The 138821-nt window shown below is 51.2% G+C and overlaps 5 protein-coding genes and 1 long non-coding RNA gene across 20 annotated transcripts; 3 read left to right on the top strand and 3 right to left on the bottom strand.

Moving 5' to 3' along the window:
• Window positions 1-19391: 19391 nt before the first annotated feature.
• On the top strand, window positions 19392-49377 carry ADA (adenosine deaminase). 3 transcript variants are annotated; one of them, XM_062009176.1, is made up of 11 exons: window positions 19392-19608; window positions 34513-34574; window positions 37915-38037; window positions 38192-38335; window positions 39169-39284; window positions 41510-41634; window positions 44058-44129; window positions 44378-44479; window positions 45977-46044; window positions 46528-46657; window positions 47677-49377. In XM_062009176.1, exons 1-11 carry the CDS (start codon window positions 19477-19479, stop codon window positions 47776-47778), a joined length of 1176 nt encoding a protein of 391 aa, XP_061865160.1. In that variant the 5' UTR covers window positions 19392-19476; the 3' UTR covers window positions 47779-49377. The 3 variants fall into 3 exon arrangements, with proteins under 3 accessions (XP_061865160.1, XP_061865162.1, XP_061865161.1); XM_062009178.1 differs by lacking the exon at window positions 19392-19608 and adding an exon at window positions 21205-21292; XM_062009177.1 differs by lacking the exon at window positions 19392-19608 and adding an exon at window positions 26863-26929.
• A 2707-nt stretch (window positions 49378-52084) lies between these two features.
• On the bottom strand, window positions 52085-68552 carry PKIG (cAMP-dependent protein kinase inhibitor gamma). The gene is made up of 4 exons (XM_062009099.1): window positions 68311-68552; window positions 63292-63359; window positions 53998-54173; window positions 52085-53001 (listed from the first exon to the last, which is right to left on the bottom strand). Exons 3-4 carry the CDS (start codon window positions 54146-54148, stop codon window positions 52925-52927), a joined length of 228 nt encoding a protein of 75 aa, XP_061865083.1. The 5' UTR covers window positions 54149-54173; window positions 63292-63359; window positions 68311-68552; the 3' UTR covers window positions 52085-52924.
• Window positions 68553-83664: 15112 nt separating this feature from the next.
• Window positions 83665-91814, top strand: SERINC3 (serine incorporator 3). Of its 2 annotated transcripts, none has more exons than XM_062009038.1 (10): window positions 83665-83773; window positions 84327-84488; window positions 84959-85152; window positions 86153-86232; window positions 87036-87173; window positions 88022-88191; window positions 88843-88933; window positions 89332-89509; window positions 89920-90147; window positions 90890-91814. In XM_062009038.1, the coding sequence occupies exons 1-10, from the start codon at window positions 83735-83737 to the stop codon at window positions 91026-91028; spliced, it is 1419 nt and encodes a 472-aa protein (XP_061865022.1). In that variant the 5' UTR covers window positions 83665-83734; the 3' UTR covers window positions 91029-91814. The 2 variants fall into 2 exon arrangements, with proteins under 2 accessions (XP_061865022.1, XP_061865023.1); XM_062009039.1 differs by lacking the exon at window positions 83665-83773 and adding an exon at window positions 83802-83867.
• Window positions 91815-92168: 354 nt separating this feature from the next.
• TTPAL (alpha tocopherol transfer protein like) lies at window positions 92169-102096 on the bottom strand. 5 transcript variants are annotated; one of them, XM_062009505.1, is made up of 6 exons: window positions 102052-102096; window positions 99544-99996; window positions 98632-98825; window positions 96660-96770; window positions 95677-95874; window positions 92169-93999 (listed from the first exon to the last, which is right to left on the bottom strand). In XM_062009505.1, exons 2-6 carry the CDS (start codon window positions 99980-99982, stop codon window positions 93910-93912), a joined length of 1032 nt encoding a protein of 343 aa, XP_061865489.1. In that variant the 5' UTR covers window positions 99983-99996; window positions 102052-102096; the 3' UTR covers window positions 92169-93909. The 5 variants fall into 5 exon arrangements, with proteins under 5 accessions (XP_061865489.1, XP_061865487.1, XP_061865485.1 ...); XM_062009503.1 differs by lacking the exon at window positions 102052-102096 and adding an exon at window positions 101578-101654; XM_062009501.1 differs by lacking the exon at window positions 102052-102096 and adding an exon at window positions 100398-100456.
• LOC133626996 (uncharacterized) lies at window positions 95661-117955 on the top strand. 6 transcript variants are annotated; one of them, XR_009819866.1, is made up of 8 exons: window positions 101744-101847; window positions 102887-102946; window positions 109003-109238; window positions 111233-111442; window positions 112076-112440; window positions 112529-112889; window positions 114665-114833; window positions 117552-117955. It is a non-coding gene; the product is annotated as an uncharacterized LOC133626996 (long non-coding RNA). The 6 variants fall into 6 exon arrangements; XR_009819868.1 differs by lacking the exons at window positions 101744-101847; window positions 117552-117955 and adding an exon at window positions 95661-95828 and having other exon boundaries at window positions 114665-117541; XR_009819869.1 differs by lacking the exons at window positions 101744-101847; window positions 117552-117955 and adding an exon at window positions 102727-102806 and having other exon boundaries at window positions 114665-117541.
• On the bottom strand, window positions 110517-127556 carry HNF4A (hepatocyte nuclear factor 4 alpha). Of its 3 annotated transcripts, none has more exons than XM_062009500.1 (10): window positions 127442-127556; window positions 123529-123706; window positions 121640-121734; window positions 119240-119346; window positions 116613-116768; window positions 113265-113352; window positions 112664-112819; window positions 112148-112384; window positions 111367-111489; window positions 110517-110733 (listed from the first exon to the last, which is right to left on the bottom strand). In XM_062009500.1, exons 1-10 carry the CDS (start codon window positions 127554-127556, stop codon window positions 110591-110593), a joined length of 1398 nt encoding a protein of 465 aa, XP_061865484.1. In that variant the 3' UTR covers window positions 110517-110590. The 3 variants fall into 3 exon arrangements, with proteins under 3 accessions (XP_061865484.1, XP_010193695.2, XP_010193696.2); XM_010195393.2 differs by having other exon boundaries at window positions 110517-110774; window positions 111363-111489; window positions 123529-123703; XM_010195394.2 differs by having other exon boundaries at window positions 123529-123703.
• Between the last annotated feature and the right edge of the window lie 11265 nt (window positions 127557-138821).

Raw genomic sequence — 138821 nt, 5'->3', positions numbered from 1 at the left:
CATAATGAGATACTGAACCAACCCACAGGGATCCCCATCTCTGGCTCCTTTACCTTGGCCTCTAGCCCTCCACGTGGGTCATTCCATCCTGCTGCGTCAGGCTCAGGGACCTCCTGCAAGGCACAAGTGAGGAAATCTAGTAACTTCATCACTAATGGCCCCTGAAAACAGCTGCTTTAGACCCCTGGTCTCCACTCACCTGGCAGAGTCCTCTCAGATGCCCATGTCCTTCCTCCATCGTGCCTTCGAACCCTCAAAACAGAACGCAAAACACAGCATCATGTAGCGGTACATCTGCCCATCACACTCTTGCCTCTCACCTCACATCATCGCTAACCTTCTCTTGGCGATCCGGTCCGTCCTCAGGTCGCTATCTGGGGTGCAGCTTGTGTCCCCTGCGTCTGTGAAGACAGATAGAAAACAAGTCACCCAGAGGCACAACCACAGACAAAGAGTTCCAGAGCTCAATATTCTACAAAGCTGTTCAGAATTCAACTCCAGGCTGGCATTACAGCAAATCCCTAACGCTGGGCCTCACACCCCCCGGGCAGAGCGGCTCCGAGCCCAATGCCCACATGCTGAGACCGACACTGCAGGGAACGTGGATGCTGACATACAAATAGGAGACAAGTCCCGGTGACAGAACGCCAAAATGGAAATGCCATTGAGCAAAAAGGCTCGTGGGACTGCGATGGTAAAGTGAGGAGGCTCTAGGGCAGCCGCACACAGAGGCAAAAGCAACGGCCAGGGATGACAAGTTCCTGTCCAGACAGATGATGAATGCACGAGAAGTGTGGCTTCGAGACTAAAGAACGTGAAGATGAAGGGAACTAGACTAGAAAAGGATGATTCGGAAGCGCAGTGGCTGATGCTGTGGAATGGGACCAAGAGAAAACTTCAAGAGACAAAAAACAATCCAAAGTTTAAGCTTCTAATGCAAGAAAAGCAGCTCCAGATCGGCACCGGAATGCTCAGAATCATCCTTTGAGACAGTAGCGATGATTCCTGAGTCTTGAGCACAAAGAGGATTAGGGGACTCGAGAAAGTCCCGAGACACAGAAGACAGACTCTGGTATATGACACACAGAGGCTGGAGCCGCCCTGCCCGGTGTACACTGGCTGCCTGCTAAAAGCTGACCCTCTCCCCTTCCTTGCCCAGAGGAGATGGCTCCCAAATGGCCGCTCCCCTCTGCTCCCTTTAAACCCCAAACCTGCAGTCCCCGACCCCATCTCCCCCTCCCTGTACTTTGCTTTCACAGGGCCAAAGGGTCGATTCTGACCACATCAGCTGACGTGTTCCTGCAGTCACCGGCTCCCTCTTAGACATCTAAAAAAAGACACAAACCGCAGACAGAACCCATGGGCCGCATCTCTGGAGCCGGCCCCTCCTACCGCACATCCTCTGGGAATGGCCGTGGCTGTCCATTCACCTCCTTCCACACCCAGACCCTGTGACCTCCCTTCCCTTGCTGTGCTTGTGCCCCCACACTTGAAAAGCTTTTTTCCTCCTCTGATCTCTCAGGAAAAGAACCCGGTGGCCGACACCCCTGTCCTTGGAAGTCACGGCCCGGAACTCTGTGTTATTCTGACTGGAGTCTGTGGGCACTTCTCATCTTCCATCTTCCCCTGGACTCTGAGTCTTGCTTAGAAGCCACTAAGTAAATGAATTTCTGATGTCGGTTCATCTCTGAGGAGTCTTCTGCAAGCTGCTGAAGAAGTTCTGAGTGTGATAGGGGGTTCTGGGCAAAGTGAAAAAGACAAGAGCTGTTCTCCTGTATACTGATAGGTGCTCTCTACATTCCCTGCTGGCTGCTTTCACAGAATCACGAGGGCTGGAAGGGACCTCAAAAAAATCACATAGTCCCACTCCCTGACAGAGCAGGAACTCCTACAGTAGGTCACAAAAACGCAGACACGTGCATAGAAGATACATACCGTAATGCTGTTGAGATTATTTTACCTTCCGTCCCGCTAAAGAGATTGATACCAGCAACTTCTACAGCTTAAAACAAAAGGGTTGAAAAGAATAAAGTATTGCATTCAGTCATGTCAGAATCTTCAAGAAAATGTGACACACCTGAAAAAAAAAGAGAAAGCATTTTGTTAAATTCTCTCAATACCTCTAAATGGGAAATACAAAATTACTGACCTGAAAAACATCCATTGAATTGCACTTTGTACTAAACGCTTGACTTTGAGCAGTCCTGAAGGTTGGCTCTCAGCCAGTTATCTTTGCTCATTTTAAGAGCAAAATGCATCTGCTCTGAATAGCTTAACCTCACTTTGGATTCTGAGAAACTAGCAGATCATTTACTCTATAGCAGCCCAAGAGCCCAATGAGCTCTCTTGCCAGGGCCTGTGGCTCTTATACACCAGGTCCCTCCCACTGCTCTCAGTGCTGACACCTGGGAAAGGGGAGGGGAGACTGCAGGGAGTCATAAAAGCTTCCAGGTGAAGAAGGCGATTAAGGTTCTAGTGTGTAGAGTGTTGGATAGAAGAAGCTATCCTGTGTGAAAATTATGATAGTATTCTTATAGCACCAATATGTCTCCACTGTTGGCACTGTGACCGGGTAAGGACTGAAACTTAGCTGTCTAGGAGTAGCTGTCAAGGTAGAAAAGAAATAGCTCTCATACTAAATTGTAGGGAAGCAGGTTGTTTTGGGTTATAACAATTAAGAATTAACATAGAAAACTGAAGTGCTAGAGGCCACAAAAGAGGAAGGAAGCCTTACTGCACACCAGATTGCCATGATGTTCTTTCTGGGCTCTGTAGAGCCTGGTAGGATCTCTCTGCCTTTCATGGTGCCGTGTGGCTTTTTCTGAGAATACTGTGCTGCAAGCCTGATTTGGGCCACAAAGCCCCATCAGTTCCCCCAAACCTCAGTGAGGGTGTTGAAAATCGAATGGAGACTGTGAGACACCAATTTGCACCACAGAAACTACAATAGGGGCAAGAAACAAATGAAATGGAGACATAAAAATCTCCACTGGAGATAGCACCGAGCTGTTACAAACATTTAAAAACAGATAGTAAAAAAAAGGGTTAGCATAAAAATTGCAAATCAACAAGACAGAGAAGTTCATGGGAAAACATAAAATAGAAGAACAGCAGCAAAATGAACAATGACATTCTAACAGAATTCTAAACTGCCCAGCCAAAGCAGCAATAGACTCTGCCCTGCAGCATGGACCTGTTCGGGCAGGGGCTGAGGGGGAGCTCGGGTTGGGATTTGTTTCCTTTTTCTTTTTTTTTTTTTTTAGATTTTTTTGCTCCTTTTTTCCTACTTTGGTAGGAACTGTCCTTGTAGCGCGTGTTCTGGGGGGCTGACGAGCACTAGTGTTCCTTTGGAGGACTTCCAGCGCATAGAGTGCACCTGCTGGAAAACTGATAGTCGCTTCCGGCCTATAGACTGTGAATCCCGGAGGACTGATAGTCGCTTCCGGGATCTGGAGGACTTCCGCAAGTTCCGGAGGACTGACAGTCGCTTCCGGTCTTTGGGGGACTTTCGGCCCGTAGAGCATGATTTCCGGAGGACTGACAGTCGCTTACACGCTCTGGAGGACTTCCGGACCATAGAATGGTGGTTCGGAGGACTGAGCTATCTCTCTAAATTGTACTCAAATTCGCTCCTTTTAACCCTAAATTTACGCTCTGTCTGCTAGTGCGTATACAATTAAACCAAATGCCATTGCTAATAGAGCTGTAACCCTAATAATTTACGAAATATAGCTGAAAAGATCCCCGCTGCCGGTGTTACGGGCGCCGTTGCGCATGCGCAGCTGCAGCGCTGTCACGGGCGTCACTGCGCATGCGCGTGTCTCGGGTCGCAGGACCGCAGTTTGTCCACATGGCGGCGGTACCGAGCACCAGCTATTACCGGGCGCGGCCGTTCCGGCTCTTCGCCACGGGATGGCGCTACCGGCTATCGGCCATCGACAGGGGCTGCGGTACCGGCTATTCGCCACGGGATGGCGCTACCGGCTATCGGCCATCGACAGGGGCTGCGGTACCGGCTTTTCGCCACGGAGCGAAGGCACCGGGTAAATTGTCAGGGTCGACGCTGCAGCGCGCGGCTGCGGAGCTGCACTAACGGGCCGTAAGGCGGGCACTCTGTCAAAGCCCTGGAGGTGGTGGGGCGGTGCATCTTCAGTTACATTACCCACAATAATTGTTAGAAGGCAAGGCAATTTTGGTAGAAAATAAGTCCCCCTGTGTTCCAGCTTGTCATGGGGTGTCAGAGGGGCCGGGGGCGGCTGGGCTTAGACTCTGACTGATATCCACATCAATCTTGACAATCGATACTGCAGGACAACTATAATCCAGTGAATGGAACACGAGTAGTCAAAAGCCAAATTACAACTAATGTTAACATACCAAAGACAGTTCTGTGTACTGCAGAACTCACCGGCTGATACTAGAGCTGCCAGAATGTTCTGAACTTAGCAGCCAGCTTATTGTAAAAGGGATTCAAATTCCTGTTGTATGGAACCAAGTATATTCCCAAATGCCAATACCAAATAAAGACTCGGTAACAACAGAGCTGTTATGAAGCAGGTATTCTTTAATGTGGCGCCGGATGCTCGGAGGATCCTTCCGCCAAACGTGCGTGCGGAAAGACTGAAGTATGCTTCTTTTATATGTCAAAACGTGAACGTTCGACACTTTTCAAGGGGTTATTTGCTATAAACGTGCCTATTTAAACATCTTTACAGTTCATCACTTCACAGGAATTGCATCTATTTCACATTTTTGCAGTCGCTGCGGTGGTCACTTGCTTCCTCTAGGGGGTCTTTCTGATGGTCTTCCTCAGTTATCTGCTGGATGAACTCCTGGATTCTGCTCACTTCGGCACAGGCACTCCTTTTGTTATCATCGCTCGGTTATCTTTCTCTTCCCCTTGCTGGTGGCTGTCTCTGCAAAAATGCCTCGTGGTCCATCACTATTTACGACTTCTTAGATTAGGGAAGAAAGAGTTAGTTTGGAGAAATATCTGAGGCTCAGTAGATGCATTTGTTTTTCACCTTGATTCTTCTACAGACTGACCATATGGTTGCCATGAAAGTCAGTAGGTTTAAACATTTGTTCACTTGGTAACGCTCATTTAGCAGCTTCAATATAAATAATGAAAAAAATTAGGAGTGGCAAATGGAACAAAAGCAGGCACAGAAGGAACAAATAAAATCAGTGGATATTAGGCAAATAAAGGGAAAAGGTTACGAAATGGGATCAGAAACTAAAATGGATCTAGAAAGAAAAAAAAACAAGGAAAGGCAAGGGAAAAGGAAAACAAATAGAGCAAAGACAGCAAATGGATACAAGGCAACAGACAAATTTAAAGGCAAAGATGACTAAGGAAATAATAAAACCATTGAAAATTAGAATCGGTGAACTACAATGGATACGCAGAACAGAAATCTAAGCAGCCCGGGTTCCGTTCTTTGGGAACAGAAGGCCAGGGCTTCGGCCCCGCAGCACTTCACCCTCTCGCCCAGACCCAACCGCAGGCGCTCACCCCGAGCCCGGCAGCTGGAAACGTGGCCCGAGGCACAAAGGAGATGGTGAATGGTTGTGCCTTTACGTCCGATAGAAATGCCAGCGGTGAGTCTGCTCTGAGGCCCCGTGCCCTTTATATATAAAATAAACTGAGAGATTTGTCTATTCCAACACTTCCCACCCTTGTCTATAGTTTAAGTAATTCTTTTCAACTCCCCCTGCATAACATGCTTTAGTTTCCGTGCTTTTAGTCTGTACCACCTGTGTTGCGGTGGAGCTATGTCCCAAAGAGGATAGAATGACAGAACAGAATTAGGCCCTGCGAGACTCCCATCTCAAAAATGTCTCTGGTCACAAAGCAAATTGTTTACTGTAAGCTCCTGACAAGTTGGCTGGGGAGTCGAGTGCTGAATTACTTTATTTTCCCCACAACAATCAACAATAGAAAGTGGGAGAAGCAAAGAAAAGAATGAGAGGGAGACAAAGAGGGAAAAGGTACGATAGTCACCACCACGTCCTGTCCCGGTGCCACCCGCAGCTCTGGCCCCTCATTGTCCCTGTGCCCACACCGTGTACCCCCACCATCCCTGTGCCCACACTGTGTCCCCCCACCATCCCTGTGCCCACACTGTGTCCCCCCACCATCCCTGTGCCCACACCATGTCCCCACACCGTCCCTGTGCCCACACCTTGTCCCACACCATCCCTGTGCCCACACCGTGTCCTTCACCATCCCTGTGCCCACACCGTGTCCCCCCACCATCCCTGTGCCCACGCTGTGTCCCTCACCATCCCTGTGCCCACACCATGTCCCTCACCATCCCTGTGCCCACACCATGTCCCACACCATCCCTGTGCCGACACTGTGCCCCCTCACCTTCCCTGTGCCCACACTCTGTCCCCTCATCATCCCTGTGCCCACACCATGTCCCACACCATCCCTGTGCCCACACCATGTCCCCTCGTTCTCCCTGTGCCCACACCGTGTCCCACACTATCCCTGTGCCCACATCATGTCCCACACCATCCCTGTGCCCCCACTGTGTCCCCCCACCATCCCTGTGCCCCCACACCATGTCCCCTCACCATCCTTGTGCCCACACCGTGTCCCCTCATTGTCCCTGTGCCCACATCGTATCCCACACCATCCCTGTGCCTACACCGTGTCCTCCCACCATTCCTGTGCCCACACTGTGTCCCCTCATTCTCCCTGTGCCCACACCATGTCCCACATCATCCCTATGCCCACACTGTGCCCCACACCATCCCTGTGCCCACACCGTGCCCTCAACATCCCTGTACCCACACTGTGTCCCCTCATTGTCCCTGTGCCCACACTGTGCCCCACACCATCCCTATGCCCACACTGTGTCCCCTCAACATCCCTGTGCCCACACCATGTCCCACACCATCCCTGTGCCCACACCGTGTCCCACACCGTCTCTATGCCCACACTGTGCCCCTCACCATCCCTGTGCCCCCACCGTGTCCCACACCATCCTTGTGCCCACACCATGTCCCCTCATTGTCCCTGTGCCCACACCGTGTCCCCTCATTGTCCCTGTGCCCACACCATGCCCTCACCATCCCTGTGCCCACATCGTGTCCCACACCATCGCTGTGCCCACACCTTGTCCCACACCATCCTTATGCCCACACCATGCCCTCACCATCCCTGTGCCCACACCGTGTCCCACACCATCCTTGTGCTCACAGCGTGTCCCCTCATTGTCCCTGTGCCCACACCATCCCTGTGCCCCCACCATGTCCCACACCATCCTTGTGCCCACATCGTGTCCCACACCATCCCTGTGCCCACACTCTGCCTCGCACCATCCTTGTGCCCACACTGTGTCCCCTCACCATCCCTGTGCCCACATTCTGTCCCACACCATTGCTGTGCCCACACCTTGTCCCACACCATCCTTATGCCCACACCATGTCCCACACCATCCCTGTGCCCACACTGTGTCCCCCCACCATCCCTGTGCCCACACTGTGCCCCTCACCATCCCTGTGCCCACACTGTGCCCCTCACCATCCCTGTGCCCACACCGTGTCCCCTCAATGTCCCTGTGCCCACACCGTGCCCCACACCATCCCTGTGCCCACACTGTGTCCCCTCATTGTCCCTGTGCCCACACCGTGCCCTCACCATCCCTGTGCCCACACCATGTCCCACACCATCCCTATGCCCACACTGTGCCCCTGACCATCCCTATGACCACACTGTGTCCCCCCATCTACCCTGTGCCCCCACACCATGTCCCCTCACCATCCCTGTGCCCTCACCGTGTCCCCTCATTGTCCCTGTGCCCACACCGTGTCCCCCCACCTTACCTATGCCCACACTGTGTCACCTGACCATCCATGTGCCCACACCTTGTCCCACACTATCCCTTTGCCCACACTGTGTCCCCACACCATCCTTGTGCCCACACTGTGTCCCCTCACCATCCCTGTGCCCACACCATGTCCCCTCATTGTCCCTCTGCCCACATCGTGCCCTCACCATCCTTGTGCCCACACCGTGTCTCACACCATCCTTGTGCCCACACCGTGTCCCCTCATTGTCCCTGTGCCCACACCGTGTCCCAAACCATCCCTGTGCCCACACCGTGTCTCACACCATCCTTGTGCCCACAGCGTGTCCCCTCATTGTCCCTGTGCCCACACTATGTCCCCTCATCATCCCTATGCCCACATTATGCCCATCACAATCCCGGGTCCCCTCACCACCCCCGTGTCCCCTCACCCCCCCTTCACCTCACTAGCCCGTGTCCCCTCACCATCCACTTCTCCCCTCACCGTGCCCTTCTCTCCTCACCGTCCCCATGTCCCCTCACCACGCCCTTGTCCCCTCACCATCCCCTTCTCCCCTCACCATCCCTATGCGCACACCGTGTCCCCTTACCATTCCTGTCCCCACACCATTGTGTCCTCTCACCATCCCCTTCTCCACTCACCATCCCCGTGTCCCTACACGAACCCCTTGTCCCCTCACCATCCCCTTCTCCCCTCACAATCCACATGTACCCTCGCCAGCCCCATGTCCCCTCACCATCCACTTGTCCCCTAACCAGCCCTGTGTCCCCTCACCATCCCCTTCTCCCCTCACCACCCCTTTCTCCCCTCTCCACTTGCTTCTCCCCTCACCCCCCCCATGTCCCCTCACCACCCCCTTCTCCCTTCACCCCCCTTGCGTCCCCTCAACCCCCCGTGTCCCCTCACCATCCCCTTCTCCCGTCACCACCCCCTTCTCCCCTCACCATCCCCTTCACCTCTGACCATCCCCATGTCCCCTCACCACCCCCTTCTCCCCTCACCAACCCCTTGTCCCCTCACCAGCCCCATGTCCCCTCACCATCCTCTTCTCCCCTCACCATCCCCTTCTCCTCTCACCACCCCCGTGTCGCCTCACCATCGCCTTCTCCCTTCACAACCGTGTCCCCTCACCATCCCCGTGTCCTCTCGTCATCCCCTTCTCCCCTCACCATCCCCGTGTTCCCTCACCATCCCCTTCTCCCGTCACCATCCCCTTCTCCCCTCACCATCCCCGTGTCCCCCCCCCATCGTGTCCGCAGCCCCCCGTCGCCCCCCATCATGCCATGCCTGTGCCCTCAGACAATCCTGAAGCTGCTGGTGACGGGCTCGGCGCCCTCTCGCACGCGGGTGCTGATGCCCATCCTGCAGTACCCGCTGTACTCGGCCACCATCGCCGAGCTGGGGGCCGTGCAGCTCAGCTACTACCTGGACGACGAACGCTGCTGGGCACTGGCGCTGAGTGAGCTGCGGCGGGCGCTGGCCGAGGGCCGCCGGCACTGCTGCCCACGGGTGCTGTGTATCATCAACTCCGGCAGCCCCACTGGTACCCTACGGCACCAAGGGCTGGGACGGGACCCCAGGGGTGGGATGGGACCCCAGGGGTGGGATGGGATGGGACTCCAGGGGTGGGATGGGATGGGATGGGACCTCAGGAGTGGGATGGGACCCCAGGGGTGGGATGGGATGGGACCTCAGGAGTGGGATGGGTCCCCAGGGGTGGGATGGGATGGGATGGGACTCCAGGGGTGGGATGGGATGGGATGGGACCTCAGGGGTGGGATGGGACCCCAGGGGTGGGATTGGATGGGACTGGTTGGGACCCCAGGGATGGGATGGAATGGGACGGGTTGGGATGTGATGGGACCCCAGGGGTGGGATTGGTCCCCAGGGGTGGGATTCGATGGGACTCCAGGGGTGGGATGGGATGGGATGGGACTCCAGGGGTGGGATGGGATGGGACCTCAAATGTGGGATGGGATGGGACCTCAGGGGTGGGATGAGTCCCCAGGGGTGGGGTGGGACTGGATGGGACCCCAGGGATGGGATGAGATGGGACCCCAGGGGTGGGATGAGATGGGACCCCAGGGGTGGGATGAGATGGGACCCCAGGGGGGGGATGGGACCCCAGGGATGGGATGGAATGGGACGGGTTGGGATGTGATGGGACCCCAGGGGTGGGATTGGTCCCCAGGGGTGGGATTGGATGGGACCCCAGGGGTGGGATGGGACCCCAGGAGTGGGATGGGACCCCAGGGGTGGGATGGGACCCCAGGGGTGGGATGGGATGGGACTGGGTGGGACCCCAGAGTTAGGATGGGACCCCAGGATTGGGATGGGACTGGATGGGACCCCAGGGGTGGGGTGGGACCCCAGGGGTGGGATGGGACCCCAGGGGTGGGATGGGACGGGATGGGACCCCAGGGGTGGGATGAGTCGCCAGGGGTGGGATGGGACCCCAGGGGTGGGATGGGACTGGATGGGACGACAGGGTTGGGATGGGACGGGATGGGACCCCAGGGGTGGGATGGGTCGGGATGGGACCTCAGGGGTGGGATGGGACCCCAGGGGTGGGATGGGATGGAATGGGATGGGACCCCAGGGGTGGGATGGGACCCGAGGATTGGGATGGGACTGGATGGGACCCCAGGGGTGGGGTGGGACCCCAGGGGTGGGATGGGACTGGATGGGACGACAGGGTTGGGATGGGACGGGATGGGACCCCAGGGGTGGGATGAGTCGCCAGGGGTGGGATGGGATGGGACCCCAGGGGTGGGATGGGTCGGGATGGGACCCCAGGGGTGGGATGGGTCGGGATGGGACCCCAGGATTGGGATGGGACTGGATGGGACCCCAGGGGTGGGATGGGACCCCAGGGGTGGGATGGGACTGGATGGGACCAGAGGGTTGGGATGAGACTGGATGGCAACACAGGGTTGGGATGGGACGGGATGGGACCCCAGGGGTGGGATGAGTCGCCAGGGGTGGGATGGGACCCCAGGGGTGGGATGGGATGGGACCCCAGCGGTGGGATGGGATGGGACTTGATGGGACCCCAGGGTTGAGATGGGATGGGACCCCAGGGGTGGGATGGGATGTGATGGGTTGGGATTTGAAGGGACCCCAAGGGTGGGATGGGACTGGATGGGACCCCAGGGGTGGGATGGGATCCCAGGGGTGGGATGAGTCCCCAGGGGTGGGATGGGATGGGATGGCACCCCAGGGGTGGGGTGGGACCTCAGGGGTGGGGTGGGACCGGAAGGGTGGGATGGGACCCAAGGGGTGGGATGAGTCGCCAGGGGTGGGATAGGATTGGTTGGGACCCCAGGGTTGGGATGGGATGGGGCCCCAGGGGTGGGATGGGATGAGACTGGATGGGACTCCAGGTTTGGGATGGGGTGGGACCCCAGGGTTGGGATGGGATAGGATGGGATGGGACCCCAAGGGTGGGATGAGTCTCCAGGGGTGGGATGGGATGGGACCCCAGGGGTGGGATGGGACCTCAGGGGTGGGATGGGACCTCAGGGGTGGGATGGGATGGGACCCCAGGTGTGGGATGAGTCCCCAGAGGTGGGATGGGATGGCACCCCAGGGGTGGGATGGGATGGCACCCCAGGGGTGGGATGGGATGGGACTGGATGAGACCCCAGGGGTGGGATGGGATGGGACCCCAGGGGTGGGATGGGATGGGACCCTAGGGGTGGGATGGGAAGGAATGGGATAGGACCCCAGGGGTGGGATGGGGCCCCAGGGGTGGGATGGGATGGATGGGGCCCCAGGGGTGGGATGGGATGGATGGAACCCCAGGGGTTGGGTGGGATGGGACCCCAGGGGTGGGATGAGACTGGGATGGGACCCCAGGGGTGGGATGGGATGGGACCGGAAGGGTGGGATGGGACGGGACCAGAAGGGTGGGATGGGACCCCAGGGGTGGGACGGGATGGGACACCAGGGGTGGGACGGGACTGTTTGGGACCCCAGGGGTGGGATGGGACTGTTTGGGACCCCAGGGGTGGGATGGGACCCCAGGGGTGGGATGGGACTGGATGGGACCCCAGGGGTGGGGTGGGTCCCCAGGGGTTGGATGGGATGGGAACCCAGGGTTGGGATGGGATGGGACTGGATGGGACCCCAGGGGTGGGATGGGATGGGACCCCAGGGGTGGGATGGGACCCTGAGGTTGGGATGGGACCCCAGGGGTGGGATGGGATGGGACCCCAGGGGTGGGATGGGATGGGTCCCCAGGGGTGGGTTGGGATCGGTCCCGAGGGGTGGGATGGGATTGGATGGGACCCCAGGGGTGGGATGGGATTGGATGGGACCCCAGGGGTGGGATGGGATGGGACCCTAGGGGTGGGATGGGAGTGGATGGGACCCCAGGGTTGGGATGGAATGGGACCCCAGGGGTGGGATGGAATGGGACCAAATGGGACCCCAGGGTTGGGATGGGACCCCAGGGGTGGGACTTCAGGGGTCGGATGGTATAGGACTGGGATGGGACTCCAGGGGTGGGATGAGACTGGGATGGGACCCCAGGGGTGGGATGAGTCCCCAGGGGTGGGACGGGACCCTGAGGTTGGGATGGGACCCCAGGGATGGGACTTCAGGGGTGGGATGGGACCCCAGGGATGGGACTTCAGGGGTGGGATGGGATGGGACCCCAGGGACGGGATGGGACTCCAGGGGTGGGATCTCAGGGGTGGGATGGGACCCTGAGGTTAGGATAGGACCCCAGGGATGGGATGGGATGGGACTGGGATGGGACCTCAGGGATGGGATGGGACCCCAGGGGTGGGATCTCAGGGATGGGCTGGGATCCTGGGACTGGGATGGGACCCTGGGGATAGGACCCTGGGGCTGGGATGGGACCCTGTGGTTGGGATGGGACCCCAATAATGCGATGGAATTAGATCTTGAGATTGGAATGGGACTCTGGGGATGAGATGGGACTGGGAAGGGATCAGACTCCAGGGATAGGACCCTTGGAATAAGATGGGACTCTGAGGCTGGGATGGGACTCTGGGGTGGGATGGGACTGAGAAAGGACTGGACTCCAGGGATAGGACCCTGGGAGTGTGATGGGACATCAGGGTTGGTCTGGGACCCCAGGGCTGATCTGGAGACCCCTGATCTGAGCCCCCAGATTTGGAGCTGAGACCTTGAGTTTGAAGCTGGGATCCCTGGGCTGAGACTCCACCTGAACCGGGACCCCAAAACTGTTTTTGTGGCACCATCACTGCTCTGGGACCTCAGGGCTGGGACCCCTGGACTGGGACCTCAAGTTTGAAGTTTGAGACCCCACGACTGAGACATAGGGCTGGACTGGGAGCCCCCAGTACCCTTCTGGTACCAGGGCTGTGAGCTCCCAGTGCCCTCCCAGTCCCATTCTGAGACCCCCAGTGCTTTACTGGTCCTACTAAGACCTCCAAAACATACCCAAGAACTGGGTTGAGACCCTCCAAAAGCCATAGGAAGTGGGACTGAGTCCCCTCAAATCCATTAGGAGTGGGGTGAAGGCCCCAAAACCCATCAGGAGCAGGGGCTAAGCCCCCCCAAACCCATCAGGAGTGTGGATGACTCTCCTCCCAAATCTATAGGGAGGCAGTTTGGGTCCCCCAAACCTATCAGGAGAGGGGGTCTAAGCCCCCCCATACCCATGGGAAACTAGACTGAGCCCCCTAAAACCCATCAGGAGTGGGGCTGAGGCCATACCCCAAACCCATAGGGAGCAAGACTGGGCCCCCAAACCTATCAGGAAAAGGGATTGAGCCCCCCAAAACCCATCAGGAGCAGGACTGGGCCCCCCAAACCCATGGTGGGAGTGGGACTGGACCCCCCCACTCCGCTATGCCAACCTCCCCCCTTCTCCCCCCTCCCAGGGCAGGTCCAGAGCCGTCAGTGCATTGAGGCCGTCATCAAATTCGCCTTCGAGGAGAGGCTCTTCCTCATGGCTGATGAGGTGAGTGGGACCCTCAGACTCGGGGGGTATGTGAGGTGGACCCCAACATCTAGGTAACCCCACCAGTTTCCCCCCTCCTCCAGGTGTACCAGGACAACGTGTATGCTGAGGGTTCGGCCTTCCACTCCTTCAGGAAGGTGCTGACAGAGATGGGGCCGCCCTACCTGGACTCGGTGGAACTCGCCTCCTTCCACTCCATCTCCAAAGGCTTCACGGGCGAGTGAGTGACCTCCCACGGCCACCCCCACCCCAAGGTGGCCACCACAGGTCCTGGGGAGCCACAGAGTGGGGATGAGGATGGTGGAACCCCATGGGCCTCAAGGGTGGTGATGGAAAGAGGCTGGAGGTCCCGTGGGGTCGGGATGGTGATGCCATGGTCCTCTGGAGCCCATGGGGTGGGGATGGTGATGCCATGGTCCTGTGGAGCCCACGGGGTGCGGATGGTGATGCCATGGTCCTCTGGAGCCTATGGGATGGGGATGGTGATGCACAAAGAGGCCCCGTGGGGATGTTTATTAGGGTGGTTCTGACGACAGGGAGCCTCCAGGGGCATCTGATGTCAGAGGGTCCTGGTGCCAGGGGGGAAACTCCTCACCTTGTCCCCCTTAAAAGCCCCTCATGGCTCGGGGTGGACAGTGTAGACCTCGACCTCACAGAGAGTGAACTGCTCCTCCCGGCCCAGGATGGTGACGGTGACGTAGCGGCCGCGGAGGCCGTGGCAGCAGATGGTGCTGAGCGACCCAGGACTGGCATCTGTGATGATGCCACAGCTGCAGGGAGCAAACCACAGAATCATTTGGGTTAGAGAAGCCCTTTGAGCTGCTGGAGCCCAGCCCTGAGCCCTCACCCTGCCACGGCTACCACTGACCCACAGCCCTCAGCACCTCAGCTCCAGGGCTTCGGGGTCCCTCCAGGGCTGGGCACTCCCCCAGCTCCCGGGCAGCCTGGCACAGGGGCTGACACCCCTCTCAGGGAAACAGTTCTGCCTCAGCTCCAGCCTCAGCCTCCCCTGGGGCACCCTGAGCCCCTTTCCTCTTGGCCCGTCACTCACTAGCTGGGAGCAGAGACCGACCTCCAGCTCACTGCAGCCTCCTGGCAGAGATTTCACCACCAAAACCCCAATATTCTATCTTTTTGTCCAAACACCACCACAAAAACACTACTTTTTTTTCCCCTCAAATCACCTCCCCAATTTTCCCCTCAGAACTCCACCAAAATCCCACTTTTTCCCCCTTAAAACTCCACCAAACCCCAACATTTCCCTTCAAAACTCACAAAAAGCTCACTTTTCCCCTCAAAACTACACCAAAGCCCAACTTTTTTGTCAGAACCCCACCAAAGCACCACTTTTCCCCTCAACACTCCACAAAAACCCATCTTCCCCTCAGAACCCCATCAAAAACCCACCTTTGCCCTCAAATATCCACCAACCCTCCACTTTTTCACTCCAAACTCCACTAAAACCACACTTGTCATCTGAAAACACCAACAAAACTCCACTTTTCCCCTCAAAGCTCCCCCAAAATCCCACTGGTGGCTCAGAACCCCACCAATCTCCATCTTTTCCAACTCAGCAGAACTCCAACGCCCCTCTTTTCTCCTTAAAACTCTACAAAAAAACCTTTTTCTCCTCAGAATCCCACAAAAAACCCACTTTTGCCCTCAAAAATCCACCAAATCTCCACTTTTTCACTCCAAGGTCCACTAAAACCACACTTTTCCCCTCAACACTCCACCAAATCCCCACTTTTCTTCTCAAACCTCCACTTTTCCACTTAAAACTCCACAAAAAAATCCATTTTCCCCCTCAGAATCCCATCAAAAATCCACTTTCGGCCTCAAAAACCCATTGAACCTCCAATTTTCACTCCAAGCTCCACCAAAACCCCACTTTTTCCCTCAACACTCCACCAAAACTTCACTTTCCCCCTCAAAGCTCCTCCTAATTCCCACTTGTTCCTCAGAAGTCCACAAATCCCCCACTTTTGCCCTCAAAACTCTGCCAAAACCCAGTTTTCCTCTCAAGACTACACCACAATCCCACTTTCTCCCCACAACACCATCAAAACCCAATTCTTTCCTCTCAGAATCTCACCAAAACCTCACTTTTGCCCTCAACACTCCACCAGAACCTTACTTTTCCCCTTAAAACCCCACAAAAACTCATTTTCACCTCGGATCCACACCAAAACCCTACTTTTACTCTCAAAAATTCATCAAATCCCCACTTTTTCACTCCAAACTCCACTAAAACCCCTTGTCTTCTCAACACTCCACAAAACCCCCACTTTCGCCCTCAACACTCCACAAAACCCCCACTTTTTCACTCCAAACTCCAGTAAAACCCACTGTTCTTCTCAACACTCCACAAAAAACCCCACTTTTCATCTGAAAACTCCACCAAAACTCCACTTTTCCCCTCAGAACCCCATCAAAAACCCACTTTCGCCCTCAAAACCCCACCAAACCTCCACTTTTCCACTCCAGACTCCACCAAGCCCGCACTTTTCCCCTCAGAACCCCACCAATCTCCACTGTTCCCCCTCACCAGACAACAAACCCCACTCTTTTCTCCTTAAAACTCCACCAAAACCCATTTTTCCCCTCAGAACCACACCAAAAACCTACTTTTACCCTCAAAAATCCTCCAAATCGCCACTTTTTCACTCAGAACTCCACTAAAACCCCTTTTTCCCTCAACACTCCACCAAAACCCCACTTTTCCCCTCAAAGGTCCTCCAAATTCCCACTTGTTCCTCAGAAGTCCACAAATCCCCACTTTTCCTCTCAAAACTCCACTTTTCCCCTCAGAACCCCATCAAAAACCCACTTTCGCCCTCAAAACCCCACTGAACCTCCACTTTTCCACTCCAGACTCCACCAAGCCTGCACTTTTCCCCTCAGAACCCCACAAATCTCCACTGTTCCCCCTCAGCAGACAACCAACCCCACTCTTTTCTCCTTAAAACTCTACAAAAACCTTTATTCCACTCAGAACCCCACAAAAAAACACTTTTCCCCTCAAAACTCCAGTAAAACCCACTGTTGCCCTCAAAACTCCAGTAAAACCCATTTTTCCCCTCAGAACCGCACCAAAAACTTACCTTTACCCTCAAAAATCCTCCAAATCGCCACTTTTTCACTCAGAACTCCAGTAAAATCCCTTTTCTTTTCAACACTCCACAAAACCCCCACTTTTCCCCTCAGAGCTCCACCAAAATCCCACTTGTATCTCAGAAGTCCACCAAACCCCTACTTTTCCCCTCAACACTCCACCAAACCGCCACTTTTCCCCTCCAAGCTCCTACAAATTCCCACTTGTTCCTCAGAAATTCACAAACCCCCCACTTTTCCTCTCAAAACTCCACCAAAACTCCACTTTTCCCCTCAGAACCCCATTAAAAACCCACTTTTGCCCTCAAAAACCCACTGAATCTCCACCTTTCCCCTCAAAACTCCACCAAACCCCCACTTTTCCCCTCAGAACCCCACCAATCTCCACTGTTCCCCCTCAGCAGACCACCAACCCCACTCTTTTCTTCTTAAAACTCTACAAAAACCTTTATTCCCCTCAGAACCCCACAAAAAAAACACTTTTCCCCTCAAAACTCCACCAAACCCCCACTTTTCCCCTCAAAACTCCAGTAAAACCCACTGTTGCCCTCAAAACTCTGCCCAAACCCATTTTTCCCCTCAGTACCGCACCAAAAACTTACTTTTACCCTCAAAAATCCTCCAAATCGCCACTTTTTCACTCAGAACTCCACCAAAACCCCTTTTCTTCTCAACACTCCACAAAACCCCCACTTTTCCCCTCAAAACTCCACCAAAACCCCACTTTTCCCCTCCTCCAAATTCCCACTTGTTCCTCATATGTCCACAAACACCCGACTTTTCCTCTCAAAACTCCACCGAACCTCCACCTTTCCACTCCAGACTCCACCAAGCCCGCACTTTTCCCCTCAGAACCCCACAAATCTCCACTGTTCCCCCTCACCAGACAACCAACCCCACTCTTTTCTTCTTAAAACTCCCCCAAAACCCATTTTTCCCCTCAGAACCGCACCAAAAACCTTTCACCCTCAAAAATCCACCAAATCGCCACTTTTTCACTCCAAACTCCGCTAAAACCCCTTTTTCCTCTCAAAACTCCACCAAAACCCCACTTTTCCCCTCAAAGCTCCTCCAAAGTCCCACTTGTTCCTCATATGTCCACAAACCCCCGGCTTTTCCTCTCAAAACGCCACCAAAACTCCACTGAGCCTCAGATCGAACTTCCCGCTGCCGCCGCCCTTCAGCCAATAAGAAGGGAGGAAGCGATGACAGACACGGCGGCAGCCAATGGGCGGGCGAGGATGGCAGGCGGCACCTAGTAACGACGCCGGGCCCGCCTTCCGTGGTGAAACTCTCGCTCTGATTGGCGGAGGGGCGGTGCCGGGGTGCAGTGCGCATGCCTGGAAGCGCGGCCGTGAGGGGCCCGGCGGGAGCGGGAGGTGAGCTGAGGGGTCCCCGGGGATTGGGGGGGGTGAGGGCAGCTGAAGGGGACCCCGGGGATTGGTGGGGGTGAGGGCAGCTGAAGGGGACCCCGGGGATTGGGGGGCGTGAGGGCAGCTGAGGGAGACCCCGGGGATTGGGGGGGTGAGGGCAGCTGAGGGGTCCCCGGGGACTAGGGGGCGTGAGGGCAGCTGAGAGGGACCCCGGGGATTGGGGGGCGTGAGGGCAGCTGAAGGGGACCTCGGGGATTGGGGGGCGTGAGGGCAACTGAGAGAGACCCCGGGGATTAGGGGGTTGAGGGCAGATGAAGGGGACCCCGGGGATTGGGGGGGGTGAGGGCAGCTGAAGGGGACCCCGGGGATCGAGGGGGGGTGAGGGCAGCTGAGGGGGGTCGAGGGGTGTGAGGGCAGCACAGGGGGGCCCAGGGAGGGAAGGGGGGTGTTGGAGATCCTGCTGTAGGCTTCCTTTATGGGGTGCTGGGGGTACCCCTCATTAAGAGGGGTGGGTCATGGGTCCTGCCCTGGAGTTCCCTATTGATGGGGAGCTGGGTTAGGAGTGCTATAGGGTGCCCTATTAATGGGGGATAGGGTTAGGAGTGCTATGGGATGTCCTATTGAGAGAGGGCTGGGTTAGGGGTACCCTATTGATGAGGTGCAGATCTAGGGGTGCTGCGGGGTGCCCTATTGATGGGGGGCTGGATTAGAGGTGCTATAGGATGCCCTATAGATAGAGGGCTGGGTTAGGGGTGCTCTAAGATGCCCTATTGATGGGGGCTGGCTTAGGGGTGCTATAGGATGCCCTATTGATGGGGGCTGGCTTAGGGGTGCTATAGGATGCCCTATTGATGGGGTCTGGGTTAGGGGTGCTATAGGATGCCCTATTGATGGGGTCTGGGTTAGGGGTGCTACAGGATGCCCTATTGATGGGGGCTGGCTTAGGGGTGCCCTATTGCTACGCGCCTATTGCTGCGCGCCGCCCTCCGCTCGCCCTGCGCCCCCCTGCGCCTGCTCTGCCGCGACTTCCACGCCGAGGAGCTCTCCGTCTCCACCGTCGTCTCCCTGCTGGACTCCCTGGAGCCTGCTGCCGTCCGCAGAGTTGTTTTACGCTTCAACAACCTGGGGCTGGCGGGGCTGTGCGCAGTGCTGCCTTACCTCGGCCGCTTCCCCGCGCTGCGCAGCCTCAAGCTGCCCTACAGCAACGTGGACATGTGCCACCCGGCCCCCGGGCACGGACGCCGGCATCCGCTGCTTGGCCGCTCACCTCCGGGCCCTGCCTGCCCTCAAGGAACTCGATTTGTACTCCTCCAGGCTTTCTGGGAGACTCAGGCAGCTCCTGGGGTAAGCTGCCCGCTGGGGGAGGGACCCCAAAACCTTCACACGCTGCAGCGGGAGGGAATGTGGGGGGGGGGGGGGGTGGCATTGGGGCATCACCCACACCCTGTGGGGGCAGATTTAAGAGGGGATGGAGTCCCACAGTAGCTCTGCACTACCTCAGGGGGTGGTCTCAGGGGGTTTTGGGGAGAGGGTTTGGAAGGTTTGGCATTTGCCCTGTGAGCAAAGATTTAAGAGGGGATGGAGTCCCACAGCAGCTCTGCCTCGGCTCAGGGGGCTGGTCTCAGGGGGTTTTCGGGGGAAGGTTTGGCATTTGCCCCATGGCAAAGATTTAAGAGGAGATGGGAGTCCCACAGCAGCTGTGACTCACCTCAGGGGGCTGGTCTCAGGGGGTTTTCGGGGGGAAGGTTTGGCATTTGCCCTGTGGGCAAAGATTTAAGAGGAGATGGAATCCCGCAGCAGCTGTGCCTCACTTCAGGGGGCTGGTCTCAGGGGGTTTTGGGGGGGCTCAGGGTGTTTTGGGGGGAAGGTTTGGAAGGTTTGGCATTTGCCCCATTGGCAAAGATTTAAGAGGGGATGGAGTCCCACAGCAGCTCTGCCTCGGCTCAGGGGAGGCATAAAAGAGGGGTTTGGGGTGCCTGAAGATGTTTTGGGCAGCCTCAGGGTGTTTTGGGGTTGGGGTTTGGCATTGGGGAACTGTCTACACCCTGTGGGCAAAGATTTAAGAGGGGATGGAGTCCCACAGCAGCTCTGCCTTGGCTCAGGGGGTTTTAGGGGAGTTGCCCAGTTTGGCACTGTGCAACTGTCTACACTTATGAGGAGATGGAGTCCCAGAGCAGCTCTGCCTCAGCTCAGGGGGCTGGTCTCAGGAGGTTTGGGGATACCTCACGGGGGTTGGGGGAGACTTTGGGGGAGCTGAGGGATTTTGGGGGATCCTGGGGGTGGAATTTGGGCAGCCTCAGGGTTTTAGGGGTCTGTGGCTGGTTTGGGGAGGGCCTCAGGGGATTTGGAGGTGGGGGAGCCTCGTGGTGGTTTGGGGGTGCTTTGGGGGTTCCCCACTCACTCTGCCACCCCACCCTGTCCTCCCAGCGAGCTGCAGACTCCCCTGGAGAGTCTGGCGCTGGCCTTCTGCTGCCTGCTCCCGTCCGACCTCATCTTCCTGTCCTCGAGCCTCCACGCGCCCTCCCTGCTCCAGCTGGACCTGAGCAGCCACAACCTCACGTCCCCCAGACTCCTGCAACCCTTGCGGACGCTGCTGGAAGCCGCTTCGTGCTCGCTGCTGCAGCTGGAGCTGCTGGAGTGTCAGCTGGGGGACGCGGAGCTGGAGCTGCTGCTGCCGGCGCTGCGCCGCTGCCGCCGCCTGCGCTGCCTCGGTCTCCTCGGCACCCCCCTGAGCGCGGCGGCGCTGGGCGGCCTGGCCCGGCCCTGCGCGGCCCTGCCCGACCTGCGCCTCGTGGGCTACTCGCAGCCGCCGCGGGGCTCCGGCCACCACACCCCCACGCAGGGGGAGGAGGGTTTCCCGGCGGAGCTGTGCCGGCTGCTGGCGAGCGCGGGTAGAGCAGACGCCGTGTGGGCGACCAGCCTCCAGCGCTACGGAGCCATCGACTACTTCAGCTTGTAGCATCCCCCCCCCAGGGAAGCTTCACCTCGGGGCGCTGTGCCGGGCTCTGGGCTGTGCCACTCGGTTATGGTGAGTTCATTAAAGCCAACCCCACCTTGCCCGATTAACCCAAGTCCTCCTGGGATGCTTGGCAGGAGGAAGTGGCAGAGCTCAGCGGAGGGGATGGAGCTCTTCTGCTTTTAATGGACCAAGGAGAGAGCTGGCTGCTGTTCTGGCACACAGGGCACTGACCAGAGAATCATTACAGATGGAAAAGCCCTTTGAGCTGCTGGAGTCCAACCCTGACCCCACAGTGCCACAGCCACCACTGAGCCACGGCCCTCAAGCACCTCAGCCCCATGGCTCTGGGACCCCTCCAGGGCTGGGCACTCCCCCAGCTCCCTGGGCAGCCTGGCACAGGGGCTGACACCCCTCTCAGGGAAACAGTTCTGCCTCAGCTCCTTCTTGTTGCTAGGAGTTGGATTAAGCTGCACTGGGACCTGCTCCAGCGCAGTGTGGGGACCCACTGGGACCTGTTGCAGCACGCCTGGCCCACATCCTGCTCTTGCCTCTGGATTTCCCTTTGTGAGAATTGGGGCCTGAGTGGGGAAGCACTGGAGTGTGCCTGGGCTGGGGTCCCCTGGGGTGCAGGCACTGGGAGGGTCATGTTGCACATGGTGGGGATCTCTGGACACTGACCCAAGCAGCAGAGCAGAGCAGACTTCTCATCCCACCTGGTGTGAAGGTGGCTTCAGTCTTGCAAGTGGCATCAGGTTCAGTAATTCCCTGTCATCAATCCATCCTCCATTGCAGTGGAGGTGGTGGGTTTCTTCCAGCACGCTTGGCCAGAGAAGCTTTTTATCCACCCACTCCCTTGTCTCTTGGCCTCCTCAGGAAAGTGATGTTGGAAGAAGTCACATCCTCGTGGGGCTTCTGTCTTACCTGCTGTGCCTGGCTGAGATTTCTCTCAGCTCCTCTTGACAGCACTGGCAGAAGACGACAGGGTCACATCTTTCCACTGGATGCAGGTGGCTCTTTCCCCGTACTGACAGGAGAAATTGAAGAGCGCCCAGGAGGAGATGAACTGTCTGCACCTCACTGCCTTTGTCCTTGGAAGACCCACAGCTTCCAGGGTGGGCCTTCGAGGCATTTCCAGATCTGCAGCACTGCCTGATGCCAACCGCTGCCGTCTTTCACAGCCCAGAGCACTGGCACAGTGTTTCTCTGTCTCTGCTGTATCACCTTTGAAGCTGTGCTATTCTGGCTTCCTGTGAGCCCTGGAGCAGCCTGGTTTTTTCCCTATAGCTCAATTCAAGCAGCCCCTCTGGTCCAGGAGATGTTCAGAACAGGCTGAAATGCATTAGCATGGCCTGACACTGGTGTGAACTGGCCCTCCACGTTAGCCCTTAATCCAGTTAGGGGATCAGAACAGAAGGCTTGCAGTAGCCCACGTGGCTCTGCCAGCAGCTGCATCCCAGGATATGCTCATGTGCCCATGCTGGGCATGTTGTCATCAGGCAGGTGTGTGTTTTTGTGCTGCTCAAAAATGCCCCCAAATGGGAAAATGCAACCAGTTTACAGGGCAGCCTCACCTGTACCCAAGGGTACACTTTGTGGGGGGGGGCATTGTTCCACTGTGGAGGTGAATAGGTCTTTATTTTCAGGCTAATGTTGCAGGTAGTGGTGAGAGGGCTGTGGTTGCCTTGGGAGCAGTGCCAGGCAGGACTCCCTTGCAGGGTCTGCCCAGCAGCAGCTCTCAGGCATACCCAGGTAGTCATCAGCCCTCTGACGAGCTGCTCAGTGACGTCCTATGTTTGCCCTGTCACTGGAGAGCTGGAGGAAAGCCCACCTAGGACCATGGTGGAATGCAAGTACCTGCTGCTTCTTTTGGAGGCCAGTGTCTGGCCTACTTCCAGCTCTCCTGAGAGCAGAAGGGAAATGAAGTCCCTTTGGGGATCAGGGTGGCTCCTCAGCTGGGATTTTGCCTTTCCCATCGACTGAAGGGTCCTGTGATCCCCAGCAGGAGCCAAGTAGGTTGCAGATGGGTTCCCACCAGTGACTCCAGCCTGACGACTGGGACAGAGTTTTTCCCTGCTCTGTGGGGAAGCTGCAGAAGTTAAATGGGAAATGCTGAGATAAGTTAGGGCTTTGTCTCAAACCCCAACATTCTGGGCTGAGAGAGCCTACTCACAAAAACCACCAGTGTAGCAGTTTGTCCTGTTTATACATGGCAGCAGCACAATAAGCAATATCTTATTGGTAGAAATAATGAATCTAAACACTTTTTTTTCTCCCTTAGCCACTTAGAATGAGCTGTAGTGTGACACTCTGGTATCTGGTAAAAAGAAAACCAAAGAACCCAAAACCAATCTAGAAAAGTACCTTTTCTCCTTTTTTTTCTAATCTAAGCCCAGCATGAGCACACTTTTTAGTATTTTTGGAAAGCTGTTTGCAGGTGTCAGCAACTTAAACACAGAGCTGGTATTAACCTTTGGGGGCAAGAGAAGGGGAGCAGGTTTAAATATAGCTCCTGGGAAATAAGCATTGAAATAGCTTCCAGGATTAGTTTTACCCCTGCTTTTCTGCCTGGGATTTGCCTAAAAATACAAAAAAGATAAACATTCAACAGCAGAGGCCAGAGCCATGGGCAGGCTGTGCAGATGAGAAGTTGTTTCCCCCAGGAATGGCCCCACAGCATCCTCACGTTGCTCTGTCTCTCTTACCATCCCTGCGGTAAGCCTGTGGTGGGTTCTCACATGGTGATGCAGCCTGGGGTGCCTCTTGCACCCCCCAGCCCTGTTAGTGTATGCACAGATCCCCCAACCTCACTCCAGCAGCCCTGGGGAAGCAGATGAGCTGATGCTTCTTCAGTTCCTCCCTGCATACTTTGGTGGCTTTTCCTCCTGCTTGTAGAACTCAGGAGAGCCTCCCAGCTCAGTGAGATGTAAACACAGTGAGCAAAATCACACTGGAGCCCTTCATAACCATTTTTCCCCCCAGGTTGTTTGCTTTCTATTCCTAACAGCGAGGCATGCTGAAGGGCCAGAGGAGTTTGGTCCTTTCTCCAAAAGCACGGTTCCTCAAAGATGAATCCAGCCCAGGGCTGTCTCTCTTTACAAGTGACTCATCAATATGACCAAACTGGAAGAGCAAGCAGCTGAGGTCTGAAGTGATGGGCTGACACAAATACCCCAGCAAGGACATGGGTGGAACAGAGAGAGGTCTCTGTGCCCCTCTGTCTTCCCAGCTGAGGAGTCACCACCAACCATTAAATAACAGATGACTAACTCTTGCGCCTTTTGGCTGCAAGGAGATGTGGTGTTCTCTGTAGGAAAACATTCATTAGATATTGACAGCACAGCAGTTATCACCACCACCTGATTAAGGCAGTAGTAAAGATGGATAAAGTGGATCAGGGTCAGGTCAATTAAAATCAGCCCAAGCCTTATTTCCAAGGCTTTGCAATAACACATGCAACAAATGTGTTATGTGGTGCTGGTGTTGGCACTCCTGGAAAGAGCTGAGTCTGCAGCACACATAGATTCGCTAAGCAGAAATAAACCATAAAAAAAATCCCTTACTGCACCATTCCCAGTCAATGGGGCCAGTTCAGCTCCACTGGCCTCGTTCTGACCTTTGCTAACAACACTCCTCCAGGCACAAAATTGCCCATGTGCTATTTTTTACCTTGTAATTTCCTTTAATCTCAAATAAGAGCTCCAGGTGACCTCTGTCCTCTCAGTGTAGCTGACACACCGAGCGGGACAGTGCCCACAAAGACTGTTAGGAAGCACCACGTGTTCACACTTTTATGCTTTGAACCAGACTTCAGACCTCAGATCTGTGATGTTGTGGGACATTGTCCGGGCAAAATAGGTATTTTCCAAGTGGCTGCTAAGGAAGACATTGGTGTGGAAGTGAAGCAATCCATGTGAGCCAGAGCTCACCTTGCCCAGGGGCAGTTTCACACCGGTTGCTAATTTGCACGCTCAAACCTTTGATTTCTGCCCAGACTGTCTGTGCACACCCAGGGAAGTGTTACCCAAATTAAGTGCTTGCAAAGCTTTGAGAGCCTTAAACAACCTCAGCTTTTGGTGACTCAAGAAGTCAAAAGTTTTAGGGAGATAATACCTGCTACTTACTCCAGGTTGTTTCCCATGAGCCTGCTATACTGCTGCTCCATCCCCCAGGCTCCTGAAAGCCCTGAGCAGAGCTCGCACCGAGCTTGGCAGCCAGCAGTTACTTTCCCCTGCCAGGCACTAGTTTGTAAAAAATATTTTTGCCAGTTAACTGTGGCTAATGTGTTTTCATCTTTATAGTGTGGATGCTGTCAGGGCATCTGTGAAAGGTGGTACTTAAAAGGGAACATGTTGATGAACTTTCCTCCCCAGCCAAGCCTTGCACTGTTCCCACGGGCTCGGCTGCAGTGTGCATACCCAAATGACCTTGGGATTGGAGCTGAAAAACTGCTGTTTCCTCAGTGCCTACTTGGCTTTGGGGCAGAAATTCCATCACTGCTCTCCTGGCAAAGCTGGGGAGGAGTGACAAGGGATGCTGGTGACACTTCCTCGTGGAGCAGTGAGTCTGTAGCATGTCCTGCAGTCACTAAGTTGTGCCTGGCACTAATTTTCAGCCCTGCTTTCAGGGCTGTTCGCTCCCCTGGGCGGTTTTGTGTCACCCTGCTTGGGGTGGCAGGGTGGTTCTTACAGTGCGGCGATGGATGAGCACTCAACCCTCCCAATCCCCACAGGCAGGGTTCTGGTGTAGCTAATGCCCTGCTGCCAGTTTCCATAAACAATATTACTCTGGTATAAACACAGCTGAGAAAGAAGGAGAAACTTTCTTTTCCAGCCATCTCTGGTGGTGTTCACACCTACAGCCCCAGGTGCTTTCTCTGCTTACCTGCCAGACCAAGTCAGTAGTATTTTACATTGATATAGTGGTTTTCATCTGCAAGGCTCCCCACGGTCCCGACCTGTGGTGTGGGGATGGCCTCACCTGGGCAGGTGAACTCCTGTCATGCAGAACAAAACTCTGCTCCTTAGCTCTGCAGTAATTTTGGAAACATCACCCACCTGCTCAATGACTTCTGAGCGGCTCAGATCTCATCTCACCCAGGGCTGCATGAGGACACAAAGGATATTCCCCAAAGCTCACTCGGGAGTGTTTCCACCTTGCAGATTTGCCTTTAGCTAAATGGGTATGACTTTGTGGGTGCTGCAAGTCTGCAGTGGCTGAAAGCTCTGCTCTCTCCAGTATTAAGTGAAGCCATGGCAGGGAGGAGCAGGAATTTCTGTCCCTCGGCATGTGCCGTATGCATCACCTGCGGGAGAGGAAGGCAAGTGGCAGAGGAGCTGTGTAGAACAGGGCCAGGACACTACAAATAGTGTGCATTGAGTTTTGCAGGAGCTGAGAGCAACTGTATGATGAACCTAACAAGTCCGAAAAGCCATCGCACAAAACAAGCGGGTCACCGAGCAGCAGCTTTGCGAGCCGGAAAGGGGCTGAGGGACCACCATTGCTGGTGATCGTGCCAAGTTACGGTCAGAGGAGCGGACTGGGGCCGGCGGGACACGGCCCGCGCCGCCGCGGTGCTGGGGGCTGAGCGCTGGGTGCTGGGCGCTGCGCGGGGCGGGGCGGGGCCGGCAGGGGGCGGGCGAGCGCGGAGCGGAGCGGAGCGGCGGCGAGAACATGGAGCGGGGGCTGCGCGTCTTCGGGGACCCCAAGGTGAGGTGCCGGTATCGCTGCAGGCAGCCGGCCGGCACCGGGGCTGGGAGCCGCGGTGAGGTGCTGCGTCCAGGCGCTGGGTTCCGTTGCACCGGGGCTGGGAGCCGAAGTGAGGTCCTGTGCACCGGGACGTGACCCCGGGGCTGAGGCACGGCATGGGGTGTCGTGTACCGGAGCCGAGCCGCCGCACGTGTGGCGGGGCCGGGAGCCGAGGCGTGCCCTGGTGCGGAGGCAGCGTGCGGCGGGCTGGGAGCCGGGACGCGCTGCGGGACACGGCGGCTGAGCCGCGAGCATGTGCCCCGACGTGTTCCCCGCCGCTCCCCGCGGGGCTCGGTGCCGCCCCGGCCCGGTGTCTCGGCCGCAGATGTGCCGTGGGCTGGCGGGGCCGGGGCGAGCCCTGCAGCATCTTGCACCCCAACTGTTGCTTTGGTGACCTAAAACAAATGTTTTCACTTGTGGCTTGTTTTGTTTTGGGGGTTGATTTTGTTACTTTGTGGGTAGTTTTATTGTTTGTTTGGGGTTTTCTTGTGTGGTGGTTTCAGTTTTTTAAACTCTGAAACGTTTATTATCCAGTTATTCCTCAGTTAGTTGAGTTGTCCCTCAGATACCCAAGATACCATCTTGGTGATGTCTGGGAGAGGGTGCTCCAGTCTTTTGCTCTCACCATGCACTGTATAAATGCATCTCTAGTAGGCTCATACAGTAATTTGTTTATCAGATTTTAAGAAAAGCTGAGAAAGAAGCACATGAAACAGCTGTGGTTTGCAGTAATCCATTATCTGATGGCAGAGTGCTGCCTCTGCTGCAGGACAGCTCAGTGCTTAAGTTGTGGTCTGGCTAAGTGGGTGTACAGGGAGCAAGTTTTCCCTGCCTGACTGCCCTCTGGCTCTGGCTCTGGCACTGACTGCCAGGCAGGGTTGGGCTCATAGTGGGCAGTGAGAGGCTGGGGCAGGGGAGACCAAGAAACATGATGTGAGGGTTGTGGTGGGTCCTGCTCTGTGAGAACCTGACTGGTGACAACTGCATGCAGCTCTGCTGGGCAAGAAGATTGCATCTGGAAACCCAAAAGATGGGGGTTTTTTTGCTGCTGTTTGCATTGCCTGCCACTCCCAAACCATTTACCTCTCTGAGCTCACACCGGTGGTGTGCTTGGAAAAGCCTGTGTGCTTGGGTCTTGCTCATGTTTTGTTTGGGCTCCCTCTCAGGGAAGGTAACCAGTACAATAGCAGGCAAACCTTGGTACTGAAATCAATTGAGTGGTGACCTCTGTTGATGGTTAAAGCCTTTTTCAGGCTACTTCAGTTTTGGGAGGTGTTAGTGTTTCATCAGCTCTGCTGAGAACAAAAGCTGTTGGTTCACCCCAATGATTTTAAACTTTTGGTTGAGAGAAGCAAGTTAAGGTCTTCTTTCACTTGCGCCTCTTCCTACTTTTCTAGTGTGTGGGAGAGAGGGATGTCAAAGAGGAAAAACCGTGCAGGATTTGACCAAGATCAGACTTCTGTAGTCTGGCTGCCGGCAATGGCGAGACTGGTTTTCCTGAGTCAGGCAGTCCCTTTCAGTCCTGTGAACCTGCTAAGTCAGGCTTGGGGGAAAAAAAGGGGTCTGAAGTCAATTAATGAGCCCTATTCATTCCCCTGGACCCTCTGCCATTGGGAATGGTCAGCTTTGTGTTGTAGAGACATTTCTGGTAACTGGAGCAGTTTCGAGCCCTGGCTGAATGTGGGGCCAGAGCTGCCTCCGTGGGTTTTTGGAACTCGCTGACTCCCAGAGAACACAGCTGATGAACAGGGAGCTGCTGGGGATGCTGGAGAGCACTTTGAACCCTGTTTGTAGGTCAGATAAGAGCAGAAAAGACTGCAAACGCTTGGACACCAATCATCAGACTCTTCCCACTGCTCCACAACCAGAGCAAGGGCCGTGTCCTCCCTGGCTGCCATCTCGTGTCCCCACAGGCCTGTCCCAGCTCAGGGGCTGTGGCACATGTGGCTCTTTTCCTGTGGCTCCTGCTGGCCTTGAGTGATGTTGTAGGGAGAAGGATGGGAATAGGGGGACTTCTGGGGTCAGACCCTCACCCTCCCAGCATCTGATGTAGCTCTGCTGCTGGGTGCTTGTTTACAAAATAGGCTCCAGTGGCACTGGTTTCCCACAGGGCCTCCTGGGGCACACTGTCTGTGTCACACCATGTTGGGGCCTGTCCCCAACTGAAGGGAGGGCCTTGTGCCCTACGTACCCAGGAACTGGGAGAGATGGACAGAACTGTCTGTGGCAAGGAGAGTGCCTGGGGACCAAATTCAGATGGCACCAAAGGTGCCTGCTCTGCTCAGAACCCTGGCTGTAGCCAGGGAAGCTGAGTGGCCATCTTGCCTTGCACTCTCTAACACTGCAGCCTCCTCGTGCTCCAGAGACATCTGCCCATCCGTGCCATCGGTATCTGACAGCACAGGCCTTGGGTGCAAAACTTAAATAAACAAAGTTATTTTTTAAAGGTGATTGCTATTGTGGGGGAAGGGGGAGTGTAAGTGTGCTAAGGTGTGTTGAGGATGTCATTTACCTTCATCTGATTCTGGCACACAACCCGAGTCAAAGGCCGTGCAGTACATGGCCATGTGTGTGCTCCTTCCTTCAGCAATGCACTACAGGCACCTTCTCAAGACAACTTGCCTAGATCCACTTGTCAAATGTGACAGCAGTAAGAAGCTGTCTCAGTGCTGCACAAGGCGTGAGGGCTGTTTATTGCTCTGAAGCTCTGCCCCGTTCCTGCCATGTGCAGGTGTAAGGTCTGCGATGGCTTCAGGAGGGACACAGCCCTGCTGCCCTGTTGGGAGCACTCGTTGTAGGAGGTGGACGTGGAGCCACCATCATTTATTAATGGTGACATGCAGACACCATCACCTATGAACAGCACCAGGAGCCTCGTACTGAGGTCAGTGGAGGTTCATAGAATCGTAGAACGATGGGGGTTGGAAGGGACCTCTAGAGATCACCCAGTCCAACCTCCTCCTGAAGCAGGTTCCCCTCATGAATGTGTCCAGGTGGGTTTGGAAACCTCCTGAGAAGGTGCCTCCGCACCCTCCCTGGGCAGCCTGGGCCAGGGCTCCCTCACCTAAGCACCAAAGGAGTTTTTCCTTGTGTTTAAGTGGAACTTTTTGTGTTCTAGCTGATGTCCATCACCCCTTGTCCTGTCACTGGACACTACAGAAAAAAGTGTTGCCCCATCCTTACACCCACCCTTTATATATTTGTAAGTGTTGATGATGTCCCCTCTCAGTCTTCCCAAGGTGAACAGCCCCAGATCCTGCAACCTTTCCTCATAAGAAAGATGCTCCAGTCCCCTGATCATCTTGGTAGCCCGAGGCTGTGTAGTGGATGCCAGCAGGAATGGTGCTGAAGGCCGGACAGTGTGGGAGCATCCTCCTCCCCAGTCTCCAAACCCACGTATCGTGTGGATGTTCCTCTACAAAGCACAAGTATTTCTTGCAATGAAGCTGTGCATCCTGTGGGTCTTGCAGTTTCCCACATTTCTCTTTTACAGGCTCAAGCCTTAAAGCAATTTTTTCTCAATTTTGTCTCAAACACATTTGTGGGTGTCATCAGGTTTGAGGACAATATCGTGCCTCTTCCACTTCTCATCCCTCTTGATCCACTCTCACCTCTTGCTTCTAAGGGAGCCGTTGTGGTGAGTGCACGGTGGGGATAACTTTGCTGCTGACAGCCTGCTCTCATAAACCCCACATCTGGGGAGCATAGTTCATTCTTTTGGCGGTGACTGGCATTCATCTTATCACTATTTGACTTTTGCTGCCTAGTAACATTTTTCTGCCACGTATCTCTAACAATTGACAAATGGCTGCTGTAATGACTCTGTTTTTCAGTTATTGAGATGTATAGAGTGAACTTTAAATGATCACCTTTTAATGTACTGATAAATAATGCTGGGCAAAGTCACCACCGTGAGGTTTTCAATGACGCAGCTTTAGCGGCTACCTGGATTAGTTATTAACATCTGCTGGGAGCCATCAAAATAAAAGGTGAGGTTGGTGTTACTTTTACCATGGCATTAGGGCTGCTTTTGTTCGTAGTATATGTTTCTTAAAGGATTCTCAAACCACCTAATACAGGTATTCCCTCAGTTGCCTTGGCTTGGATGCTACTTTCTTTGCCACGTAATAGGTGAACTGAGCAGTTAACTGCTGTGCCATGGTCTGCTGAGCAAACCATAGAGCAATAGAGAAATTCTTTTGGGTTGACTGTAGCTGAAAATACTTTTGAGTTTTAACTTTTTCCCCTTGATTTCTCTCGACTGCAAATAATCAGACATGATCTTTGAGCGTACTGGTTTGCAGTACCTCGTTTTGTGCCTGAGTTTGTTTTTGAAGCTTATTCCATTTCAAAGAAAACATTGCAATAATATTTTCAGAAGAGGGAAGTCAAGCCAATCCTTATTTTAACATCAGCACCAACTTGCTGATATCTACACTAACGAGTCACGTGCTGTGACAGACCTAAAGCTTTTTTTGCATAAAAATGGCAAGCTCTCCCTTTGCTCTGGCAGCCTTGCTGGGGGTTGTCTGTGCTGAGGGTGCACAATTTATGGCCAGTTGACTTTTGAACTCGCCCCTCTGGCCTTTTTGACAGCTCTTCGGTGAAACTCGATGGTTAAGTGAATTGCAGGATGTTTTGTGGGTGGTTGGTGAGCTCGCTGGTAGCTGCAGCACTCTGGAGGTGCAGAAGAAGGGCTGAAGGGTGACTACACAAAGGTGGTCCTGATGGTCCTCACTGCAGCTGGGGAAAGAGCAGAGCTCCTGCCCCTGGAGTGCATTTGAGAGCTCTCCTGCTTGCTTTTTCTTCATCAGAGCAGACATTCCCACATCCAGGTTTGCTGTGAGAGAGGAAGGCAGCAGCAGTCCCTGGATCCCTGAAGGCTCCTCCCAACTGCTGGTGTGGCCTGTGCTGCTGTTCAGGTCTGCACCAAGGCCTGAGATCCCCATTTCATCTGTGTTCACAGATTTCCTCTCCAAAAAAACCCCAAGAGGGTTTGGGATGGGAGGCCTCACGTGCGTGGCCCTGTGTGTGCTGAGGAGCAGCACCTGGAAGAGGTGCTGGGCTCCTGCATTTACCATATTTCTGCTTGCTCAGGGGTTGTCTCCCGGAGCCATGGTTGAGAGAAAAGTCTTTCATCTTTATCTGAGTACTTTCCTTGACTTAAAGCAAGGTCATGTCACTCACTTGTATCTGGAAAGGTCTTGTGCTTTGTTTGCCTAAAACAAACATGCAGGAGGAGAGCTCAACTGTAATCTGCAGTGAGCAGCCTCCCCCAGACTTGGAAGCCTGCGGGGTTTGGGAGCAAGGTTCCTGGGAGAGCTGAGCTGCTCTGTCCTGCCTCTGCTGATTGCATCCTTATCTGTGCCCAGCTCTGGATGGAGACCCTCATAGCCAACCCTTTACTTCTTCACTGGATTGCTCTTTAGTAATCTAAATAACATGGATTAGTTTTGAGCTGCAGCAACCAACCGCCTCCAGCACTGATCTTGAGGAACCTCACAACTCTTTGGGTTGAGCAGCATTGCACGAGAGTATCTTAGCACTTACTTTACAAGAAGTTTCTCCAGACCCATGACAGGGGAGGAAGAGCCCATTGCTGCTGTTGGAAAGGAGCCTTGCTGCTTTCCAAGCATCTTGCCTGCAGTAGTGATTGAAGGAGGTGGCTGGCATGGATGAAGGACACCACGGAATTTGTTTTTGCTTTGATCAACGTATCACATTGGGATGCTCTTGCAGGAAATGCTGGACAAAGAGAAGACCTCAGTAGGTGCAGGTTTTTATATCCATCAGGAGCGTGTTTCAAGCTTGTAACTCCATCAGAAGGTCACAAGGGTGGTTTAAAAGCTCAAGGAATGGGCTTGCAGGATTTTGAAATAGTAATCAGAGCTCAAGAGTGGAAAACGTGCCAGGCATCCACATCTGGCCATGCAGATCATGGCCAGTGTGTTATTTTAGCTGCTGCTTCTCAGGACATTTAGTCCTCATAAGCAGGATTGTGTAACAAGGTGGGGAAAGATCAAGTTTTGCCCTTTTAAAATGTTCATCCCTGTAGATGAAGATCGTGTCTTAAGGGTAGGGGAAGTGACAGGGATATCTTTTTACAACTTGCTAGCAGTGGTGTCATGACCCCAGGGCCAGTTGATTGCAGCAGTGCAGGGTCAGTAGCTCAGGCTGCCCTGAGCCTGGCACTGCATTTTGCTCACAGCAGCTCACATTTCAGTGGGACGTAGCTTCGTGGTCATCCTATGCAGGTGGCTCCCACCTGAGCCCTGTCCCACCTCAGCTGTGATGGTCTTTTGCAGCAGAAGTGGCCAATGAAAACCCTGACCGTGATGGTCAGAAGATGGGTGTCTCTACCTGCATGGCAGATGTCTGAGGCATCTGGGGATGGGAGTGAGATCACAGGCATCAGTCCCTGCGATGGGCATCGCCAGCCCTGCACTGGGAGCTGGGCTCACATCAGCTGCTCATGTATGCTGCAGAGGACAGCAAAAGGATTTTGAGGTGGATAGTTCTGCAGTAACCTGCTTGTAGGGACTGCTTACTCATTTTTGTTCCAGCTCCTTGTAGTTATTATTTGGTGCATGACCTGACACTGGAGACTTTTGGGGTTTTAATTAGTAACCCTGGGCAGTCTAGTTATCTGTGCAAATACCCAGCCCTCTTCTGAATCTACTCAATTCCCACCCTCAGCATCCTGCAGCAATGCAGGAAAGTTGCACAATACTCTAACAAGAACTTTGTGTATAAAGTTGCTGCTCTACAGGTTCGTTAAAAAACAAAATTAAATGAAATGTGTATTTTGTAGGTTCTTCTGTTGCTTAAAAGAAAACAGGTCTGGAAATACAAAGATCTAGCTGAAACACTTTACAGCTGATGTTTTCCCTCCCTGTTTGACTTCCAAGTTACATTTGTCATGTTCCTCCAAAAGCCCCAGATGCCTAATGGAAAAAAGTGTGCTTTTTCATTTCTGGGAATCTGTCTCCAAAATCCATTGTTTCAGCGGGAGTTGGGAAGCAGGGTTTCAGAGTGAAGAGATCTGAGTTGCTGTCTTGTTTTTAATGAGTCAAAATGGAAGTGTTTTGTGTAGAAACCAGCTTGTTAGCTCTATAGGGTAACTCATGCTCATTTTATTTCTTACAGCACCTTGTACCATGGGACTGATTCCATGTGTGGGGTTAGAAAGCCTGTATGCTCTGATAATACCAAGTAGTTAACAATATGCCAGGAGCTTATTCTTGGAAGTGAAGTCAAGGTTCTTGGTAATGACTCCTTGCAAATGAATTGGTCCTTGGGTGTCTGAATTCAAGGAGGAGAAAGGTGGAAAGCAAAAGTGTTTGAGGGTTGTTTTTTTTTCACTCTTCCCAAACTCCAAACCATGAGGTTAAATAAGGGTAAGGCAGTTTCTGAAGGTGCTTTCCTGTCATGACTCAGTGCGTACATCACCTGCATTTATACCTGCATTAGCACCAGCTGCTCGTCTCTCAACTTTTGCTGCAGCTCTAAGAGTACCTCACTGATTTCTCTTTGTCTCATTGCAGGTTGAGCTCCACGTCCACCTGGATGGAGCCATTAGACCAGAAACAATCTTGCACTTTGGAAGGTGAGTTGGGAAGGTAGGAATGGGCTGCCTAGATGGGGTGTGGAGTCTCCTTATGTGGAGACATTCAAAACCTACCTGTATGAGTTCCTGTGTGACCCCCTCTAGGTGCTCTGGGGGTTGGTCTGGATGATTTTTCAAGGTCCCTTCCAGCCCTTGAGATTCTGTGATTCTATTAAAGCTCTGGGAGCTGCAGTTCAAAAGCATCATCCTTTCTGCTTGCCCAATTCTTTGACAGAAGAGCTCATGCTGGCAGGCCGGGGAGGCTCTCCCTGGCTGGTTTTGATCTCACCTCTGCACAGACAGGTCCTCTGGTTGCACGGTGCCCATCGCCAAAGGCAGGGCTGCAGTGGGATGTGCTGGCTGCAGGAGCATGAGCACAGTGGTCTCACCCTGAGAACAGTGCAGAAGGTGTCTCACAGACAGGGCTCTCTGCCTTCAAAGGAGCCCTGGGGAGCCAGCAGAGTTGGTACAGTCTCATTTCTTTTCCCATGTGCCTAATTGCAAAAGCAAATAAACTGGAAGCAGACTGGGAGAGTCTTCTTGGTGGTGGGGCCATACCACAGTCTTAGAGGAAAAACCTGATGAGGTGTTGCTCCCTCCCCTGTTGCTCTGCACCCTTGAACCACAGGCTGTCTGCCTGGTGTCAGCAGGTGAGGAGTCATGCTTGTGTGAGGGTGAGCCCAGAGAGCGCTTGACAGGGACTTAGAGAGGTTATTTCCTTGACAGAGCTCACATCATGTAAATATCTTCTTACTTCAGCATAGCTTGTGTGGGAAGCACCAGGGTGAATGATTAACTGGTGCAAGATGCTGCCTCTGTGGTTCTAAGCAAAGTAAACTTAAGGCTCCTTCCAGCTGTCACTTCTCAAGCAGGTACCTTCAGGTGGAGAAAGTCGCAAGCTTAAAGATTTCAGGAGACAGCTCTTATGCACAGCTCTGGTCCTTGTGGGAGGAAATTAGTTTTGAAGAGGTGGAGAAGTGATTGTGGCATCCTGTGAGCCCAGCAGATTACAAGGCAACGTGATCCCAGGGGAAAAAACTCTAAAGCAGCTGCAGGGCGTGACTGTATGGTTTGTAACACAGAGTCAAGAAGGTGGATCAGAGATGTCCGTCTCATTCATGGAATCATTTTGGTTGGAAAAGACCTTTCAGATCATGGAGTCCCAGCCCTCCCCTCACCCTGCCCATCCCACCACTAACCCAATGGCCCTCAGCACCTCAGCTCCAAGGCTTTGCAATAGCTGCAGGGATGGGCACTGCCCCAGCTCCCCGGGGCAGCCTGGCACAGGGGCTCACAACCCTCGCAGGGAAAAAGTTCCTCCTCAGCTCCAACCTAAACCTACCCTGGGACAACTTGAGGCCATGGAGTGAGTGTTACAGTCATACCCAGCCCTGGACTCTGTTGTCATGGTGAGCTGGGTCTGTGTGCCACTGATGGGCTGCAGGGCTGTTATGAGTCCCTATGGACAGGACTGTGTCAGTGGGTGCTGACTCCACAGGGCTCTGCTGGGTCCCTGCTGCCAGCAAATGACAAATGTGGCTGTAGTCTGCAGAGGAACTCTGAGGCCCAGGAGGCATGGAGGCTCATGGGCTCTAAAATTAGTTCTCACACAAATATAAAAGCAACAGGGCAATGCAGGAATCTGCCATAATAACCTCACTCTGGACACAAAAACCTACTTGTGGTCTATTTCTAAATGCAAAGAGCTGGAAATAACTTTATCAGGTGGTGACTGACCATATACAAATAACCTGAAGCTGCTGGTTATGCATGAACTCACTTGGGCAGTGATTGAACTGCTAGTTTTAGAAACTTTGGATCTAATTCTGTCAGGTCTGGGTCAGGCTCTGCATCCCGTCTGCCCAGCCACAGGATTTGGAGCTGTGGCAGACCCCTCATGGGGCTGGGAGTCCTCAGGAGAGCTGCCCTCTCTGTGGTGGGATGGTGTGTGATGATGCTGTGGGAAGGCTCCCAGCTATCAGGCAGATGCTATGGGGCAGCAGCAGCTCTCAAAGCCATGCTGGCACCATCCAGCAGATGCCCTCAGCCGGAGGCCTGACTGCAGTGTCTCTGTGCTGCAGATTGTCCCAAAGCCCTGTCAGTGCTGAATGCACAGAGGCAATCCTTCAGGAAGAAGGTGGGGAAATGGCTTTGCTGTGGGAGACTTTCCCTGGGCAGGTGGTGGAAGACGGAGGCCAGTTCCTGGAGCAGAGCCTGATGTGTCAGTGCCATGGAAAGAGCAAAATGGGGAGGAAAACTGATGCCTTGTCAGTGATGAATGTCCCCTGCTGAGTATCAGCAACTTAATCTGTGCAGAGACATGTGGAGACTGAGCATGGGGCTGTTTTCTTTGCTGCCTGAGTGGGCAATGAGCAATGTTTGCTGAGCCCAGGAGCTGGGTTTGTTGGGCTGCTTCCCTGTGGATGGCTCATCAGGAAGGTTGCTGGCATCGGGACACTAAAGCTGTGGGTGGTGGTTTGTCTCTATTAGCAGAGAGATCCATCAATTGGCTGTAATTCATTGTGACAGGAAAGGGGATTAAAACCAAATGTCTAGTTATTATTCCTAATTGAGGTTGTTGTGTGCTGGGTAACAGTGTGTATGTGGCAAAGCCAGCCTGGGAAGCATGCAGCATCCTTGGCTGGCAGCTCCCTAGAGCCTGGCTGTCACCCCACTGGGGACAACATCAGCTGCTCCAGGGAAGGAAGTGCTGATCCATCTTTACTTCGAGGCTTCCAAGAAGACCTCTTGAAAGTGTTTAGGTGTTTTTTGGAATCTCCATCCCTTTGGTGAGAGCAGTTGTTAGGATGGCTGTTTGCTCCTGTGTGAGAGTTGTCCTCATCAGAGTAGATGCCACCACAGCGCTGGGCTTGGCAACAGGGTGGCTCACAGGAGCTGCACTCCTGCATGCCTGATCCTGGCCTTGGGAGCATCCCCTTGATTTTTCAAGCCTTTCAGCCTGCATAAGTAGAAATTAACTTTTTCTAAAGAATTTTGGCAATTCTGCCACTGGACTAGGCGGTGCCAAGAAATAATCCAGAGCCCCTTTAGATGAACTTCTTCTTAAGCTTAAAATGTGCTCTGGCTGTGTTCCTGCTGGGTCAGCCCGGGCTTGTATTTTGATTTGTTTGTGCTTTGCCTGTATTTTGGATTGCTTTCTTCCCTGCTGAGGTTCAGGGCTGCATCTATGAGGAGGTTTTGGAAGGACAGCATGTGCCATATCTTTTCTGTGAGGAAATGGATCTGAGTGCTGCCAGCTCGGGCGGCGATTGCCGTGTGAAACGGACTGATTAAAAATGTGATAGCCTTCCCCATCCATAACATGTGGCTTTGTTTCCAGGAAAAGAGGGGTTCCTCTTCCTGGCAGTACTGTTGATGACCTCCTGAAGCATGTCAGCTACAAAACACCACTGACACTTACCCAGTTTCTAGAGAAGTTTAATCACTACATGCCTGCCATTGCGTAAGTACCCCACTTTTTGCCTCTCCCCCCTCAAGCCTTGGCAAGAGCCCTTTGGCTAATGTTTCTGAGCCTTGGAGGTCAGAAACCTCGCCCATTCCCAGTGTGCCTCCAGGGTGACAAGTCCTGGTGACAGGTCCCACTGCTGTCCCTGCAGGGGTGACCGTGAGGCTGTGAGGAGGATCGCCTACGAGCTGGTGGAAACGAAAGCCAAAGAAGGTGTCATCTATGTGGAGGTACGGTACAGCCCTCACCTGCTGGCCAACTGCCGTGTGGATCCCATCCCCTGGGGCCAGAGCGAGTGAGTGAGCCCAGGGGGCTGTGGGTGGGAGCTGTGGGTGGGAGCTGTGGGTGGCTGTGGGCTCTGCAGGAGGCATTGCCCACATGGGTCAGCCAGTGCCTGGTCAAAGCCTGGTGCAACCAAACCTTTTCTGTCTTCCTCTGCAGCAAGGGTGCCTGCACTCATCTGCCTCTCTGATTTCTCACCAGTAGCTCTGTGTGTTGCTGTGTTTTAATATCTCTTGCTTTGGGCACTGAATTGTGCATATGCTGAGCAGCTGTGCTTAAGCTTCTGACTGAAGCCGTTCTCTGTGCAAGGGAAAGCACAAGGATTGCCCGCCCATAAAGTGTGGGTTGGAGCTGGCAGAGGTGGTGGGCAGTGTGGGAGGGGACTTGTGATCTGATCCCTGCCTTACATCTCATCCCCTCAGTGATGTGTGCCTCTGATTACATCAGTGCTGGGCTCTGTGGCCCCTTGCAAAACGTGCTGTGGTGGGTGCTGAGGCCCTGTGCGCGTCCCTGCCTGGCTGCAGGCAGCGCTGTGCCCTAATGAGATGTAAAAGGTGGGTTCATCTGCTCAGGCAGGATTGGCATCTGGTTACCACAAGGCTTTTCTAAATCTTACTGTTGCCTTTGCATGCTTTTGTGCCTGACATCTGGTAGATCTGGCCATGGCATGAGTGTAGAACATGCTCTTTGTCTGGTTGGTCTGCTCTGGATGTTAAGGCAAGCGACTCCCCAGGCAGCTGGGCCTTTTGTGGGGTGTCCTGTGGGGATGCTGAGCTGGGCCTGCAGCTCCTGCCTGCCTCTCTGGCAAGTGTCTGGCCTCTCACTGATGGCTTTTCTTCCCTGCAGGGGAGACCTCACTCCAGATGAAGTCGTTAACCTCGTAAATCAGGGACTGCAGGATGGAGAAAGGGATTTCCGCATCAAAGCCAGGTCTATTCTATGCTGCATGCGCCATATGCCAAGTAATGTATTGCAGCCGCCCTGCTGCTCTGCTCCCCTTCCCTGATGCGTGGCGGGGGGTGACGTCCCCTGGGCTCAGGTCCCGTGGCCCTGGGTCCCAGGTGGGACCAGATAGTGCTGAGAAGGAGTAGCTTTTACTCTTGGTGGGGGTCCTTGGCTTCCTTTACTGTGGGGAAAGGGTCTGCTGGGTGTGAGAGTAGGGGTCTCTGGCTTCAACCAGAATCTGAAAGGTCTTGCTAGGGAGGTAAACAGGCTCTTCTGTCATGTCCCAGGGAGGGTGGGATTTCTGCTCTTCCTTACTCCCTGCCCAGCTCTCCTTGGGCCAACTGCAGCTGTTGCCACAGCGAGTGGTTTCATTTGCCACAACTGTCTGGTGCGTGTGAGAGCAAACGCTCGTGGGAGGAGGAGCAGGATGAGACCTCACACTGTCCCTGCTCGTGGTCAGGCTGCTACAGCAGCACAGTCCTTCATTAGCCTGGACCATAGGTCAGCCAGAGAACCCACTGCCTGCAGTGCCTGGTGTCTTAAGCTGAAAACACAAGTGAAATATACTGAAGTCACAAAAATGAAATGTTTTGTATAAAATCAGCAGCTCTGAACTTTGTTGGCAACAGCTCCCATGACCCGGGATAGGAAGAGAACCCAGTTTATGGTGTTTCATTGGGCTGATGAGCTCTGTGAGCATCTTTCTCTGCGGAAAGACACAGTCAGAGCAAAGTTGTGTGACAACAGATGATCTATGGGAAGACTTTGTTATGAATATCTTTGTATCTCACAACAGTTTCATGTAGGTTTAGTAGGGTAGATGATGGAGAGTTTTGCTACCCAGTACATGGTTAACTTGTGCCTGGAAATGTGAAGAATGGTATTCCTGTAAATTGGGAGGTTTGAGATTTGTTTTTCCTCCCTGTACAATCAAACTTGACCCTTCAGTTTTTAGTTTCTAGGAAGAAAACTTACTTCTTTGTAGAAGCTGGGAAGCTGTAAGGCCGTGTCACACTTGTCTGCAGTTATGGTCCCTGCCAGGGGACAGGTGCCAAAGGCAGAAGGTGTCACCTGAGGGCACGTGCAGCATGTGCTTGCACAGTAGGAAGGACTGTTCGTGGAGACATCTGAGCTGGCATTCTCATACCCGTGTCCCAAGGCACCAGCTCTTACCCAGAGCCAGTGGCACGTCAATAGAAGGGTCTTCAGAGCTGCATTTGGGACATGCTGTGCAGTGAGAGGATGCCCTGTAGTGTGTGAACTGTTGAGAGAAAGGCAGAGATGGCAGCCAGAACCAGCACGTGTTAGCCTCGTTAATAAAATAATGGCTCTAACCCCGTCACTTGGAAACTGACGAAAAAAGATGAAATTGCACATGGTTTCTAATGTGTTTGGGTGACTTTGGGATTGTATGTAGCTAGCAGGTGCCTGTTAACTATTAGCACCACCATTTATCTCTGTTTCTTGGCCTTTTTGCTAAGGGCAAGTGCTGTATGAGCTGGTAGAGGCATGTTTCTCAGAGGTTATCCTCTGTCCTGATCAGAGATAGCTCTGAGGTAGCTGTTGGCCACTTGTTACTCTCTTTCACACTGATGCCAAACAGATAAAACTTTGGAGTGTTGAAGGTCACCTCCCACGGAGGCTGATCAGCTCTGTCCCAGCATCCATCACCTGGTCTGGGGGAGGTGAGGATGCTCTGCAACAGAGTAGGACTGACTGTCCTACAGGGCCCCGCCAAGATCCTTTCCAGCCCAGGTTCCTGCACGACACAACATCCCAGGGGCCAGTTCTTCCCTTTCTCCCCCTTGCCCAGCCTGAGACAGGGTGAAATCTCAGGCACATGCTGAGGAATTTCTCCCACACACCACATCCCAGCACCTGGGCTGTGCAGTTCAGTGTGCCTTGAGCCAGCTTCAGCAACCACCACTGTATTTGGAGACTTTATTATTTCTATCTTCTGTAGAGAGGGAGCAGAAAAACACGATGAGAGCAGTTTTATGGCTGGTAAATGCATTGGATTTCCCTTTCATTGATGATGGATTCATTCCTTGGCAGCTTTTATTTACCTGAAGATAGCAAACCTTCCTAGCAATGCATTAGCTTCCTTCTTGAGTGTCACATTTTAGGAAAGGCCAAAGAAAATAGCTCTAGCCTTCTATATGACCAAGATTTGTTTAGCAAAGTGCTGAAGGTGTGACTCTTAGCAGTGCTTTCTCCTGAACCCTGGCAGTGTCTCTTCCAGGCTGGTCCCCAGAGGTGGTGGAGCTCTGCAAGAAGTATCGGAACAACTCTGTGGTAGCCATCGACCTGGCTGGGGATGAGTCCCTGAAGGTGGAGGATTCCTCTGAGCACAAGAAGGCTTATGAGGTTTGTTTAACAAGCTTCTTAAAAGAAATGATGAGGAAAACATGTATTGAGGGGACGTGCGTGAGGGGACATGGAATCTGTTATTCCGATGGCAAACAGCTGGGACAGCTTAAAACTTTGTTGCAGCTATTAAAAACATTCTGCTAAATAGCAAAAGTATTTGTTTATATTTCCTAAATGATTAATGTTAGGCATCATTGCTTAAACATGGCCTCAGAGCTGGAGCTTGACATGCCAACCCGTAGCACCGAGTGTGATGGAGTGATGTGGAGCCCATGTGCCCTCCGGCAGCACCTCGCTGCTGTCAGCTGAGGTCTGCTCCTGGGGCTGAGTGCTGGAAGAGACTGGCCTTTCCAGTCTGGCAGAAATCACCCCGGGAGCAGAGAGGGAGCTGAGCCTTTGAAGTGCTTTTATCTGATTATCTCAAATGCAAACACTGGAATGGCTTCAGGAGCCTGATCCTAGACTTGACTCTCAGGAGACCTCAGCGCTTTGCAGCACCAAAGCTTCAGGCTGCACTCCTCTTTCCTGAGGGCAGTTTGGGGTTGTTGGTGCAATCCTTAAGTGGGAGAGGAGGTTTTGCACTGTCATTGTCAAAAGGTCAGTGGCTTGCAAGCAGTGCTCAGGGCTGAACCGACACTGGGCTGTCTCAGGCAGGGCCTTTGCCCTGTCAGTGGGAGCTGATATGAGCTCTGCCTGTGCTGGATGAGCTGGGAGTTATAAACTGAGACAGGGGGTTTTGTTAACTGATGCTCTGCCCATCTCATCCTGCCCTGGTGTGCCAACAGTACCCAGGGCCAGACTTCTCCATCCAAAGGAAGTGCCTTCTCTCTGTGCCTAGGGCTCACTCAGGCTCTGAGGTGCTGAAGTAAACCCTGTTCCCATCCCATGGTCACTCTTGGCAGGGAAATGTGTCCCATAGATATTGCTGCTGTGCTCCATGGGGTCCATAATGCACCCAGGGGAGCTGGAGAGACTTTTGATGTCTCTCAAGCAGGAATGTTCTGGCTGGGAGCTCTTGAGGGCTGCTGGAGGGGAAAGAGCAGATAACACATGATCAGTGTGGCTGCTGGCTGCAGACAAGCATGGGGAAGTGCAGAGCCAAGGATCCTAGGACCTCCAAGGAAGCAGGGATCCTTGGAGAAGCCGTGGGAAGCACCATGTGTCCTCAGACAAATGAAATGTAAAAGGGATTAAATCACTCCAGGGAAGCTACATCCTTGAATTGACTTTAAATATGATCTCCCTCCTGGAAGGAGGGGCTCAGGCTTTGGCAGCCAGGAAGGTTATTGAGGAAGGGTCCCAGTGCATGAGGTGTTGCTGATCCCTCTGCTTGTATCCCCAGCTCCTCGTGGGATAGTTAGGGATGTCTGTCTGGGGAGCAGGGAGTGAGAGTTTCTGGTTTCTCTTCACCCTGTGTACACACATGTGGGAAATCTCTGTTGATGTGAGTCTTTTCTTGGTCTGGTCCTTCAGCCAGAGAGATTTTGTTATTTTATAAAGTGACAAAAATTGTCTGTTTGGGAAAACTCAACACTCAAATGTGGAGAGCACAGAGTGCCTTTGAGATCAATGTGCACAGAGCTCTTCTGTAGTCATCAGAGCCTGGCCTGACCTTTGTTGGGCAGCACATGAGGACCCGGAAATTAAGTAACTGAAAAAAAAAGTGAAAGGCCCTGAAGGGCTGCCTGGGAAGAGTGAGATGGGGCTTGCAGCCTGCCTGCCACCACCAGCTGAGGGGCCCTTCTCCAGCAAAGCAGGAGCCAGCCTTCTCTTGAGGCTGCATGGCTTCCCAAAGCCCAGCTGCTCTGTTGCTGCCCTGGCAAGGGATTTTGTGGGATGGCTATGGAGAGCACCTCAGAGTTCCCCTGCAGGGTCCTCCTGGCTGGGCTGCCTCTGTCTCTGTTATGGGAGAGAGGCAGTTACAGGAGGGGCAGCCACTCGATATCTGAGCATTGCTTCATCTCTGCACCGAAGGCTTGGAAATTCTTCCACTTCTTGGCTGCACTGGTCGGAAAAGGTCGAAGTTTCAAAGAGAACTGCTGCAAGGTTCATGCAGGAGGGCAAGTGGGTGGAGGAGGAGAGCTTTGAGCTTGCTGCTGTCTGGAGAGGAGACAGCAGTGAGCTCACCCGGTATTTATTAAAAGACCTTGAGGAGCCTGGCTTGGCTCCAGGGGAAAGTAACCAGGTTTGCTAAGTTTCTCTGCTCTGGTATTAGGAGCCCTTCTCTCACAGCCTGTGCTACAGCAGAGAGCCTGTGCTACAGCAGAGAGAGAGCCTGTGCCTCTCAGGGTGCAGGGCTCATGGTTTGGGGGGTCTTTGCACAGGGCTGCTTTCTGTGCCCTTGAGAACAGTGCAGCCTGGGAGGCTGCTGCCCTTGCTGTGGGTGATGGGACAGGAGTGTGTCCTGCTTTGCTCTACAGGAAGCTGAACGATGCGGGATCCATCGCACAGTCCATGCTGGGGAGGCCGGGCCGCCCGCCATGATCAAGGAGGTATGGAGAGCTCCTGGCTTGGGGCAGGGGTGGGATTGCCTCTGCATCCCCTGCACTGGGGAGAGAGGAGCCCATGTCCTCTCTGTATTCATAGCAGAGAAGACATCAGGGACCCTGGCAGAGATCTGGCCCTGATGGCTCAGAGAAGGGCCTCCCTGGCACTGGCTGTCCATGGTGGGGCAGGATGTGGGCAGGCAGGAGCTGAGCTGGTGCTCTGCGGCTTCACGTGGTTTCCTCGTGTTCTCCAGGCAGTTTATCTCCTGAAAGCTGAGCGCATTGGCCATGGCTACCATGTCCTGGAGGACCCTGAGCTCTACAAGGAGCTGTTGAGAGCAAAGATGCATTTTGAGGTAAGGATGTGTGATGTGTCCTGCGCTTGGGTCATGGCAGCCTCATGCAATGCTACAGGCTTGGGGCAGAGGGGCTGGAAAGCTGCCCAGCAGAAAAAGAGCTGGGGGTGTTAATCTCCAGCTGAACACGAGGCAGCAGTGTGCCCAGGTGGCCAAGGGCATCCTGGTCTGTATCAGATAGTGTGACCAGCAGCCCCAGGGCAGGGATTGTCCCCTGTGCTGGGCCCTGGGGAGGCTGCAGCTTCAGGGCTGTGTCAGTGCTGGGCCCCTCACTCACTGCCACAGGGACACTGAGGGGCTGCAGTTCTAGGGCTGTGCTCAGTGCTGGGCCCCTCACTCACTGCCACAGGGACACTGAGGGGCTGCAGCGTGGCCAGAGCCGGGCACAGAGCTGGGGAGGGGCTGAGGGGAACGGGATTGTTCAGCCTGGAGAAGAGGAGGCTGAGGGGAGACAGGAGCACTCTCTGCAACTGCCTGATAGGAGGCTGCAGTGAGCTGGGGGTCTGTTTCTGCTCCTGAATAATAAATGGCAGGACAAGAGGAAATGGCCTCAAGTTGCCCCAGGGGAGGTTGAGATTGGAGCTGAGGCAGAACTGTTTCCCTGAGAGAGGTGTCAGCCCCTGTGCCAGGCTGCCCAGGGAGCTGGGGGAGTGCCCAGCCCTGCAGCTATTGCAAAGCTGTGGAGCTGAGGTGCTGAGGGCCTTGGGTTAGTGGTGGGCTGGGCAGGGTGAGGGGAGGGCTGGGACTCGATCTTAAAGGTGTTTTCCAATTGAAATCATTCTATGATTCTGTGGGAGGGTCACAGCCAGATAGCTGCTGCCCAAGTGGAAAAGTAGCCCTCACCAGCTGTGCCACAGCCAGGGACACAACCTGACACCCCAGTGCTGATCGTGTGTTTGGGAATGTTGCTCTTGAACCTGGAAGCCCAAAGCAAAAGTGGTGCTGACACCTGGCTGTTTGCTGGGATCTTTGCTGTGAGGATCACTGGTGCACACAGCAGCTTGCAGGAGGCATGTAGCAGAGAGAAATGGATCCTGCTCTGGCTGAGGATCAGTGTTGCAGGACTTATTCACTGGTTTCTACACCTGAAGCCTGCATGTTCTTCCTCCCACAAATCAGGCTGCTGTACTGGATCCTGTCTGGTAGAGGGTGGAAGTGCCCGAGAGTTGCTGTGCATGGGCAGGTTTCTTTGGCTTTTCCCTAGTATGGGTGTATCCAACTAATAAATTGAATATTTGTGAATATACTTAATGCCAGTGGCTTCTTCACTGTGGCTGACTGGCCATGGGAAGTGTCCCACCACCCCCTGCCTCTGTCACACGGGCTCTTTGCACCTATGAACTGGGATGTGCAGCACTCCATCAGAGCAGCACTGCAGGGGAGCTGTGAACAAACCTGTACCTGGCTTTACCAGTGTGCTTAGCTGTCTTGTGTGCACAGCTGGGCTTGCGATCTGTGTGTTTGATTCTGGTTTTCTTGTGTAACTCCCCCAAACAGGTCTGTCCGTGGTCCAGTTATCTCACTGGAGCCTGTCTTCCAGACTTTGGGAAACACCCAGTGGCACAGTAAGACTTCTTGATTATGTGCAATTTAAATAACCAGGATTTGGGTTGATTATAGCTGCTTTCTTGCTTTACAAAGGTTAACACACATCTAACCACTTAGGACAATGTGGAACATGCTCACCCTTTGGCACAGAGGGCCCTGTGCAGCTGGAGGGATGTGGGGTCCACGGGGGAGGTCATCCTGTCCCTCCTGTCCTGCACTGAGCTGTGGGGCAGGAGATGCTGCACACTGGCCATTAGCCCCAGTTTGTGGGTGAGAGCTGAGGCTGCTGAACCTCCAAGCAAGAGACAGCCCTCTGCTTCTCTCTCCACTGGAGAAGCAGAGGGGTGGTGGGACGAGCCGAGCCCCTTGTTTGTGCCCATCAGTGCAGCTGCAGGGGCAGCTGTGAGGCCTTTGCTTTTACTGTGCTTTACCCTGAGCAGTGCATGACCAGGGCCACATCCAGTGCTTTCCTCACCCATTCAACCCCCTTTTCCTTACAGATTTAGGAAGGATCGTGCTAACTATTCTATAAACACAGATGACCCCCTCATCTTTAACTCCAATATTGACAAGGATTACAGCATAGTGAAGGACTACATGGGCTTCACTGAAGAGGAGTTCAAGAGAGTGGTGAGTCAGCCTCAGCTGGATGCTGTGCTGATGTCCCAAGGCAGAGCACAACAACCCCGTTTTTCTATATAAGTTGAGGAGTTTTCAAGGAAAATCAGAAAGTCTGGTAAGGGTGAGGCTGAGGAGAGCTGCTGAGCTGGCTAGAGGGGGATGCTGGTAGCACTGAGGGGTGTGGGGAGCAGGGGGATTGAGAGCTGTTTTGTGCAGGGTGGGCTGGTTTTGTGCAGGTAGGCAGCAGGTGAAGGGAGGTTCTCATCCCCCTCTATTCTGCCCTGGTGGGGTCCTGTGTCCAGTTCTGGGCTCCCCAGCTCAAGAGAAACAGGGAACTGCTGGAGAGAGGCCAGTGCAGGGCTACCAAGATGTTCAGGGGACTGGAACATCTTCCTTATGAGGAAAGGGTGTGGGACCTGGGGCTCACACTCCTGTTCAGCCTGGAGAAGAGGAGACTGTGGGGGGACCTCATCAATGCTGATAAATACCTAAAGAGTGGTTGTCAAGAGGATGGGGCCAGTCTTTTTTTTCTGTAGAGGCCAGTACAAGGGGCAACAGGCACAAGCTGGAACTCGGGAAGTTCCACTTAAGCATGAGGAAAATCTTTGGTGCTGAGGTGAGGGAGCCCTGACCCAGGCTGCCCAGGGAGGGTGTGGAGGCACCTTCTCAGGAGGTTTCCAAACCCACCTGGACACGTTCCTGTGCCCCCTGAGCCAGGGGAACCTGTTTTAGCAGGGGGTTGGGCTGGATGAGCTCTGCAGGGTCCTTCCAACCCTCACCAGTCTGGGAAAGCTGGGATTTAAGGGCCTTTGCTTTGTGCCTGCTTTGTTCCTCCTCGGACTGTTGCAGGAGATGAGACCGAGCAAGGTCCCTTCAAAACAAGGCCATGGAAATGAATCTTGGAGTGGAAACTGTGCACTCTCCCTCTCCTGTTGCTGCTCAGAGTGAGATGTTGGGATGTGCACAACTACATATTCATATCTGATGTGTCTTAACATCCCCTTTATGTTCCCCTTCTGCCTCCTCAGAACATCAATGCAGCTCAGTCCAGCTTCTTACCCGAGAAGGAAAAGCAGGAGCTGCTCAACACTCTGTATGAAGCCTATGGGATGGCCCCCAATGCATCGTGAGCCTCCCCTGTGAGCCAGCGTGGAGCAGTGGCCCTTCTTCATGTGTGGTAGCACTGGGAGAAGGTGCCCAGAGTCAGTCTCTCTGACAGCCAGCCCTCTGTTAACCTTTACAGAGGGAAGCAGAATCAGGCTATTACATACTTACCTGTGATCCCCCCACAAACTCTCTCCCAAATGCATATCCAGCTTCCTATCTTGCTGTTGTGCAAACAGACCAAAACTGCCTCCTGGCCTGACTTCCTTCTCCATCTGCCAAGCTTCCTGTACTGCAAGTGAGAACAGAACCTCCCTTGCTTGTTTTTTCCCCTCCCTTTTCCCCTGCTTTATCTGTCCTGCCCCACTGACCTGCCCAGCCCTTGTCTGCAGTGCAGAAATAACCACCCTTAACTGTGACTGTGGGCTGGGTTAATCTTCATCTTTCTGAGAAGAAGGTCTGGTAGTGCTGACAGGGAGTGAGCAGGCACTGCAGAAACAAGAGGCTTGATTCCCATCCTTGTGGCTTTGACTACAGCCATATTTATCCAGGGTTAGTCTTGTACTAACAAGACTGGAACAAGAACAAGCTGGAAGCCAATGCTCTTGCCCCTGCACAGGTCTGAAGGGCATTTGAAAGAAAAATTAGCATTTTGCCATCCTCTCTTGGACAAAGGCTCTTGTGCATCAGCCTCCCAGCATCACTGGCACAGAAGCACACACCTTGGGCTGAGGCTCCGGCTCTGCTCACAGCTGACTGACCACGTTCACACATGCTTAGGAAGCTGGAACATATTTTTACCATTTTGGGCCAAAATCTGCCTTCTGGGACTTTTCCTGGTTTTGTACTCATCCTGGAGAATTCCTGTGAACTGCAGTTTGCTCTGCCTCTGTTTGAAACCACGAGCAATTGCCTGTTGTAACCATTCTGCCCTCTTCTGACTCCTTCGAATCTTTAGACACCGTTAAAGCTGAATAAGCAAATTAATAAGCTAGGGCTCAATGTCACATGTTGACTGGGGTCCCATCTGAACTGCTTCTCTCACTCAGCCACAACCCAGGCTCCAGGTCAGATCTTCAGTCTGGTGAATTTCTACAGAAACATTCACCACGATTCCTGAGGGATTTTGGTGCATGGTGGTGGTTTTACTTCTTATGCAATAGAGGCCTGCATCCAGAGAAGAGACCATCATTTTCTTACATGAGTGTGTGGTGTGCTTTAGCTTCCCAGGTGTCTGCCAAGACACTTACTCCAAAGATACTGTACCAAAAAGTTGCCTTGGACAAGGGGCCGTGGTCACTGTTACCATGGACGTGGTGTGGGAATGTTTCCATTCTTTCTGGGTTTCCATATTTGTCTTCTGAGTAAAATACTCATCTCTGAAGTCCATGGTGCATATATACAATCATAGAGGTTTTTAGCTAGCTAGATGGGTATGAGTGAGTGAGTTTCTTACTTTAATAAAGCAAAGGGTAAGGCACCACGTTTAAGAACACGATTGTGGGCAGAACCGGGCTTGGTTTGGGTAATTTTTCTCCAAAATTGTTTCTGAAGAAGGGTTGCTTGTTTGGATTCTGGACAGTTGATTGTTCATGCTGTTTAATAAAACAACAAATTTATATGAAAAAGAGAAATCCTCCTGTCTTTCTGTGGCAGGGTGACTGGCAGGAGCCATGGTCCACAGCAGGAGCCGTGCCTCCCCTGCCTGAGGCTCAATCAGTAGGTGTGATGGGGTTTGGGCAGCCCACTTCAGCCTTCTCCAGCTGCCAGGTTGGAGCACGTTGGCAGCCAGAGGGAAAGTGTCCCCACTCCCCTGCTAGACAGGCAAGTTGGTTTTATGAATGCAGGTTGTTCTAGCCTCATGTTTCCTTCTCCCTTCGGTAACCAAAGGGATGCCTGTTGCTGGTAGAAGCAGCAGTGACAGAACTCTGACCTCTCGCTTTTTCTGGCATGGATCAAAACTACTTCACAAGTTTTTTTGCCCCATGTTGGGCAAAAACTGTCAGCTCAGGCAGGAGAGGGACTGTTTGCTGGAAGATTTTCCATTTAGTGCTCAGTTTAGAGTTTCAGGAGGCCCAGAGTGTCCGTGTGTTCAGCTGAAATGAAGGGCTCAGAGCATCTGTGTGCTCAGCAGCTTTGCAAGTCAGGATGTGGCTGGATGAAGCCTTTGGTCTTTCGGCACTATCAGCAATGGCAGCTGAGCTGGCTCTTTCACTTGAGGAGGGAACTTGATGCCTCTTGCCTTGCTGCTGGCCAACAAGTCTCTAATCATCTGCCTAAATATAATTCTGGAACTGATATTTTCTGACCACAGAGACCTAAGATTAGCCTGCATTTGACTGCTGGAGTTCTTGCATGGTGCACCGTCCCTTGTGCGCTGCCTTTCAGCTTTTTCTGTGTCAGCGTGAGCCAAAAATACAGTTCAGTGGCAGTGAGAAGAGCTGGAAATGGGGCTTAAAGACTCAAGTGTGTGGTCAGCCAAGCCCAGGAGCTACCTGCTGTTTTGCCCCTGAGCACTGGGAAATGGGAGCAGGCTCTTGGCTGCCGTCCGGGCACAGAGTGCAATAGTATCCAGGCAGCTCTAGAGCTGAGCTGGTTTGCAGCTGCCAAAGCAGCAGATCCAGCCACTACCTGGCTGCCAAATCTTTGTTTCCTGTGGGGGCTGGAGCTGTGGACATCTCTGTGCTGGCCCCACAGCCATCACTTCTCTGAGACCTACAGATAATTCTCCCTCTGTCTGGCAGCTGCTTCTCTGCTTATTTATGGCCTTGTTTTCCCTGATGAGTCTCCAACTCATAACCTTCAGTTCTTCCCTCAGCTGTCAGGGTGATGCTTGGCCTTGTGTCGCCACTGGAGACTGTTTCTCAGGCCAACTCTGCGTCGTCCCCACACTGGCCAGTGACTCCAGCCAGGCCATAACTGCCTCTCACAGCCCTGGTGGGATCACAGAATCATAGAATGATGTTGGTTGGAAAAGACCTTTAAGATCATCGAGTCCAAGACCCCCCCCCCACCCTGCCCAGCTCACCACTAACCCAAGGCCCTCAGCACCTCAGCTCCACAGCTTTACAATAGCTGCAGGGCTGGGCACTCCCCCAGCTCCCTGGGCAGCCTGGCACAGGGGCTGACAACCCTCTCAGGGAAACAGTTCTGCCTCAGCTCCAATCTCAACCTCCCCTGGGGCAACTTGAGGGCATTTCCTTTTGTCCTGCTATTCATTACTGGGGAGCAGAGACTGACCCCCAGCTCACTGCAGCCTCCTGTCAGGCAGTTGCAGAGAGTGCTGCTGTCTGCCCTCAGCCTCCTCTTCTCCAGGCTCAACACCCCCATTCCCTCAGCCCCTCCCCAGCCCCTTGTGCTCCAGCCCCTTCCCCAGCTCTGTGCCCAGCTCTGGCCACGCTGCAGCCCCTCAGTGTCCCTGTGGCAGTGAGTGAGGGGCCCAGCACTGACACAGCCCTGGAGCTGCAGCCCCTCAGTGTCCCTGTGGCAGTGAGTGAGGGGCCCAGCATCGAGCACAGCCCTGGAGCTGCAGCCCCTCAGTGTCCCTGTGGCAGTGAGTGAGGGGCCCAGCATCGAGCACAGCCCTAGAGCTGCAGCCTCCCCAGGGCCCAGCACGGGGACAATCACTGCCCTAGGCCTGCTGCTCACACTATTCCTCATCGAAGCCAGGATGCCCTTGGCCTTTTTGGCCACCTGGGCACACTGCTGCCTCATGTTCAGCTGCCATCAATCAACACCCCCAGCTCTTTTTCTGCTGGGCAGCTTTCCAGCCCCTCTGCCCCAGCTTGTAGCATTACCTGGGGTTGTTGTGACCCAAGTGCAGGACAAGGCATTTGGCCTTGTTAAACTTCATAGAACTGGCCTTGGCCCATGGCTCCAGCCTGGCCAGGTCCCTCTGATCAGCTCTGCTGGGGCTGGGTGAGACACCAACATGTCCTGAGAACTCTGTGCTGCAGAGGGAAGATTCCTCTTTCCCCCAGCATCTCTTCTGCTTATGTGTAGATCACACTGCCAAGTCCCAAGCTGGCCTTATGCTTTACTTCTGGGGCAGTCACGTGGAGGGCAGCGGTGCTCCCACAGGTGAGTGAAACACCTGTGGGAAAAGCTCTGCCTGGCAGCAAACCTGGGGAAGTGGGGCAGGTTTCTAGCGCTTTCTGTGGCTAACTGCATCTGCTGCCACCTGGGTGCTGCAAACCTCTGGGGTTTCACAGACCAGAACAGAAGGGACTCCTTTGTAAGGCAGCTCTGTATCTCCCTATCAGGGGAAGCTGGTGTAACCACCCTGCAGCTCAACCAGCTGCAAAACAGAGGAAGAGGAAACATCCAGGCAGAAAAAAAACCCACCTTCAGTACTTGAAGGCTGTTATTTATTCCAACATCTTTTATAGTTTTATCAAACCATCTTGAACACAAAACATGTCTCCTAAAAGAGAGAATGGTGTGAGATCCTACCAGAGATCATCTCAGCTAACAGCTTGCAAAGTTAAGCCTGAATTTCAACAGTCAAACAAGCAAAATGTTTCTCCTCTCCCCTTAACAATATCTTAAAAGGCCAAAACCCGAAGAAAAAGATGCCTGTGGCTGGTACTGCTGAGTCTGTAGGTGGAGCTCAGCCACACAGAGCTGTGCTTTGGTCCTTTCCTGATGCTAAGCTGAAGCAGCACAGGTGAGTGGTGCTTGAGGGCAGCAGGACTGGCCAGGTCCCTTACCCACTGCCCACTCTGAACCCTGGAGAGTCCAGAGGACAGGTCTAAGATGCAGATGAGGGTGAGGCCTAGAAAAAACAATAACCTACATTTCTAATCTATGGAAACAGAATAAATAATAAGTCTAAATTTGCAAAGGAGGAAGGTACCTTGGACAGGAAAGTCTGATGTGTCTATTATTACTGATACTGGTTTTTCCCCCGGGGGAAAGTCGCAGCTAAGGCATCTGGAGAATGGCTCATGTCACTACAACCATGGCAGTGTAGCTCTAAATCGTTAGGGATGGGAGCAGAAGTCTTTTAGAGGTGCCAGTCCTTGTGGCTCTCTAAACAAAAAGAGTTGCTGCAGAGGCATTTGACAGATAACTTGCTGTTCCAGGTTGGCTTTTGTCTGCAGATTCAATAGCAAATTCCTGTTGGATGTTCACAGCAAGGCCCTCCTCCTGCCCATCCCACCCTGGGTGCTGTCATGGGGAGGGACTGTTCTCTTGCCCCTTTGGAGCTCCAGGATTGCTCTCAGAAGAAGTGGCATCTCTTTGGCTTTCTGCAAAAGGGAGGATTGGGAAGAAAGCACAGTTAGACTCTGCTGAGTTCACAAGTGATCACTATTTGCTACAGCTGATTTTTATTCAGTTTGCCACCTATCACCACTCTCCTGTGGCCAGATATTTGGCTTAAGAGGGTTGGGTTCTCCCTGCATCTCCCTGTGCAAACACTTCTCAACGAATCTGCTGATGCTAGGAGGGAGCCTGGGGGCAGGTATGTGCTCTGCTTGTCTAACCTGTAACAGCATCTTGCCGGTGCTCCAGGAATGTCTGCCCCACAGCCTGACAGCTACCTGTGTTGCTCTCTGTTAGGAGAGCTCCAGTTTGTGCTTATTATGGATGGGTGTGTGCTAGTACAGACATGCTGAAAGTTTTTATAGTTACAGATTGTAGGCTGCAGAAAGAAAAGAGCAAGGTTTGCCCATGTTCTGAACAGAGGCTTCACGCTTCTGGTAGTCAGCTGGCTGTCACATACTGAGCTGGGTGATGCTGCTGCCATGTTTGGGATAAAGGGGAAGATTTGGAGACAGCTGATGGTGTTAAGAATGAGTTTTGTTATTATTTAAAATACCGTGGAACTATTTGAAGGCTGATTTAAAAACAAACAAACAAACCCAACTAACAAAGAAAAAGCAAACCACAACCTGCCCCACACTTGATTAATGCCTAAAGTACATCTGATGTGTAACTTGCTCTGGGAAGGCTCTTGGTCAGTCCACGTCTTATCTAAGCACCAGTGCCTCTCCCAAGCAGCCCAGCAAAGGGCTGTGTGCCACGAACCCCAGAACTACTGCGAGAGCCTCTCAGCCTGGGGATTCTCCCAGTAGCTGAGCACCCACAGAGCACAAGAGCACTGCCTGCAGCGAGGAACGGGGACGTTCCTCCTGAGCATGTGTGATGCTCTCAGGGACAGCACTGGTCAGCTGCCCTTTCCTGCCCTGCCCTTGTAGCCTGGCTGCCAGGAGATGGGCTTCCTGGTGTGTGCAGCAGCTCACCTGCTCCTTTGACAGCGAGGTCAGCCAGGTCATCAGTCAGCTTGCGCATGCTGATGGTGGTTGCATCCCGTTGGATGTCGTGGACAGCGTTCCTGCGCCCAGCCCGGTCACAGCTGATGAAGTCGCTGTAGGTGCTGGACTCTACCTCCATTGCATCTCTATGGGCCGGCCAAACGCTGCGGAGAAAACACAGCTGTGAGGTCAGGGATGCTCGGTGAGCCTCGAGTCCTGGCTCCCTCCAGGTTAGGTTACTCTGGGGAGTTAAATTACAGCATGAAAAAAATAGTCCCTGGTAAGTCTGCTCTGGTTCCTCTAACAGCAGCTCCTGAAATCTCAGATATCAGCCCTGTCACGTGGGACAGCGTGTTGGGTGACCCACCGTGCCAGATGAGGGCAGGGAGGCAGGAAGGATCCGTCCCAGCTGCCTTCCTGGCCCTTGTTCTGCCTTCCCATTGCAAAGCGAGGCAGGCAAGGCGTTTGCCTCTTCTTTGGAGTTTCTGGCCTTCTCCTTCAGGAGCTGCAAGGTGGCTTGCAGCAGCTTTTCCCCACAGAAAAAGAAAGCATGACAGAAAATGCCCCCCTTGCTCCTCAGAACACCAGGGAGCTTTGAGTGGAGGCTGGATTTGGCTGGCAGGATGGGGGGATGGGGTGCTGATCCAGCCTGAATTTGTAATGGGAAATAATCAGGGTCCTGACTGACACCCGCTGGAAACTCGGGGAGCAGGGGGGTGTTATCAGCTTTGGATCGGTACTACCCTGCATCGGCTGCCAGCTATCACTGATCAAGCTTTGGGCTGGCCTGCTTTGAGATAACAACTTCAACATGTGAAAATCAGCCCTCCTGTGAGCTGTTTGGATGCCTTCAGTCCAGGCTGGTGTCTCTGCCAAGTGCAGAGCAGCAAGAAAGGGCTCTGAGCTCTGCCGTGAGACAGCTCTCAGCTCAGCCTGGCAAGTCCTTCAGTTGTTGGCTTTGCATTTTAGCTGAGAGTTCAACGTGCCAGTGTTTGTGCAGCACGTGGAGTCCAGGGACCTCAGCAGCTCAGGGAAAGTATCACAGGCATCTGCTGCCCCTGCTTTGCAAATCAGGTGCTCTTGTATCCTGCTGCTGCTTTGTCAAGTTTGGTACTCAGTTTGTCTTTCTATATGGAAATTAGAGATTAGCAATTGTTTTATCTCCAGTTTTGCCTTTAGCCCTGATGCTGTTGTCAATACCAGATGGAGACCTGATTAGAAACACTCCTGTATAATGATAAAACAATTCAGTCTCTTTTCATTCACTGGCTTTTGAGTCTTGTGGTTAATGTCCCACTGAGAAATTTGCTCAGCTCTTGCACAAATCCTGCTTAGTATTGATCTTCTTACCAGGGAAGTGTTCTGGCAGAACACCAGCCTGGGCAGGACTCGCACTCCTCACTCTGTAATCCCCCATGTTCTGGCAGTAGAAAGATGCTGGCAAAGATGCAATAGCCAGGATAAAACAGGTGAAATTCTCCCTGTTCCTGAAGACTGATGAGCAGGGTGCAGTAACCTCAAACCTGCAGGAACTCATCACATTTCAGCAGTCCCAGGTACTTCCCAGCACCCCCTGATGTTGCTGCCAAGGGCAGATGTGCTCAGCTGCAGCAGCGCCGTGCCAAGGGACTAAAGGCCCCATCACTTGAGAAAAACGTGGGATCTGGAAGGAACTAGGTGTGCAGAAGCTGGTCCTGCTCGCGGCAGGTTTGGGACCCAGCTGAGTGGCCGGGAGATGGCGCATGTGATTTATTTATTTCCCATGGCTGGGAGAGTGCCAGCCTTCAGCTCTCCAGGCAACCAGCTGGAGAGGGCTGCGTTTATGAGCAAAGCTTTCAAGTTTGTGCAGTTCCTTCAGGGTTTTCAAGGTGGGTGGCTCTGAAAATCCTTGTAGGCAGATCTCTCCCCACTGGCAGAGCCACTCCAACCTCTGTCTCCAGGAAGCTGTTGGACCGGGGAGCTGATGGCAGCTGTCACCTCTGCTTTTGATAGAAAAACCTGATCTCTCTAAGATAATTTCCACATTTCCAAGCAGGTGCAAAACAGTTCGGCGGGTTTTTAGCCAATGGAAACGTCTTTTAACATCTGCCAGGGATGAGAAAGGAACCACCTTCCCTCTTGTCCATGTAGTTCAACCTCAAGCTGTGTCACATGGACAGGCATTTAGCAGTGGCAGGGGGTGCATCACCCACCAGCTCCCCACCTTCAGGGTTTCCTTCTCCTGTGGGTGGGTGGGAGGGAATGCTGTGCCAGCTCTTGCCAGACATTGCAGGAATAAGCCCACAGCACACAAATACACCGCACAAGGGTTTCCAGGGTTCTTCAAGATGATTCACCCTGTCCCCCGTGGGTCATTTCCTGCCTCCCTTCTCTCCCTGCTGCGGACGGTAACAGACCCAGGCCCCGTGCCCTTGACGCATGTTCCAGCCCATGGGGATGGGGCAGGGGGTGCCTGGCGTGGTGACAAAGGCCACTGCAGGGCACTGGGACCTGCTGCCCTTTGTACATTCCTCAAAAGCCTTTCTGTGCTGCTTGGGAGGCCACGTCCCTGTGCCCCAGGCCACAACTGAGGAAGCCCCTCGCAAACTGCCACAGGCCCCACAACCACCTCTGCTCCCTTCAAAGAACCTGGCTCTGCCAAACCTTCCATTTGGCCTGGACTTATTTTTCCCTAGGATCTTGTGAGGAACAAAAGCTGGGGAGCTGTATCAGCATTGGCTTTGTTGGCATGGGCTCAGCTTTTGGAGCGGTTTCTCAGCCAGGCCGCAGCTGGGCTCGCTGGCATTGTCCAGGGAAATCACCCAGCAGCTGACAGAGCAGCTGGCTCTGCTCAGGGGGTGCAGATAAACCAGCCCTGCTCATAACAGGGCTGAACTGTACCCATTTAGAAGGTGGGTGCTAAGAAATTACAAGGCTAAGTGTTTCTTCTGCCTTTTGGTAGAAGGAACAGGGCATTTCTTTTACGTCAGCTCAATGCCCCTCTCGAACCCCTGACAGGCCAGCAGTTAATTCCTGTTTGCCTCCTCTCCTGCCTCTCCACAGCACAGATCCCAGGGACTACGAGCAAACAGTTACTGAAAACAGTACAAGAGCAACAGACAAGTGACCTGGAAATGCCACAGGCAGGTTAAATCCATCCCAGGCCCTGCACTTGCAGAGCAAACACAAGCCCTGCAACCCAGGGTCTAGCTCAGAGGGATCACAGAATCATGGAATAATTTTGGTTGGAAAAGAACTTTAGATCATGGAGTCCCAGCCCTCCCCTCACCCTGCCCAGCCCACCACTAACCCCTGGCCCTCAGCACCTCAGCTCCATGGCTTTGGGATCCCTCCAGGGCTGGGCACTCCCCCAGCTCCCTGGGCAGCCTGGCACAGGGGCTGACACCTCTCTCAGGGAAAGATCTGCCCCAGCTCCAACCTAAACATTCCCTGGGGCAACTTGAGGCCCTGGGGTGGGTGTCACAGTCATGCCCAGCCCTGGACTCAGTTTCAAGGGAACCCTTCACAGCATATTGCATCTGTCCCTTGTCTATAGGTTAAACTGTAAGCTTTTTATGGCTAGGAAGGGCTATTTTTGGACTCTTCACTGATGCTGGTTATCAGTGAGCTGTGCTGAATTCAGCCAGCTTCCCCTCCACTGATGGCTTTGCTCCTTTCTGCTCTGCCACTCTTACTTCTGGCCTTCAGTCGTTTTCTCTCCACCTAGTTTGCTTTTGCAGTGAGTGCAAAGGGCATCTACTTCAGAGAAAGCCCCATTCATCTCTGCATGGCGTCTCTGGCACTGCTGGGCATTAGCCACCTGAGTCCCCTGCTTAGCCATCCACGCCCTTAGGGTGGCCAACACAGCACACCTGTAAGGAGGGAGGTTCAAAGGGGATTCCCCTGCTTAACTAAGCCTGAATCGTGGCCTGCTCCCACCGTGCCTTCCTCGAGAGACCCCCTGTTCCTCAGGGGTGGGCAGAGGCACCCCTGGGACGCCCAAGGAGGGGACCCTGACACCTCGGCCCCTGCTGTGGCAGCAGCAGCCCCCCCCCCCCGAGGGCAGGGACTGGGGTGATGGGTCCCTGGAGCTGACTCACACCCCAGGGAGCTGTTGTGGGGCCGTGGCCCTGTGCCAGCCCATTGCCAGTGGCAGCTGGTGCCAACAGCCATGGGTGTCAGTCCCTCATCCCACAGCCCAGCCAGGGATGTGCTCTCCCACCTGCTGGGGCTGACATCAGAGGCTCTAACACTTTCTTTTGGCCCCTAAACCTCTGGCATCATACAGCTACCAAGTCAAGCTAAATCATGCTGTGTTTCTGGGGTGAAATGTCAAAGTTGTGCCAGGGAACATGGATGTGACCACTTCCTCTGCTCACACATCACATCCCACTTCTCTTTCCCTCATTGCTAACCTGCAGGGCCTGAGGCACGAAGCTGTACAGTCGCCTCTGAGCTCTCCCCGTGCTGTGCAGTGCCCCTTGCCCTTTCATTCCAGGGTACAGGGACTATTATTAGACCTCTTCTGCTGCGGCCAGATCCATAACAAGAGCAAAACATACTCATCAGCCCTGCTGGGCTGTTGGAATATTTCCACTGTAAGAGGGTTTACTGCAGAGGGGAGCCTGGTAGAGCACAGAGACGGGAGCCCCAGGATTTCTGTGCTCCATGCAGTTCTGCTGTGAGCTTTCCTGCTGGGAGAGTCACATCCAGCAAGGAGGAAAAAAAAAACCCATAGGGCTGAAGCCAGCACTGGAGGTCAAGGGGTTTCCACCAACTGTCTGACAACTTCCATCTGGAATTTCAGCACATTTTCCACTGGCTTTTGTCTGGGAACATGTGTGAGGGGCTGCACATCAAAAAGCAGGGCTCTGTAATGGTGTTATCGGGGCTAGAGAGTATTTTTAGACCTCTGCTCATGCCTTAAAGGCCTCGCTATGGTTCATGACCCCCACGCACTGGAGCTTTGATGACAGCCAGAAGCTGAGCTGAAGGTGCAGAAGTCCTGCTGGGAGCCTGGGCTGGTGGCAGTTACACATGCAATGAGTGCTGGTAAGGCTCATGGCAGAGTCTGTGCTGGGCATGCTGCTTCCCTGCTTTCCTGACATCTTTATATTCTCCAAACTGTGGTGGTAGTGGGCCTTACTGGCCAGAAGGAATGTGCTCCAAAGTGATGAGCCCCAGTTTTCCCAGCTGGTTAAGAGAGCAGCAGCCTGATCTCCTACCAGGCCACGTGTGTCCATCTCAAGTGTTGAGCAGCTTCTATCCAGCAAGAATAGTGTGGAAAAGCCTCCCCACACTTCAGTGGTGAAGAGATGTCAGGGTTGAGCATGGCACAAGGGGATATTTGGAAGGCTTCCTCATAATAACTCTGCACCCTCTGGCCATTACCCTCAATACAATTAATTCATCACAGCTTCTCCAGGCACTGCAGTGGTTTTGCAGGAACAGAGCTTCTAAGCTTCTCTAGGACTTAGTGGAAAACTACCATTCATATAGGAGAGCAGCCCCAGCAGGGGACTGACGCTCGATGTCCATAAAAAGATCCCTTCTTTTACTTGGGCCTGGTGTTACAGCACAGAGATCAGTCACTGCCTGTAGAACTGGTAACTAATTGCTTAGCCCCAGATTAAAGATTAGGCTTAGACTGACTCCTCTGTGACCTCAAAAACCTCACATTTAACTCTACCAAACTCCCCATACTCCCTCCTGGCCCTCTACATGTGCCCAAGGATCCCCACTGCAGTGTGTCTGCTGTCCCAAGGTACCTCCTGCTGCCCACGTCCTCCTGGCCACTGCCTGGCTCCCAGCTGATATAAGAGATGCTCCAGCTAGATTTCAAAATCCCAGCTGACCCTTGGCATCAGGGTAGGGAGAGTCCTTCTGCAATGCTGCAGTCCCCAAGGGAGAGGGGAAGGCTTGGGGAGGAGTGTTGGAGACGGGAGAGGATTGCTCAGCCCCACCAGCATCTCCTTAACATCAGGACATATGGGTGACCACAGGGAGCCATCCATCTGTCCCTCAGTCAGGAGGCCAGCCCAGTGCCCAGCTCTGGCTGTGCAGCACTGCCAGCCTGCATCCCTGTGCCAGGAGTGGGTGGCATCCCCACAGGCCATGGGTACTGAGCATCTGCTCCAAAAACCCTTCGCCACTGGAGGAACCACAGTTTGCCTTGGCAACCCAGGTTTGCTGGAGCTCTCTGCTCCTCCCTCTTTCTCCCTCTCTCCCTCTTTCCTCCCCTCCCCACAGCACTGAGCCTCTGCAGCTTAAGCCTCTTCTGTGGCTTCTTGCTAAGTTGATTAATGGAAATAATTGGTCTCTTCATGCATCTGGAGGCAGTTGCCGTGACAGCAGTTGTATTTTGTTTTGTTCCCAGGTCAAGCTTGTTTTTCACATCCCACAGCTTTGAGGTGCTAATAAATCAGGGCATAATTCAGTTCCCCCTAGCCTCCCAAGGACACAGGGCCCTTGAAGGATGTGCCAGTGCTGGATGAGGCATGCCTGGCCTCTCCAGCCCTACTACATGGCAGGCTGACACCTTTCTCCTCATTTTTCACCCCCCCGAGCCAGGCTCTCTGATTTCTGCACAGCAAGGAGCAGCAAGCCAAAGCCCTGATGCTCTCCCAACACAGCCAGCAGCATCCATCCCCCTGTGAGCCAGCACCCATGGGTCTCTCTGTCCCCTGCAGAGACCCTTTCAAAGCTGTGAGGAGTATGAGGGGATGAGTCCCTTCACCATTATTACTTCCTCCAGCTTATTGAGCTGCCTTTATATATCAACATATTCTCCCATGAACAACCCCAGTGGCTGTGTGGAAGAACTGCTACGGCCTGATCTTGCAAAGCAGATGAACCACAGACCAGTCACTTTAAACCTTTCAGCAGCAGAAGTCCCACAGTTGCTGCTGCAGGTATGTTCCAGCAACACTCATGCATTGTCCCTGCTTGTGATAGGTGGACAGCCCATTGCTCCTGGGCCATGGGGTGAATTCCTTTGATATGGGATCCCTTTCACTCTTGGGTTTCCTGTCATCCCCCAAATCATTCAGGGAGAAAAGTCCCTTCTGGATTTCATCTCAAAGGCTGGAAACTCCCCAGTGGTTCCAACTCTTCTGATCACACCAAGCCACAAACCTCTGAGTAAACATCATCTGCTCAAACCCCTCTTGAATTTTGGGCTCAGGGCTGCTCACCCCCAGCACAACTTTCCCCACACCTTGTAGGCTTCAATGAGCAAAGAGCAGCCAAATAAGCGCAGAGCAGATGCAGCTGGGGCTATTTTCCAGCACAGCTGCCCTGGTCATGTATAAAAAGAAGGTGAAGCCCCACCAGGTCTTGGTGGGCTAGTTCTGTTTCTAGGTGGAGGAGAGCCTTTCCAGAAGGACAGAGGTAAGCAAGGTTGTTTCTTTATGCCTTGTGGGGAAAAAGATCAATTTTGTCCAGGTTTTCTTTATGACCTGAGGAGCTGAGCTCTGCTGCTGTGTGAAAGCAGTGCTTGTGTGGCTGGGAAGTAGAGCTTAGTTTGGAAGAGGTGTTGTGCAGGCTCTAACTATTATAAAGTTTTGCTGCTGCTTGTTGATGGGGCTCTGCTTAGCACAGGATGCAGTAAGCTGAGAGCCATCTGCATTGGCTCTTCCTCACTCAGTCTTGCACAATCTCATAGGAACTCCCATCCAGCATCCAAAGAGTCCCGACTCAGTGTGGTGTCAGGGGCTGAGCAGCAAGCTGTGAAACCTCCTGAGGTGCAAGAGCCCTGGCAGCTCCCAGCAGGGCCTAAAAATAGCCAGGGTAACTCTTACAGAGTGTCACTGTGGAATGAGGCTGATTAGCAAAGCCAGGCTTGGCTGTGCTCCCTGGAGTTAGCTGCCCTGGCCATTGACCCTCCTGCACAGAAGCAAGCCACCCCCAGAACTCCCAGGGCAGGACAGTGCTTGCCCAGAAAGGTAGGAGCAGGGAACAGCTCTGTTTTTAGGAGCTGTGAGAAGGACTGAGTGGCTGGGGTGGTGCTACTGGTGCTTTGCATACAATAGAAGAGGAAAGTGTAGGAGGTAAGAACAGGCTGGTGGTGAGAGATGGCTGAGCTAAGAGTGTCTCTGTGGCTTCTGTTGCCCACTGAAATGGGTGGTCCTTTGTCTGGGACCCTCCTCTGGGCACAGAAAGCTCTTTGGTCGGCACATCCCCCTCTCTTGAGCATTTCCATGGTGGATGGAGAATTCTGTATGTCTGTATCAGGTGACAGCAGCTTTTGAGCCTTTCTGCAGGCAGAGTAAATCTATCTAAGTCATGTCAGACGTGAGTTGGAGTGGTGTTTGAGACGTGCCTGTAATGTTACCCAGGGGATGCTCAGTGGTTGTGGCAACTTACAGGCTCAGAAAAGAGAAGGCTTCTAAGGAAATGAATTGAAATCACTTGCCCATAATGTTATGGTCCACTGAAATGCAGACTGGGTGCAGGAGGACAAGGGCTGTCTCTACACAATCCCAGAATGGTTGGGTTTGGAAGGGCCCTGCAGAGTTGCTCCAGCCCAAGCCCCTGCTAAAGCAGGTTCCCCTCAATCAGGGGGCCCTGGAATGTGTCCAGGTGGGTTTGGAAACCTCCTGAGAAGGAGCCTCCACACCCTCCCTGGGCAGCCTGGGCCAGGGCTCCCTCACCTCAGCACCAAACAAGTTTCTTCTGTGTTCAACTGGAGTGTTCTGTGTTCCAACTTGTGCCTGTTACCCCTTGTCCTGTCACTGGGCACTACAGAAAAAACAGACTGCATGGGAAAGACACTAGAAACAAGAGATTAACTGCTCTGAGAGATCTGCAGGAAGAATGTCTCTATGCCCCAGAAGTCCTGAGATCCTGTACTCTACCAGACCTGCAAACAACCCACTCAGGCAGCTCTGCATAAGGGAAAGCTCAGCACAGGGTCTGAGGATCTGAGAAGATGCTCTGAGCACCAGAGCTACGGGAGCTCCCTGGATCTTTCTGGGCTGACTTTGTGCAGAGCAGAACTCTCTGATGTGGTTCCATATGGGCAAATGATATTCCTGTGCAAGGCCTGTGGGCAGCCTGGGAGGAGGATCTGCACACATCTCTGTCACTGGTAGGGGAGAGGCTGAACAGCCTGATGGGCTGCCCTCAGGCCCTTGGGCTGTGGCTTGGTACAGTACATGGTCATGAGGAAGGGAAAGTACAGAAGGGAAGTCATTACAGCAGAATGGTTGATATTCTTTTCCTTCTTAGCAGCTTTCTAGCAGGTAGTCATAGCCAACATGGAAGGAGGTCAAATTAGTATCAATCCACAGTGTGAATCCCTACCTGACTTAGTTGACTTTCCTCCTGGACATGACTTCAAAGAAGCTTCACACACAGCAAGGCAGCAGCTTCTGGGGAAGGGAAAGAAAATAAATGTAAGAAAACATCAGCTGTGATTTCCTTGGGAAACATAAAGCCCAGCTGCCTTTTTCCACCATCTGTGACTGGGGCAGCCAAGGGGATGCGAGATCTGTTGGGGCTGAGTGGGCACACACCACGGTGCTCCTCTGACACCTTCTCAGGGCTGGTTGTACCGTCAGAGATTGGTCCTCTTATGTTGAAGCCCTAGGCCTAGCTTCAGAGAGAAGAGCTCTTTGGTTTTGCTTCTCGTTTGGTTGGCCTCGTGTAGTGTGCTGGGAGAACAGGAGCAGCTCCTGACCTGCCCCGAGGGGCAACCAGCAGCTGTCTGCAGGGTATAAATGAATACTGGTTTGCAGCTCTGCTGCCCTTTAAAGAAGTGAAACTCTCCTGTCAGCCTCTCTGAGGCACGAGGGGAAGTTTGATCTGGTACTTTAGTCTCTTTGCTTGGTGTGTTCTCTGCTCCTTGGGTCTCTCTGCTGTTTCTGCACAGCTGTGCCTTCGGCTGTCCCTGAGCCCCACTCAAAGACATTTCCTCTGTGGCCTTTAACATCTGTGGGTGCATTGCAATCTCCTGACCTGCAAGCCCAGCCAACAAGACACTTGCTTATTTTAGCAGCTGTTTCAGCTTTCAGAATTTTTGGAACATTGTGGACTGTCTTTTTCACTTTGTCCCAGGGACAAATGGTAGAACAGAAAGGCAGAGATGAACCATTTAACCATATAAGCAGTAGCTCATCCAGCAATTCATCCCTCTGGCCCATCTGGGTTGAGTATCACTGACAGGAACGATTCCCCATCATTTTCCAAGCTGGGACAGTTCTACAGCCTTTCTCTTTATTTTCTTGACCCACTTTTACAACTGTCTAGTTGTTGGAGCTGACGACTTGCCGGCTCTGGCCGTGCTTCAAGGACAGGGCACTTGCTGCTTCTGTGTGTCAGTTTGCCCATCTGTTAAATGGAGTTATTAATAGTCCCTCCCCGTGCTGGATGCTTGAAATATTTGTAAAGCACTTTCAGATCTGCAGATGACAGGCTCCCAGGAGTGGAAAATACTAATGATCATCATGACAGTAACCAAACAGACACGGGGATTCAACAATCCACTTTTGTTTACCCCATTTACAGTGAAGTGCTTACCAGAAACAGGGGACAGGAAAAGAAACGACATTCCCACAAGCCTGGGAATATCCATCACCCTTTTAGGGCACCAAGCAGGCAAACAAAAGCAGGAAGGAAGAAAGCCAGCTTTGGAAATCCATGAGTCTTTATTGTCCTTCTTTGCCTTCCTGCCTTGCTGTGGCTCATGGGTTACGTAGCCCAAACAGTTAAGCCTGCAGCACCTCGGATGTGTTGCAAAATACCTCAAAATACTTGGCCTTCTGCCAAGAGAGAGTTAAAGTAAATTGGAGCCACAATGCTCTGAAGTAGTTGTCACTCGGCAGCCCCATTCCTGATGGGATTTGGGGGAAACTCCCATTTTTCTCTCCCATTTTTCTCCCTGGCCTTCCAACCCTGCAGCCCTGGCCAGCAGTTTCTCCCCATAGCCCTTGTTTGAGGATCCAGAGTCAGCAAATCTGAAGCTGGACCCCTTACTCCATCCCCAAAGGCTCATCCTTGCCTGGCTCATCCAGTCCTGCTGCTCCCAGAGCTCTAAAAACCTCTCTGCACAGGCCAGGTGATATCCCCCAAGTCTGGGGATTTAAGGGTGGTGAAGTGGCTTTAGTCCATGCAGTGTGACTAAGGACAAGCTGAAGTAACTTGTTGAAGAACACATTTCCTAATCTAGTCCTACAACCCATCAAGGCACTGCAGATCATTTTGTGACCCCTGTGCAAGTGTTTATTGGATGGCTAAACCTCCATTACCCCATCAGGAACGAATTATGAGGGTATCAGAGTGAAGCACATGTTTGGGCTTCAGATTCCCTTTGTGTTTATCAGCTGTTACCCCAAAGGAACAAACACAGAAACCAAACTCTGTACTCTCAGCGTTGCTTCGAGATGAATGCATGTTCCAAACAAACCCAGAAGGGCTTTGGCAGAACTCAGCATTATTCTATGCACCAGCTGTTATGGTGCTGCTTTCAATCTAGAGAGGAAATCCTTTCTGGTTTCAAACAAGGTGAGGGCAGCAGAGAGAAGGTTGTTCTTGTGTCTCTTGACTCCTGGGTGAACAGGCTGCATCACTGAGCAGAACAGGAACCTGCTCTTCCCAGAGCAGCAGAGAGGCTCCCTCATACAGGGACCTGTCTCATTTTGGTAGCAGCATCCTTGGCCTCAGAGGTCCAAGAAAACTTGTAATTATAGGGGGCTGTTTTTTCATCAGTTACTAATTACCCTGAACCAGGAGGTTTTATCATCCTTAAAATGAAATATCCTCTTAATCATACTCAGATTGTTTTGCTACCAAGATAACCACCCAGCATCTATTAAAACACCTCTGAGCTCTTTGTTCCTGTGATATCTCATTGGCGATAGGCACCACGGATTCATTTCACTTTGTGGAAACAGTAACTCCAGTCAAGTTGATGATGCTCTGGTGGGGACATGTTTGGCTTATTACATCACTGCAAATGTCAACAAAAGTTGGCATTTCAGCTGTGGCCAAGGGAGTTTCCAAGGCAGTGGCATGTGATCAGCAACGTGTCTGCAGGAAAGCTGATGGAGGGGACTGTGCAGCGAGCTCTGAGCCTCTCTGGAGCTGTGCTGGGAAGGAAGCATTTGGGAACTCCCAAACCAGGCCTGGGTGGTGTGAAGTACACACCGGCAGCTCAGAGTCCAACTGCTCTCCTTCCTGCTCATGCTACAGGTGCCATCTGGGTCCTGATACAATGTCTCAACCTCTCTAACTGCTGTTGTGAGGAGCTGGGAACAAAGTCCACACAATAGCTCAACCTTCCCTTCTCACTGGCTGGGGCTGGCAAGCCTTGGGAGCAACACCCTTTCTAATCAATGGCCAAGGACAACTACAAGCATGAATGTTTTTCCTTCTCATCCTCTCTAAAGTGGGCACTGTGATTTTCTGTCTTGGTCCAAATATGAAAATAGGAGAGACCAGAACAGGATGGCCTAGAAAGACAAAATGCAGAGTTGAAACTTCTGCTCCTCCTTATGGACTTAAAGGTTCATCCCTGATTCTGCCCCAGACCTGTGTGAGCCCAGGAAAATCATCTGCTTTGTGTGTAGCCCACAGAAAACAGGAGTAATGCTGCTGCTTAGTGTGCTGCAGGAACTGGCCCTGGGAGATCAGGGCACGTTAACTTGGAAAAACATTTTCTGTAGTCATTTTGTGGGGCAGGGTTCTGTGCCTGGGGGTGTTCCTCTGAGTGGGCTCAAGAGTAGATTTACTTTTCTTTGGTATAAGGATAAAGGAAGAAAACCAAACTCCTCGTTGTAGCTCACTGTGAGCCTGTACAGCTCATCAGCTGCCATGGAACAGGGGAGCTTGGAGGATGCATGGCTATGAGCATTCTTGGGTTTGCATCTCTCTATGACCAATGCTGCCAATCCTGGGAGCCTACATACTATGTTCCTCCAGTTCTTTGAGGCATCTGAGTCTGCACTCTGGAAAACATCCCTGAGAAATGATGGCACACACTCATACATTCACATGGAACTCTGCCTAAAGCACTCAATGCCCTGTTCTGGGCTTGAGTTATGTTGAGCACTCCTCTGCATCCACGTTTGTAAGTGACCATTTCACCTCCATCTGCACTGTAGATTAATCCAGCCATTGAGGATCTCTTCAATGCTTCCTTCTTTCCCAAACACCATTGCTCATGAGAGCAGAAACATGACAATTCTCAACCGGGTGGCCACCATTAATGTGCTGACCTTTTACAGCCAGGAGCTTAAGAAGTCAAGGTCTGCCCCACAGCCCCAGGCAAACAGCCTAGAGCCTGAAGGGCAACCATCTGAGGGTCCCTGTCACTGGGCCAAGCCATCCCCGCTCCACAAGTCTCCTCTCTCCCTTGCTCTGCTCTAGCATCCCTGCTGCAGCTGCCCTTTGCTCATTTGATCGCAGCACGTCCTCCTGCCCAGCCACCCAGCCCATTGTTTCTGGGCTTGCAGCTACACGCGGCTCTTCTGCAGAACCATTTGCCCCTTCCAAGCAAAGGGAAACATTTCCCAAATGGCCTTTGGGGCCGAGGCATTACATGCATGTGAAAGCTCTCCACTGCTGCTCCCTACAGCTGCTCAGGGGAATCCAGGGAGAGGAGACACACACAGCTCGGAGGTGGAGGAATTTGCAAAGCCTCCTGAGAATACCACCACACAGCAGTTCTTTTTTTATCCCAAGTCTTTGCCTTTTAAAACATTTGCTTGGAAAGCTGGATGCCAGCGAGTATCTGAGCCCGCTTCTGCTGCCGTGCTCTGCCCAGCTCGCGGTCGCAAGGGGAGCTGCGGGCAGGGCCGGGCAGGGCCGGGCGGTCCCGCGGCTCCCCGCAGCCCGACGGACGCGCTCAGCGGGCACGGGCCCGCGGGCCGGCACCCCGTCCCCTACCAGCACCGACCCCCCGCGCCAAGAGGGATGCCCTCCGGCGAGTCCCGCAGAACAAACGGCCACCCGTCAGAAAAGAGGCCAGAAATCCCCCCGGAGTCACTGACCCGGGGTCCTTTGTGATTTCCACCCGCTCCTTCTGCCACCCCTGCGCAGCAAGCCCCGAGCCGCGCTCTTTCCCCGGCGAAGCGGCCGCCACCTCGCTGCCTCGCAGCACCAGAACCGCCGGGATGCCGCTTCGTTGTTCAGCCCACGGCTTGTGGGCAGCAGAAGCCCCTCGCTGTTGCCGGTCAGGCAGGCAGAAGTTCGCTGTGTCTCTGAAGGAACGAGCCCTTGGCAGCGCGGCCGCCGGGGCAGAGCAGCCCCTCGCCGGCCCGGGCTCTGGGCCACCGACCCTCGCAGCCCGTCGCCGGCCCCACGAGCGTGCCCAGCCCTACTTACGGCCACCCCGGCTCTCGCCGCTGCTCCGATGCCGAAGTTCCGCGGCCCTGCCGCCGAGGAAGGGACCGGGGCCGGCTTACACCGTCCTGGCGTGTGAGCCCAGCGTGGCGAGCGGCCAAGTCGAGCGGGGGAGCCGCAGCCGGTTTCAGACTTGCAGTTTCCTCGTACTGGGAGCTGCTAAATGAAGTTGCACTTCTGGGGCCGAGGGGCGTGTTCTCCTTCCCTCCCGAGTCAGTCCCTGCCCGCTGTAATCCAACGCTCATCCCGATGATGTCAAGCAGCTACCTTACAGTCGGCGGGAGGGATCCGTTTCCTTTTCACGGCGATCTTTGTTTAGCTTCGCCGTGTAACCACAACTCCCAGCAGCTGCATGTGCCCCAACATCCTTCCTTCGATGCTCTTGTCGCTGGGTGCTTCCTCCTGCCCGCTGCTCCCCGCGTTTATCCAGCATGTCCCAGCTGCATCCCGCCACTCGTCCTCTCCCTCGGCACCGGCCGAAGGCAGCCTCGCACCCCCCTCACCCTGAGCTACAGGTGGAGCACCGGGGAAGTGCCTCCCAAGGAAAAAAGAAGATACTTTGAGCTTTTTAGAAGCCCTTTTGCTCCACTGACTCCCACAGGGTAAAATCCAAGCGTGCTGCAGCTCATCTGCCCCTGGGTGCCAGCCTTATTTGGGAGAGAAATGCAGAGCTGGTGGAGGAAGGTGCTGAGGGCAAGGCAATACAGCATGTCAAGCACATCCCTTTGTATCTTTACTGCTGTGAAGCACAGCCTGGGAGCTCCTGGTCAGCTCTGGGCCGCTCCAGAAGAGAACATTTTGGCCTGTTCTTGGCACCTCAGGGGACTCTGGGTGCTGTCACTCCTCTGTGTCACATCAGCGACCTGCTGGTGTCTCCAAGGCTGAAGCCAAACGAACAAGCTGCCTGCAGTGCTGAGTCTCCACTCATGCTCCTGCCCAGCTCCAGCAGTGTGGTGGGAGGAGTGTGAGCACACAAGGTGTTCATATTGCTGCCTGCTCCTGCCTGAAAGCCTGGGCCCAGCGCAGCTCGTTACTGCTAATTGCTTTGCTGAGAGAGTGAAAGGCTCCCTCCATTCCTGCTGTGAGGATGGGAGTTCTCAGCCTTGTAAGGAGAAGTGGGATGACTCAACTGGAGAACACAAAGGGTGTTTGCCAAGGATCAGAGCCAGCCCCACTCAAGCTAGACAAGCTTTTATTTCAGGTTGTATGCAAAGTGAGCAGTGTGAGCCAGGAGGACTTGGCTTTCCCAATCTGCCATCTCACTGAGCACCAGCCACGCAGAAGCAGTGTCTCTGCCATCCTGCAGCTCTCCTGTGACAGACGGGCCCTGGAGCCATTCAGTACCTCTCCTCTCATCCCTGCAGCCAGACCTGCTCCACCTCCATGGCCTCACTGCCTCCAGCCAGAATCTGTTTGCGTGCACCTGAAAACGTTGCTGTGACAGATACCCACACCCCTGCCATCACAGGCAGGAAGAGATAAAAGCACCAACAAAAGCAGCAGGCACTGCAGGAAACACCCTGATGACAATACACAGGCATGGAGGGAGGGGGATGGACCTCAACAGAGCAAAACATACCCACGCTCAGTGCATCCCCAAACTGACCTCGTGTAGCTCTGCCTCCTGCTTCAATTTGGTGTTATTTTAAAACCAGCCCTTGGGAAGCCAGATTGATTTCCTGGGATGTATCACTTGGCAGAAAGTCATCTCTCTCCAGTGCTTTTTAGTCATATGTTACTACTTACTTGAAAGCAATGGTCAAGGATCGATCACAACGCCCTGTCTGTGCTCGAGAGATGCAACAGAGGGAGGAGGGCTCTGCCACACTGGCCTGGCCCAGGCTGCAGGGTTCTCTTCCCTCCAGCACGTATTTGGAAGCCATCCAGAAGTCTACAGCTTTCCATTAACACTTGGACTGTGGGGTTTTAAGGCCAAAGATTGGGAGGATGCCAATGCTACAGCACCAGCTCAGGCCTGCGGCCAACACCATTCAATGCAGGCCATATACAGCAAGGGCAATAACAAAGCCAGGGGCATGGTTATATGTTCTTCTAAAGAAAAATGTGTCTTGTCTTACTGAAACCTCCCAATTCAGTGTGTCTGGTCCTGGGAACAACCCCCCACAGCATCCATCAGACTCCATCCTTTTCTGCCCGCTCTCACGTGTCCTTACAGTGACCTCCCATCCAATACCATCCCCTACAAGAACTGGTGAAACGTTTTCCAACGAAACTCCTTCTAAGCAGAAAAATGCAGTTTGGGATCTTTCCCTTTCACAGGGGGAAAAAAGTCAACCAAATCTTGAAATGTCCAAAAGTTTGCCTGAAATTTGTCCACATCAGGGTAACAACGTGGGGCTCTCGCGGGATTCAACTGTCCTGGTTTAAATGGAAGCTGACATTTCTCTCTGGAAACCCACCCCATCTTTTAGTTAATTCTCAGGTTCACCATCTTTCTTCTATTTTTTTGTACACTGTGAGATGTGTTTTATTTATGGCTAAATGCAGTTCCTGTCTCTCCATAACGAGAGGACACCGTGGCTGCCCGGCATGGCACACTCTGCGTGGCGGGTGGTGTTACAGTTGAGAGCTGGCTGCCTCAGCTGCAGCTCCAAGCAGCCTTTCATAGCTCCTGTGTTACTAACACACTTGGTTTTGGAGAGGTTTTTGCTGCCTGTTGCATCCATCTGCTTTATAATGTGTTATCCTGCGTGGTCTAGGAATGGTGGTAATGACTTTGTTGCTCTGGACAGCAGGAGGTTTGGCTGCTGCTGCTGTTGACTGTGCAGTCAGTCTGTAAAGAATTGTGGTCATTTTTTAGCTCTGTATCAGTGTGGGGAGCAGAAAGCAACAGCCCAGGGAAGAGATGGGCCTGTGACGCCTCTGCAGCCCACAGTGCTGGTTCCACCTTCACTGCTCTGGTGCAGCACAGGATGAGAGCTGAGGGAAGAGCAAGAAGCTGTCCCACTAGTGGACTCTCAGCCTTTAGCTGGACAAGGGACAAAGCCAGAACAATCTCACAGGGCAAGTGTCAAAATGAGGTGAGAGTATCCCCAAGGATGCTGATGTAAAGAAACTCAGCCCTGGAGCCATGCTGTGGTGCTGGATTGCTCACAAGATTGCTCCAGCAAGAAAAACCACCAGCACAAAAGACCTCTCTGGGAAGCTTGGAAGCCCAAGGAGACAAGCTGCCACTTCAGAAGGATCTGCCCTGTCTCTGACCTGAATGTTTTTGCAGCCTGAGCCTCGCTTCCCTCCACAGCTCCTGCTGTAGCATGAAGCCTCCTCACGTAAGAGCAGCTTCCCGCTGCATTTCCCAGGCACTGAGCTCCCCGTGTCACTTGGTGTCATCAAGATTGCAAGGAAATGTGGAATAGCACAAAGATAACACATGGAAAAAAATGTGACAACCTGATTTATTTTTCCCTAGACTTCTTCCCCCAAGAGAAATACTCTCAATAAACTTTTGATCAAACCCTTCCCCCACAAACTATATCAATGGTCTGCTGGGCTCCCTAAGGAAAGTGTGGATGTCTTGAGCCATCAAATAGCAGCTTGCACTTGGAGATTCATGAGAAGCCAACAGGTAAAAGCAGCTTTAGTGACAAGCCACTCTTTTGGCTGCCAGAGGAAGGACACGGTTTGCTTTTGATTGGGGAACAGAGTGGGTGTGAGGATGCCTGAATGAATTACTCGGCCTTCAGACCCATTTTGTTTTTATAGAAGTTGTTCATCCAGAAAGGATCATCAAGTGAAACATGAGAGAAGCTTATAACGAGGCTGAACTCATTAGCAAACCCCCTCCAGGGCCACCACGATGAGCAGGCAGGGTGGAAGGGCTGAGCCCGGCAGTGGGGAGCCCTTGGCACTGGGACCACTGAGATGTGTGTGGGGCTGCTGGCACCGTGCAGGGCTGCCATGCCAGCAGGGCAGAGCACGCTCAAAAAACCTGTTTACTTGGAGCTGGAGCTATTTTTAGCTCCAGTAATCTGTGCAGAGATGATAAAGCTTTTCATTGCAAAGTGGGTGGCTGTGCTTTGCTTCTGGGCAATTTCTCTCCACAAGCTTGTCCCTTCCCAGCCATTACTCCTCTGGGATCTCTCTCTTCTGCCTGCTGAGACAAACACCTGCAAAAAGGTTTGTCCCAGCTAGATAGGTTGGAGTCTCAGCCTAAACATGATTGTTTTTTTCTCTGGGGAATGTATTCAGATTGAAAAATAAATTGACTTTTTAATAGTGTCCAAAGTGCAGTTGAAAGCTTTTGCTGAAAGGCCATGAGGGCCACACACCTGCACTGCTGCAGAATTCCTTCTCTCCAAAGGCTCCTGCAAAATAAGCCACTCGATGGGTACCTCTTGGCACCTGCCAATGATACAAGCAAGTCTCCAAACTGTCACATGGCAAGCCTGAGCCATTTGTCAGTGCCAGCACTGCCCTAGGCTCTGTTTTACCCAAACTGTCCCAAAGCCCATTCCAAGCTCCCTTACCCGCGCTATATAAGAAGCACTTTACCTGCTGCTGACAGGAGGGAGCACGGCAGCTGGCTGGCAGCACAAAGGCAAGCACAAAACGAGCATAAGTCCTGCTTGGGAAGAGATTTGTTTGTCTAAAGCAATCCAGAAGCTTCTTCAGTGTAAACCACAAAGGTCATGCGTCCAGCACATGCTTCGCCAGAAAATCATCCCACTGGTAAAAGCTTTCTTGTTTGGGACACAGGGTGAATAGCAACAGCTCTGTTAGCTCAGGGACATATTTGAGGGCAGGGGGAGAGGATGCAAGTATTAAATAGGTTCATTCTGTTTGCAAAGAGGGTCAGAGAGACAGAAAGAGCTAAAAATGATTAGCAGGAGAGGTATTGCTTGAGTTGATTGGGACTGACTGCTCAGGGCTGGCAGGAGATCCTGCAAGCTCCACCCCCTCCTTCCCTCTGTTTCTGCTACAGGGGTAGCTGGAAGAAAACAAGTAGTGGGCTGGGTTGGCAATTGTGCTTCTCCTTTTTGGAGACCAAAGAGGTGTGCTAATAAATAGGAAGAAAATAGTGATCTCTGTCAGTTTTACCATATATGCCAGAGCCACCCTGCCAATGGTTATATGTTTTCCTTGGTGTTTGGCAACCAGACAGAGATCCTCATTGCAGATGTGCAGAACACATGTAAATATTTTGATCCTGGCTTGTGCTCTCAGCTAAATGGTCTTTCACTTGATTTTATCCCACAGACTCTGAACAGGGCACTCCTGCTTTGGACTGGTGAGGGATCAAACTCAGGTTATTAATCCTCTGCTGTTAGTCAAAGGACTGCAATCTTCAGGCTTCACCCTGAACACTCATTCTCTACCTAGGGTGAGGAAAAAAATCCAACCTAGCCTTCTGGCATGATTCTCTGTTTTCCATGTTGGCTCAAGGGGGTGTGTGTAACTAGGCGCCTTCTGGTGAAGCAGCTGGTCACTGCAACAGCCACAATAAGCTCAACAAGGCTGTTCCCACGTCCTGTGCCATCCTATGCCCTTAGACAGAGTCCTGTTTATCTATTCTAGCTGTTCCCAAGGCCATAAAGACTAAGACTGGGGAGGTACAGCATCCCTGTGCTTTGGTGTGAGAGCAGCAGGAGTTCAGGGTGCTCCATGGGAAGAGCTCCATGTTCTGGTCAAGGAACAAAATATTCTGTTTGTGCTGAGAGTGTACATGAAATAAAAACAGGGTTTGCCTGGGGAGCTGGGAGCATTTCACACAGCCACTGCATGCAGCCCTCTGCTCCCAGCACTGTACTGGGAACATGGCCTGAGGTTTAGGTGTTGTCCAGGTGTGAGTGACTGACACAGGGAGGGTGTAAGTAAAGGTGGTAGGGCAACCTTGCACACTGGGTGGCCCGGAGAAGGCTTCTGCCGAATGCAGGGTAGATTGAGGGGCTTAATCCTTCAAATAGCTAAACCAGGCCAAATTAAAGGAAAAGAGGTATCATCATCTCCTTCTGGCAGCTGGCTAGTGGAAGGACAGAAGGCTAAATGACTGTCACACAGACAGATTATCACCCAGCCCACAACATTAACTTTGTCCACACTGTTACTGGCAGCTCCTCCATGCTGGTCACAGATGGATGTCCTGATGCTCTCGTGGGTCCCTGCCAGCAGCCCTTCCTCACCTGCTAATGGCCAATCTCACTCCCCACTGCTCTCAACATGTATTTTATTTACTGCTTTTTGTGTGATGACTGTTCCATTATGGCTACTATGGCATTTCCACTTTTGAAAGGGTTCCATTTACTCCCCTAATTCATTGTATCTAGTTTGGATTCTTGCTTTCTCCCAAAACTGGGCTGGCTGGTTTTGGACAGGTGTAAGAGTTCCCCTTTTATGCAGGGTTACAGCTTTTTGCACACAGTCTGATGTTTTCAGACAGACTCTGATTGCCACTCATGTTTGTGGATTAAATAATTTCCTTTTATAACATCTCTCAAGTAATTGTTTTCAGCTTTGTAAAACTTGGCCTGATAAGGCATCAAGCATCTGTATTCAAATTATTTATCACAAGAGTAATGTAACAAGGGTATTTCAACAGACAATGGACATCAGTAGACATCCTATAGCTTCCTCAAGCCATACTTTAGAACCTTAGCTCCATACAATGCCAAGTTAGGTGCCTTGCAGAGAAAGTTTCAGTCATACTTGATCTAAAAGTCTGGGTTTGTGTCTGGGTTCCTTGCTCTCCAATCCTGAGTGAGGTGTAAATGTCAGTCACCATCCAAAATACCCTTTGCCCAAATGGCTGTGCTGCCCAACAGCTCCTGCCTGAATGCAAAGGTGGCTGTGGCATTTGTGACCTGTCCTGTATGCTGCAAGCCATTGTTTCTATATGGACAGATGTATTCCTGTATTTCAATGTGCTTCTAGATGTTGGTCATCCTGCAAAGGCATGTTCAGGGGAGCAAGCTCTCCAACAAGGTATCTGTAAAGTGGCCCTCTCTCTATAGATGGACACTTTGCCAGCTGCCCTTCCCAAGCTTTCTGTAGCTGTTGGGACTTGGGTGATGGTGTGAGCTGCTGAGCAAGGGGATGCTGTACCTTGCAGTGCAGAATTGCCACCCCAAACAGCCTCCACTCTCCCCATTGCTATGACAACTAGCTGGACAAGAGGTGTGTGCACAGCAGAGCTGTTTCCTGCAGAAATGAGGGCTTAAACTGAGCAACTGGGAGGGAAAATCCTCTTTGTTTTGACTAAGAGGCTTTTTGGCTTACTATTTATCAAAGGCTCCAGGCACTGGAGCCTTCAAAGATGGATTGAACAAGAATGTAACCAGCTGGGCACCTAGAAGCATTCCTTTATGCCTCTCCATTGCTATGGGGAGTTCATCCTCACCTCTCCAACAGCTCCACCAAACACACCACTTCTATTCTGAAGGCAGAAAGTCACCAGCTTCTCAGTACCTAAACCAATTTGGCAAGTAAGTCTGCTAGCTGTTGCATGGCAGGCTAACAAGAAATTGTGTGAAACCGAGAAGCAGAGTTAATGGAGTGACTTTCCAAACATCCCCTTCTCTCTCCTCTCTTTGCACAAAGGTGGGGGTGGGGGGAAAGGACTCCTTGAATCTTCTGGTTTATTAGATTAATTTAAGATGCCAAATTAGAGAAACCTCATAAATCTGATATTGAAATGCTGGATGTTGGGGTGAAGAGTGATCCCACCTGCAGTGTAATTGCTGATCTGCAGTAAATGACTACATGGTAGCATTCTTTACCCAAAGACTTTAATATGGAGAGGCTTGTGTGCTATGAATCTCATCCTAATTGGCTGCACACTGACTTCCTCGTGTAAACAGGTTCTTTTGGCAAGGCTTATGCTATATTTACCACTGTTTGTTCAGAGGTACTTCAAACTGAGGCAGCAGCACAGCCCAAACAATTGAGCTCTGCCTGCTGGCTATGGATCTGGCCCAGTAAGAGCCAGGAGCTGCCACTGGCACCATCAGTGATGGTATCCAAACAAGCCAAGTCCAGGAAGCTGTTAGGAGTCATCTTTCATCATTCAGCATTTTCAGTTGGGTTCATTTAGTTCCAAGCTGGGTAATTACAGCCTCATTATTTTCCCTTTTACAATGAACACAAGACTGCAAGCCAGGCAGAATAACTCCTCCTGCTGCTGTTGCCAAGATATGATAGCACATCTACACCATAAGGAATATGTCACAGTATCAGTTTTATTAACAATAAAAAATGGCTCTTCAGTTAAGCAATACCTTAACACCAGCTGGTGCCTAACCATGAAACACTGACTGCATTTCAAGCCCTAAGGACTGATAATTGAGCTGAGATTGCCACTGCCCAGGACGTTCCTTGGTTACCAGAATGTGTTAGGTTTTGCACATGGCACTGGAATCTGTACCTGGCTACAATAAGACTTCAGAAAGAAAGAAAGAACCCCCAAAAAACTAATCTAAAAATAAGACATCAATGTTCCTGTGTCAGTAAACTGAGGCCAGCACTAAGGGAGTGGTGGTAGATCAGATATCGGAGAGCAATTCATCCTGTCTGTCTGTCTTCACTGGCTCAAGGGAGAGCTCACTCATCACTGTGGATTAGATACTTGTAGGCAGCTTGGAGGCAGTGAAGCAAACCCATCCAAGCAGGGAAGGAAAAGAGACCCCTCGTTCATACTGTTGTGTCTCACCAAAGGCTCAGTGTTCTCACAGGGACTGTATCTCAGCACAGAAACCACTGCACCTACGGTGGCATTTTCTGACCTGCACATGGAACTGTGTTGGTTTCTGCTCTGCTTTGATGGCTCTTGCATGAAATTGAGAACTGTCATGACACCACATAAATGTTTAGGGAAAAAAAACCAAACCAAAGATCTTTGAAAAGAAGAAATCCACAAGAGCTGCTTTGTGGGCCTGTCAAGGCACTGGGTGCCTAAGAACACGGGAACAAAGAGAGTCATGTGAACACACAGTGCAATTTAGAAATTGGAGCCACCCTTTAGACTCTGACCAAAAACCCCTTCTGCCATTATCTCACAAAGACAGCAAGTTCAGAACAGAACTATTAGTTACTGTAGGGGGAATCACTCTGCTTCGGGCACTGAAAGGCCCATGCAGGTCGAGCTTAGCTTTGGCTTCCCTGGGACACCCAGTTTTGCAATAACATGACACCCTCAGCATAAGTTTGAAAAGCCTGTGTGGATTTGTAGCAAAGGCTCAGTGTTCTTAAGAGTGTTCTGCAGCAGGAAGCTGGTTTGTAAGATCCTCTGATAAAGCATCACTCAACCCTCAGTTCTTCCCCTTCCTTCCCTTCCCGAAGGGAGCTTGTGGCTGTTTCTGCCCCCGGTGCACATGGATGTGGTGAATGCTGAGCCTTGTCAGCTCTTGCGCCACGCTGCCATTTGATTGAGTCTCTCAGGCAACAACTCTACTGAACTCCACAGTGGAACTATAGAAGGTATTGTATTGCTAGACTGCCTCAGGGTACTTTTTTCCCTAAATCATCTAGGATGGGAAAGCCATTGATATAAAGAACGCCACGACTCCCTCCCCAGTGCCATGGATGTTCAGAGCAACCAGAAAAGAGTTAACAGCACAGCCACCACCCAGTAGTATTTCAGAGTTTCTAAATATGGAGTTCCTTTCTGATCTGGATGCCCATTTTTGTTATCTTTAAAGTATTTCTGGAACTCTTGGCCAGCTTTAAACAAACAAACAGGGAGAAATATTTGTGAAGATAACGCAGTCCAGAGTGTTTGGTTAATGAGTCTAAGTCAAAGGATTTCAGTTTTAGACTTCTTTTCTTTAAAGCTTGTGAACAGAAGAAAATAAATTGTTCCAGAGATATTAAATCACCCAACCATCCCAGCTATTGGCTTTGGAATAACAATCATTCAACTTAGCAAATATCAAACGTGGGAAGGGATTCATCTGACGCATCTGTAGGATCATGTGAACTCCTTCCTCAAGGAGAAACGGTTGCTCTGCTGGAGGCACAAGAGGAAGGAATTGTTTTCCCTTCTTGAAAAAAAAAATACAGTAAAATAAGCAACTGTAACATGCTAGATGCTTCCTGGCACAAGTGCAAAAATGCAACATCCAAAATGTCAGATAGAGAGCCGGGAGGATTTACATGATTTAAAAGATTTATGAGAAAAACCCCTGTTTGATGAGCTTCAGAGCATCGTGGAAAGCAGCAGCACCAGGGTGGGGGACAATGGAAAAAGAGGGGAAAAGAAACCTCCAGAGAAAAGAAATGCTCATGGCCATTATGATCATTTATTGCTCTTTTTAGTACGAGAAAAACTTGAGTCAGGCACTCATCTGATTTTCAGCTGCGTGGACAGATGAAGGAAGAGAGCCTGCCACAACTCTGGGATACGCTGCTTTTCTCACATTACACATTGGCTCACGTAGCCCTGTGGCTCACCTAAAGCCACACAACTCGTCACTGCTCAAGGCAGGATGGAATCCACAAATTCCTGCCTTCTCCTCCCACTGCTATTTCACTAGAAGCTCTTTTGCTGCAGCCATCACTGACAGAAGGAGGCTGGCCAGCTGGATTTCAGTGTGGGCTCTCATGGGAGGGATGGAGTCGCAGAGAGAGAGGAAATTAATCCTGGCTTAAAGAAAACACAATTTAAAAAATCAGGCAAGGAAAAATCAAACATTTGAAACAATAAACTCAGCAAGATTTGCAAGTGTCCTTGGGCAATGCTCAAGTAGAAGATTGGCTTGCTTTGTGGCTACTCACCCTTGAAGTGGCTACTTAAAAGGAAGAATTAGGATGCCCTGTACAGCCTGAGGTGCTCTGGCATGAAACTCAAGCCCAGCCTAGCACTACCATGTGGAGCAGGGACTGATGCCTGGCTCTGCCCTAACACCATCTCACCCATGGGGCTGGGGGAAGGAGCCAAGCTCCAGCAGTGCCTCTGGCTGCAAGGCTCCTCCTGGGACAGTACCAGCCCCTTCTGGGGCAGATTCTGCTCCTCAAAGCACCCTTCTGAGCACCTCATACTCTTTGCAGGGATACCACCTTCTCCTATCACAAAAGATCACCTTTTACCCCCTCCTCCTTTTTACCAGCCGTCTGTTGCTAGTCCCTTCCATGGTTCATTCACAGGTGTCAGCACAGATCTCTTGTAGAAAGCATTCCCTCCACTGTGGCTCTGCTGGTGTTTTGCTGGGCTTTTGTTGTTTTGTTGTTTTGTTGGGGCTTTAAAAAACCAAAACTTAATGTTAGTTAAATACTTTTCAATATGTTTCTATTTCACTAATGCTTCCATAAATAAGGAGATGAAAGAGCTCAGCAATATCTTTCCAGGGTGTTGGAGAAAGGTGAAGATTTCTCACCATCTGTTTTACCAATGTCCCAAATGCACTAACGCAGTTTCCAGACCAGAGCATGTGATCTAAAGCGATCTGAAGTCAGTGAAAAGGTCTCTGGTGACATATAAGGACTTAGAGGAGATTGAACAAAGGTGTCCTATAAAACAAATTTCTGGCCAAACAAAACTGGCAAGGCAGAAAGATTACAATTCCTCTATCATAACAGCAGTGATTCATCCAGTTGCACAGTCACTTGGGGTGAACAGGAAAACAGTTACTCAGTCTCTCAGGGATTTAGACACAGAAGAATATATTATGCAAGTTTGAGCAGCGTTACTAATGGCCTTGAAGCACACAACTCTACTATGACTCTCACTCAGCTCAGTAGATCACAAATAACATGACTCACGTATCCATGACATGATAGGAAAATAGAGAGTCTAAGTGCAGAGGCAGGTGCTAATGCAGTCACAGAGCACGCAGGCAGGGGAAGATGAGAGTTATAAAATCATGAGCAAAGGAGTGTGGGGAAGAGCAGTTGGCATCTTGGAATGCTCAAGAGTGTGGACTGGGTTGATTTTTCTTGATCCCAAACTGCAGGAGCTTGTGAGTGCAAAGCCAGAGAAGAGCCAGGCTGCTGGCACCGGTCACCTGCGTGTCCCTGGGCGCTCACAGCAGCAGCACACGCTGCCCTGTGCTGTCAGTGCTGAGAGGGTCTCTGTGCCTGCAGCACGATTAGATTAGACCCAGGCAAAGTCATCTGGGACCGTCATAAACTTAACAATATTTATACTTGGGAGGACTTTCTGCCCTGCTGGAACACCATGATTTGGTAGAAGTGATTAACTTAGGCCAGTTAAAGGCTGATTAAACCCACTGGTGATTTCAGCTGTAGCAGTATTTTGCCCGTTACCCTAATGACCAACTTCCTCATGGATAGGGGCCTTGGACAGCTCTTCTCAAAGCAGGGCTTAAAATTTGGATGGTTGAATAAAGCTCAAGCCAAAGCCTGAACTAAACAGCTGGGAAAGCAGTTGTCCCCAAAGAAAACGTTTTAGTCCTTTATGCTCTGGAGATCCAATCAAAGCACAGTTACAAACACTGTTCAAAGCCAAACACTTCACAGAAGTCCAATAATTAGGAGGGTTATATTAAGAACCTGGTGCCAAAACCTCAAACTTTGGAAGCTTAAGCAGCCCAGAGCTCAGTAAGGTGTTAGGAGCTGTATATGGGGCAAAGCAACAGTACTGTAGGGACACAGACTATGGTATTTTAAAGTTTTGCAGTGGATTTGACCCAGCCATTCCAATTTGCAGTTCCCTTCAGCTGCCTGAACGATTCTGGATGGTCGAAGGATTATAACCTGTCTCTGGGATATATTACCTGCAAAAATCCAGAGCAGGAACCCTCAAACACTCTGGGGAACACCAGGAACAGTTCTGCACTTTTGTTATCAGGGAAGGCAGCCCCTTGAGATTATCAGGAACAGCACCAACACCAAGCTCGAGTGACATTACTTTACGAGCTCTCTTGCACAAGGAATGGCAGAGAACTGCTTTCAGATGACTCCATCTGACACACTGCCTTTAAACATTACCTAATTTCAAGGGGTTTATTCCAGGCATTTCAACTAACACGTAGCTATGTAAGGGATGTAACGTGTGAGACCCATAAGGGACACACCAGTTCCTTTTGCTGACGGAACTGATTAAGATGCCAGAGCAGGGTATTTTTGTACAGGCTGGGATAACCTCCTGCCATATCCTGTCTCGTTCCCATAGCTCACAGTCACTGAGCTGACTTCATTCTTATCTCCTGTTAAACACGTGTGGTTTGAGATGATGTTATGCAGAATCAGAGGGGGTTTATGTTGTTGGGAAGTAACGTGAGCAGTTGGAAATCTCTTGTTACGTGGTCAGTGGAAGGAAAAAGCTTTTTATCTGTATCCTTTGTCTTTCCCTGGCACGAATCAGTGGAGGATCCCTCAGTACTTAACAAAATTCTAAGTCTCATAAATGCCCAGTGAAGACAACATTCTCAGACTCAGGATTCAGCAGTTTCATCACTGCATTAGTGATATACCCATGAAATAATTCACCCACGATTACTGGAAGAATGTTGGAGTCTGCCTTGATCATCTGTGTACATTCATGTGAACAACACGTGAAGCAGCAGAGATGTGGCAAAAGCCTTCTCACAGACCCAGCTGTTGCACCCAAAAGGGAAACAAAACTGTTTTAATAATGAAGGGATGGCTCCTGCACTATCTGAAGGAAACACACTCTCAATGATTTATGGTGTGACCCTTTTCAGAAAGAAGCCTGTATGTCTTCATGAATGAGGCTGATGACAAGAGGGATGATACTGCTAACACAATGTTCATATATTCAGAGTGTTAGAGCTGCTGTGGAAAAGAAGTGACTGGTTTACTGGAGGCTTTTTGTCATTTCTTGGCAATTTTAGATGGCAATAAAGCTGTCATCCTGATTACTTGTCCCTTTCTGTGATGGAAGCAGGATTTTTGGACGGGGGCTGTGTGAAGGAAAGACGCAGTGGGAGGTGATGTGCAATAGCTGGAGTTGCTATAGCCAGAATATATCCTGTGACTCAAGCTGGTCAGTTCTGACCCTGCCCTGACATTTTGCAACACTCATGACAATTAAATAGCTCCAAACTGCTCCCCTAAACTTCCGTGTAAGCTTTTGTCACCTTCTTGCTGTTACATCCTCACAACCACCTCTCATCCATTTCATTTGCTTCCAGACCCCAGCAATGAGGAGTGAGGTCATTCAGCTGTTCAACTCTTCCAAACTGCAAGCTGTGCAGAATGCAGGTAATCCAAACCCAGAGAGCCCCTGTGCTCTGAGCGGCAGCTGAACACTTTAATCTGGAGGAGGCTGAGAAGACACGTGAGCACTCTCTACAACTACTTGAAAGGAGAGTGTAGTGAGGTGGGGGTTGGTCTCTTCTCCCCAGTAATGAATGACAAGAGGAAATGGCCTCAAGTTGCACCAAGGGATGTTTAGAGATTAGGAAGGACTTTTTCCCAAGAGGGTGTCAGCCCCTGTGCCAGGATGCCCAGGGAGCTGGGGGAGTCCCAGCCGTGGAGCTGAGGTGCTGAGGGCCATGGGTTAGTGGGGGGCTGGGCAGGGTGAGCAGAGGGCTTGGACTGGATCTTAAAGGTCTTTTCTAACCAAAATGATTCTATAAATGTCTCTTTTCACATGGTTCCTTTCCTTGCTCCATTTCAAAAGAGGCCACCTCTTGCTGTTACAGCCGTGCACCTTCACAGGACGAACTGCGCCCAGCGCGAACCGCTGCAGCAGTGTCTCCATGGCCACCTCTGCCAGCCCTTTCCTCCAGAGCCCTGTTACAGCCCCACGCACCCCAAAAGTCCCGGCCCCAGCAACACGGCCTGTGCTCTGCGGCGCAGGCGGACACGAGCGGGGCCGGGGGCAGCTCCGTGACCCGCGCAGGAGCCCGTCCGCCCGCTTCCTCCGGCATCGCGGCGGCGGCGGCCGGGCCGGCGAGGTCAGCGCTGACGCAGGTGTCACTCAGAACCTCGGTACGGCCGCCACGCTCCCGCCGCGCCTCGTCCCCGCCGGAACCTTGCGGGCCGACCGTTTGCCCGGTGCAGAGGCGGCACGGGAGGCGCCAGGGCGCCTTGCAGGCCGTGGGGGCTCAGGGGCCGGGAAACGCGACGCGTTCTTCCCTAAACCCGCGGGGGCTGGCGCGGGGGCGGCGGGTGCCGCTGGGGAGCCCGCGCAGAACCGCCGCCATGGCAACCGCCGCGGGGAGAGGGCGGCAGCCAGCGGCTGCCCGACCGGCCTCACTCATTGGCTGTCCCGCCGGGGGAACCACCCACTCGCTGGCCCCTTGGGCCAATCAGCATCCTTTCCGTCGGAGAAGGCGGAAGAGCTGTTCATAAACCCCCGCCCCTTTTCCTGCTCGCTCGCGGCTCTATCTCGCTTTCTCATTGGCCGGCGGCAGCTACGGCACGCGCCGAGGGCGGAGGGACAGCCAATGAGCGGCCGCGGCGCTGGACGGCCGCCGCCTGACGCCGCGGGGTGCGGGCGGAAGCAGGAAGGGGCGCGGGCGGCGGCGCCATGGGGGCAGCGCTGGGGCTGTGCTCGGTGGCCAGTTGGGTGAGTGAGTGGCGGCCGCGCTGGGGCTGTGCTCGGTGGCCAGTTGGGTGAGTGAGTGGCGGCCGCGCTGGGGCTGTGCTCGGTGGCCAGTTGGGTGAGTGAGTGGCGGCCGCGCTGGGGCTGTGCCCGGTGGCCGGCTGGGTGAGCGCTGGGCCTGCCCGGCCCGCCCGAGGCGCCTCCGCCGGGGGCTCGGCGCGGCTCCGGGGTCGCTGACCCCCCTGGCTGCCCTCCCGCGGTCTGTGGGGAGGAGCCTGGTCCCGCCGGCGCCGAGAGCCGGAGGCGGCTGTAGCGGCCGGGCGCTCTCGGAGGCGTCGTCGGGGGTTGCGAAGCTGGGGCAGGCGGCGGTTCCCGGGAACGGAGCCCACACTGATAAGCCGGAGTGTCTGGGGTGATTTCAGCCACGGTGTCAGGCAGAAATGGCGATAGAGGGTTTATCTGCGGTGGGCAGGGAGTGGGTGTTGCGAAGCGGAGTTCGGGTGGTCCTGCCGGTGCCGTTGCACAGCCCGTGCCAGCCGTGAGGGCAAAGCGCTCAGCGTTTGTGTCTGTCCTTCAGATTCCCTGCCTGTGCAGCGGCGCCTCGTGTTTACTGTGCCGATGTTGCCCCAACAGCAAGAATTCAACGGTGACACGTCTTATCTATGCCTTCCTCCTCCTCCTCAGTACTGCCCTTGCCTGCATTATGCTGGCACCAGGGATGGAAGAACAGTTGAAGAAGGTATGGAGGGGAAAAATCTCTTTCCAGCTGGTAGCAAAACCATTGCTTGTGCCAGTGACCATTAATGCTCTTTACTTGGATAGAGACACACACACATACACAAGTACTGAAATGTGCCTTGTCCCTTGAGTTAAGAGACTGCTTGTACTGAATGCTTTCTTGCTGAAATAACAGATTCAGTTAATGTACATATTAAAGTACCTGCCTGGTCTCCAGAACCTGACCAGACCTGGAGATTGCCAGTCATTATCTGAGCCCTGCTGCTGTGGTTTCTTCATGGATGCTTTTAGTGTTGTCATGAGGAAAAGAAAGATGATAGTAAGGTCTGGGTGGGTTGGTTGAGCACAAAGTCTTTTGTTCTCAGATCTCCCAGAAGACAGCTGATTGAAAGCCTTAACTGTCAGAGTGCTTAGAGAATGTAACTGCAAATGCAGCTGTAAATTCTCAACTAAACATGTCTCTTTACTCAGATACCTGGGTTTTGTGACGAGGGGCTTCATACTCTGATACCACATCTGGATGGCTTTGCCAGCTGTGATTTGTTTGTTGGATACAGAGCTGTCTATCGAATCAGCTTTGCCATGGCTGTGTTCTTCTTCCTCCTCTTTCTGCTCATGATAGAAGTGAAAACAAGTAATGACCCGAGAGCTGCGATACACAACGGGTATGTGTGTGAGCCAGCTGCCTGGCCTTCCCTCCCGCGTCCTCCCTCTAGTTTCTTTGCTGAACACAGTGGCAAATTAGTTATGCACACAGTGACAGCCTCGAGTTTCTTTTGAACTGAACACAGAGTAATATATTAGTATCCTAAAAGGCTTCCTGTTCATGTAATGTGCTCAGGGCACTGAGGATGCCCTGAGGTTGGGTGACCGAAAGGGTGATGCTCTGGTCACCCTTCTGTTTCCACAGAGATGCCAGATTTCATCTGTTTCGAGATTTCACCATCCTTGTGCCCTTACTGGGGCATTCACTAGGACAGTCTGACTCAGTAAGCCAGCAGCAGCTGATTTCTGATTGACTGGTTTAACTGGGTTGGGTCTGGGCTAGATGACTGAATTATCAACAGTCATTTAATGTGAAAGGGACCTTTCCCCTGGATAAAGCAGGACCAAGATGGAGCAGGTTATTTGGGGTCTTCTGCAGTAGAGTTTTGCATGTCCCAAAGGATGGGAAAGCTCTGACCTCTGAGGGGGGGCACCTGTGCAAGTTTTTGCAATATCTAATTGTAGTTTGTTTTTGCAGCTTGCAAGTGTTGCCTCCTCTCCTTCCACTGTGCACCTGCAAGAACAGTCTGGTTTTGTCATCTTTACACCTTTTAGGCAGTTAAAAATGTCAATTAGATCTCCCTTTTCCCTTCTCCAAGCTGAGCAGCACAGAGTTAGCCTTCCTCCCTGTGAGGATGAGCTGCTGACTCCTGTTTGCTGGAGCAGGAGCTCCTCTTTCGGCTCTCCAGCCAGTCATCCCCTGTCTGATCATTGCTTCACCCTCTCCCCCGATTTGGTGAACGTCTCCTATCTCTAATCCCACTGTGACCACAACCTTTTATCTTTACATTTACTGTTAGCCACTCATCTATGTACAACCAGCTGCTTGCAGATGATGTGAAACAGGAGTATTGTGTGCAGACTAAGACCAGTATTTTCAACTTTTATCATCTTTTAAAGGTTCTGGTTCTTCAAAATAGCTGCCATCGTGGCTCTGATGGTTGGAGCGTTTTACATTCCCGAAGGGCCTTTCACCAGAGGTACAGTTGATATCACAAAGTTCTGCTGAACAAACTCTAACCTTTTCACAGACTTACCTGGCTGCAGTTGTGAAGTTTATCTCGTAGAAGACATAGATTCTGTCCTGCTTTTTTTGGAGTGTCTTGGTTCATCAGGTGTTTTGGTGAGCGGCTCAAGTCATGGCCTTAAGCAATTGCTCTGTGGGATATAAATAATTTGGTACTCCTGGTATCATCACCACTGGGCTGAGTCTTCAGGTCAGAACACTGACCAGTGCTAAAGGCTTCCCTAGAGGCTCTGAAAATTTATGCAAGAAATTTGTACTGTCTGGTCACATCATAGGAACATGAAAGAGTTGTGGATCCCCAAAGAAATGTGGCATGACGGCACTTAACCTTCACAGAGATGCCTGGTAGATCTTACGTCTGTTATGAAGACATGTTGGAGGCTTCTTCTCTGGAGGTCTTCAAGACCCACCTGCACACGTTCCTGAGTGACCTGATCTAGGTGAACCTGCTTTAGCAGCGGGGTTTGGACTAGATGATCTCTAAAGGTCCCTTCCAACCCCTACCATTCTGTGATTCTATGTTGGGTTAAACATTCCCGTGCTCAGCTTGACTAGCACAGGCTGCACCCTTGAATAGCTGAGACTCCCTGCTTCTGCAGGAGGGAGGCCAATGTGGTTAGCAGCACCTGCATTTCTACCTCTAGCTTCAGATTTTGTCATTATTTGTCTGCAGAATAGTTGGGAGTAGCTTTTTTTTAATGAGGACAGCGTGCAAATGATGAAAGCTAACCCTGTTTTTCTTGCTCTCTTTTCTAGCTTGGTTTGTTATTGGTATTTGTGGAGCCGCCTTCTTCATTCTTATCCAGTTGGTGCTTCTTGTGGACTTTGCTCACTCCTGGAATGAGAGCTGGGTTGAGAGAATGGAGGAGGGCAATTCTAAATGTTGGTATGCAGGTAGGACTCTTCATCTATACAGGATTTGTTTATTGCTGGCCAGGACTCTGCAGAATATCCCTTAGTAATTTGCAAGCATACCTAGGATCACATGCCACAGTCTGCCTGAGTCACTACTGTAAACATTTGCAGTTAATAGCTGCAGCATTGCCTTTTTCACAGTAAATAAAACGCAAGAGTATTTTAGGCTTGTGACTAGCAGATGTGACACTCAACAATACACTTGCTTAGTGTGTATGCAGAGTTAGGAGCCTGGATCTCTTCAGCTGTAGCTCTGCTTGGCCACCTCCCCACCAAGGCCCTCTGAAGGGGAGAATGTTGATGGCAGTGGCTGCAGCTCAACACTCAGCTCCTCTGTGCCTGCTCCTGATCACTAAATGCCAAACTGCTACTTGTTGTGGTTCTTGGCTCATAGCTACCAATGCTGCAACAGCATTTTGTAGCTTCTTAGAAGGAATGTAGCAGGATGGAAATGAAAATGAGTGGCCTTGAGCACAGAAGGGGGAATTCAGGGCTTGCATGTAGCCCATGAGAAGTGCGCAAAAAGCGCTCATTTTGACACTGGGGCTTGACATCAGTTAAAGCCATTAAAGTGCTGCTGAAAGGCAGGACTTATGTCCCTGATGGCTTGTTGGTTTTCTTCTCAGCTACACTACTTAGTGAGCCAAAGCAGAAATTTAGCCATGCCTAATAAAGATGCATTCTGGCAGTCTAGTTTTTAAAGCAGACTTCCTCTGAGTGAGGAAGAGAGACTGTCCTATTATTACAGTGGTACTGGTCATTAAATCTCCTTGGATGTACTGTTAAACTCCATGTGTACTGTAACAGTTACATTCTTTTTCCCCCAGCTCTGCTGTCCTGTACACTCTTGTTCTACTCCTTGTCGCTGGTTTTTGTTGTGCTCTTCTATGTTTTCTACACGAAGTCTGATGACTGCACGGAGAACAAGTTCTTCATCAGCATCAATTTGATCCTGTGCATTGCTGTTTCCTTTATTTCTATCCTTCCAAAAGTTCAGGTATGATTTTTCTTTGCTATTTTCCTCGTGACATACAAAGCAGAGAAGTAAGAAAGATGTAATACCAATTCAGTCTGAAATAAGAACTCTTAAATTTTGGTGCTAGCTAGGAGCACTCAAAAAAGTCTTGCTGTGAAGCCAATGCACTATGTAGTGACATATTTCCTGAAGACAGGCTTTTTTGGATTTCTTTGCCATATGAGGACTGCTGGTGTGGTTTTAGTGGTGAAGGTTTGGCAGAACAGAGAAACCCGTTAGGGAAAAGCAAATGAGATGGGAATCTATTGGCTTAATGCTGTGGCTTTGAAATGGTAGATAAGAGTATTTAATAGAAGAGGAAGCTTCCTTGTTACTTGATTCTGAACTGCTAAAATAAATCACATGCTAGATTCATATCTAGAGAAGTGTGAAGCAATCTGGGATTAGCCCAGTGGGAACATATCACTGAGCCTTGGGCAGACAATATGGATTTGGTTTGCTCATTCCTTCCATACGTGAGTTGCTCACTGCAGAAACCGAGTTTCTTCCAATCCTTGAAACATAGAACAAAGCCCAATGCATTTCTAAACAGCATAGTTTTTCATGCTGATAATTGCTGAAGCTATAAAACTAACCCTTTTGGCCTTGGTTTGCTGTTCTCTCTTTGAACAGGAACATCAGACTCGCTCAGGCCTCCTCCAGTCCTCGATCATCACACTCTACACCATGTACCTCACTTGGTCAGCCATGTCCAATGAGCCTGGTAAGCAACAGGCTGTCTTGGGGAATGGATTTTGATGTGAAAGCAGAAGCTGTCTGTGTGGCTTCCAGTTCTAGACCACTCTGGGGGGATTGCTGAGCTGCTTACCTAAGTATCTAATGAGGCAGTAATGCTGACTTTACTATCACCTTGCCTCTTTCCAGAACTAAACTGGGGTATTTGAGGGGGCACAAAGCCAACCCAAGCACTGTGAGGACATTCTGATTTTTGTTGATTACACTCTTGCCTAGTTCATAGGATGGGAAACATTCCATGCCATTGCTGCCTCTGTGCAGAATTGATCAGCAGTTAAAGGGAATGAGAAATGGAAAGCTTACTTGTCATCTCATAGCTAAGTGCTGGCAAAGCTCATCTCTCTTTAATCTTGAAATCCCTTTCAGAAAGAAACTGTAACCCCAGTTTGCTGAACATCATTACACAGATAACAACACCCACAGCTGTCCCAGCAAACACCACTGTCATCCTGGCCACTCCAGCGCCGCCCAAGTCCCTGCAGTGGTGGGATGCCCAGAGTGTTGTTGGATTGGTGATCTTTGTACTCTGCCTCTTGTATTCCAGGTAAGATATGCACTGCTCTCAGATGATTAACAGTTGGGATTTGCCTGCCTTTTTTGTTTGTTTGTTTGAATCTGGGCCTCTTGAAGAATGTACCTGTGTTTATTCACACCGAGCTGCTGTCTTGGCTCAGAAAACTGTCTGGGATGTGGATGAGGATAGGCTTTATTAGCCCAGTTCTGATAGCAGACTGAAATGTGTTACAAGACCTGGACTGGGAACATTCTTTAAGTTAATAAAAGCTCAGATGAAACCAGATCTCTGAGGAGCTTCCTTGTGTTTCCAGATGGCTTTAAAAGATGTTGTTTGCTAGTCGCAGACACTGATTGCAGTGTGTTGCTTGCATTATGAGCAAACACAGCCAGCTGGAACAGGCTGTCTTTAACTGTGCCTGTCTTTGGGTTACACTGCAGCATTCGCACCTCGAGTAACAGCCAGGTGAACAAGCTGATGCTGTCTGGGAGTGACAGTGCCATTCTGGAGGAGACCCTGGGAACAGGCAGCGGTGCTGCGGAGGATGGAGAGGTGCGTCGTGTCCTGGATAACGAGAAGGATGGTGTCAAGTACAGCTACCACTTCTTCCACTTAATGCTCTTCCTCGCTTCCCTTTACATCATGATGACACTCACTAACTGGTACAGGTAAGAGCAGGACAGAAAGCAATGGGTTTTATGTGCTAGCCACTGTTTCTGGGTGGGTGGGCACCTCCTGCCCAGATGGGTAAGGTGCTGTCACTGTGCCAGTTGCATTAGACTTGTGCCTTCTCAATTTGGTGTTGCTGAATTAAGATGTCACAAGGCAAAATCAGTGGTTGTAGTCTAGTGGACTGCTTCACAGCTCTAAGCGCAGAAAGGGTGGTTACTATCCTTCAGCTGGGCAAGCAGCAGGGAGGACACATACAAAATTAGTTTAAGGTGGCCTGACGTTACTGTCTCTTTCCCCCTGGGGAAGATATACAGGGACAGCCATACGTGCCAGTTACATGCAGATATGATTTCCTGGATCTGTTGGGGGCACTTAGACATACCCTCTACTGCTGCACCTTAACTGCTTTCCCCAGGACTGCCATACTGTGTGAATCAACAAATACACTTCCAGAGCAGCAGCCAGTGGCAGCCTCTTGCACAGGTCACTCCAGTAGCTCCCTTAAGAGGAGCACATCAACATAAGCAAGCAGGTGGATTTTGAGACCTGGGTACTCAGAACAACAGGCCTATGAAGGAGCTGTGGGTATTGCTGGTGTAGTAGCTGTCTCGCAGCTTCCACAAAGGCTCTTGCAGTGAGGTGTCCCAAACCAGTCCCAACTTCAGATTCATGTGAGGGGTAGCAAGGAAAATTGGAAGAGGCCTTATTTATCTATTAATTGACTTCTTTACATTTTAGCCCCGATGCAGATTTTAAAACCATGACAAGTAAGTGGCCAGCAGTGTGGGTGAAGATAACCTCCAGCTGGTTCTGTCTCCTTCTCTATCTCTGGACCCTAGTGGCTCCTCTTGTCCTTACCAACAGGGACTTCAGTTAAACTGCTGTACCTCTGAGCTTACAAAGGTGGGGAACTTTTTGCTGAAAGCCAAATTATTCATTGCTTTAGTTAAATGGTCTATGTTACCATTTCTTGTGATATTAACATGCAGGTGGATAGAAAGTTGTGTATTAAATAATGCAGGATCAGTATTATTATTATCAGTTATCTTTCTATTTTAACCTTCAGTCATGGTTATCTCAGTACTACATTTTTAACATCCACTACAGCTGTGCTGGCAAAGCACAAAAGAAATCTCTGTTCTGTCCAATAGCCACAACCTTTCTGCTGACTAGATTAACATTTAGCTAAATATGAAGTAATATATTTTAAAGAACAGTTCTATTCAGCATAATGCACTAGTATGCTAATGCTCCAGTTTGTGGAAGTGTAAGCCATGCTAATGATTTCTACATTCCACTGCAGAAGCTTATTTAAATTATACTTACCTCCTTGTGTTGTGGCAAGAAAACAACACACCTTATTCCTCACCAAAAAAACAGAGCTTTGAGGTTGAAGAACTGGTTAACTCTAAATCCTTTCAAGAACAAACTTGCCCTTTCTAAGAGGCAACTTCTCTGGTAACTTCTTTTTTAGTGTTTGCCAAATCTTGAGTGGTAAGTCCATATGACTAGCAGTTTAAACAACTTTTATTATGATGGAAAAATAGAGCTAATTGATTTCACTTGTCTGATATGCTTATAAAAATGTACATGAAGTTATTATTATTGGCACTAAGGCATTTGCACTGTAAACTCATTTGAATAAAGCAAACTAACTACTGAACCTGTCCCAGCTCTGTTCATGTGTTAAGCACCAGTAGTTATTTTCCACTGGGAAACACAAATTCCAATGATAAAAATGCCAACGAGCTGCTGCAGTGTCCAGTTGGATGTGACTGGATGTTTTGTCCATGCAGCAAAGTGTTAAGTCACATGATGTTTCTTTTGAAACAAGCAGCATCTGAGGGTCCAAGCCTTCAGGGTGCTCGGGTACAGTTGTTCTAGAGTAGAAAGCAATGCTTTTTTTTCTAATGTAAACTGGCAGCTATACTTGGTAGCAACTGTGTTCAGTGTAGAAACAAGTCTGTCACTACTGACTTTTCCCACATGACACAAGGCAAACATTTAAAGTATCAAATTAGCAGCTGTTATAATGTGTTTAATCACCTGGTCATGCATCATAAAATTACACATTTTGACCACTTCCATTTTATAAAATGCAATAGAAAAATAAATTTGGTCAAAATAAGATGTACACTTAACCACCCAACACCTCTGGGCCCACACACAACAGAAGGCAAAATCATTAGTTTGAATAACACTATGATCAACTCATGCCAAAATGAGATTTAACAAAGACAATATTTCACCCAGTTCCTGAAAATACCTCGGGCTTTGTAACACCCATTTGCAAGAGTATAAATTCAAGTACTTGTATGTACAGTAAGCAGCTACTTTTGTCCCACTTCCCATCAAAAGCCACAGCAGCCCCAGGCAGTTGGAGTATCTTTCCTTACTCTGTGTTGGATTTGGCAGGAATGGCTTATGGACTGGGCAAGGCATGTAAGCTCTGCAAACAAAGTTAGTTCAAGTGGAAAAAAGAATAGATCAGTCTTAGTGCTGTGGAAAAACACCCCAACACAGCTGTAAGCTTTTCCTATCCTCTTAACTTGCAGGTAGCTCTATATACTTAAACCATGTTTATTTTCAAAATGCTGACATAAGAAGTTAGGGGAAATAAACAGATTTCATTGCTAGTAAATCCTAAAGCTCAAAGAGCACTCTCAGCTCAGTAGTCAAGCACATAAAAGAGGGAGCTGTGCTTTCTCTAAGCCAAGCCCTAGTTATGAACCTAAGAGGGGTCAGAGATACAGCTCAATCAAGTTGCAACTCTGAATTCTAAAGCTAAGAAAGAGCAAATTAGGAATAACAGGTGGTTGATAAAGGTAAGCCTGGCTTAGCTCAGGCATCCCAACATCAACTGCCCAGCAGCCAGCTTTAAGAAAAAAGTTCTGGAGGCATAACATAGGCAGCTTTCAGCATTGATAATGTAGCTGTATCTCTCAGATTTACTCTTAGTTCCTGTGTGAGCAGAGGAGAAAGGAGGAGGGAGAAAGGGGTGTGGTTTGCCTACTATTTAAGGCATGCACAGGAATATAAAAGCCTGGAAAGGGGTTTGGTTTCTGTAGAGCTTTCTGAGGCTTCTGCTGGACACCAGGTGAGTCTGTTTTCTTTTTGAAGGACACTAAATTGCATTTTGAATATTCAGCTCTCCTCTCTAGTAGTTACATAATCAGAGTCGCTGTTCTTAAAGGTTAACTGTCAAAATGCCACCACTTCGAACCCTGGCAGCACAGTTAGAGAAAGAGGATCCCATACCAGTCATGTCTTTACTTCTAGCAATTTTTAATTGTGGTTGGAATGAAGAGACACTAAAACAGCATAAACACCATCCTCTGTTCTGACAGTTAAACATGTGGGCAGCCACTTAACTTTTTAAGTCCTGGTAGTGTGTGCTGCTGGCTTGCTAGGTGGCACAAAACAATTAACTTCTGCAAAACACACAGCCCACTGTGGTCAGAGATGAGGAAGGAGTCAGCAGTGCTCTTTTACCTATTTTAAGTAGCTGAAAAAGTTAGGTTTCCTCCTCTCCCCCAAAGGTAATAGCTATCAAAGGGGACTTACAAAGCATCTGTTTTTTCCTACCTTTCAGTGAGGAAAAATTAATTTCTTCCCACCTTTAATCCAGAACAGTTCAAGTGATGAGTCCTCTGCTCCCACAAAGGCTGAACTCTGATGCTCAAAACAAAAGTTTCATGGTTTTCCCCCTCTGAAAGGCCAGGGTCCTTTTGTAATCCCTGGGTGACATGTGCTATCCCCTAATTCCAGGATGAGGTTTGCTGCCAGATCAGGAGGTCATTACAGTGGTAGAGGAGTCTGTTTGGCAGTGCAATCATGCTGCAGGGAGACTAAGAGGGAGACAGACATTCAAAACAGAGTTTGGCACTTTGATAAATGTCTGAAATCCTCAAGATGCTTTAGATTTATATTTACAGAAACATAACTGGTACCTGTAATCACACTTGGCACTAAATAAAGGTTTCATCTAGAGAAAGTGCTCTAAAGTTTCCAATTAGAAGGGATGTTCTTTTTCACCAGTGAAACATTTCACCTCGAAGTAACAGCGTGTGCTTTCCTAGTCCTGGTGAGTTTTCCCATCTCCACACTATTATAGTGCAGAAGAACATGTGCAAAGAGACTGCTGAGAGTAAAATTTTAAATCAAGACCATTTAACAGATGGGAACAGCTTATTTAGATGTGGGTATCTTACCCTGGTTTGGCATCAGAGTCTTAGTTCTGCTCTAGACAAAGACCTAGAAGCACAGACATACAAGCTACAGGTAAGTATTACAGAGATGATTAAAGTCTAACTTCATACAGGAACCTGACAACTAAAGACAAGAGGTCAACAAAGCTGAAAACAAAGTTGTGACATTTCACCAAAGAGCTGACAAGCACAGTGAACAAAATGCTACAATACCAGGAAATTTAAGGATGTGCTTTCAAATAGTCTGTCTGTGTTTGGTTTCACAGACTTCAGTTCTGCCCAAAGTACAAGCCAAAGAAGCACTTTGCTGCCTTACTTCAAGTATTGCCTTCTATACATCATATGCTAACTGCTGCAAAGCCTCCTCCCACATTGTATGTAAGAGTTACTTACCCAATTCCTCATCACAGCCAGCTGAAAAGAACAACTGACAAGGTGGGAAGGTGGCTGACACAGCTTTTTCTTATTTGGTCCCAAACACCATTATTTGAAGCTGTCACCCAATTAAAAGCCTTAGTACTGGATCTGAAAAACTTCCCATTTTCTAAAAATGAAGACTGCATCTGTTTATAATAAGCCTTGAAATAGATGTATCTGTTAGTATCCAAAACCTCCTCATAGCAGGGAGAACTGTAACTAGTGGATTATCTCCATACTGATATTCATGGACATGAAAGTTTTACTCTGTACTAAGAAGAGACAAATACTCATAGAGCTTTTTCAGAAATGCCAGCTCACAATCTGAACCACGTGACAGAGGACAGGCCAAGTTACTTTTATGTCTTTATGCAATCTTCACTGGCAACTACATTTTGCAGGGTTCCAAAGCAATTTTCTTGCCTTGGGTTACTGGTGTTTGCAGAAGAGGAAGGGAAGAGATGGTCACAAAACTGGTAAATAATTGTTGTCACTTTTAATCTGTGTGGCGAGGGGATAAGACACTACTAAGCTTACCATCCTACAATATTGTTTTTTCTTTATAGTTAGAAAGAAGAGGCCAGTTTGCATCATTTACACAGAGGCTGACAAGCCTCAAGTATCCTACACAACTTGTGCTGTTTGTTTTTATCCTCCCTGAACTCTGCCCTGCCCCTTTTGTGCCCTCTTCAGCTTCCTTTGGTTCTACAGTGTAAAGTGCCTCAGCGGTCTGTTTGCAAACTGCAGGTTTAGGAGTAAGACAGAGTTCACAACATCATCACCCATCAGGACAGATCTTAACTGCACTGGGAAATTTCTTTGTTAGTAACAGTAATAGAGCTGAGGTTTCATGCCTCGCAGAGAATCATCACATTGCTTTTCATCAGCATCCCCACTCACTAGCAGGTTGTGGGGAGAGCTGTCACACGGGAGAACCAGCTGGGAGAAATCGTGCAGAAAGTCCTCTTCAGAGGCCAGCAGCAGCTCGTTCCACGCAGAGATGTCCAGCTTCCCTGAAGTACCACCATACTCTTCAGGAAGGATCACTGGAGGTATGTTTTGATGAAGGGAATTCAGATCACAGCCATGAAGAAAAAACTGAAGAGGAAAGCAAAAGATAACTTTAATAGTGCAGATCAATCAGTTCCCAGCAAGTTACTGGAACGGGCAGCTAACAAGCTTGTTTTGAGTTAAAAAGCAAATTTTAGAGAAGTGATGTCTCTATGGGCCAGTGGCAGCATACAATGCTGGGCAGGTGCCATTAGACACATTGGTGAGAGAAGGCTTGAGACAGTCCCCACTCTTATACAGCATTAATCCCAGCAAGAGACTTGGCATTTGCTAGTCTGTGCAGAAGTTCCAAATTCAGCTTGGCCCCAAGTGTGTTCATGGGATTGGAAGCACTTATCCTTGTAGAAAAAGGGATCATCCTTTGCAACTACGTCCAGTCCTACAGAGAGGATACTTGTGCCAGGCAGGACATTTGCATAAGGGGGAAGAGCAAGAAAGGGGAAACAGATTTCCTATGATACCACTTCATAAAGTATATATATATATATATATTTGGTATATTGCCAAAATGATCCAACTGTCCGGGACAGAATCCAACTAATAATCCAGTTCTATCCAGGGACAGAATTACCATCCTGAACACAGACCATATCTACTCAAGTTCCATATTAATGTTACACCAATATTAAATCCTTCACAGCTTTTCCCCCATGAAGATTTTCCCCAACAGGTGTATTTTTCATCACTAAAGCAGAAAAGGCCAGTTAGATCAAGGAAATGGCACCAACATTTTTCTAACTGCAAAGTTTTGGATGGTTTTTCCTTGCAGTGGCCAAGCAAAGAACTTACAAACACTGATGGGAAGTTCTTACCCGGTTTGCTATCTTTTCCTTCAGAAAAGGCTTGATGATTGCAAAAATGCCTTTGAATATCCGAGGCTCATTAATTATGTTAACAGCTTTTATTCGAATGGGAAATCCATCCTGAAGGGTAAAGAAGATTTTTATAATGCAGTTTAAACACACATTTGCCATCTTCCTCTTTTTAAAATCTCCTGAGACTTGACTGTCAGCAGAACCCCCTGGCTCCCAAGCTTCCATCTGAGGTACCAACACAAAGCAATACAGCAACAGAGATGCACCTTGTCATAGGGAATAGTCTTAGGATGAGACCTGTGGGCATTGACATAAGAGAGTAGAAAACCTGGCACTGAGAAACATGGCTGTCAGTAAATCTTAATTTCTTAATGTTGTTCATCTTCCCTATCAAAGACAGTCAGATAATACTCCCCACCCTGGTAAGGATGCAGTTACAGAGGGATGACTGTGGCTTCTGAGGAGTGCACCAGGTGCAGAGCCAGAGCAGACTCATTCTAATGGTGTTTCCAACTACAAGATTTCGTGCCCAAAATACTCTTAAAATGTGTTTTTATACAACGTATAAATATAATATCCTTATTTTTCTGCCACTCCAACTACTGTCATGCTATCTGCAAATGACAAGGCTCTGCTGACAACACACAGTGCCTCCTATACAAAGGAGTTTGAAACCAGTTAGTTACAGGATTTCTGCTGCAGAATTTGAGTTGCAGAAACAATTTTCCAAGGAAAGAGCTCATCAGCAGCAATTAAGGCCTCGTGTGCCACAGTGAAGCTTCTTGCCCTTATAACCAGCTCTAAATACACAGAACCAGCAGTCAGTGTTTGGAGTGAAAAGCTAAGAGTGTGCACTGCAGGAGCATTTCTGTCCTTAGGAGGGTCAGTGTAACAGCTCACCTTTACAAGGGATGCAGCTCAGGAAGTTTGATGCAATATGCTTATACCCACCCACACCTTTATGTCCTTCACCAAGTTCAGCTTTTGTTTTCTGAATTGTTTCCACTAGTTGCAGCAGGACACTCATCACTTCATTTGTGCAAATTAAATACAGGCTCAGCAGTCAAATGGCACACATTTACATCATAATTTAAAGGAGGGAGTTCTTATGCAGGCATTCATAAGCATTCATAACCCCCCCCCCCCGATTTCTCCTATACTTACTTATCCCTCTATGGATATAACTAAGAGCTTAACCAGCTCAGGCCAGAAAAGTAATGAGGGAAGAAACCCTTTAAAGAGAAGTTTTCCTCATCTCACTCCCCAAGAGAGTATGGTCAAATAGCAACTAAAATCATCAGAGTTTCCTGCCTCTTTGGCCAAGTTACTCCTCACTCTTTTCACCTTCCTATTTTGTAAGATGTGCTTATGAACTCACTCCAACTTGCTCTCCATCATTTTTATTTCCAAACACCTAGGTGGAGGTATTTTTTATTTGTCTCTTTTCCTGCCCCTGTGCAGCAGAAGCCTCTCTTCCTTCAGGGAATCAATGGAAATCCTCCTCAAATCACACCCACTCAAAAGGCTTCTCTGCAAGATTTTTGCAGCAGTACTTGAACTGGCACTTGCCCAGTGCTCAGCTGCACCTGGGCTGATGGGAACCATTTCAATAACGAGCCATTCCTCAGCATTCAGACAAAACAGTGTCTTCTCTAACTGCAATTCACTGCTCTCTCTTTTCCTGATCACTAGCTAGCAGAACTTTATTCTTTCCCCCAATCCAAGTCAAAGTTTGCATTTCTAATGCAAAGCTAGTTTTAGAGGTGCAAAATAAAACCAAATAATTAAAGCAAGCCAAGTGAGGTAAGTTGGCAAGGGTGTGAAAAACCAGTTGGGCAGAGACATGTTTCAACTCTGCTGGTAAAAACCACGATGCTCAGGTTTCTGGTGACATAGTCAATAACTCTAGACACAGAAGCAGTCATTTACAATGTACAAGCTTATTTTTCCCCACCAGTTCAGGTCTTACCTGAAGAATTCCAATCACTTTTTTGGCTACAAAAGGACCAAAATGAGACGCCTTAGATAAGCTGACTCCTTTGTAGTCTGCCAGGATTACAATTCCATTCACCTGGGTCTCTTCGGACTGAATGAGTTTTTCTAACGTTAAGTATATGGCACGAATGTTCTCAGTAATCGGATAATTACTGGGTGTCCATCTGTCTGAGGTTACAAGACATGGATGGTAAGTGGGAGAGTAAATATCAGCTAACAATACACATTCCAAAAACTGATTTGCTATTTTCCTGGACTCTTAAAAGTTAGTCTTTAATAGCCACAGTCCTAGTTCAGAGCAGCCTTTCTTAGGCAAGAGATTAAATGGCAACTCACGTTTTACTTCAGGGAGCAAAGGCAATGGTTTTAAGAACCCCGTTCTCCACCCAGCACAGTTTATTAAAAGCAGTTTCAGCTCAGAAAGAAAGCAGGTAAATGGAAAAGAGGAGAATGAACGAAGACAAATTTACAGCAAGCCTGGCAGCACCAAAAGCACATGTAAGGTTCCAACTGTTTACATGGGAGTCAAAGCCATAGACTCCTCTCTCCACTTCTTGTCCAAACAAGTTACAAGCTTCTAACCATAGTCCAGCAGCCCTGTTTCAATTTGAGTTACTACACATTAGTGACATATTTTTTCTTGTGTCACCTAAATATTTCATCAACCCACCTCACTGCATTCACATTTTGACATAACTGCAGTTATTGCTGACACAGGAGAAGGAACCGGTGCAACGCTGGCTAACAACAAACGTGTCCCTTCACCTCTTAGCTTGTCAAATTTCACTGAGTACATAACCACTGGTCACAGGACAGCAGGGAACAGAGTTTTGACCCAGACACACCTCAGGAGATGGAGAGCAAAGACATTCATGCATTTCAGTACCTGGGCGGATGCAGACGACGTGGCGTCCCTCTGGGTCCCGGTGAGGCAGCACAGTGACAAAGCCCGACTCCAGGACGGGCTTTATGGCAGATGGCTTCAGGTTGTTGAAGACCTCAGGCCAGCTCCTCCTACAGCTGTGGTAGTTCACCAGAAGCTGAAGCGCTCGATCATAATCGAATTTCCTGGCTCTGAGGAATCTGAGCAAAAAAGCATCGTCCAGGCAGGTGCCCAGGGAGGGATAGTCTTTGCACACCATGTCCCGCAGCGCCTGCACATCGCGGAGCCGCCACTCAGGTTTCTCTTGGAGCTCTTCCCGGGCTTTGGTAATGAGATCAGGAGACAGGGAGCAAACATACTTAGGCCGATCTGGCAAGAACTCGTTGTCCGATGGAGATCCTGCTGATGGACTTGTCCTGGTGCAGTCACTGTCTCCTGACATAATGTAGCAGGAACCTGTCAAAAAGCAAGCGCTGCACATGACAAACAATCCCACACCTAACAAGCAAGGTTATTATTTCACAGAATCCCCATCTGACAGAGGTTGGACCTATAGAGATCATCTAGTCCAACCCTTTGCTAAAACAGCTTCACTTTGATCAGCAAACAGATCAAAGCTCTTTACTTATTTGCTATGTCCTGCATCCCTCCATTTCCCAGCCCTTCCAAGAACCAGCAGTACAGACAGAAGCAAAGTTGAAACATTTACATACTTTTCCAAGGATTAGAAAGTGCAGGTTTCTCTAATCCCTTTCTGCTGCAAAGCAGGTAGCAAACCACCTTGGATGAAACCTCACCAAATTAATAAAACTTAAAATACAGAACTGCACAGCTTCAGTGCAAAATACAGAACTCACTTTGCCTCACCATTTGTTTCCTCTGTCCAGCTGGAAACTAAAGCAAAGTAAACACATCCCAGTTAGGCAGGATTCTCACGTTTGGTCTAATTACATCCTCTTCTGAGAAACTTGTGGCTGAGCCCAGACAGACAGGAATTTTCATTAACTTGTCTGGCAAATATATGCATCAATCAGCACGTCTGCCCACAAGCTCACCCAAGTGATTCAGGAGGAGCAGCATTCAGGAATGTGAGAAATGGCTGCAGTTCACAGACTGTATGAGCAGGTGAGATACACACTCTGATGCCAGCACTGCATGGGTATTAAGGTAGACTTAATCTGTTTTTCAGCCTGCTGCCCATATTTCTGGTCTGGGAGATGAGTTTCCAAATCCAGCTGTGAGTGGACAGGCATTAGTGAAAAATTATAAAACTATGAACCTGATATACTTCCTGGAAGGGAAAAATAGTCCCTTTTTTCCCTGAGCTATTCCTATTCAGAGACACAGAGTGCTATGACAACTCTTGGGTGTCACAGGGGAATCATCAGAATAACAACTGTCCCACATTACCAGCTTCCTCCTGCAGTGATGGACATCTGAATGGCTTGCTTTTACCACATCTTCCTCAGACATCTCAAGGAAGGTCCCAGAGTGCTGGCATCACTCACAGTGACATGCTTCACCCCATATAGCCTGGGCTGTGCAGGACCCAAATCCCTGGCCCCTGCCCTGACAGCCTGCCTGCACCCTGCCAGTGCTCCTGGCACTGAGGCAGAAAGAGAAGTGAGGAGGCTCCCACAGCCCCTCACCTCCAACATCACCCCCAAACACGCCCTCAGCTGCAGCATCACCCCACAGCCCCTCAGCTCCAGCATCACCCCCAAACACCCCCTCAGCTGCAGCATCACCCCACAGCCCCTCAGTTTCAGCATCACCCCCAAACACCCCCTCAGCTGCAGCATCACCCCACAGCCCCTCAGCTCCAACATCACCCCCAAACACCCCCTCAGCTGCAGCATCACCCCACAGCCCCTCAGCTCCAACATCACCCCCAAACAGCCCCTCAGCTGCAGCATCACCCCACAGCCCCTCAGCTCCAGCATCACCCCCAAACAGCCCCTCAGCTGCAGCATCACCCCACAGCCCCTCAGCTCCAGCATCACCCCCAAACAGCCCCTCAGCTGCAGCACCGCACACCTGCCGCAGCCTCTCCGCGCCCGCAGCCGCGGCCCGTCCCGCCGCCGCACCGCACGCTCCCGCGCAGCAGCGCCGTCTCCAGGCAGCAGCGCTCCGGAACTGCCGCGGCCGCCGGGAAGTGACGCCCGGGCCGCGCAGGCGCCGTTGCGGCCGGACCCTGAGGGGCGTCGGCGGGCTTGGCGGGGCCCGGCCGGGCCGCGCTGCGCTTGTGTGCGGTGGCAGCGGCAGCCGCCGGGCCCCTGCCCCGCCGGGAAGCGCCGTGGGACACCGGTATGGTTGGGCTTTGGGCCGAAAGTGCAGGTTTCCGCTGATAGCTGCGCACTGCAGTGTGAGGGAACCCCGGGGCCGCTTCGTCAGGGACTCTTGGTGCCCGTTAATTTCACCTCATCCTCTTTCATAGTGGCGCCTCCTTGCCTCCAGCCCTAGGCCCCAGAGGCACAGTTATCTATATTTTAAAGAGATAGTTATACTGACCCGCTTTGGAGCTGGCTCTGGAGAGAGCAGCCCTCAGGAGGTGCCCTGACGTGTTCTCTGGACAAAAAGTTACTTGGTTGGATTTGTGAGGGGGCAGCTGTATCCCACAGAGTTCAGGTGGTTGTGCCTGACCACGCTGCGTGGCATTTGTGATGAAAACACCATCGCGCCCAGGCTTGCTGCCTTAAAAAGGGCTCAGCAGGGAGTGCTGGGGGGTGCAGGAATGACCCACGGTTAACCCCACTGATAATGGAGGCACGGTTGGATTGCAAAACAGGCTCATGGGGACGAACCCCAGGCTGGAGGGTCCCTGTGAGCTCGGTGGGGTCTATTCTTTTCTCTTGGCTGTAACCTGTGTTTTCAGCCAGGAGAGGGAGTCAAAGGTAGATGGACAAAGAGCAGGAATCCCAGGAGCCCACAGTGGGAAACAAGGCCCTTCTGCAGCATCTGAGATACAGCTCAGATTTCTTACTCTTCCAAGGTTTCCAAGGTAGAAAATGGTTGGGTGACACCGTGCCTGGCAAGAGATATGCCAGCATGGAAACAAAGGGAGTGTGACACAGGTGTTGACCTGCAGAGAGGCATTTCAGAGGAGTATGCTGATTCAGCCCCATGTTGATGTTGTGGTCCATCGCTGCTTTGGGACCAGCCAGCTCAGAGCTGGGTGCAACCTGGTAAACTGGTACTCTAAGCTGGGACTAGTTTGGATCTCTGTGAATGAGACCTGTTTGTGATGTTGCTCCATACCCTTTCCAGTAAGTCATGTGATAAATGAAGCTGAAGGGACTTCAGGAGGGTAAGAGACCTTACATTGGTCCTGTTTATATTTGTACAGCTCCTGAGCACAGAGACCTGAGAGAAGTGGGCAGGCAGAACCTGGAGTCCCAGGGCAGAGGTAAGAACCTGAAGCTAGCAGCTGCAGACACAGTTGTAAGGGAGGGAGGGAAGGAAAGAGGGAGAAGGTGTATGTTGAGGAAATAGCTCTGTGGCTTCACAGCTGAAAGGATGAAGGAGGTTCCTGGGTACACCTGATGCAGCTAATTTCTGGGCTGATCTGAGAAAAGGCTTTAAAACACCAAATGTCTGGGAAACACTGGAGCTGCAAACAGGAATTTTTGCTACAGGTTGCAAAATCTGTTTGGAATTTGCACCCTTCAAGGGAGGAAGATTTAGCAGGGAGGTGTCAGTTCCAGACCTGACTGGTTAATAGCTACTGCAGCAGGGTGTTAGGAGTAAGCAGGGGTGTTTGAAAGGAGTGATGTGTGAAGGAAGCTCTGCCTCGAGGGACAAGAAAGACAGGAAATGCATGAGAATCGGTGTCATTGAGAAAGACATGGAAAAGGATATTACAGTAACAGCAAGAGCCTCTGTGATTCTGTGAAAGCAGAAGTGAGAGTACTGCGTAGTGAAGAAGGACTGGAGGTGAAATAAAATTTGAGGATGGTCCCTAAATGAAATAACTCCCTTACCTCAGTTTTCCTTGTGTGGGGGATGTTGAACTCAAGGAGAGTTGTGAATGGAAGTGAGGGCTTCAAGCACCTCTGGAGAGGGAATTTTGAAGTACTGACAAATGAAATCACTGGACAATAGCAAGAGTTTCTGTAATTTAGTCTACCCGATGTTGGCATCCTGTGACTATAAACCAGTAAAGGCAGAACCTGTCTATAAGGAAGTAAAAACTGATAACTGAAAACAAACATGCAGGCACTGACAGTCCTCCCTTAGCTGGAGAGTTTTGTCCTTACCCACAGCAACACGGGAGAAGGACATACTGTACTACACACGTGTGACCCTCCCCAACTGAGAGGGGATGAACTGCACTGACTTTGTCACTTCAGCAGCTCCAGATCTACAGTATTTGGAGGAGCTTCAGTAGGGGAGTTGTGTTGCCTGACCTTGGGAGGCACACCTGGAGCCCCGTGGGGAATCCAGCCCTTCTCATGTTCATCTCTGCTATCACATGCGATTCATTCCTTTCTCAGCCCTGCTCCTGCGTGCTCACGTGCTCTGCCGTTGTGTTATAAATGAATGGCTGTTGGGCTTGGTTGATATTTAATGAAGTCCATGTCATACTCTTCACTCATTTACTTATCCGAACAGTCTTAGTACCAAGCCTGGGAAAGTAATCTTGGCTTCTTTAAGCTTTTCTACCATTAGCAATAAACATTTTACAGTCTTGGCAAGCTGAGGCTGAAAAGAGGGCATGACTTCAAACAGGATTGCTCACAGAGAAGGCTTTAAACTGATATTAAATCACTAAACTATGCAAACATAACAGTCCTGTAATAAAGATAATCTCTGTTGCAGTTCAGGCCAAGAGGGGCTCTGGTCCTTGGGGTGCAGGTGGAACCTCTGGGCCACACAAATTCCACAGCCCTTCTGGGCAGCTCAGCACCAGAGCAGAGAGCCACTAGTCCCATAGTGCTGGGCAAGGTCTGCCATGTTACATCTCAGGCCTGAGCTGCTTATATTGCAGTGGTCCAGCAGCATGGAAGGGGCTGTAGGAGATTGGCAGCCCCTCATAATACCCCCATGCAGGGCCACACCATGCTGCTGGAAACCTGCTCCAGACATAGTCTCAGGGCTGTGGGGCGTTTGTATATGATAGAATCCAACAGCTATTCCTCTGAGGTCAAAGGGTGAAGTGGCTAAGAAAATATGCCCAAAATTACCATGAATATTCATGGTCTCAAAGCCTAAAAGTGTACATCCTTTGGGAGAGCCTTCCATGCCTGATCTCACCCTGTATGTTGTGATGAGTGGATCTCACAGGTGTCAACCTCAGTTGTGAGCAGCAGAGCCCCTGCTCTGCACGTGCTCCCCCCTCACACTGGCAGGCCAGACACACGTGCAAAGCTATGGAAACAGGCAGTAATATGCAAATGCACCCAAATCTGTAGCCTCTGCTGCCAAAGCAGCTGTAAGCAGGCAGGCACCCCCCACCCAGGTATGTAAAGTCATGCTAACATGCAGTCAGACCTCCAGGAAGCCAAGTGTGCAGCGAAACACAGACAGGCAGTCAAACCCAGCCCTGGCCTTGAGAGAACACTTCCCCTCTCTCCCTGGCTTTATTGGCTTCAAAACCAGCAATGTTTTTGCAAAAGCTTGGCAAGGAATGTGCTTGACAGGACCTCTGAGTGTTTTAAATATTACAGAATTTCTCTGCGCTAATTTCATAGAGTCAGAGACTAGTGTGGGTTGGAAGGAACCTTTAAAGGTCAGTTAGTCCAATCCTAAATTACGCTGAACTGAGACTGTTTTTCCAGCCGTTGTTTTACAGTGCCCTTGCACACTGGAAGGAAAGCAATGTTGGAGCTATTTCCACTGTCTCCATGGGCATGCAGCATAGTACATCTCTAGTGTGCTGTCCCAGGTGGGAAGATGCCACTCTAACCTTAAGGTTAACTCTAACCTTAAGGTAATTTTAAGAGAGGACTAAAGATCACCCAGAAGTGAGGATCCCAATTATTGTCTTTTGTCTGTGCCAGAAGTGCTGTAGTCCAGAGTCAGAGATTCTGGGTCAGGCACTAATGTTTCTCTTTGCTGCTTCTGCCTCAAGTGTTTTTATTGGTTGCTTGTCATTTTAGCTGATGCATGAGACCTCCACATCTCTTTAGGTGGACCTTTCAGGCTTTGTATCCTCTGCAGATCAGCTCTGAGTGGATCCTAGGATATGCACAACCATGTCAGTGCTTAATGGGGATACTAATGCATCAGCAGCATTCATTAATGGGTAGTGAGATTTTGGAGATTCCTGGAGAGGTACAGAGAAGTGTATTTTTGAGTTACTTTATTGTAATGACTTTCCTGGTCAGTGAGGGCAAACATGTCATGTTCCAGCCAGTACAAACACCTGGTTGGCAGCTGCCATGAGGAATTCCTGCCCAATTCGAGATACTTCCTGCTCTGGAGGTCTATCCAGGCATGGCATCAGGCAGCTCTTGCACTGTTTATTGCACCCATAGCAGTTTCTAGGAGGAAGCAGGGAATCACAACAGCTCCCCCGGACCCTGGGGGCTTCCAGGATCAGAAGGACTCCCTGGTCTTTTGTCCATGGGGTCACAAAGGGCTGCAGGTCCCAGCCATTCTGAGCTGCCAGGTGTGAGGGACTTAGATGTCAGACTGACCTCCTGAGTTAGGGGTAGCCTCAAACCTCTGAAAGCTGATGAAGCAGCCACAGTCAGGCAATCCTGGCATCACTCCATGTCCAGAGCCAGAGTAAGCCTTGGAAATACAGTTTCCAAACCAACTTCCTTACCAAGAGCCGGTAAGACTCAGAGGTCTTCTTTCCTTGGGCTTGAACTGGGAGCACTCTGTAGACCCCAGCAGCCTCCTGTCTCTTACACAGCACACTGATCTGAAGGACGTGACTCCAGTCTGGTTTGTCCCAAGCTGCCTTGCTCACTACACACCTAACAAAGCTGACAGTGTATTGCCTTTTTTATTGGCCTGGTTGCCAATTTTTCAGGTGCTAGGTGTGTTTATGATTATTAGGGTCACACCTCAATTAGGAATGGGGAGAGGGATTTTAAACATACCCACACCTTACCTTTCCTCCTCCAGCCTCTCTGAGTGGAAGAAGGGGTGTGCAGCCTTCCCAAATCCATTCTCAAATGGATATTTGCACTCAGCCTTGAAGGAACTGGCCAGCCTGGCACACAGAATTGCCTGGCTCAGCAGTTGCCACGTTGCTGAACTGTCTCTGCAGCCTCTTGTTGTTCGTGGCTATCTGTGCCTGTGTGTGCACTTGCAAGTTTAATAGCAGCAATAGTTGCTTTTCTCAGAGATGATATGCAGGCCATAAAACTAGTTTGCCATTCTGGGTTTTTTTTTCCTGTAACACTGAGACATGAAAGCTGTGGAAAAGGCTCCAAATCCTGTTGGCTATTTCAGATGAAGGTTATATAAGGAATATGAGAAGAATGCATTTTATAGTGGCCAGAGGACCTAAAAATACCACTTTCACAGATCTTTTGCTTGGACAACATGAAAAGATTTTGCAGCTGGAGCTACTGCTTTCCAGGAAATCATCCTTAGTCTAGGTTGCAAGCAGAGAAGAGGACAGCAAAAGGCTCTTGTGTCCAAAAACAACATAAGGAATTTGTATCTTGAAGGCCTGTGGTGGCTGTCTTCATGGCAGCCTGTGACATGGGCCATTGCCTGGATCATGAAACAGCCCCTAAGTGGCAAGGCCCGTTTCTCAGGGTGATTTTAGACTAGAATTCCAGGTGATGATTGGGATTGAAGATGCCACTTAAGGAAAGGTTGTCTGTGGGGTAGTTTGTGGGGTTTTTTTTCCATGTGAGCTGAAGCCAGCACTAAGAAACCTGTAGGGACTGTAGTGATTTAAGATTAACCAGGTAAAGGGCAGCCTTGATAGAGCAGTTCATGGGAAGGAATCCAGGAGGATTTATTGCTTCAAAGATTTGATATTACATAAATGGAGTTTTTAGGTCATATACACAGGTAAAAACAACTGTGGTGTCACAGGATTCCTGTGGCAGGCAGAAGAGTCCGGGGTTTATCCCACATTAAAAAGAAGGAACTGCTTTTCCTTCTCTTGACTGAACTAGCCACTCAGTCCCTGTGTATGAGCTGATAAGGTGTGTCCTTTTTGACTGCCTTTGCTGAGCTTACTGAGGTATTCAGTGATGGTGTTGGGACTCTGAATGGTGATGGGTGCACAGGTATAGAGGGCAAGTTATTTGGGGTCTGTCTCTCCATCTCATACCTGCTGACAGTTTTCACCAGCATGGCTGTCACTGGGAGGCCAATGGATGTGCAAGTACAATGGAAAATCAGGCTGCATCTCATCCCTTGTACCTGGGGTGAGATTGCCCACCTCATTTCACATCAGGGGTGGGAGATGGGGATCGTGAGGGACATCTGCAGATCACAGCTGAAAATGCTGGATGTTGCTCCTGCCCAGATTCCTAATCTTTACAGCCATCTAGACCTCTCTCCTCAATTCCCGTTATCTTCCTGAGCACGCTACAGCTGACATCAGGTTCCTGTGATCAGAAGAGCGGATCATTAAGAGCCTTCTCTAATTGTCAGTGTATTTCTTCACCTTTATAACCAGTGACAAATTGACTTTCACTTTATCATCTTATTATGGCCCATAGGCTCAGTCTGCCTTTGGCTGCACCTGCTGCCACCAGTAGTTTGGCTGTGTGTGATCCAAAGCAGAATCATCACTCCAAAATGCTCACAAATGACTTTTGAAATACGAGAGGGACTTAAAAAACAAACATGTTTGAAATGCTGATAACATCATTTTGGCTTCCTTTGCTTGGGTTTTGGAGTGTGGTTACAGAATCACAGCATGGTAGGGGTTGAAAGGGACCTCTAGAGATCATCTAGTCCAACCCCCCTGTTACTTAAAGTCTTTATGCTCCCTGGAATTACAGAAACAAATATTTTCTTCTTCACATTTGTTGTTCTTTTAATTCAATTGGGGTTGTTGTTCAATCTTATGATTCCAGCACACATGGCTGTAGGATGGACACCAGCTAATGTGAGGCTTGCCAGGAAATAGTGACAGCATCAAACACTTCTTTGGGCTTTTCTTCCTCAACACACATATAGTCAGACCAACAGGGAGGTGAGCCCCTTGATTTAAAAGAAATCCTTCCAAAGAAATCCATCTGTCTGGGAAAAGTTAGAAAATATTTTGCATTTATTTCTATGTCTTTTTTTTTTAATGAATACAAACTCTAGTGAAGAAATATTCCTCTGCTTCCATTGTAAGGCAGTAACCAGCAACAATGAATGTTCAGTATTGAGGAATGCTTGGTGCAAATGGACCAAAAAGGATTCCCCACTGAGTACTGGGGGGAAAAAAAGGTTGCTGCATTGGAAAAGACAGCCTGGTTATAGGGGGGGGGGGGGTTTCTTGCATTTAATCTCCCGATTATAAATAATCAATGTGATTTACAAAATAATTTACAGAGAATGATTGGATTCATCATTGCAATAAGTTACTGGGTACGATGCCCCCGGCGGCGAGAGACCATCGATCCCTGTGACGCCGGCAGCACGTGGAGAGGGGGTCATTTCTGCTTTGGAAATCAAGGGTGACCCCTGCAGCTCCCCTGGCTGGGCTGGCTCAGCTTCCTCCCTGCCTCTTGGCAGCTGCACTCTCACCAGCATCATCTTCCCCAGAAGCCAGCACCCCACAGTCTATGGTTAGTTATAGCTGCTGTTGCCTTGTGCTGGCGGCAATGAGTCAGGCCTGAAGGCATGCAGGGCTTTGCGAGCTCCAGGCCTGCTGGCACCTGGAGAGGCAAGTGCTGGGTGCGGGAGGGCTCCTTTCCTGGTTTCAGTTGTAAACCAAAGGTCAGATCTGTGGGGTTTTGGCACAGGTTGGCACAGAGGAACAGAGACTGTGGTGGAGTGGGAGGAGGGCAAGTAGGGGCAGACCCAAGGGGCTTGGGTTAAACAGGGTCTTTCTTTGACCTCTGTCATTCTCTGTAGGACTTGAAGCATTGTGATTTTGAGGCTGCTGCCCTCAACCCCTCTGAGGTCTGAAGGAGCCATAACAAATTCTTATCTTGTTATGAAGACCTGTAAATCTGTTATCTGCCTCTCACTCTAAGCTGAAGGAGTGGCACTGAGCTGGACAAGTAGATTATATGGCAGATCTTAGCATTTAAGCTGGGTCTCAGCTGAGATCCTGGGTCATGATGCTCCCAGCACTTGTGCAGCCCAAGACCATGGTCCAATCTGTGAGGTTCAGGCTCTTCTCACCCTCACAGGTCTCTCACCTTTGTACATCTTTCATCCAGTGGTGGTCCTCTGACTGCTGAGAAGCAGTAGTGGGGCCAGTGGTATTTTGGGCAGTGCTGCTCACTGCCAGCCTGCAGGGGGGTGCCCCCATCCCATTAGCTGAAATCTCCCCAATCCCACAGTCCCTCAACTTCCCAGTCCAGGTAGTGAGGAGGCAGTAAGTCATGTAAGGGAAGGATTTGACAGTGGTTGCCTCTCTGAGCCTTGTAGTGGGAGGGCTGTCATGGCACAAAAATAACAAAACCCCTCAAAAGAAGGATTCAAATAGAGGAGAATCCTGTTGAGTGAGACTATGCCTCAGTATCAGCTGAAAAGGTTTGTTAGACTGGCTTAGGGGGAGGGCTGTGTTAGTGTGCTGGAGGGTGACACCATACAAAGACCTGGGACTAGCCAGGGCTGAGGAGCATTTCTGACAGTGCTACCTGGCCAAAACCCATGTGCTTCACCTGCTGTGATGCAGCCGCTCACTGCAGCCTCCCCACAGAGGCAGGCAGAAATCTGGCCCTTCTGACAAGGGCTGTGGGTTTCAGTAAGGCTTCAGCCTTAGTTCTGGGACTCAGGGCTGCCCATGGCACATGCTGTCCTTAGCTGCAAGAAGACAGCTTTTGCTGATGGTGGACTAGTCCAATAAGCAAGTCCGTGTGTTGGCACCCAAAGAGCTCTGGATGGCTTCTCTTTTCACAGTGACAGAGTCAGTTTGGGCTTTTCTCCCACATGGTGTTCTGAGTGAGGCCAGCTGCTCTGCAAGTTGCTAGATGACCTCCTGCTTTGTGATGGCAGGTTGTGGGATGGAGGTGGGCTGTTTTGCCACAGTTGCGATGGCTCCGGGCAGCAGCTTGTATTGCTCTGGTCCTGAGCCCGCAGGGGGAGATGGCTGTGGAGTTTCTGGAGTAGCTGCAGAGAGACAAATGAGATTAGAAGAGGGCCTCATGGACCTGACAGCACGGTGGTCTGTGCTAAGTCATGTGAAGTTTGGGCGTAAGCAAGGCAGAGGCTCTAGCAGCTTCTGTGTTTGCTGCAAAGCAGCTTGGACTCATAGGCACAGTTAGATGGCGTGGAAGAACCACAGTAACACCAAATGATGGGAGCTGCTGGTGTTTTGACTGTACTGGACAGTTTTTTGTGAGCTGAGGTCATCTCAGCCCAGATTCCAAAGTGGTGGCCCATGTAGTAGACCACATTTTCCTGTGTTTTCGGATAGGGCAAAATGAGGTGTGTCTGAAGCATTCAAGGGAAGGGCAGCCTTTCTACTGATGGCAGTAGGCACTGCATAGAATCATTCACACCTTAAGGGCTATGTCAAAGTTACAGTCTGCCAGGTTGTTGAATCAGTTGTCTAAGCTAATCTAATCTAACCCACCTCTCTATTTGTCTTTCCCTCCTTTCTGCATAGGAATTTCTCACACACTCATTATCAGAGACTGTCTTGCATGGAAATTTCCTTACGAGGTAGAAACTACCTCCACAGGCATGCTGGAAAGCTCTTGGTTTCTCCTGGGAGCTCTCTGTCTGTCTGGTGATACTCACACATCTGCCCATTGTGCATCTGAGGAGGCATTGTGTTGGCCACAATGACGTTTGTTCCCAGGTTCTCCTGGATCAGGTGAGGGTGCAGGGGGTGATGAGCATGCGGCGTTTCATTCGATGAGCCTAAAAATGTGCATATGACATTAGTTGCCACAACAGCAGGAGACAGTTCAGATGGGCAGATCAACTGCACCAAAATGTCTGAGGTTTTGTGCCTGATGAGCCTGTGCACATGTGATTGGAGCACACTCTTTCTGCTTTCCTCCAAGGATGCCTTTGGCTCACCACTCCCTGCCTGCTGCCTACATTTCCTCTTACACAGGATTATATTCCTCTCCTCCTGAGTCACACCTCTGTGTACAGAATAGCATACTGGCAGCTTTTCATTTTGTTTTGTCCCATTGGCTGCTCCCACTAGAAAATGTGGGACACTTAACCTGAGCTTTCAGGCGTTTTTGTTTAGATGACTCCCTTCTGACACAGAGGAGAGTGAGTGAAATGGCTGTCTAGTAGGAGTTTCAGGGTTGCACAGTAAAGTTTGTTTAAATGCAGAGGGCTGGGGACCCTCTCTGACGTACAGCTAATGCATCTCTTTAGGTGAGCAGAAATGGAGGGCCCTTTGTTACCGCTGCCAATGATGGGGGAGGTGATTTTGTGTGAGTCAGGGGCTGACCTGCACACAGGCCATCTCTTCTTTTTTTTTGGGTAGGTAGCATTAGCTCTGGAGATTCTCAGGGGGACACTGATCAGGAAGCTTCCTGCAGGAGCTTCAAGTACTCACCTCCCAGCAGCATCTCCTGCAGCAGGTTGTCAATCTTAGCCATGCCAAAGAGCTTCACGAACTGGATCTGCTCGATCATCTGCCAGGTGATGCTCTGCAGCACAGGCAGCAGCAGCAGCAGCTCCCCGAAGCGGCCACGGGAGTCGTACTGCCGGTCGTTGATGTAGTCCTCCAGGCTCACCTGCACCTGGTACCGCATCCGCTTGATCTTGGACGGGTCGCTCAGTCCTTTGGCATCTGCAACGACCCACAGAGCAAACCATCCAGGCTGCTTCCCTACGAGCTGCCTTTGGGTAAGAGCATGAGGTCTGGGTGCAGGCTGAGCTCAGCTGTCTCTGATTCTCTGTCATCTGCTCTAATGGACCATTTTTCCCTTCTCAGCCTGACTTCTCCCCTCCCTCTGAGTTTGGCCCAGAGAGGAGACCAGGCAGCATTTCCACAACTCAGGACCAGCATTACTCAACATAACCCAGATTCGTTCCCTCTCATGGGAACCGTCACCGAGCTGGAGCATACCTGGGTCAAAGAAGATGATGGCTTTCAAGCAGGCATATTCATTGTCATCTATCTGCAGCTCCTGGAAGGGGAGGACCAGCTCGTCCAGGATGCGGATGGCCACGCGATTCACCTCCACCAGCTCGGGGCAGTTCCGGGGGATGATGTGGTCATTTCCTTCAGACAAGCAGCAAAGAGACCATCATCTGGTCATTGGCCAGGACTTAGCAAGGAGTTCAAAACCCAGGTGGGCAATGCTGAGATAATTTTGAAGGTAGAGGGCTTAAGGAGTTTCTCATTCTGCACCTTCCCTGGCTTAGCCTGCCAGAAATGCTGATCTGTTTTGCCAAAGCAGCCTCTCCTTACACAGAAGTCACTCAAGTCACACCATAGCCTGCTTTCACAAACCTTTCACAACTTTGCCACATGTTGTGGCCTTGATGTGAATGTCAGCCAGGTCTAGCTGTGCCCAAATGTTGTGCTGGGCTTGTTAAAATACAGAAGAGCTCCAGCCACTACCCTGTAAAAAGGGTGCCCACAGACACCAAACCATCCTCTCCTTCATCCTGGCAGAGAAGCTTGGCAGAAGCAGAGGGGCCAGGAGCAGAAGTGCACGCTTTACCTAGCAGCAAGACATCCTTGAACACCATGGACCTCTTGGCAGCTCCCAGTAACAGATGTTCCCCTGCGTGTGCTCGCAGCAGCGCTACCTGCAAGGGCAGGGAAACGTTATTTGGGTGATGCAGAGACAAAGATAAAGCTGTGTGATTTCATGTAAGCAAGAGAGAAAGCCCAGTGTTCTTGTTCTGAGCTCAGGAATGAGGAGTGAGAGCCCCAGCCACAGTCAGAGAAAGAGGTCATAAAGTGGCTTATTCCTGTGCATAAACAGCTATAAATCCAGCAGAACCAGTACATAGTAGCACCTGAAGCATCTCCTATTCACAGCACATGTCAGGAGCAAGATCACACTAGGTTGGCTGTTCCAGGACATCACACCAGCAGTGGGACATGTCACAGTGGGTTGTTTGCAGACAAGGCAACTCCCAGTAAGTGCAAAACCAGGGACCATGTTCCAGCTTGGGAAGTGAGGAAGTATAATCCAGTGCTGCAGAGCTGCTGTCCCTCAGGGCTGTGCCCACTTCCCACTGAAATCATTCCCATCGCCAGGGGGTCACGCTTTGCCCATTCCTTCCCTCCACCACCACAGGCATTTGGGCCAGGGAAGCCAAAGGGATGTTTTTCAGCTCTGACGTTAATGATTGAAGTGTTTCATTTTACACCCTCCAGTGGCTCCTGAGAATGTCCTGAGTCTTTTGCCCTCCTTCAGTTAAAAATTTCAGAGATTTAGGCAGAAACAGAAGTTAACAATTGGACAGCCTGACACAGAGGCTTCTTAATGTCCAGCCAGGAGCCTCTGCCGGAGAAAACAATCATTAAACATTAATGGAGAGATTCTGAAATGTGTGTCCTGATGGGAATGCTCCCCTTTTTCAGTGTGTTATCCCTCAGCATCTGACAAAGCCAAGAAAAGTCTTAGCCTACCAGAAGTGCCAGGACAAAGTGTCACATGTAGAAGAGAGCTCTGGTTAGACAAGGTGCTGATGTCTGAGAGAGGGACGTTTGTGTTTTTGCAGAGGGCAAAAAAAGAGTTGTGCAAAATAGAGAGTGGAGGTCCCTGCAAAAAGACTAGGCACATATGCTTCTGGGGAACCTTTATCTATATGCCAAAATCAAGCCTCTCTGTATCACTAGCCAAACATGGGCGAATACAATAGCTGAGCTGCTTGTCATTATCAGAGCTGCAAGAACCTGAGCTTTCCTATCTGACAAACCTTTGAGGATGGGAAAACTCTGAGTCCCAAGGGGCAACAAAAACTTCATATAGAAATTTCCTGCCTAATGGAAATTCAAGGAACTTCAGTTTGAAGCCACGATTTTTGTTTCCATGAAATTTGCTTGTTTGAGCAAGGTTAAATTGCTTCAGCAAGGCAAAACCATCTCATTTGCTATTTCTTCTTGCAGTGATCAACCTGGGATACATCAACCTGAGATCCATCACCCCATTGTGAACTAGGATAAACATAAAAGTTGTAACACAACAGAGTAGAACTTTAACTTGGAAATGAAATGGCTTTGCCCCACCAAGCCCTGTCCTTTGACGTTTTGGTGCAGAGGAAGAATGAAGGGTTAGGTATGACTTTTCCTATAAAAATGTTGACAGTGATGATTCACTCTCGGGCAGCATTTCAATGGCAATGTAACAGTGTTTCCCATCATTAAATGTTCCCACTGGACATGTCTTGACTGGCTCTCATGCCCTTTGGGCAGCTGCCTTGCGTGTAGTTTTGTTCATTCTCACTCCCTGGCATTTCTGTCCTTCCCCCTGCACTCCCCTGAATGTCTGCTGCCTCTTCTCACACTGTCCTTTGAAAGCACGGATGGCATCAATTGATTAGTTTTAATGCAGCACAGTTGTTCCTCTCAAGCCCTTTGAGACAGATTGGGAACTGCTCATGATGGAGGATGGCTGGGCATAACAGAAGACCTATTTCTGTCCAGAGAAGCCTGTGGAGCCTGCCGAGAGCAGGCTCTTCTCTGGGGGAAGGCAGCGTTCAGACAGTGTCATCTTTAGGCTTTATTTTCTTCCGTGAAAAAATTTGCAGCCCGACAGTTGTAAGATGAGCTCACATGGAAATTGGTGTCGTTTGGGGAGTTACCAACCAGGTTTATTGCCTCTGTACCAAATGGCACAAGGATGCAATGGGCTATGTAGAACTGCCCAAGCCTCGGCTGGGCTATTTGCTGTGTAAATGTCATTTGCCATTGGAGTCCATGTCTGATTGTCATAACTTTTGAGTTGTCATTGCCTTAGGGGTTTAACAAACTGCTCACTGTTTAAACAATTTAGCACTTGTACGTAATAGTAAAGAGGGAAATATGCTCTGCATTAACAGCACTGAACTCCCTGGGGCTTTGTGTTGTTGGGTTGAAGATCTCAGTTTTAGGATTTGGCGGGGGGTTGATCAGCTGGATAGTCTCACTTTTTCTTCATGATGTACAAGCTACCTGTAGAGCGACAGGACTGGAGTCTGAGCCTAGCTGAAGAGGACCCATACTGGTTCTGTGACACTGAGAAGACTGGAAATACCTTCCTACCTGTCACAGGACCTGTGCTGGCACTGCCAGAACTGCTATATATACCCTGCCAGAAGTGCTATCTCTTCCCTCTGGAGCCTCCCCACTCTCCACACTTGCTGTTCGAGGCTGGGAACACATCATGTCCTGCATCATCTGCTGCAGACCTTTACACCTACACAGGAGACATCTCCTTGTATCTCTTTGAGGCTGCCTACAATGCTGCTGTATGGTTTTACAGAGGATTTCAAACCCACTGTGCTCATCTTGGTCACAGAATCAGCAAATGTCGTTTTAGTAAATTGTGTTCAATGCAAATGTATTTCTGGTTATTAACTCTGAAGTGAGATTTTCTTTTTGCCTTAGGGGTGAACTAGTGTTTAGTTTCTACAATTCCATATGAGGAGAACGGATACAAGCATTTCCCCAGGCAAGAAGCAGAAAGAAAGACAAGCAGATTTGGTTTAAATTCTTGAGCAGACCTTAGGCTGGAAATCTGTCCTACTAAGGCTGATTACCCTGAGTATATGTATAGCACTTCAGGTTTGCAGAATGCTGACCAATCTATAATTAATAAACAATTGAGTGATAGACTCATGCAAAATGCACACCTGATTGTGGTCCTAGATGGTGCTTAGTGTTATCATGGCTGTGCTCATTGACTGATCAGCTGCACATGCAAATGGCCTGTGCTGGCATTGTATGGATGCCATTCCAAATCAGCTGCAGCAGGCAGGATAACAGTGGACAATGTTTGCTTTGAAGGTCTCAGCTTGCTTTTGGCTCCCCGTTGCCTTGCCCTGGGCAGAGTGAGGTGGGGTGAATGAGGACTTGCCTGGTCATCCAGGGGCAGCTCACAGAAGGCTGGGATGTACTTGGCCCACTCCACCAGCACCAGCAGCTGCTGCTTCATGGACTCACACACATCAGAGATGTTGGCAATCTTCTTCCCTCGGATGTCTCCGTTCATCACAGGAACCGGCGATGATATCTGGAAGGAGAGACAAATTCCTTTGGCTTTCAGTGCCACAGAAGCGACATAATAGGAGAATCCCCAGCTTGTGGGGTGTGTGTTCATGCAGACTCCAGCAGCAATGGTTACTTTTTTCTGTTGCACATCCAGCCACCAAAATATGTGGCCCAACACAATTAATTTAAATTGACATCAACCTGGGGCTCTGTAAACATGAAATGCTTCAGAGCTGAGGCTGTGGATCATCTTGGTTAAATGTCAGGCCTTGAATAGACTGAAAAGCACAGGAGAAATGTTTCCAAAGCTAAGGTCTTCCTCTCACTGACCAAATGTGCTCAGCCAAGATCCAGGAGGGAACAGAGGGGCTCATGTAGCAGTCTCACCAGTAGCAAGGACTTGTCCACCGAGTGCTGCTTCACAAGCTACTTGGTCTCTCCAAAGGGCAAAGAACTCTTGCCCTTTCCACCCTGCTCTAGAGCCAGTGCTTGGCTAGACCTGCATTGTCTGCTTTTGCTGGGAGACATGCAGGCTCTGCTTCTCCTCTCTGAGTCAGCATGAGCACGAGAAGTCTCTGCTGAGGGTGGCTTCCCAGCTCTGACCTTGCCCTCTGTGAGCACTAGGTCATTAGTATTTGCCATTACTCCATTTGAACTACCAACAACAGACTTTAAAAACAACAACTTTACACCTCCCCACAGCTTTTTGGCTCTTTTGGTAAAAGTGTGCTTGTGCAAAAGTGTGCTTGTGCAAAGTGTGCACACACATCACAGTTTTTACATTGCAAATTCTTTGTGATTGCAGAGTCAAAAGGGGCCATTTCTTTTGGAAAGGACAAGACTGACAACTCTGCAGCACACAGAGCTGGAAAGAACATCTCTCCCAACCCAGGCACCCAACCTCCTGCCTGGTTCTCATGCATAGCTGCTCATCTAGCTCATCTGAAGATTTACCCTGTGTCACTACTTTATCCTCATGCTTCTGTGAGCAATTAACTTAACCCCATCCCTGCCCTCTACCTGCCCTCTGTGCTCTTGTTCATCAGTTCTTCCTGTCCTGTTCCTGCCAGCATTTTCAGCTTGGATCCTGCCAGCCTGCCCAAGGAAATGGAGTTCACGTGCTGCCTGCTTTTTTTCCACCGGTTGCCTTACCTGGAAGCTTTCCAGCTCTCAAGCTATTATTGAATAAATAAGATTGTAAAAATCTCACCATGTATTACCCTAATCAGAGGGCCTGGAAGGCTCAGCAAATAAATAAAGACCTCTGAGTGAGTGACCTGAGATCTTGGAGAAAGCAGCTCCTCAGCAGTATCTTGTTCTAATTAGCTCGGCACATAAAAGTTACCAATTACCGTGCTGGAGCCTGCCTGGTTTAATGAGTCTCTCTGTGCTCTGTGGGAGAGCAGGAGCTCCCCTGGATTTGTCAGTGGTTTTAGTTTTTATCGGCAGACCCTGTACGACACTTACATGTGATACCACTGCAGGACTTGCAGTCTAGAAATGTCCCTCCCTTGTAGATCTGCTGACTTGAGACCCCATTATCTCACACCTCTGGGAGCTGCACCAGTAAGAGTTTCCATAGGGTATGTAAATATCTGAGGGTCTGCATGGGACAAGATGAGACACAGGATGGGGCTGGCTGAGCTGCCTGCATACAGGATTGGCCCTTGGCCCTTCTGGCACATCCCCTTCTTGAGAAAGTGGACCTTACAGCCTGAGCCCCAGCATGGTACATCCTGTCCCACAGCATCTCCTGGGGCAGTCTCCAGAGTACTATGATTCTTGAAGCAAAGAACATGGCCTGTCAGTTCAAACCTCTCTTTATTTTCCCCAGGACAAGAAGTGCTGCTTCTGCCTTTAGCACAGCCCCATCCTCATCACTTGTTCTTGCAGACAAAGCCTCCCCACAGCTCCTGTCCTGTGTGCTCTCAGGATTTGGCTACGCTGTTTGCAATATGCAGAGTTGTCTTTTCAGGTGAACACTCTAGGAAAAAAGCCTTGGCAGCACGCTTGTGGAAATGGGGAATTCCAAACATAATATCTGCATAAAACATGCATGAGACTGGTTCCTCATGAAACTCTGCAGGAAGGTAGAATCCAGAGTTCCTAAGAGCTGATGGGGAAGGGAGGCTGCTCATGCAAGGCCAGCCTCTCAGCTGCCTTAGGCAGCCACAGCTGCCTGCACCCTTTTCTTCCAGCAGGCTCTTCAGCCTTCATGAGTCTCATCAAAAGCAGAACAGATTGTTGCATATTAATACAACTGAGTTCCAGACAAAGGAGCGTTAAAGGGACAGCTTCGGGTAATTAACACCTTTGAGAAAACAGGGTTGAGTTGGCAGAGAAGTTATTGAGAGATGGTAATCTGAAGACAAGTGGGTTGGAGTAACCCTTCCAACCCCCACTATTCTATCATTTTATTAAATACTCCACTGGATCTACTAGCCAGATAGTGCCTGATGCTTTTGTACTTGCCAAAGAAGAAAGAGGAGGTACCTGTTGTGCCAGGACTTCTGCCTGCAGTAAGACATTGATGGAGGGCAAGCTGCTGTCTTCATAACTCGATCTCCGGGTGCTGATTCGGTCCCGTTCATTTTGTACAGCTGCAAGAGAGTATTTTGGCTGAGCTGCAGGTCCTTTGTGCAATGCACACCAAAAACTAGCACAGACTTTTGGTGCCCAGCTTGCCTGCCTGACAAGGCAGAGTGCAGCTGTGTGTGGTTTGTGATGGGCTGCCTCCAAGAGTTGACTGCAACTTGGTGGTTCTGTTTTTACATTCATTTTTACATGCCTGGTTCAAAGCCTGTGGAGTTCATTGGGAAAGTTTCCTATCAAAGGATCTGGCTCAGAGTTTTTTATTTCAAGATATGGGGTCTGAGATAGTGGCTCATGCTGATGTGTGAAATGGGGGCTCGAGTACCTGCATGGCTTCTGTCTGTCCACGTGGTTTCTATCAACTCCTTTTGGGAAGCTTTTGCACTAAGGGCAGCTGGAAAACTTCCATCTGAGCTACAATAAGGAAGGAGAGTGCAGAGCAGCTTCTACTTATCTATCCAGGGCAACACAGCTTTGCATAGATACCTTACTGTAAAGAGAGTCCCAGGACAGGTTTGACCTCTGTGCTTCCTTGCTTGGTCTAGACTTGAGGACTTGGGCTTTGAATGTAAAGGCAGCAGCAACCAGAGCAGAAGCAGTAGTGCTGAGGGGGAGGATTTGCCTGTCTGCTTGCCACGAGGCCATGGGCTGGCTGTAACTCACCACGGCCACATCAGCCAAAACCGTCCGCTCAAATCAGGTATTGATCCATGGCAGAGGAAACAGAACAGTCCCTGCCTTGGGCTGGTGGCTCTCTGGATTGATACGTTCCCAATATATAAATCCACCTGATAAAAAGCAATAATGAGGCCGGGCCAGAAGAAAAGCCCTGCAGTCAGCGGCTGTAAATAGGAGCTCTCAAGGTTATGCTGCTTGTTATCAGTAGCAGGCCCCCGAGTTCAGTCACGCCATGATGTTTTCCAAATGTTTGCTCAGTATTAGCTGGTCATGCACCTAATGTAACTTCTATTGAATATTAACAGACAGCAGCAAAGCTCTGGGCATGGGATGAGCAGGCACGGCGGGAAGAGGAGGATTCCTACGTTCTTCAGGAAAAGTCAAGCCAAGTTCCTTGCAATAGCTCATCCCCTTTAACAGGGAACAAATGTTCCTGCTCAGAGTTTTCTCACAGGCTGCTCTTCCTGGGGAGCTGCTCGGGTACCACTACTACTTCCCTGTTGTTTTCAAGAAATGTTTTTCTCCTGAGTTCCTCCTCAAGGGGCTGTGAATTGGAGAAGCACAGAGTTTCATTTCTCTGCTTGGAACAAGAGGCAAATGCCTCCTGCTTGTCCCTTTGCAGACATCAGTGGGGTGAGCTCCATGAGGTGCCAGGTGGCTCCTCTGGGCTGGTCCTGTCAGTCTGTCCCTCCATCAGCAGAACCACCAGTGGGACCACCAATAGATCCAGGTTTCCTTGCCACTGTGAATACTCCTGAGACCAAGCAGGGCTAAACAAGGAGTGAATCCTGTCCTGTTGTTTCTGAATCATAGGGACTTGGAAAGGCTGCAGAGACAGGCAGGGGAGTTGGTGGAGTGAACTTGGACCATGCAGGAGGATGGACATCTTTACTCATTTGAGTGTTCCACCTTGCTCTGGGTCCTTTCTGCTGTGGTTGATGTATCAGATAAAACTAAGCTCTCTGCAGAGAGTCAGCAAGAACCTATATGGACATAAGGAAAAGAAGGAGCAAAATGCCACTTGGACCTTAGCTGGTGGATTTCATGGTGATCAGGGGCAACAGCACTTAGAGCAGTTTTCCCAAAGTGTTTACACATTTCCAGGCCTTTAGAGGTTTCTGCTTCTCCCTGATGTCGAGAAGTGTTCCCAAGTCACTTGGATGCCCACAGGTGATGTGTGTGGCAGTGTGAGCCAGAGTGGGCTGAAGGGGCCTGGGTGTGATTTGTGTGCACACGCATGGGCGGTTCTCAGACACAAGCATGGCCCTGCAGCACTCTCCTGGCTTTGTCTTTGCTGCTTTTTGAGAGGTGCCTTAAGGGTCCTGGAATTGAATCTGGGACCATGCAGGGACAATGTTGGGACAATGGCTGTAAGGATTTGGGTGGGAGTGGGCAGGTTGGGCACATGCAAGCTCATGACTGGAGGCCAGAACTCTCCCTCAGCCCCTCTGTGATGTGGGTCGGGATCTGCACAGGAGAGCACTGTAGAGGGGGATGGAGCTAAATCGCTGGGCAAGAACAGGTACAGCAGGGACTGGCCTTGGGCTGTGAGGGCTTCCTCAAAGAGTGGCAGCAAGTGTGCCTGCTGCTGGGGGAGCCTGGGGAAGGCACAGTGGAACCCACCTTCCTTCTTCATTCCTGCTCGGAAGCACTTCTTAAGCCTGCAGTATCGGCACTGGTTTCTTTTATCTTTGTCTACCACACACTGCCTGTTAAACCTGTGAAGAGACAGAGGTGTGAGAAGCAGCACGACTGACCCTGAAGGCAGGACAAGACAGAGACCCAGCCTCCGAAATACATGCAGAGCAGGTTCCCAGAGGCTCCCCCTGAGAAAGGAGACCCAAACTCTGCCATTTCCACGCTTGCTCTAGCCTGAGGTTCTTTGCACTGAACATCTCTGCTTCTGGTTGTTAGTAAAGATGGGCTAGAGCTGACAGTCTCATGCAAGAGCTCAGGATGTTGGTCTCACTCACTAACAATGAGTGATGGGATGCTCATCATCGACTAACAAGCCCCAGCAAAGTTGAAACCGTGAGCCAGGAGGATCAGAAACAACTTGTTAGTCTCTGTTGTACGTTAGATCCCAGTCAGAAGGGAGGAAGAATGCATTTGTTCTGAATTTAAAAAGAGTAGAAGGTTGTTCTTGAACTAATAAGGTTATGAAGTGGCCTCAAATCCCTGCATCTCTCCAGGGCTGTGTCAGGGATCAGGCAGGTTGGTTCTGTCCTCTGGACAGCATTGCTGGTGTGCAAACAGCTCTGCAGCCACTTGCACTTCTGAGAGGAATTGGGAAGCACCCAGCTCCTTCCCTCCACACTTGTATCACCAAATCCATCACACGTGGTGGGGCAAACACTGATCTCCCACATGTGTAACTCCTGCATGCAGCACGAGCCTGGTGGCCATTTGCAACATGAATTTCACTTGCAAATTTGCTCTAATTTACTGCTGATTGATCAAGCTTGCAAAGCCCAGCAAAGGGTCCAGAGCTGGGAAAGGGCTCCCTGCCACGCCAAGCTCTGTAGCTGTTGAAAGAGCTCATTTGTACTGTGGTTTTTAAAGCTTCAAGCTAAGATTTGCCCCAAAGGATGCCTGAAAGCAGCTTTTTAAGCATTTCTGTAGCATTTTTTAAAAGCCTTTGTCTCCAAAGAACTGAGCACTGGATCCGTGGGGAGGGGGCTCCCTGGGCAGCCAGCTTAAGTTACACTGGGTGATAATTTGTGCTTCATGTGGTTCCTAAAAGCTTCTTTCTGTCACTCGAATTTGAGAGTCATGTTGCTCTTCACACTCTCCAAGTGTCTGTCAGGCCATTGGGAGTGAGTCACTCAGAAAGCCCAGCTGATTTAGATGCCCTGAGCTGAGCATTCCTCCATTTCCTCTGTGACTCTGTGTGGGGGGCTCAGAGCCAGGAGCAGGCAAGTCACAGCCACTGATGGCATGGGATAGCCGTGGGCTCCAACCAGTGACACAAGGTGCTGTGCAGGAGCTGCAGGAGCAACACGGGTGCCTCATGCACATGCTATGCTGCCTAGCATGTTGCCCCTTAGATGTTTTTTGTCATGTAACAGGCAGTGATGGTGACAGACACACTTCCATCTGTGATGGAGAAGGGATGGGAGGCCACTGAAGTGCCCCCAGGGAGTGAGTGGGGTTTGTGCTGCACTCAGAGCACTGAGTAGCAAGGTGCTCAGGCCTGTAATAGGGTTCCCTCCCCAGCACAACCTTGCTTGCTGGCCACATCCATGGGTGGCCATATCCATTTGTAAGGACACATGTCTTGCCTCTAAAGAACAGGGCAAGACCTCCCAGGGTCTTTCCCTGGTGATCACTGGAGGGCAATCCCAGAGTGAGAGCACTCTCTGACCCTTCCCAGCTGGAGGATGAGGTCAGGGAAGGTGGTAGAGAACACAGGGAGGATGAAGGACCATGCTGCTGTGCTTCGAAGGCTTTGCTGTTCATCTCCTAGGAACCCTTTTGTCCCAGCCACATGCCTCTGTCCCCTCTGTCCTTACCTGCAGGAGTACATGTGGTTCTTCCTGACACTCCTCCTGAAGAAGCCTTTGCAGCCATCGCAGCTGGAAGCCCCGTAATGCTTCCCCGTGGCACGGTCCCCGCAGATGGCACACAGTGTGCTCACCCCGATGCTGTTGGAAGTGTTGAGGTTGGCTGCTTCTGATGGAGATGTGTCTGCTTGGGGAAGGACACAGGAAGAAGAGAGTGAGACAGCCAAGATTTCCTGATTGAGTTTGCAATGAGAGGCTTGGTTTTTGGACAAAGCAGACGGCTGCAGCCGGGCTGTGTGGCGCGTGCCGGTCAGAGAGGTGTGTGAGGAGTGGTGGGTGCTCTGAGTATCTGAAATCATTACATATCAATGTACAAAATCTCCCTGTGTGCCAGGGTGAGACAGCTCTTCCCAAAGGTCTGACTCCAGCGATGCCTTCAGCCAAAGCAGAAACCCACTTGCAGGAGTCATAGAGCAGAGCCAAAATTCCTTGGGGATTTGCAGATGCTTTGGGCTGCAGCAGCGTGGCCAGATAAAAAGCTGGTGCAGAGTTAAAGCTGAGGTTTTACAGCTCAGGGTGAGCAGCTGATTGATTAGAGAGGTGTTTGTGTGGTAGCATCGAAAGAGCCCAAGACAGCCCCGAGTAGATGCTGTTAGAGAAATGCCCAGCTCCCTTTGCTGGAGCTCCAGCCTGCACAGCAGTTCTTCAGGAGAACAAGGCTGTAAGTGCATAACTCACTCAACTGACTTCAGTTAGAAAACTCCTGTGGGCAAACACCTACCCACTGAGTATTTGCCAGAGTCTGGTAGCACCACAGCTGAGATGGCTCTCTTATAGTCCTTACAGACAAAGCGAGGGTGGCTTTTGCTGGGCTCTTTTGGGAGGATGGGGAATTACAGCAGCCTCTGAAGGAAAGGAGACTTGAAAGGCTTGAAACCATACAAGCCCTACACTAGAACCCCTCCAGCAAGCCAAACAAACCTCAAGGCTGAAGGGATCTGCCCTTAATTCCGTTGATCTAATTGTCCCCTCCCATGTACATTTTCCTGTATCAGCACAGGCACATTCCCCTGCCTTAGTGGAAATCCCAGTTGCAAATGATTCTCAGGATCTGCAAAGCCATAGAAACCTGCTGGAATTGGAATATTAAGAGTCTGATGGTTCCTGGTCTCTGGGTTTGGCAGGGATGCAGTTAGCTGTCACCCCAGGAGAGCCACAGCTGATCCTACTTGGCCCCCATCAGAAAGGGGCTGGGTGCTATAAAAAGGCTGATCCCAGGAGGTTGTCCTTTGATGTGTGGAGCTCAGATGCTAGGGAGACTGAGGTAATGCTGGCTGGGACAGAGCCACAAGTTGAGCTTTTATTTTGCAGAGCCTGGAGCTGCCCAGCCTGCCCATGCCATCCCTTGGCAGCAGGATGTGTATCCAGAAGTGAGCTAGCACAGGGGCCTGCAGCCAGCCCCCCCATTCCCTGGCTCTGGCAACACTTTTAATTTCCCTCCTTGTTTTCTGTCTGTCTAATTCCTTCTGTCCCTCCTGTGTTTCTGTCCTAGGTGATGTGCTGCCTCTGTCCCTGCCTGGCTCACCCTGTCACAGCTGCATTTCCATGGGTGCAGCACTGCCCCTGCAGAGCTCCTCATCCCACTCCCAAAGCCTCAAGCTCCTCTCAAGCCCCTTGCAGCTTGCTTCTGAAAACATCCTTCCTCCCAATGCATCTCAAAGGCTTGGCTGGATGAAGGTTATTCCAGAAGGTAAGTTAGATTTCCAGTTTCAGCTAAACACAGGACTTGCACGAGAGAGGAAGAGCAGCTCTGCCTCTAATCTCGTTACTTGTGTACCTGTGACAACCCAGATAAATCCCCTTTTATCAGCATATCATGCAGTAATCAGATGAACATAGAGCAGGAAAAACTGGCACCATTATCAAAGAAATTACAACATCTTAGTCCAATAGCCAACCAACAATTGAATTATTGCCTAATGGATAATTTTCCAATTCAGTTGATTTTGTAGTGCCAGCAATGTGGGCTTGTGGCTGCTGCAGGGAAGGGGGTCGAATGGGATCGATTTGGAGTTGGGGTAAATATAGGAAAGAAAAAATCTGACTTGAAGATTGAGACCTCACAGCTGAAACTTGTCTTCAGGCAGGAGTTCCTCAAGAAATGAAGTTTTTTTTGGGAAGAGCTTTTTCACCAAGAGGATTGTTAAGGGTTGGAATGGGCTGCCCGGGTAGGTGGGGAAGTCCCTGTCCCTGGAGATATTTCAAAGCCATGTAGCTGAGGTGCTGTGGGTTAGTGATGGGCTTGGCAGTGTGAAGGGAGGGGTTGGATTTGATGAGCTTAGAGGTATTTTCCAACCAAAATGATTCTATGATTCTAAGGGGTCTCTAAGCCTGTCTGAACACGGAATGCCTTTAGTCTGTGATGGCAGCAAACCATGTGGCTGCTGAGCAGCCACTGCTGGGCTGGAGCTGCAGAGCTGGGCAAGGGCTGAGTTCTCCTGCAGTCCTCAGACAGAAAATGAGGCAGAGGTTTTGGAGGCCTGGAGTGCCAAAGCAACCCTGGGCAACACCTGCCCCTGGTCTGGAGCTGGGCAGGGGAGGAAGAGGAGAAGGAGAGGTGTCTGCGCTGCCTGTCCCAACTGACTCATCCACCCCTGGGGCGTATTTCATGTCACACCTGATCACGTCATACACAGTGATCCTGTCTCTGCCCCACAGAGCCCCTGGTGCTGGGGGCTGACTCACAGACCCCTATGCAGGAGCTTCTGCAGACTGGGTGGGAGAGGGGCATGGAGGGAGAGCAAGACCAGGGCTTGTCCCAAGGCAGCAGATGAGCATCGGTGGGAATGAAGAGGGCTGCTCTTGGCCCCACGACCCCTGGGTGGGGAGGAGCAGCCCCTGGGAGCAGAGAAGGGGTTGAGATGCAGGGCAGCAGAGGGTTACTGCACAGCAGAGCTGCTTTGGCACCATGATGCCATGTCCATGACAGAGCCAAAACCTGGGGAAGGCTCCCAGGCAATGAGGACAGGGGTGCCCAGCAGCCCTGGTGACGCAGGAGGCAGGAGGAAAGGGATCAGTGGTCCCTCTCTGCTGTGCCCTTCGTTTAGTCATTAGCCTCCTATTTAGAGAGACTTTAGGGGGGACTTGGAGAGTAATCTCCTGTTATCGCTGAGCATTTAATCACCAGGACTCCTTGGTCCTCAAATGGGTGGGCCAGCATTGGGAGTCCCTATGGGTGGAGTGTGATCCTACTCTCCTTGCCAGGTCCCCTCACCCCTGAGCCTCCCAGCCCCACAGTGCTCCCAAGGGAGGGGATGTCACCCCCCCACTCAGCACTGCACAAGAAAGGGCCACAGCCCTGGGTGAGCTGCAGGGGCAGCACCTGAATGGCTTTTCTTTAACATTTCCACACTTTTCATGTGCTAAATGGCTTCCTGCTCTGGGAAGAGCTAGCTCCAGCTACTGCTGGGGTGGGACTGGCTCTGCCCCCGAGTCGCAGGCTCACTCATCTCCCTCATCTGAGCTTTCAGCAGCATTTCAGTCAGAAACATTTGGCTAGTCTTTTCTCTTGGTTTGGGTCTGAGGGGATGAGATCCCCCACTTTGCTCAGCCCCAGCCCTGGTCCCTGGGATGAATGTCCAGTCGAGACCTCTCATGGCACCCAGCTGTTGGTGTCTGCCCATCCCGGAGGCACCTTGGCTGCTGGGCACTGTACTAAGCCCACCACCACACCACCGCTTCTGTCTCCTCAATTTCTCCCTGGGGGAAGCAGAAACCCCTCAATGAGCTGCTGGGCCCCCCCTGCTGCCACTCCCCAGCCCTGCTCCCCAGGAGCATTTCAGCAGCCGCCCCAGGGACTTCTCCTCCTGCAGCCCTCAGCTCATCCCACCAGAGTGGAGGAGAGAAGATGGAGGGGACTTACCATTGCCCATAGCCAGCACCTGCATGTTCTCAAACTCCAGAGTGGTATATGCTGGGTCCAGTGCTGCGCTGTAATCTGCCATGTCCATGTCTATTAGGGCTTTGGAAAGGCGCATTATCATCGGCAGACTCAGGCCAGAGTGTACGGATTCCCCTGCCCGTGGTATCGGCCCTGCTGCCTCTCTCTGCCTTTGCTGCGGCCCCTGGCTGCTGTCTTTTATTTCAAATATTTCTCTGAAAGGATTTGCTGAGCCTCAAGGCCTATACTCCCCAGAGGGGTGGAGGCAGGAGGCAGGGGGTTAATCTTTAATCATCTCACCCACTGCTGAAGGCTGCTAAGCTGTTTTTTTTTTGGTGGAGCAGCAGTGATTCTTGTTGACTGTTTATGATTGAATCTCGAGGTGCTTTGCCGATCCCAGCTCCTGGGCACAGGCAGGGCCTCGGGAGCAGGCGCTGGCCCAGGGAACACCTTCCTGGGCTATTGACCTTGGTGCTGAGCTGCCAGCCTTGGTCTTAATTGTACCTGGGGTTGAAAACTTGGAAAAAACCTGCTGGGAGAACAAGGTTGCTCTTCACTTCAGTCCTTGCCTTCCCCTTTCCACAGCTGGTTGCCTTCTTTCCCTGATTTCCCTCTTTCTCATTCCCTCCATCCCTCCCACACCTTTTCCTCTTTCTCCTGCCCTGTGAGAGAAGGTTGGTGCCTGCCTGGCAATGTACACGTTGCTACGCAAAGCAACGACATGCAACTCCTTTTACGTCCCTATAAACTGAATTTTACAGAGGCTGGATGCCCTGTAAACAGATCCCACCCTGCAGTCATGCCCCAACAATGAGCAGGGCCAAGGGGTGGCACGGGCAGCCTGGGCATTGCCAGGGCCGCTTCTGTCCCACTGCTGGAGCCAGACACCCGCCAGCCTTGGGTTTTGACTGACGTGTTCAAATCTTCATCAGCCGTTTTACAAGGCAGCAGAGCTTTACTCTGCAGGGGCATTTTCCCTCTTGCAGATGCAGCTGCCAGCAGCTCTTCCCAGCAGAGACCTGGGGTCTCACCACAGGTGCTGGGCAGGGGCGAGCAGCAGAGCTGCCTCTGCTCTCCTCCTGCTAACCTGGCTGCTCTCCCTGTCACCCCAGACACAGACACACCACTCCTCAGAGCAACTGCAGGGCTGAGGGGGGATTCAGTGATGACAGAACGGCATGAGCTGGGTGGCGCAGGGGAACAGGGGATTTATGGTTTGGTATCAGCTCACTCTGCATTGAAAAATTGCTCCTGATTTCGCAACCAGCAACGAGCGACGGAGTCCACGTGCTGCCGATGCGGGGTTCCCAGCTGGCTTGTGTGTGTGCTTCCCAGGCACCCCGAGCTGCTCTGACCATGGTGGCATTGCTGTCACAATGCGACACCAAGGACCCTGGCTCCACGACAGCACGTGCCGTTGGACAGTGATGCTAGCAATGATTTGCTATTCATGTTTTAGCAGCACAAGGGATTTGAGCAGCCCTTGCCCCTCAAAACTATGACCTGCATAACAGTTCTAACTAGCTCTTCTAAGGATACAAGAGAGAAGCTGAGCACGGCATAGAGACGCTGCCTTCTCACTTGGGAGTCATGATAAGCAGTCCTTTGCTGTAGGGAAAACAGTCGTCCGGTCAGTGCTCCCAAGATAGAGGCCAGAGCTCTCCACACTCACGTGCCAGCAGCTCTTCCCATCAGCTGGAACAGTCCCGAGCCAAAGAATTGTGTTTGCAGTGTGCACACTGGCATGGGGATGCTAAGGTAAAGGATAGCCCCCTCCATGGCCTCGTCCCAGGGACCTCCAACCCAATCGTGGCTGGGCCACGGTGATCCCTTTGATTAGATAAATGCTACAGACACCAGGTCAAATATGTGCAGGATTTGCCCCAGCGTCTGGTAAAATATCGTAAAAGCCAGGCCCGTTTCGCTCTGCTCAGCAAAACAAACCTTTTGCTTAAATAGCCTGCTGAGCAAGGAAGGCTGCAAAGGCCGCTTGCTCCCAGGGCAGGAAGGATTAACGGGCTGGGAATAGAAATGGGAGAGGCAGCGTGTGCGGGAGAGCGGCAGATAAGGAGTGGGGAGCGTTGGAGAGTGTTGGGTGGCTCCTGAGGCTTGGGCTGTCAGCAGGCCACAGTGCTTCCCGCCCGGCCTCGTGCTGGCTGTCGTTCCCTCACTCCCAGTGTCTGTCTGTCACTGTGCCCCCTCCCAAATCCCTTGTGTCAGTGTGGAGGTTGAGGAGCAGACTAGCCAAGGACACTGTGCACCTCCTTTGCCCTGGAGCTGAGCTCATGATGGAAAGGCACCAGCTGCCCCCAGGGCACAGCCTGCTGCAGGAGTGCCGTCTGCCCGGGGATGTGCTGCCTGGGGAGCCCTGCCTGCCCTGGCATCCCTGCGTGGTGGGGTTTGGGACAGCTGGACAATGTGGTCATGGCTTGTACCAGCCAACAGCACCCCACAGCTCTGCAGCTGTTTTAGGCTGGAGATGTTCCAATCAGCAGCTGTTTGAGGGGCTGATTCCAACATGTCTGTCTTACAGAAGATGTTTTGTCATCTTTATTGCAGAGAGAGACAATTTGTAGCTGGCAAACCCCCACTGGCAGGTGAAGGCTGTTCCCAGACCTAGTGCACGTGGGAAAGTTCAGCTTTCAGGCCCTCTCCTCTCTCCTTCTGTCTCCATTTTTTGTGCCCTCCACCCACCATTTCCTATGCCAAAAGGTGGCTGCAAAGGAGTCTAGTACAGCTCTGGAGCATGGAGAGTCCAGTGCCCAGTGATTATTTGACTTTTATCTGTTGAGCAGTAAACCCTTTCCCACACTGGCACACCATGACAGTTATTCTGCCTTATCTATATATCCCTGATGGGCAAATCCATCCAAACCAAAAGGGGATTCCCTGAAAATATGATCTGTGCTTCTCAGATCCAGGAGGATCAGGAAAGGAGTACTTAATGGACCATTTATGGTAAGGATGCCATTAGCTACTGTGCTTGCTAGCTCTTCATGTCAGATAGGTGAGCAGGTTCTTCTTGCTAGCCTCCTCCTGCCCTTCTTCAACAGAGTGTTGTAGAATAAAAGGATAATTGATGTTGGAAGTGACCTAAGGGTCTCCAACCTCTGGAAGCAGAGCCGGCTGTGAGACCAGCAGGGCTTTGTCCAGTCTTGAACATCTCCAAGGATGAAGACTGCACAACCTCTCCAGGCAACTGATGCTCAGGTGTCCTCTTGGTGAGTGAATCTCTCCATAGGCATTGTCTGCACCTCTCTCTAATTGTTATGCCCTGTGAGGAGCCTGGGCCTGTCTTCTCAATGCTTTGTCTGGGCTGTGTATTTCTCCATCCGCTGCAGGATGGCAGCCCTCCTCTCTCATGGATCAACCAGACCCCCGAGTCTGGGGTTGCCTGTGGACTTTCTGAGCATGGGCAGTGATCAGGCTGCAGCTGTGAGCTTGGGGCCCTCCTGTACTTTGCTTTTCCCTCTCACAGCTCTGGTCTCCCAAGAAATCCCTGGTAGAAATGCCAATGCCTAGAGCCAGCAGGACCAGCCTTGTCTTACACCAGTGATGCTGCTGCCACCCCTTGCAGCCCTGACTCCAGATCATTCCCCTCAGGTCACTTGCAGCTCTGAGGCTACTGTGGGTCTGGAGTGGCTTTTCCTTGGCATGTGAGTAGAGCAGAGATGGACTCAGGTCTGAAACCTCTCCAGAGCAGCAAAGCCCTGAGCAAGATTGTGGCCCTTGCTCAGCCCAGCACCGTTTGGCCGAGCAAGCTGTTGGGGAAGCACGAAGCCCAGAAACAAGACAAAGAACAGAAGTCCCAGGGCAAGTCACCAACATAGTCATCTCTACACATGCAAAGTTCCCTTCTGCCTTTTTTTTTTCCCCTTTGAAATTTCAAATTCCAGTTTGTGGACAAAGTCCTGCCTATCTGAGAATATAGATCTCCGACCACTGACCAAACTCCACTCCAAGCAGTCCCGAGGGCTGCTCTTCCCCTTGCCCACAGGTGCCTCTGCTCAGTCCCCGGATCTGAACAGGATTGTGCTGAAACTTTTAGACCAGAGCAGAGGGCTTGGACTTACACAAAGTGGATTTTGTGTCTTTCAGCCTTAACAGCAGCAGCGCCCTTTCTCCATACAGAATGGGAAGGACTGTTGGGAATAACCAGGTAAGAGCCTTATCACCTGCAGCTCCTTTGGGCAGCCATTGCAGATAGAAAATGAGAAGGAGAAACAAGGGCTTTCATTGTGCTTATACCAGCAATTTTAGCTCATCATTTAAATTAGGGAAGGGGAGGGGGGGGAAAGGCAGCTTCAGAGGGGACGGAAAAGAGAGGGAACATGAGCAGGCGGAGGCAGAGCCACCCTGTATGGTTAACTGATAACTCCAGTCTGCCTCTTCCCTCTCATCTTTTCTGATTCTCCCAATTAAGCTCAACTTATTCTCACGCTAATCATTTCTTGACCTGTTTATTCTCCATGAAAAAATTAACAGAGAGCAGTTTACTGCATGACTTGATCACACAGAACTGCTACAGATTAGCAGGTAGCGTTGAAGCCTCGGCACAGGACTTTTGGGTCTTGCAGCCAAGCTGCTCAGCTCAGGGATGAGCTTTTCTTCCTGTTTTTAAAGAACAGCTTTTTCTAAAGTCAATATAAATCTCCCTCCCTTCATGCCTTAAGTATATTTGCTCTGTGGCTATTTCCAAATGGGAAAGATAAAGCCAAGGGCTCGTGTTTTGTCACACTTTTTGTAAACAGGGATATTTAGGCCACACTGTCAAACCCTTTTGCCTTCTACCTCAGTGTGCCGTGACTCTGGAGCAGGGTTGTTAGTGTGTTAATAAGCAGCTCCAAGGAATTTGGCAGGGGCTGGGGGGCTGGGGTCAGTGTAGCTGAAACAAGCCCCTAGGTCAAGCAGCAGATCTTTGCCTCTTCCCTGGGCAATCATATGGTGGACACACAGAGGGGGTCTGCAGCTGTGGCTGTGCCCAGAATATCCCCAGCAGCAGCAGCAGGAAGTCTCCAGGAAAAGTGATGATCCAGCAGTTGTTTCGGGTCTATTTGTCACTTGCCACACACACAGAGCACGTCCCTGTCCTGGCAAAACATTTTGTGGAGGTGAACCAGAAAGACCCACCACCTCCAAACATCCAGCCCTGAGAGGCAGGAGGTGACCACAGCCACGTGCCAGACCCGTGCCCAGGGGAAGCCTCAGGCGTTTTATCATCCTGTTCAACAACAAATTGTTCTGGGTGGTTTCTTTTCCCCAGCACTGAAGCACCTGTCGCTGTGCATGGGACAGGTGCTGTTGAAGCTGGGGGTGATGCTCAGGAGAGGTGACACCTGAGCAGCTCCTGGACACGCTGTCCCTGCTGAGCTCATGACATGCCGTGGCACTGTGGGCTCCCCAGCACAGTTAATGGGGACAGCAGCAGCTTCACCACAGCCTCGGGCTGTTTGTCACCAATGTCACAGTGGCCAAACCAACCAGAACTGTCCAGGTCCCCAGGCCATCAAATCACCACACAGAGAATCAAGGCAGGTTTTGTGCAGGAAGAGCCACTTCAAAGGAGGTAACAGACTCTGCTTAAACTCCTCTCCAAAAGCAACATGTGCATTTCAGTGGAAGCTGGGATGGAGGTTGGAGCTGGAGCACTGCCACGCAAAAGTGGTGGGGAAAGAACTGCAAACGTGGGACAGACAGACCATTGCAGCATGTACTGCTCTAGTGATAACACTCTGCATGCCTTTCATCCCAGGACCAGAAAGGGGTTTATTATCCTGCTTAACAAAGGCTCTGAACACTTGAGGAAGTAATTATTAGTGCTCTTGGGACTTGTTGTTTTGCAAGGACAATAAGTTTGAGCCATTCTGGGAAGGGCAGCTGTGCTGGAGGATGACAGTGCATTTGCTGGTGTGTTTGCAGTCACTCTGCTGCATTGCAGCCCTCAAAAACAGCATCTGCCCTCTGGGACCTGCGAGTCAGCACTTGTCATTCTGGAAATCTGGCTGCGAAATCACACAAAGAGCCCAAGACCAAGTGAGGAAGAGGAACTGTTAGATTCACCTTCTTCCATTACACCACAGGCTGCAACGTGGCCCAAGCTGCAGCCCCATTTAAACCCCAACAGTGTGAGTATTGCACTCCATCCAAACCCCAACCCAACAGAGACCCAGACACTTTCCAGCAAAACACTCTCCTGCCTCTTTGGGAGGAAGTTCAGAAAAGTTCTGACTTTGCCACATGCTGTTCCAGGTTCCCTGTCTGTACTGGCACATGCTCAGCTCCAATACAGCGGTTGAAGCCCCGTTTAAGTGAGGGAGCAGAAGCCACAGGGAAGCAGCAGCACTGGAGAGGGTTTGCTGCCAACAGTGGGCACCTATTGCTCTCTCTGCCTCACCGTCATGTGTTTAGTGTGGCAGGGATCTCAGCAGCTCACGTCTGGACACAGAGGGAATTTGTTTAGCAGCTGGTTATGATCCCTTTGGAACTGAAGGAATCTTGCAGCTTCCCAGGAAAAAGATCCTTACTGAGCTCACAGTCTGGCAGGGAAGGGAGTTCTCCCTTCACCCCTGCTAGTTGTTTGCTGGGTTTTTCAGTTTCATTGACTTTATACGTTCATTATACACACATGAAAGAGCCCCTGAATCGTTCCAGCTGGTGGAGCAATAGGTGAGGGGTGAGAACAGCCAAAATCAACAAAGATTACAAAGCAAGTTTTTCCTTTTCTTTTTAAAATTTCTTATGGGTTTGTTTTTTGCAAAGGTGGATGCATCAGTGAGCCTGGGAGTGACCTCCAGATACTGCTGGAGCTCTAGGGCTTGGCAAAAGACTGCAAAGCTGCTGGGGGTGTGGAGGGAGAGCTGCACTGGGGCAAGGGTGGGGAGGTACAGTCTGAGCCCATGTCCCTGGAGGAGGAGCGAGTCAAAGGCTCCTTCAGGCCCCAAAGCATCTTCCTGAAGCCAACAGCCATGGCCTGCTCCAGCTGTCCCCAGGCTGGCTGGGAAAGTCAGCCCCAGCTTGGGGAGCATCTCAGGAAAGGGCCATGTGTGGATCTGGGGGGAGGCAGCAAGAGGAAGGTGGAAGGCTGCTGCAGGTGGGAGCACTGGTCAGGTATGGACTAGGAAAGGTTGGCTCAGCATGGAAATAAAGAGAAGGGAAAAAAAAAAAAGGTGGTGAGTTAAAGTGTGAGAGATTCTGATTTCTGGGGTCAGAAGAAAACAAGTTCATACAAAATGCCTTTTCTCTGCAGGAGTGTAGAGTGCTTCAATAGCCTGTCCAGTCCTGGGTGTCCTCAGCAAGTGCCAGAGGGAGCAAAACAGTACTCAGGAGCTCCACATCCACAGCAGCTTCACTCCCCTGCAGTCCATGGCCAGCACAGCACTTCCCTGTGCAGCACAACCATCCTGTCTACAGCCAGAGAAACAAACAGAGCTCTCGACGTGACAGGTTTGTTGCGTGGGGGACAGCAAGGGGAGGGGATCACAGGTCTGCACAGTTGCATAAACCCATGGCCAGGACACTGCAGTGCCAACTGCCCGGCCCCCTGCTAACAAACAACATGGCAAACTGCTAATCAGCCTTGGAGTATTCGACCTCTGTCTCCAAGACAAGATAACACTATTATTTGTCCCTTCGCATTCCTGCAAGGCCCAGTGCCATTGGCCTCTTGTATCATAAAGAAATTAAAATATATTATGACCATAAACTACATCATTTGAGGAAATGAACCATTTCTAGTAAAGGTATCATGGGACACCAGAGCCATGAACTTTTCTAAATCCATTCCCAGCTGATAATGAGCACAGGGCTTTGCTGGAGGCAGCTCCCACGTGGCACTGCCATGGGGAGCCCATCCTGTGGGACAGTGGCTCAGGGTGTAGGCTGCCCCAGAGGCATGAACCTCACTGCCAGCATGAGCCCTGCCTGTGGAGAATTACTCCAGAGAGAGAATCCCCAGGAATTTTGCCATACCCTGGGGTTTAGCTGGAGCTATCAGGGTGTTCTGTGGCTCAGACTCTGTGAGGTGCAGCAGTCCAGGGCTTGAGATGCACCAAAGGTGACTGAGAGTCTGCAGACCCCTTGGCAGCACCCTGAGCTTGCTCAGCCTCCTCTCTGTTTCCCCTCTGAGGTCCCCGTGGGTGCTGGGGCCAAGGGACTGAGCACAGAGGTGAATCACACAGTGATAGGGGTGAAAGGGATCACCAGAGTTCATCCAGCCCAAGCCCCTGCTAAAGCAGGTTCCCCTTGATCAGGGGGCACGAGAGCGTGTCCAGGTGGGTTTGGAAACCTCCAAAGGAGCCTCCACACCCTCCCTGGGCAGCCTGGGCCAGGGCTCCCTCCCCTCAGCACCAAAGGAGTTTCTCCTTGTATTTAAGTGGAACTTTTTGTGTTCCTGATTATGCACGTTACTCCTTGTCCTGTCACTGGACACTACAGACAAATATGTCACCTCATCCTCCCAACATCCACCCTTTAGGTACTTATAAGTATTGATGAGGTTCCCCCCTCAGCCTTCTCCAGGCTGAACAGCCCCAGGTCCCGCAGCCTTTCCTCATAAGGAAGATGCTCCAGTCCCCTGATCATCTTGGTGTCCCTGTGCTGGCCTCTCTCCAGCAGTTCCCTGTCCCTCTTGAGCTGGGGAGCCCAGAACTGGACACAGGACTCCAGGTGAGGCCTCACCAGGGGCAAGGTACCTCAGGGAATCTCCCTGGAGAGCCCCAGAGCCGAGCTTAGGGACATCACCCATCGCCACCCACAAGCCTGGCCCATTTGCTCTGCATGAAGCAAAACAAAAACCAGAGATGTGGGGTCCTCAGCAACACGTATGGGGGCATGAGCACATTTTGGCTGCTCCAGTCCCCCACTGCAGACCCTGGGGGTTGCCAACGCCCTTCATTCACAGAACCTCCACAGTACCGGCTACGCAGTTGCCTCTCTCCCTGCTGGGGGTGCCATGGGGGCACAGGGGAGTACCTGGTGTTTCCTGGAGCAGGTCGTATGTGCTGCCATTCATCTTCCAGGGCTGCTCAGCTCTGCAGGTGGGGTTAGGGAAATGTGGCCCTGGGCTGGGGCCGTGCAGCCGGCGAGGCCCCCGCAGGCCGTGGGGCAGGAGCCATGCCCAGGAGCTGCTGTGGGACGGCAGCAGGGCCCAGCTAATCCCTTAATGCTGGTCACAATGAGATTTGATGGGGAGCAGGAGTTTGTGCTGCAGAGCTGCAGGTTTTAAAGGGTTCTGGTCACTACTGGAAGGGGAATTATAAGGTGGCTCGAGGTTTGTGCCCCGCTGCTGGTGCCCGCAGCAGTGCCCGCTGCTTTCTGGGCCACCTTTCAGAGGTGCCCTCACCCTGGCCTTTGGCCTGCCACTGCTTTTCTGTGGGGCAGAGGGTGCCTGACTGCACAGCCAGCTCTTAAGGCTGCTCCAGAAAGTGTTCCTGGGTGTGTTTAACAGCGGGAGTGGGTCTGACTCGCTTTCACTTTAAAATGTTTCTATATAAATAGCCAGGACACCATATCCTTGAGGAACAACCTTTGTCTCCCCTCTCAGCTGCCATCACAACACATGGAACTGGGACAGTCGAGGGCGAAGCAGGCAGAGAGTGTGCACATGATGCTCCTCATGTCTGGGCAGCCCTGGGCTTTGTGTCCTGCAGACCCTAGAGAGCAATTCCAATGGTTCACACCACCCTGGGACCATCGCTGCCAGAGCTCTCCTGCAGCTCCCCAGGTGCCTGTCTGCTCTGTGCATGTGCTTTCCTCCTTTCTCCATCCTCCCCTGGGGAAGCTGGAAAGCTCAGGGCTGATTTATCAATCAATTGTGCACATTGGCTCCTGGGAATCCAGGAGCTTCAGTGTCTCAGGCAGACCAAGATTTTGACTAGCGCGCTTGCCTGGCATTGTGACCAAGCCCAAGCAAGCCCAGCTGGAAGAAAAAGGCTTTTCCATCTGCCAGACTACCAGAAGCCCTTCTTTGCCACCACAGCACTGCGCTCTCTGGGGTTTTTTTCTGGAGATGAAGCTGCTGCAACACTTTCATGTTGACTGCTTTGGCCCTGGTCCAGAGGGGAGTGTGGAGGCTGCTGAGCACTGAGATTTTCCTCCTCTGCAAGGAGTGTGTGCTGGCATGTGTGGCCCTGCTCAGCCCAGAGGAGGAAAAGGAGGTGAGGGATTAGGGTGACACGTCAACGGGTTTTCACAGGCACCAAGCAATGACTTGAGTGTTGAAAGAGAGAGCTGGGCAGCCCTCTGCTGCACAGCCATGGCTCCAAACACAGCTGGGAGCAAGCGTGGCCTCGCCAGCCACTGCACCCAGAGGAACCAACTCAGGGTCAGCCCCATCTGAAACACACATTTTCCTGCACTTTCCTTCCTCCTTGGATAGCTTTCCTTGGATAGCTTTCCTCCCACCAAGCCTGCCTCTCCTTTCACCATGCCGAAGTGGAGGGAGCTCATTCCTTCGCTACAGAGATGTTGGACCCCGAGCACTATCTCTAGTGCATGAGTCCAATGGAGGAAAACTGCTCCTACACCATTCCCATCCCATCTCCATGAGCCTCTGCTCCCACCTGGGCTGCCTGGGATGCATTTAAATTAATCTGGAGAGCACACAGCTGCCAGCAGCTTCCAGAGGCTCCTGATGGGTTGGGAATGGGAAATACAGCAGGTCCATAGCTTGGCTCTGTGCCCAGGGAAGGGGTGCACTGGCAAAGGGGGCAGAGGCCCAGCAGTCCACACAGAGCAGGGAGCAGCATCAAGGGCAGGGCCAGGTCTGAACTATGTGTAACGCTGTGACACCTCCCTGCACCCCTCTGCTTCCACACTGGTTTTAGTGCCTGTGACAGGGAAGCACACCCAGGTGGCAGAGGTTTCTCCCAGAGGGTGGCAGTGCCCAGGCACACACCAGTGATGGAGCTGTGGGCAGCAGGTGGCTCTGCTTCAATCACAGTGTCCATGCAATGGCAAAACCACCACCTCCATCCCACCACCATTTAGTCTTCGAAGCTGTGGACTCCAGGCAGGGGAGCAGCTGTGGCTGTGGATCTGAAGCCTGGGTTTTTTGGTTCCTTATCCCTTCTGTCTCCTTGTCCCACCCTTCATTTCCCAGTCCTGCCTCTGCCCTGCTGCCACTGGGCTCTCTGCGTGGGCTGCTTCCCTCGGGTGCCCATTGGTGCCTTCTCTACTCCTACCTTAAGGGGCAGCGGGACCTGGCTGAGCAGGCCCATGCCTGGGGCAGCACTTGCTCTTGCTCACAAGCCATGGTGGGTGCATGATGGCTGGATGGGGACCTGCAACATGGACAGAGTTTTTTGACGGAGAGGGGATTTTATATTATGCTTTGTGCTGAGCCCCTCAGTGTTGCCCAATCCAT

This window comes from Colius striatus, chromosome 16 (assembly GCF_028858725.1).
Source record: "Colius striatus isolate bColStr4 chromosome 16, bColStr4.1.hap1, whole genome shotgun sequence".
Lineage (NCBI taxonomy): Eukaryota > Metazoa > Chordata > Aves > Coliiformes > Coliidae > Colius > Colius striatus.
This window is presented reverse-complemented; position numbering and strand designations above follow the sequence as displayed.

Bases quoted from the DNA above. Each gene is read 5' to 3' on its own strand.
- TTPAL (XM_062009501.1), bottom strand. The intron at 98,826-99,543 runs GTACTGAAATGC...TTGTAACCTCAG, and splicing joins CGTCGTCTGCATCCGCCCAG to ACAGATGGACACCCAGTAAT. The intron at 94,000-95,676 runs GTGAGTGGGGAT...TCTCCCTCTTAG, and splicing joins GCTCTCCCCACAACCTGCTA to TCTCCCTGCAGCATGATTGC.
- ADA (XM_062009176.1), top strand. From the start codon at position 19,477: ATGTGCCACCCGGCCCCCGGGCACGGACGCCGGCATCCGCTGCTTGGC. The intron at 39,285-41,509 runs GTAATGTATTGC...TGTCTCTTCCAG, and splicing joins CTGCATGCGCCATATGCCAA to GCTGGTCCCCAGAGGTGGTG. The intron at 44,130-44,377 runs GTATGGAGAGCT...CGTGTTCTCCAG, and splicing joins CGCCCGCCATGATCAAGGAG to GCAGTTTATCTCCTGAAAGC.
- HNF4A (XM_010195393.2), bottom strand. From the start codon at position 127,556: ATGCGCCTTTCCAAAGCCCTAATAGACATGGACATGGCAGATTACAGC. The intron at 123,704-127,441 runs GTAAGTCCCCTC...TTCCCCAAGCAG, and splicing joins GGTGCTGGCTATGGGCAATG to ACACATCTCCATCAGAAGCA. The intron at 111,490-112,147 runs GTGAGTACTTGA...GCACATTTTTAG, and splicing joins GCAGGAGATGCTGCTGGGAG to GCTCATCGAATGAAACGCCG.
- PKIG (XM_062009099.1), bottom strand. From the start codon at position 54,148: ATGGAGGTAGAGTCCAGCACCTACAGCGACTTCATCAGCTGTGACCGG. The intron at 53,002-53,997 runs GTGAGCTGCTGC...TCCCTTTTGCAG, and splicing joins CCTCGCTGTCAAAGGAGCAG to AAAGCCAAAGAGATGCCACT.
- SERINC3 (XM_062009038.1), top strand. From the start codon at position 83,735: ATGGGGGCAGCGCTGGGGCTGTGCTCGGTGGCCAGTTGG. The intron at 88,934-89,331 runs GTAAGCAACAGG...AATCCCTTTCAG, and splicing joins AGCCATGTCCAATGAGCCTG to AAAGAAACTGTAACCCCAGT. The intron at 90,148-90,889 runs GTAAGAGCAGGA...TTTACATTTTAG, and splicing joins ACACTCACTAACTGGTACAG to CCCCGATGCAGATTTTAAAA.